Source organism: Pelophylax lessonae (assembly GCF_965119305.1).
Source record: "Pelophylax lessonae genome assembly, chromosome: 1".
Taxonomy (NCBI): domain Eukaryota; kingdom Metazoa; phylum Chordata; class Amphibia; order Anura; family Ranidae; genus Pelophylax; species Pelophylax lessonae.
In genome coordinates this window covers 714835565-714979743 of record NC_138768.1, presented here as the reverse complement: position 1 = coordinate 714979743, position 144179 = coordinate 714835565, and the positions used below count along the sequence as shown (strand labels likewise).

Sequence of the window (144179 nt, the reverse complement as noted above, 5' to 3'; positions counted from 1 at the left end):
CAAACCAGTTTCAGTTTCAGGCCTCATTCACACATAGCACACCTTTTTTGGCTACTTTTTCTGTGACACGCATGTTGAATTCAATGGGCTGTCCTACACGTGGCAAAGTAGATCATTGCGCATATTGCTGGTTGCATGAGTGTACAGCTTGTATAACTGTGTAAATTTGCGGTCCCCTAAAAATAATGCAACACAGCCATTAATGTCTAAACCCGTTGGCAACAAAAGTGAGTACACCCCTAAGTGAAAATGTCCAAATTGGGCCCAAAGTGTCAATATTTTGTTTGGCCAGTGGCCACGATTATTTTCCAGCACTGCCTTAACCCTCTTGGGCATGGAGTTCACCAGAGCTTCAAAGGTTGCAACTGGAGTCCTCTTCCACTCCATGACGACATCACAGAGTTGGTGAATGTTAGAGACCTTGCGCTCCTCCACCCTCCGTTTAAAGGATGCCCCACAGATGCTCAATAGAGTTTAGGTCTGGAAACATGCATGGCCAGTCCATCACCTTTAGCAAGGCAGTGGTCGTCTTAAAGAAATAACTGTGTAGCGCCTATTGATAAATAGTGTAAATAAAAACGAAGACATAAATAAATTAAATAAGAGCAAATATCATAAAGGAGATTGAAAACCAGCAGTCTCCCAAGAATAACTTTGTAGGTTAAAAAAGCATAGATGGTGTAAAGTCACTTATTGGAAATACAGTCTCTGAAATAAATGATGAAGGCGGTGATGACAGGAAACCGCTCCCACAGTAGAATGATAATCCACCAACGTGAAAAAAACAGGGGTACTCTTACCATACGACGTGGACCCTCAAATTAATGAGAGGTCAGATAGGCATCGAACGTTAATCCAATGTCCGGTCAGCAGGTATCCGGTCACTTAACCTCCCTATTTCACTCGATGGAAATGAGTAAACTTTCCAGTTTCCAAAGTGTCCCCAGCTCACCAAAAACACCTTTCTTCAGTTACTTCCTGGTTTCCATGGTTAGGCAAATGATGTCACACATCCCAGAAGTCTTCGAGAGGGAAGGAGGGTTTTTTGGAGCTAAGCACATCCTCCTCTTGCCTGCTTGCCTGAGCTAAGGGCAGATGGATTCAAGATGGAAGTGAAAAACAGGCATATCAATGAAACTATAACGTCCAGCAGGATGCCTCTTGGAAGTAAAAACAGCTGCAGGCGAAAGTTCCAACTGACCAGTGGTGGGAAACCTGTGTCCCTGATCCAAGATGGAGAGCTGTGCTGTCGGGGAAATCGGGAGAGTGGTCGTCTTGAAGGTGTGTTTGGGGTCGTTATCATGTTGGAATACTGCCCTGCAGCCCAGTCCCCGAAGGGAGGGGATCATGCTCTGCTTCAGTATGTCACAGTGCATGTTGGCATTCATGGTTCTCTCAATGAACTTTAGCTCCCCAGTGCCGACATGCCATCTTTATGTAGAGCAACATTTCTTTTTTTTAGATCCTCAAAGTGCTTTGCCATGAGGTGCCGTGTTGAACTTCCAGTGACCAATATGAGAGAGTGAGAGCGATAACACCAAATTTAACACACCTGCTCCCCATTCTTACCTGAGACCTTGTAACACTAACGAGTCACATGACACCGCCCTAGACCTTCCCTGTAACTCTAAACTGGTAACCTGTAGAAATTTTTAAAGCGTCGCCTATGGACAATTGTAAGTACCAATGTTTGTCACCATTACACGAGCGTCTGCAATTTTTAAGCATGACACATGTTGGGTATCTATTTACTCGGCGTAACATTATCTTTCACATTATATAAAAAAACTGGGCTAACTTTACAGTTTCGTTTTTTTTAAATGCAGTGAAATTTATTTTTTCCAAAACATTGCGTTGCAAAGACCGCTGCACAAATACTGCGTGACAAAAAATATTGCCATTTTATTCTCCAGAGTCTTTGCTAAAAAAAATGTATATAATGTTTGGGGGTTCTAAGTAATTTTCTGGCAAAAAATACTGGATTTTAACTTGTAAACAACAAGTGTCAGAAATAGGCATAGTCCTTAAGTGGTTAAATGTGCCAAAACTATAACGTGCCAAATTAAATAATATGTGACAACCAAAACTGTGCTGGGTGATGTTCCTATAAAAAAATCTAAACAATACACAAATAGTTCATAAAGTCCAGCAAAATCCAAAAGAAGGTCTTCAATAAAATTCTTGCTGTTCAATAAAAGTGCTTGCTGCTATAAATAAAGTGCTTATTTGTACAATATGGTGCCTTAGGTGTCAAAGGGATCTACCAACTAGTGTTCCCAAGTTAAAATACTCTGCACTTACCAGAAAGATTTGACCCCTTTTCTCATAGGAGGTTAAACAGCACTCACAGTTAGAGTGATTGTAAAGTCTCGTTTTTTTGCTTTTTTTAAATAACAAACATGTTATACTTACCTGCTCTGTGCAGTTGGTTTTGCACATAGCAGCCTGGATCCTCCTCTTCTCGGGTCCCTCTTTGCGTCTCCTAGCCCCTCCCTTCTGTTGAGTGACACCACAGCAAGCTTGCTATGGGAGCACTGGAGCCGAGCTGCAGCTCCGTGCATCTATTCAGACACAGAGCTCCGGTTCGGCCCCACCCCCTCTCTCTTCAGATTGGCTAACTGACTTTGATTGACAGCCGTGGGAGCCATTGGCGCCGGAGCTGTGTCTCAGCCAATCAGGAGGGAGAGTCCCGGACAGCCGAGGGACTTGTGAACATCGCTGGACAGAGATGGGGCTCAGGTAAGTATTAGGGGTGCTGGGGAGGCTGCTGCACACAAAAGGCTTGTTATCTTAATGCATACAATGCATTAAGATAAAAACCCTTCTGACTTTACAACTCCTTTAAGTGTGTCTCTAAATAAAGCTGGGGTCGCTCATCCAGTGATCTCCCAGATATTGAGGGGCTATAGAGCAATCAGCCTTGGACACTATGATGCTCCTCTCGCTTTCAGTAGTATCTCCACAAACTCATTAGCATTGGGAAAATGTAAAAGGATAGCCTCATAGTGTATTAATTTAAGTTCATTTATTGAGATAATAAAATATTACACTTACATCAAATCAGATAAAACGAGCATTGAATAGGAAGCAAAGAATGCCAGTTTGCATTCCACCTTCGCTCCATAGACCGGAAGTGACATAAGTCCAACCCAAAGTTTTGTCAGTATATGTCTGAAGTCATCATTTGACGCCCACCAAAAGGCCTCCACATCCATTATTTTATATAAATTTAAAATTTTGAAAATATTATATATCCTGTTATCTTCTTCCATAACTCACCACCAGATCGGTCCACCAAATACCCACTGTGGGTCCTGAGTCCTCCTGTTATTCCTGTGTCTGCCGCAGCCACCGCACTAGAAGATCCAGCCTGCCTTGCGTGAGATGTCTGACGTCATTGCGAACACCCCTATGAGGTGAGGGAAGTTCCCCGGAGGAGATGCTCCGCCTCCTCATACTCATCAGATTGCACTACAGGCGGCAGTATGAGATGGGGAAATGCCGCAAACTGATGACACACGAAACTGCTGGAAAAAAAATCTTGGGAGTCAATGTGCTGCCGCACTCTATGTGCTGCCTGGGTCCAATTGACCCAGCAGGACCCATGGTAGAGCCAGCACTGAGCTACAGCCCTCAGATATGATTTGGTAGAAATAGTCCAGGGGCAGCACAGTTTTTCAGCAGTTATAACAGGTTCAAAGGTGGGGACACAAGCAGCTGTTTTATAATAAAAAATTTTAGTTTTTACCTTCAGATACTGACCTGTAAAAACTGGCAATGGCAGGACCATTTTGCATTAGCTGTCACCTGTCCGGGACATGATTTTCTTTGGAGCAATCAAAAGCACTGAATCATCCTCTCCCGTTGTGCTTGACTCTGCACAACAAGAGGATTTATGAACTACACCATGTCATGTTAGGAAAACTAGCACACTAAACGCAGAATGGCATATCTCCTTGCAAATTGTATTATTCATTGCAGCATTATTTTTAGGACTGCTGCAAAACTATTTTGACAAGATTACATTCACTCCAGATTGGTCTAGAGCCCATAATCCCCGATTTAGGAGGCCAGTGTCTTACCCATTAGGCCACTGGAGCCTGGTGCAAAGTGCATCTTTTCACCCATAACAATTAAGGTAAGTTGGCAAGGTATGTCATTTTTTTCCTGGACGGATGGAAACCCTATTTTCCATCCGTCCAGCGGATCGGATAGGATCGGATGAGAACGGACCGATTTCCCCCATAGAGATGCATGGGGAACTGGCAGCTGTGTCTCCGCACACAGCGCAGAGACACAGCTGTCATCCTCCTGCTCAGCGGGGGATCGGCGGATAAATCCCCCGCTGAGAAAAACTGGCTTCCTCTGACGGACGGAGTGTGTGAAAGGGGCCTTACTTTGTTTTTCTGCTTACTGCCCTGCTGTTTGTAGGCTGCATGGCATAACTGCAGATTAACTTTGCATTCAAAATGGCCAAAAGCATGCCCCCGATGAGGCTTGATTTCACAACCTCGAACAGTTTTACTGGCCCTTTAAAGTGGAATTCCAGGCAAAATGATAACCCCCAGAATTTATATGATTACTGACATACAGATTTGTATTATCCATATTTTGTTTTATAAATGGTTGATTAGAAACAACTATCTAATCGAGTCATTCAGGACTCTCACACCGACAATGATTGGTTTGCGCAGCCAAATGTGGCTGCTCACTGGCATTTCAGCGTACCGTTGTTGATCCCAGTTCTCCCCAGCCAGCCAGTTCCGCTCTGCCCCACTCAGTCCTGCCTCTCATTTCTCCTTCTTGTGACATATGCATGTCAGATGCATGTGTACCACTGTCATTCCGAGTTCTCCCCAGCCAGCCGGATAATGTACAAGCCCACCCGCCTCCCTGTGTTTGCCAGTGCAGGGGGATTGCAGTCAAGTGATGGGTAGCACTTCCACATAAGAAAAGGTATAAAATCTAGAGGTGCGCATCTTCGCTGGTCTCACTATTTGATTACGATTATCCTGTCAACGATTCGATTTCATTCCGCGAGGCATCACGATTACTATAAAAGAAAAGTAAATGTCTTGCGCTCAAATGTTACATGTAGGCCAAAGAGGCATTGGCTATATCGTTAGCATCTGAAGTCCTCTCAGGATGATGGGTATCCACACAAACTGAAAGCAAAAAAACAAGAGAAGGGCGCACCGACCTAGTGCAATACCATAAAATATTTGTTGACAAATTGTTAAAACCACATCATGCATTCTACTCACAAGAGTACGTATGTAGAAGCGAAAACCAAAAGAGTTCCTTCGGCTGTCCAGAGACCACAGGACCGTGATGCTTAGTAATGACAAATTGCCAAACTTGAAGGTGTCCATAGGGCTAACGTGTTTTTGAGGGAGAACCCTCTTCCTCAGAGCCATCATCTCCATCAGTCTCATGCACTCCCGCACTCCGGCCGGCGGGGAGGAGGGGGAGGAAATCAGCCAGCCAGAGGGCAAGTGATTGACGGCGATGAAAGATCGGAAATAATAATAAGGTAGAAGCATCAGTTTACATTAACCCTTACACACTGTAGGAAGGGGTCCATGAAACGGAGTCACTAACACTAGTTTGTTTTATTTTTAGAGTGCACTGGCAGGGCTGTCCTGGGAGAGGTGGGGGAGCCGGGATGACGTCATCCATGCCTCGATGCGGCCGTTACTCAGCATCGATTTCAAATCGTTCAAGGCTGCATCGCGATGCATTGACGCTATGGTTAATTTCAACACCCCTAATAAAAACAGTGATCAATGATTGCTTAGGGTTGTCGTGGCCCGTTCAAGGCATTACCCCTTTAAGACCGAAAGATTTTCCTGCTTAATGACCAGGCCCTATTTTGCGATTCAGCATTGTATTATTTTAACCCAAAAATAGAGCTTTCTTTCGGTGGTATTCGATCACCTGTGCGATTTTTATTTTTTGCGCTATAAACGAAAAAAAAAGCGAAATTTTGAAAAAACATTCCCAAAAAAAATTTAAAAATCTATTAACATTTTAGGCCAATTTGTTTTCTGCTACATATTTTTGGTAAAAAAAATCGCAATAAGCGTATTTTGATTGGTTTGCGCAAAAGTTATTGCGTTTACTAACTATGGGAAAGATTTGTCATTTTTATTGTTTTTTTTTTTTTACTAGTAATGGCGGCGATCTGTGATTTTTTTTGGGACTGCGACATTGCGGTGGACAGATCGGACCCCTAACTTACATTTTTTGACACTTTTGGGGGTACCAGTGACATTACTACAGTAATCAGTGCTAAAAATATGCACTGTTACTGTAAAATTGCCATTGGCAGGGAAGGGGTTAATACTATTGGTGATCAATGGGTTAAATGTAAGCCTAGGGGAGTGAGTCTAACTGTGGGGGGGTTGGGCTTTTGAAATGATCATAGAGACATGCGATCCTATATAGTAGGATCGCATGGTCTCTGTGATTAATGCAGGGAGAAGGACGAACTGCTGTGTTTACATTAGCCGTCCGTCCTTCTCCGTCTGGCTTCCCCGCTGACGATCGGGGGCGGGAGCGCGCCACCGCCGGCGCACGCTCGCCCCCTAGTGGCCTTCCAGGCAGATGACACCTATTAATGTGATTTTGCCTGGGAAAGCCACACTGTCGACGTAAATAGGCAGTGCACCGACGGGAAGTGGTTAAGGCTTTACAACAACTTTAAGTACCATGCACTTTAAGTACCATTCCGCGAGGCATCACGATTACTATAAAAGAAAAGTAAATGTCTTGCGCTCAAATGTTACATGTAGGCCAAAGAGGCATTGGCTATATCGTTAGCATCTGAAGTCCTCTCAGGATGATGGGTATCCACACAAACTGAAAGCAGAAAAACAAGAGAAGGGCGCACCGACCTAGTGCAATACCATAAAATATTTGTTGACAAATTGTTAAAACCACATCATGCATTCTACTCACAAGAGTACGAATGTAGAAGCGAAAACCAAAAGAGTTCCTTCGGCTGTCCAGAGACCACAGGACCGTGATGCTTAGTAATGACAAATTGCCAAACTTGAAGGTGTCCATAGGGCTAACGTGTTTTTGAGGGAGAACCCTCTTCCTCAGAGCCATCATCTCCATCAGTCTCATGCACTCCCGCACTCCGGCCGGCGGGGAGGAGGGGGGGGAAATCAGCCAGCCAGAGGGCAAGTGATTGACGGCGATGAAAGATCGGAAATAATAATAAGGTAGAAGCATCAGTTTACATTAACCCTTACACACTGTAGGAAGGGGTCCATGAAACGGAGTCACTAACACTAGTTTGTTTTATTTTTAGAGTGCACTGGCAGGGCTGTCCTGGGAGAGGTGGGGGAGCCGGGATGACGTCATCCATGCCTCGATGCGGCCGTTACTCAGCATCGATTTCAAATCGTTCAAGGCTGCATCGCGATGCATTGACGCTATGGTTAATTTCAACACCCCTAATAAAAACAGTGATCAATGATTGCTTAGGGTTGTCGTGGCCCGTTCAAGGCATTACCCCTTTAAGACCGAAAGATTTTCCTGCTTAATGACCAGGCCCTATTTTGCGATTCAGCATTGTATTATTTTAACCCAAAAATAGAGCTTTCTTTCGGTGGTATTCGATCACCTGTGCGATTTTTATTTTTTGCGCTATAAACGAAAAAAAAAAGCGAAATTTTGAAAAAACATTCCCAAAAAAAATTTAAAAATCTATTAACATTTTAGGCCAATTTGTTTTCTGCTACATATTTTTGGTAAAAAAAATCGCAATAAGCGTATTTTGATTGGTTTGCGCAAAAGTTATTGCGTTTACTAACTATGGGAAAGATTTGTCATTTTTATTGTTTTTTTTTTTTTACTAGTAATGGCGGCGATCTGTGATTTTTTTTGGGACTGCGACATTGCGGTGGACAGATCGGACCCCTAACTTACATTTTTTGACACTTTTGGGGGTACCAGTGACATTACTACAGTAATCAGTGCTAAAAATATGCACTGTTACTGTAAAATTGCCATTGGCAGGGAAGGGGTTAATACTATTGGTGATCAATGGGTTAAATGTAAGCCTAGGGGAGTGAGTCTAACTGTGGGGGGGTTGGGCTTTTGAAATGATCATAGAGACATGCGATCCTATATAGTAGGATCGCATGGTCTCTGTGATTAATGCAGGGAGAAGGACGAACTGCTGTGTTTACATTAGCCGTCTGTCCTTCTCCGTCTGGCTTCCCCGCTGACGATCGGGGGCGGGAGCGCGCCACCGCCGGCGCACGCTCGCCCCCTAGTGGCCTTCCAGGCAGATGACACCTATTAATGTGATTTTGCCTGGGAAAGCCACACTGTCGACGTAAATAGGCAGTGCACCGACGGGAAGTGGTTAAGGCTTTACAACAACTTTAAGTACCATGCACTCATCAACTGCATCACTAGAACACAGCTGCAGACTTTAATACTCTTCACCTACATCGACTTAGCAATTCCACCTTAGCTTAGCTATTCGAAATACCGAATGCACACACATTCCTGAAAAAATCCTTCTCTCATTGCTACAAATGCCAGGTACTAAACACTTTTAAAAGAATGATGCCAAAGACACGTAAAATACCCAAACAGTGCAAATAAAAAGAAAACTTCAAAATTACACAAGGGTATTCTGGCATATAACGTAAAGTACAGATGTATTTCAATGCCTGGGAGCTACAAGTGTTGCATATAACTGCCTGCACAAATACAGTGGTCAGGGACGTTTTATGAAAGTAGTAGGGCTGTGTGCAAGATCACAACCTGGGCTCTCCTGCTAGAGGAAAAGAAGAGGCAGAAAACACAGCACGCTGCAACAGATCGTGGGTGTGGTTTTTGGACGTTTCCGGTAGCTTTTAGGTACCTAGCAGGTACAAAGCATACAGAGTGCAGGGTTTAGCAGTGCTCTGCATACTGACAGCAGACTTCAGGAGTACGCTGCGTACAATGGGCAGAGTTCATGAATATGTTTGGTACAGAGGGCAGAGTTCAGGAGTATGTTTGGCACAGAGGGCAGAGTTCAGGAGTATGTTTGGTACAGAGGGCAGAGTTATGGAGTATGTTTGGTATAGGGGGCAGGGTTCAGGATAATGTTTGGTACAGAGGGCAGAGGTCAGGATAATGTTTGGTACAGAGGGCAGAGTTCAGGAGTATGCTTGGTACAGAGGGCAGAGTTATGGAGTACGTTTGGTACAGAGGGCAGAGTTATGGAGTATATTGCATACAGAGGACAGAGTTCATGAGTATGCTGTGCACAGAGGACAGAGTCCAGGACCAGGAGTATATTGCGTACAGATAGCAGAATTCAGGATTATGCTGTGAGCAGACGGCAGAGTTCAGAAGTATGCTGCATGCAGAGGGCATAGTTCAGGAGTATGTTGCATACAGAGGGAAAGTTTCGGAAGTACATATCTCAAATGCTACTTTACAAGCAAAAACTACTACACCCCCCCCCCCCCCCCCCAAAGAAGTACAGAGCTCTCCTCCACAAATTCCCCCAACAGAGCTCGCCTTCTCTCCTTCCACCCAGAGAGAAGACCAGCTACAACTTACATTATGAGGAGACAGCTGCCAGTCTAGGCACATCCCCTGCTTTCTTATCTGCTTTTATAAAGATATACAGGGCAGGGCGGGTTCTATGTGATCTGAAGGGAGTGCTGTCCTGTTGTAAACACAGTGCAGCACTACCAGCTTGAAGCACAGCGTTACCAAGCAGTGGCACATTGCAGCTAAAAAACAACCCTGATTTCACTCACAAGGTTCCTGTGTGAGTAACAGCACAGCGCACCTGCCCCCAGCTCCCAGGCAGAAACAGCAGTTACAGAAGAGATTTAACAGCAGTGGGTACAGTGCTACTAATAAAATAGGATAGTGTGTGCAGTGTATGACAGGGCACAGTGAATACCCATTCCCTCAGGGCCCATGTGTGCCCCGCCCACAACTTTTTTTACTGACAAAACATGGATAATTAATTTTATTATTGAAATATCACAGGAACTAAAATGATATTTAAAGAATATAAACACTATGTAAATGTTAACAAAAACCATAAAGTAATATGCCTGATTTTACAATTAAAAAGTCAAAATTACACGAAAAAATGTGAACATGACTAGGATTTTGAAAGACCTGAGACACCCTGGGATACAATAGAGAAATTCTGTGTTGCGCACCCTGGTGAATGAAGTGCATGGTCACGTTGTGACTCAGGCCATGTTCAAACCTGAGAGTTTTGAATTGCTCAACACTAGGGTTTCCATTGTATTTAGTGGTGGCCATGCACCAGAGAGAGCAGAGAGAGAGAATGGGGACAGGGGGGCATCTGTCTGATTTCTATGCACAAAAAAACCAACACAGATGATCATAAACCTAAACGGAGATTGAGTAGAGACCTCCAGCTTTGTTATTTATCTCCTTAGTGCACTCCTGATCCATATTTACACCTGCTCCATGTCCCTGATCCAGGGAGCTGCATAGAGCGCTGGTGTCTCACTCTTCTCTGTTGAATGTGGCGGGGTGGTGGTTCAGCGGAAGGGGATTGGAGTCAGAAAGTGTTATTAATGGCTGAGGGGGTGGAGATACACATAGAGTTCCCTCTCTCTTGCTAATGCTTGCTGCTCCACGAAAAAGTTTTGTACTGCTTGCATAGGTGTGCGCAGCCTATTGCATTAGGGTGTGCACCCCAAAGTTTAAATACACATGCATGTGTTTGCCTACATGTATATGGCCCCGGTACATTACTCTCCCTGCTGGCAAAGTGAAATAGAAGTGTGTGGCACTTCTCTTATGGCAGAGCAGGTCCGAGGGAGATCTTTCCCATCTCCTCACTGGCATACAGAGCGATAATGCTAATGTGCCCTAGGTGATTAGGGTGTGCCCAGGCACACCCGGCACACCCTGTGCGCACACCTATGACTGCTTGCTGTTTATTTTAGAAGAGACATGCAATGTCTCTTAAGTTGGTGGCAGTGGGGTTGTAGCACCCTCTAGTTTGCTATTAGTGTTAGTGCAGGCAAATTATTGTTATGACTCATGGTTGATTTGTAAGTCTGAAATTGGTTCAAGGTTTACTGCATGTCAGGCTGAATGACTCATAGAGGCAGGTTTCTGGTACCACCCCCTGGATCTGGAAGTTTGGAGATGCTTCCAGCAGTTAGCGAGTGGAGACCAGGATGACTGCTCTGAATACATGAGTGAACTTGGCCAATCCCCAGACAGAATGTCCTGGCAGGGTGGAAGATGGTTAGGGTAATAAATATGAGAGCCATGCTAGCAGGGGAATCGGGTGGAAGACGGAATGCTAAGGAGTTTGTAGGTGGCCTAGGAGGGACCCCTGGGTCTGGCCGGGGGGGGGGGGGGGGGAATCTGCTTTCAGGCTGGGACTGGGCAGGCTTGGGAAGATCCTGAGCATTATGGTTTATAAAAGGAATCTTGCCTGAGGAACAGCAGGGAGCAAAGGGGACAGAGTGAGTACATCAGCACACCCAGGGATTTTCACAAGGAGGGAGATTGCCACATGTAGCAAGCCTTTTAGGAGGACAGCGCTTAACCCTTCCTATGCCTTGCTCTGGAAGATCCTTAGAGCAGCCAGGTGGACTGGTAGACAAGCAGCCAGGTGGTCTGGTAGTTAATTTAGGCAGCAGAGCTGGAAGCAGTTTCTACAGAGGAGTTGGCGATACTCTTGAATGCAGCTTACAACAACCTGTGCTATTTTCTAAAAGGGAATGGTAATTCCTAGTCCTAAAGGGGCTTTTGCTTTTGATCACCAAAGACTGTTGGAGTCCTGGAGGAAGAACAGTCCAGGATTTTTGTACATAGGGAGCAAGTTGTTCCCCATTTATAGCTTCAGTCAAGTTGGGCATCCCATAACCCCTTTACCCCATCAAAGTTATCGCCCTAATAAAACAACAAAAACAAGCTCAAAGACTGTTTCTTGTGTCTGGATGAGAGTGGAAAATACTTGTTGACTGGCTGTGCAGGGGTTGGGGAATAATTCACGCGCAGCTCCTCTGGGGGTAGTGGTACACTTGGCTGTGCAGCCACCAGCCTTACTTTGCTTTCAGAATCAGCATTTTCTATGGGACACTATACTACAAAATACTCCTACAAATGCGGGCCATTGATTGCAACCAAGATTTGTTAATTTGCTCACACAAAAAAAATAGATTTTTGTCTTACTGTAAAATCATTTTCTCTGATGTTCATTGACAGACACAGCTCCATATCTTCCTTGACACGTGGGTTATGCTGCTCTATCTAGGAGTAGGATACTAGGCGGAAAAGGGTTAACAAAGGTTAACAAGACTTTGACTATGCCCATCGGCAGTCCCAGATGGTATACTCCCACTTCCTGCTCTAGGACGTCAGTTTTGTAACAAGCAGTGTCAGAAGAATACATAACCCAACTCCACAGAGGGGTGGGTGCTGTGTCTGCCAATGAGCATCAGAGAAAAGGATTTTACAGTAAGACAAAAATCCGGTTTTCTCTTTTGTTCATTGACAGACACAGCTCCATATCTTTTTTGACCCGTGGGATGTCCCAAAGCAGTGTCAACATGAGGGGGCTAAATGTAGCTATCCAGGTAAAACAGGAGCTCATCAGGAACAACTTGAGCTCACCTGACAAAAAAGTACGTCCTCAAAGAGGACTAATCCTATCCAACAGCGGCCTGCAAACCCTTGCAGCTAAAAGGAGGCATCCGCAGATGCCAACACATCTTGAGATGAAAGTCTCAAGAGGCACTGAGCACCCATATAAAATGCGCCATAACAGAGAAGGACCCTTAATGGAATAGGCTTTCACCACCGTCCACCTAACCATCTAAAAATGATCGCAGCAGACACGGCCAGCCGCTAACAGAATCCATCCGTAAGTATAAATAGGGAATCTGATTTCTCTATCGTTCATCGATAGACGCGGCTCCATATCTCCTTAGACCATTAGGTTATGTTCCTCCAATCAGGAATAGGCATTAGGCAGGAAAAAGCTTTACCACGCCTATGGGGGCTGTCCCTGCAGGCATAACCCCCCACACTCTGCTACAGCAGTCAGTTTGTTTCTGCCTAGTTTAGGAATAGGCGACCAATTCCAGGTGGATCAGGCAGACGGTTGTTCAGGCTTATTCGCTGAAGGGTTCCTCCTTTCCCAGTGAAGGCGCATTCTATTAGAGCGCTGTGTGCCTCTTGGGCTTTTCGCCATCAGGCGTCAGTAATGCAAGTTTCCAAGGCGGCAAGTTGGTCGTCTGTGCATACGTTCACAAAATTCTACAAAGTTGATGTGTTGGCATCTTCGGATGCCTCTTTTGGCAGCAAGGTTTTGCAGGCTGCTGTTTAAAGAGAATCTTTTTTGTTCTCTTTGAGGGAGTATGTTTTTTCTAGGTGAGCTCCAGTTGTTCCTGGTTGAGCTCCATATTACCTGGTTGGCTACGTTTAGCCTTTGGGGAGTTACATTCTTCTTTGCATTGTCTTCCCACCCCTCATGAATATACTGCTTTGGGATATCCCAATGGTCTAAGGCGATATGGAGCTGTGTCTGTCGATGAACGATAGAGGAAACTGGATTTTTGTAATTACCGTAAAATCCTTTTGTAGCACTGCCCCCTTGAGGACTGCTGGAAATTCATACTTTCGGGTCCCCCTGGGTTACCGTTAGCAACATTGACATTCACAGTCTATCACGTTACTTCTTGGCTCAGTCAATAATTAATCCAGGGGTGTGTATTTTTTTTGTTTTTATTGTATAAATTAGGGATGAGAGAAGGGATTAGTGGGATACTCCAGATTAACTATGCACAAGGTTTGGAGGACATCTATCTGTTGGTACAACCAGGCTGTTGATCCACCTTGACACTAGATGAATTTAAGATTAAGTCTCTTTCCAGATGACTTGATGAACTAAAGGTATCTTCAAATCAGGACACTCTCCTAGTATCCCCTTTCTTGACCACTGACTATCCTACTCCGGGGTGGCCTCCCTCAGGTCAGGCCCCTTGACACGATCCCCTGTACTCAGGATACTGTTTTTACAGGGTCTCCAGTGTCTCCCCTTTAGTAAGCTTTCCTGGACCTCTGGGTTCAGCTCCGCTCCTCTGGCCCTCAGGACGACCTCCTGATGCCACGTGCCACTACAGAGGAGGAGGCAGAGCCACCCTCCCCCCCCCGGGACTCTGCTCTCCAGCCAAAGACCGGGCAGCACACGTGCTCCTGGCTTTTATACAGTAGCCCAGAATGCGCCAAGACAGCCTGTCTCTGCCAATCACCAAGACTGTATCAAAGCCTGTATCATGTACCCATTGTTTAGGTTTCCTCCCACTGTTCAACATGCCTCCCTATTGGACCAGTGTGAAACACTCTCTAAACTCAATGAATCACATACTGAGCACACTGAGCAGACCTCACTTACAGATCCTGCTCTCTGCTAGACAGAAAGCAATATAGATTTGCCTGCTGCTCCTCTGATAGGTAGGCAGAGCCAAAAACATAGGCCTCCAACATAGACAGGGCCAAGACTTCAGTCTCAAAACAGTAAGCGTATAGAGCCTGTAACCGGGGGGCAAAGGGTGTCCAAGTGATGTCTATACCAATCAGCCGGAAACCCATCCGGGCTTGGAGATTTTTTGGGGGGGAAGGACCGTATGGCAGCCTCAATTTCCAGGAGGGTAAAGTCTTGGTCTAGCCACGCCCTATCATCCACCTCAAGCGAGGGCAGGGGAAGAGCGTCAAGGAGTGCCACCAACTCCGACTGGTCATAAGCCGGGATGGGAGCATACTCCAAACAATAGTATTCTGCAAACCTAGCCATAATGTCATCAGATCAGTAAGCATATCGCCAGAACTAGAACAGACACAGGGAACATTAACCGAGGTTCGCACATCAGCCACCAGCTTTGCCAAAAGTTTGCCATTTTTGTCCCCCTACTCAAAAAGATGCGCCTGGGTGCGGTGTATGTGGGAGCATGCCAAAGCGGTATCATGTAGGGCCAGATGGTGCTTAGTCACCTCCAGGTTGGCGAAGGCCACCGCCCCAGGAGCATCCGCATACTCCCTTTCACATTCCCTTTCTCTAGCCCTCAAAGCCTCCCTAGTAGAATTATGCTAAGTGCGAACCGCTTTATTAGCAGAAATATACCGTCCCCTGATCACCGCCTTAAACGAGTCCGATACCACAGTGTCCTCAGCTGAATCGACATTATGTTCCCAAAATTTAGACATGTGAAGTTGGACCTTCTCCGACACCTGCTCCGCCTGCAGCCAACCAGGGGACAGACTCCAAGCACCCCCCACAGCTCTGGCCACCACCCAGATGGTAAGCAGTAATGGGTCATGATCTGAGAGACCCCCCGCCAGATAAGAGGCCGCCCGCATCAAAGGCAGGCATGCTCTATTTGCAAAAGCCAAATCAATGCATGAGGCAGTTCTGTGGGTGCGAGACATACAGGAGTAGCTCCGCACCCCAAGGTTTTTCCACCGCCAGACCCCTGTGAGCTGGGCAGTCAAGGCCCAAGAGACAAGGTCTAGAGAGGAGGCCCGCGAGGGATTGGAGATGTCCAGAGCGCCATCCATGATAGTATTATAATCCCCAGCCAAAAGTACAAGTAGGTGCAGATAAGGGGCGAGTTTCACTAGGAGATCATACAGGATCTGCGAGTAAAAGGGCGGAGGCACATAAATACATACCAAGAACCATGGCTACACCGCAAATGTCCAATTTTAAGATAAGATACCCCCCCCCCCCCAGATCAGAGATTATCCTCTGGATGGTGCAGGACACGCTTTTAGCAACTAGGATAGATACTCCCCTAGCATAAGAGGAGAAAGGCGAATGGAACATATGTTGAAGCCATGGCCTACAGAGTGCGAGAACCCTGCTCCCATCAAGATGAGTCTCTTGCAGGAGAACAATGTGCGGTCATGCCGCCTTCAAATAAGCAAACATTGGAGCCCTCCTAACTTTGTCATTTAGGCCCCTAATGTTCCACGACAAAATCCTAACTGACATAATTAAAATGATTAAATTGCATAGCCAACCCCGAAGGGTTGTGAGTGAGCAATAGAACTCAGATCCACCTCCTGAGGGACAGTAACAAATGACAGTGCATAGCAATAGGACCCATAGGACATGAACACAGACACCAGGGTGCCTGAATCCCTTTGAAAACAAACCCTGCTGTAATACCCAAACACAAAACAGTAGAAAACATGGCATCCAGCTTATCCCCAAAACTTGCAGCCAAAGGCTCTGTAGCGTGGCTAGAACAGTTCAAAGCAGTCTCCCGTCCAAAAAAGGGGCAGAAAAAAAAACAAAAGAAAAAGAGCTCCTCTACCGGAGCAAATCCAACAAGATATAAGACTATAGGGTATGGTCACCCCAAAGCTCCAATGCGATGACCTCCAAACAACGGGGTACAGGTGCATCCTCATCTGCCAGATGGTATGGGAAACAGCAGTGTAGTGCAAACTTAGGGAACGGAGCACTTTGCGATCCATATCAAATTGTCCATAGGATAGGGAGAAAGAGATGGGCACAGCGAAAAATGCAGGATCCGGGTCACAGTTCACCCAGCCAAACCAGCAGGAGCAGAAAGGGCAAATAGGCAAGCAGCCCACATTATATGGAATCAAGTCAGTCCGCAGCCTCACCAGATGATTCAAAGAATTTAACCACATCCTGATATTCCACTCTCAACTTGCTCGCATAGAGCATGCTGTATTTCAGGCCCTTGGTGCCTAGTCGCTTGCGAACTTCAGTGAAGGAACGGCGCCTCCTCTGTGTCTCGACAGCAAAATCCGGGAAGAACATAATTTTAGTATTCTCATAGTGCAATTCCCCTTTCTTGCGCATCTCCACTAGGATCCTGTCTCTGTCCCAAAAGTTCAGAAAGCGGACCAGGAAAAGCGGTGGGGCCCCCGGTGGTCTAGAGCCTATTGGTACTCTATGTGCCCTCTCAACCACATATGTGGGGGAGACATCCATCAGCTGCAGTAGATCTTTAAAGAGCTGCTCAGCAATTCATCCACAGGAGCCCCTTCACCCTTCTCCGGTAGGCCCACTACTCTGATATTGTTCCGACGCTGCCGATTCTCAGCGTCCTCCATCTTGGCAGTCAGGATGCTCACCTGGGACTGCAGTTCCCCAAGTTGGGTGCTGAGCACGGCAACCGTGTCCTCCACCTGAGAAATTCTCTACTCAGCTCCCTTCAGGCAGCCACAGATTTTTTCCAGGTTGTTGCGTATGAGGGTGCACTCAGAGGCCAAGTGATCAATGGGAATCATCAGGGCGGCCTTGCAACCATCTATGGTCTCCAGGATAGGCTTGGTAATGTCTGTGGCCTGAGTCTCACCCTCCAGCTGCACAGTGAGCACCTGAGACATGTCCCCGGAGCACGAGGCCTGAGCCGCCCCGCTGGGAGACTGTGTGTTCACCTCCATTCCTGCAGCCCGCTTGCTAGAGGAGGGGGAGCAGACCACACATGGCGGCAAGATGGCGGAGGACTCACATGCGATCCTGGTCTTTTGGATCCTCTGCTGCTTCAGAGGCTGTGGCACAGACACCGATTTCCTGCCCGCCATGAGCCAGGCACACTCCCAGATCAGCCAAGGTAAGTGAGAGCGGCACTAGGTGAGTAAAACCCCGCTGCAGAGCCGTATAATGGTCAGATGAATGCGGCGCTCCGAGGGAACACGTCCAGCCTCAATCACATCCCAGCAATGTCTTCATTTAGATGGAATTCAGACACCACCTTAGGGAGAAAAGACTGAATAGGTCGGATTACCACTTTATCTCTGTGGCCCACCAAATAAGGCGAACGACAGGACAGCGCCGCCAACTCAGACACTCTGCAGGCAGAAGTAATTGCCACCAGAAAAGCAACATTCTGGGATAAGGAAAGCAGAGAAACCTCCCTAATGTTCTCAAAAGGAGGCTTTTGGAGAACAGACAAAACCAGATTGAGATCCCACAGAGGCAACGGGGATCTCCTCGGGGGAGCAAGATGACGCACCCTCTGAATAAAAGTGTGACTCAAGGCATTAGCAGCCAGTGGACATTGGAAGTATATAGCCAAGGCCGACACTTGGCCCTTGATAGTGCCCAAGGCTGCTCAACCCCTTTTTGTAAAAAGGCCAAAACCCTAGCTATAGAAAACAAGCGAGGGTGCAGCGTCAGCGATTCACACCATGAAATGTACGATTTCCACATACGATGATAAATCTTCCTAGAAGTCACCATCCTAGCCTCCAACAGGGTAGGAATCTAGGATTCAGAGATACCCCTATCTGTCAACACCTGCCCTTCAACGGGCATGCCGTTAAAGCCAGTGACCGTAAACCAAGATAGAAGATCGGACCCTGGGACAGCAGATCCTCCTTCAGAGGAAGTCTCCATGGACGATCGGCGACCAATTTTACTAGGTCTGTGTACCAAGACTGACGAGGCCAGTCTGGAGCCACCAAAACAACCAGAATTCCTTCCACCGCCACCCTGCAAAGAAGCCTTGGCAAGAATTTTAATCGGAGGGAAGGCATAGATAAGCCGATACTGGCTCCAAGGAGCCACCAAGGCATCTGTAGCGTCCGCCAGTGGATCCCAAGACCTGGCCACAAACCTCTGGAGTTCCGGAGTTTCCCACCAGACACATGGAAGATGAAACACCTCCGGATGAAGGGACGATTCCCCTTAATCCAGCACCTGACGACTCAGTTAATCCGCTTGCCAATTCTCCACATCCGGAATGTAGACTGCGGAAAGAGCCGGAACATTGTCTTCCGTCCATACCAAAATATCGGCCACCTCCTTGGCTGCCAGGACACTTTTGGTGCCCCCTGGATGATTGATGAAAGCCACAGCCATGGCATTGTCCGATTGGATCCGAACCGGAGAACTGCGTAGCCAATTCGTCCAGTGGATCAGGCAAAGCTGATTGCTCTGAGCTCCTATATTGATCGGTAAGAAGACTCCTCTGTTGACCATGTCCCCTGGGCACAGAGCTTCCCCAGCACTCCACCCCAGCCTGACAGGCTGGCATCCGTGGTGACCACCGCCCAAAACAGTGGTAGAAAGGATTTGCCCTGACACAATGCTGGCGACTGGATCCACCAGGATAGAGCAGACCTCATGAGTCAGATCAAGCTTATAATTTTGCCTAAGGACTGTGGAACCCTGTTCCATTTGGCAAGAATCTTTTTTTGCAGAAGTCTCGAGTGAGAATGATCAAACAGAACCGCCTCGAAGGTTGATACCATCAGACCCAGGGCTCTCATGCAAGTCCGTAGTGAGGACAGATCGGTTTCAAACAGCAACCGGATCGCTCCCTGCAACTTTTTTGAAGTTTTTCCAGGGGAAGAAAGATCCTCGCCAAGGCGGAATCTAGAGTCAGCCCCAGATAATCCAACCTCACTGAAGGCGTCAGAGCAGATTTTTTTAAATTGATAGTCCACCTGAGTTCCTGAAGGGTCTGAACTGTAATTGACAAGTCGCCCAACAGAGCCGAGTGAGAGTCCGCTCTCAATAGGAGATCGTCCAGATATCCCAGGATCGCAATCCTTTTTAGTGCAGCAAGACCAATACCAGGGCCAGTACCTTGGTAAAGACTCTGGAAGTGGAGGCAAGACCAAAGGGTAACATCACAAATTGAAAATGCTCCTTTGCCACCGCAAAACAGGGAAATCGCTGGTGCCCCCCGTAGATGAGGATGTCTAGATACGCATCTTTGATATTGATGGAGGCCAGAAAATCCCCCTGATGTAAAGTAGCTACAACGGACCGACTGGATTCCATTCAAAACTTCTGCACCCACACAAAGCGGTTCAGGGCCTTGAGGTCCAGGATTTGAAACACCCCTTACCCTCTTTCCTGGGCACCATGAACAGGTTTGAATAGAAACCTTGAAAACGTTCCTGCAGAGGAACCGGCATAATCACTCCTTAAGCAAAGAGATCCTGCACTGCGTCCCGGAGATCCTTCAAACGATCCAGAGACAGGCGAAGATTTGATTGAAAGAACCTGTCCCCTGGCCGGGACCAAAATTCGATCTTGTAACCGGAACAAATCAGTTTGTGAACCCATTTGTCTTGAATGAAGTCCAGGGTTCCTGAAAGCACAGACGTTCCCCCAACCCAGAAACGGGTGAGGGCGCCCCTTCATGCTGAAGAGGACTTGTCCGCAGAACCGGACTGGCTGGTCTTGGTCTTGCCTGACCATGGCTTTTTAGCCCCTCCATAAGCCCTGAACGGCTTACCTTTTTCTTGCACCCATGAGGCACGAAAAAAACGTCTATAAGCGCTTACTAAGGGGTGCCTTACCTTTGGAGGATTGAGGAAGAATAGTACTCTTCCCACAAGTTAGCTCTGGCCACCAGAGGAGCCGCATCCAAGGAGGACGCATTACACAGGAACACCAGGGCCTGGGCCATCTGGTCCATAAGTTCCATCAGTTCCGGGGAAAATAAGTCAGCATCTAGGTTCCCCTTAAAAACCTTTACCTATTCTAACCATCTGTGATACCAAAACGGACACAAAAATCGAGTTCAGGATTGAACCCACCAACACATGAAGGTGGCAGCAAAGGGATCCGTAAACACTGGGGAATCTTCCACAGGCACTATAGTAGATTTGTTCAACCTAGATACAGAATGATCCACCTTAGACGGTAGCGTCCATTGGTTCGAGACCGTTTCGTCAAAGGGATAACGGTGTTTAAAGCGCTTGGGCACTGCTAGCACGTGCTTGGTGCGCCGCCATTGTTCATTAACAATATCGTAAAAATTCTCGGGACAAGGGAAAACCTTGCCCAATTTTTGGGTTTTGTGGGAGCCAAAGGACACCCGTGTCCCTGCCGGTGTGGGCTCATCTGCCTTTTTAAAGGTTCCCTTACTAAAACAATCAGGGCTTCCACCAAAGCACGTTCCCGCGCTGCAGCTGAAGAGGACAGGTCCTCTTCACCATCCAATTGCGAGGACAGCGATCCCCCAAGGAGGGGGGCGTCCATGGTGACCATATCAGTCTCTGAATCAGAGGACCCCATCGAAGACAATGAAGGCAGCGGGCGTTTTAGGCTATTAACCTTTTTCATCACAAAATCGACCTTGGTCGCCAGGCTTTCCAATGCTGCTTAAATCGCAGCAAGCGACTGTGATCCGGAAGGTCTGATAGTCACACTAAGGGGGTCTGAGGGTGAAACCATTGCCTGGGACTCCATAAGTAGTTCAAAAGAAAACTGGTGTACTGTTTCTTTAGGAACGCTGAGCACAGTCCCCACCGCCGATCACAGTGGTATGTGGAGTCCCCTTTAAATATATGCAGATAGCAGAGATATTCCCACAGAGACCCCAGTACTTTACCACATCTCTGAGAAACCTCCAGAGCCGATCTGTGCAGCAGGAAAGTGAAAGTCACAGGATATGACATCAGCCTGGATAGAATGTGAAAGGTCACGCTGCCTGTGTAGCTCCATAGAGCTACACAAAAATGGCTGCCAGTGCAAGTCTAAGGGAAGCACAGGGATAATGGCTGCACCATGAAAGTCAATGGGGAGAAATTCTCCTATGCCCGCACTAAAGATGGTAGCCCCCACGGCGTGCCATGCGGTCAGGGGACCCAAAATCGGAGGCCACAAAGGATCTACAACAAGACCTAGCAGGAAAAGGTACCATTTTCATGCCTCCAGTGTGCCCGGTGCCGCAGCAATGGCGCCCCCCAGGTGAAAACTGCAATATGGGCAGGGGGCGGGGGAAGGGGGCAAGGCACAGGGCAAGGCATCCCAACAGGCCAGGGAGATCTTTTAGGAAGCACCAGTCCTATCATCCCCAGGAGTGGGCCCACGTCCCCCCCCCCCAAGACAACGAAGGGATATGGGGGGGTTGCATTTACTCATCATACCATGGACCGGTTGGGCTCAGCTCCAGACAGACCACCTCCCACCCAGAGTGGAGGTGCTGCTAGCCAAGAGGTAAGCTGCGACTCAGGGCGTTCCAGGTCATCGCGTCCCAGTGAGACATCCACTCGCAGGCTCGTCCCCATCCAAAAACGGGGCTCTGTCGTGGCGAGGCCTAGTGCGGGACTATAACCTGCTCACGTAGGCCAGGCTGGGAGACCTTAAAGAGGTTGTAAACCCTCTTGTATAACTTTTACCTATAGGTAAGCCTATATTAAGGCTTACCTATAGGTGCTATAAATATCTCCCAAACTTGCACCGTTTAGGAGATATTTACAGCGCAAACTGCCGATGACGTCATCGGCGCAGGCGCTCTGAGGGAACGGCCACCCGTGCCGTTCCTTCAGAGCTCAGTGCCGTGAACGGCGGCTCCCGCGCGCACGCGCGGGAGTGATGTAATCGCGCCTCCGGCCAATCAGATGGCCGGAGGACGCGAACCCGGAAGCGGGACGGCAGGACATGTCGCCGTCCTGTCGCTGAGGTGGCGGCACGGCGGGGGCTTCGTTTTAAGGTAAGTACTACATAATGAGCTAGTATGCGATGCATACTAGCTCATTATGCCTTTCTCTTTACAGGGCTTTTTTTTTCTCGGTTTTTTTTTTTTTTACTTTACTTCCTCTTTAAGGATCTAGATTATCCAGTGCGAAACCTCAGCCGGCTATCGCTTGTTGTTCACCAGGAGGATCCCCCTGAACACTAACTAGCAGAAGTGAGTAGAGAAAAGAAAATATTCTTTAAAAGAATAAAAGACCGAAGTCCCAGCAGGAAACCTAGGTCCTACTTCTTCACTAGACAGAAACAAACTGGTATGCTGGAGCAGGGTGTGTGGGTTTATGCCTAAAGGGACAGCCCCCGTAGGCATGGTAAACTGTTTTTTTTCCTGCCTAGTACTACTACTGTAGGGGGCAGCATAACCCAATGGCATAAGAGCTGCGTCTGTCAATGGACGATAGAGAAAAACAGGTACCCGCACCCACTTATGTATAAGTGTGCTGTGGTGACCTACGTCATTAGTGACCCCTTCTCCTTCCTCCACTGCCTTCTGGGAGACACTCACAGGTCCCAGAAGACAGCGGGACCATTCATAAAGCGCAGCGTAACTTGCGCATGCACAGTAGGAAACAGGCTATGAAGCTGCAAGGCTTCACTTCCTGTTTCATAGTTACATAGTAGGTGAGGTTGAATAAAGATAATAGTCCATCCAGCTCAAGCTGTGTAGGTGTGTGTGGACATATTCATTTCTCATACCCCTGAATGTTTCGATCCTTGAGATGTACATCCAAGAGTCTTTTAAAAATAGCCATACTCCCCACAGTTACTACCATTTGTGGCAGGGAATTCCACAGTCTTGTAGCCCTTACAGTATAGAACCCCCCCCCCCCCCCCCTTGCGTAGCCTGAGGTTAAATCTCTTCTCCTCTAAACGCATTGTATGACCTCGTGTCCTCATGCATTCCTTGCGACTGAATCGTTTTTTTTCTAAGCTCTGAGGTATTTGTAAATCGCTATCATGTCCCCTCTCACGCGTCTCTTCTCCAGGGAGAATAAATCAAGTGCTTCTAAACGCTCTTTGTAATTAAGGTCCTCTAATCCCCCTAATAGGTTTTTTTGGCCTTCTCTGTACTCTCTCAAGCTTCAATACATCCCTTCTGAGGACTGGCGACCAGAACTGGACAGAATAACTCCAGATGTGGTCGGACCAGAGTTTAATAAAGTGGTAAAGGATGCCGGCGCCTACACCCAGAGCCGATGGAAGGGTCGGCTGCGGGTGCCGACATTGCGTGATCCCTCGACAGGTTCTTATCATAAAAGTCAGCAGCTACGGTATTTGTAGCTACTGACTTTTAATTTTTTTTTTTAATACAGGCTGTAACTCTGTTTTAAAACGTGCAAAAATCATAGCTCCCAACTGTCCCTGATTTCAAAGGACTGTCCCTAATTTGGAACAAAGTCCCTCTTTCCTCATTTTGGTTAGATCTATATATTTGTATATAAAATGCACTATTTATCTTTCAAAAAGTGTTAAATCTTTTATCCAATTTCTAAACAGATGCATTTGTGAATGTCAAAGCCAATGTAAAGGAATGTTTGGTAAAAAAAAAAAACACACTTCTAGGTTTAACTAATAATTTTCTTTTTATAATTCTCTTTTAGGGGGCGTGGCAGGGGTGTGTCCTATGCCTACATACCTTTGCAAGTAGGTATCCCTCATTCCCATCTCACAAAGTTGAGCGGTATGAAAAATTAGAAGTGGAAGGGTAAGGGTTAAAGAGGAAGTAAACCCTCGGTAAAAAAAATGAGATAAATAAAAAACCTATAAAGACAAAGGCATAATGAGCTAGTATCGCATCGCATACTAGCTCATTATGAAATACTTACCTTAAAATGAAGCCCCCGCAGTGCCGCCCGCTCAGCGACAGCCGTCCTGCTTTGTGGTTTGTGTCCTCCGGCCATCTGGAGGCACGATTACATCACTCCCGCGCATGCGCGAGAGCCGCCGTTCACGGCACAGGGCTCTGAAGGAACGGCACGGGTGGCAGTTCCTTCAGAGGGAATGTAGCGATGACGTCATCGTCAGTTTGCACTGTAAATATCTCCTAAACTGTGCAAGTTTAGGAGATATTTATAGCACCTATATGTAAGCCTTAATAAATGTCAACAAAGTGGGTTTACAACCACTTTAATGCAGAAATATGGAATAAAAAAAAGCTTCTTCCTCCCCACCCCCACCTTATATTATCAGAGACATGAGACAAGCTCCCAAAAAAGTGACATTCTGAGAATGAGCCCCGTTGTGTTGGCGCGGTATGTCCACCTCGCTACCTGAATATCTATGGAGACTGACGAGAGGTCCTGCCCTAACCCAAGCCGCTCGGCTCTGGGAGCTTCTTGGCGGAGTGATATGGGTGGTAGAGCCGGATTACTGCGCACTACGAGAGCACGCGGCACTCTCTGCCCGAGGTCCGGGGACTTTCCCCTAGGCGGAGGAATGGGAGGAACGTGCGTCCTCTGTGTGTAGCCTAGACGTCAGGTCTTCAGAAAGTCTGATACAAACGTCCCCCCACGTTCTTTATATAGCTCGTTCAATGCTAACTCTGTCAGCTTATAGTGACGCAGGAGAGTATCCGAGTCTTTTATGAAACGTCCTGTTTGTTTTAGATAAGTATGTAGCTATCCTCTAATTGTCTGCACTATCATCTAAGGACTAATTCAAGAGTTTATAAACGACATATAGAGGCATGCAATGTAACATGGGTAATTGAACTTTTACATATGTAAATTTTATAGGGCAGTGCTTAACAGGAAAGCAACCAATAAGAGTGAACCTGTTGGAGAGGGGTGTGACTGCAGAGTTGGAGCTCCACTTTTCACAGGAAACGTGCGATCTCCACTCCATCTTTTATTTTTTTTATTGAACTTTATTGTAACAAACAATGAATGGCCTGCAGCTGGAGCTCCATTGTGGACAGAAGTGGAGATCAGATGTTTTCTGTGACAAGTGGAGCTCCGCTCTGCAGCCAGACCCACTTGCATTTTTCCAGAAGATAGACTTTGCTTTTAAAGCTCTGACTTCCGGTCCAAATACATCACGAGTGCTGCTTCTGCTATGTCCTATACACAGAGCAGCTGTTCTCAATGGTGATATCACACACGGGCCCATGGAATAGCTCCATCATTTGCATTACACATGTTAGAAGTATATAAGACCCTTATAACCACCATCTTCCTTATACATAAGGTGACCAGATTTTTAATATGAAATCCAGGGACATATCATTTTTGTTTACTGGTAATGGCGGCAATCAACGACTTATAGCGGGACTGCGATATTGTAGCGGACAAATGGGACACTAAATGAAACTTTTTTTTAGGGACCAGTGACACTAATACGGTGATCAGTGATAAAAATATGCACTGTCACTGTACTAATGACATTTGCTGGGAAGGGGTTAACATCTAGGGCAATCAAGAGGTAAATGTGTGCCTAGCCAGTGTTTTCTCACTGTGGGGGAGGTGCTTATACTAAGGGAAGGCAAAGATTCCTGTCCCTGCTTTGCAGGAACACAGGATTAATGTCTTCCATACTGACAGACCGCCGTTCTGTCTGTGTACAGATGGTTGGCGGGTACTGGCAGACATCGAGTGCGCCGCACCAGGTGATCGACTCTGATACCTGGAAATGCAGGATCACTTATATATGCACACATGATCCTGGGCAGCACAACCCCCCCTATTAGTGATCGACCGATATCGTTTTTTTATTGCCGATAATGATACCAATATTTTGGTCATCAGATATCGGTATCTCTGGAGGAGGTATCTGGGGGTCTAAAATACCCCAAACCCCTCCTCTGCACTTAAAAGCATTTTTTTTAAATTTTCCGCCGAGTACCCGGAACTGATGTCATGACATCACTTCCGGGTTTTTTACATGGAGACCCGATCAGAGCCGAATGCGGCTTTGATCGGGTCTTCTCTTCGGCGGCCTTGCAGGTAGGATGCCTGGGTCTCCCGGTGGGACGGGAGACCTGGGCGATCCGCGGAAGGCGATGGGAGGGGGGAGACATCCCCTCCCACTCCTTGTAATGACAGCCAAGCAGCTTCTCAGCCACATCGGTTGTCATTACAAGACAGCCGACCGTCGGCTATGGAAGCCAATACTAGGGTGATGCCTCTAGCTGCAGGCATCACTCCGATACAGCACTTTCCCGAAATATTGGCAATATCGGTAACCTCAGGGGCCGATTCCGATATATTGGGGAAAGTGCATATCGGCCCCCCGATATATCGGCATTGCCGATAATCGGTCAATCCCTACCCCCTAAAGCAGGAAATCTGCTATGGAGCGGTTGGCAACTGGTTAAGAACATCAGCGTTATGATAACACACAGGCAGGGGGCACTCTATCATGGCTCTGACTGGCTCTGTCATAGTGTGTCACATGACATGGCTGCTGATTTTGTTAAATATAACCAATTTAATGTCATGTGACACACTGTGACAGTGCACTGCCAGCCAGAGCCATGATAGAGCGCCCCCTGCGTGGGAGTTATGATACCACCCATGATGCCAGAGAGACAGACAGAGGAGCAGCTCCTGATGACGTCAGCTTGATGACGAAACGCGTAGAGCGTAGGCACGTCAGTTCCGCACCTTGAGACGCACATCCGGTCGCTGAGAAGCACGGCGTCCGGAAATACTGCTACACGAGGGGTTCGCGGTCCCTACTTGCTTATAGATGCTGTACCTTTGTTTTAAATGTGAGTACTTGATTTTATTTGTCTAATAAATGGATACATCTTATGGTACATCACTATATTAGCGTTTTCTATCCATATAATCTCAGACCCTTATTACTCTGGAGCGCTGCCTATCACCCCTATTATACATCGCTTACCCAAACACCTAACCATTGGAGGGAGGAAGTGCAACTGGTCCCAAGAGGAGAGAAGAGGCTCACCGCTGTTTACCGGGGAATACCCCAAATATCCAACGCTGGTTACCCCTGTAGGGGTGCCGCTCTCTGGTGAGTGCGGGCTACATAGGAAGGGGAGCACGGAATTCCCTCACCCAGCACCCACATCCTGATCCAACACTGGGAAGCACCCCCTCCATCCATGAAATTTCTTTTGGCACTTTTTATCACCATACTGCACTTTTTTGGACTACTATATTGATCATAATTTGTGGACTTTTTTCACTTATATTACGGACTATTCAATTCCTTATTTATATTTACATTTATTTATTCACCAGACATCTATTTATTTATTCCTGGGATCTCTTTAAGTGTTTTTTAGAGTTCCGAAACTCTTTTATTTTTCACCTGGCACACTATATTAATTAATTTATTTCGATGTTTTTTATATATCAAATTTCACTTGGATATCCATTATTGCACTGAATTGGGAGACTTCTTGCTATTTACTTCTGATATAATTATAGCACTTGGCACCTTGTACCACTTATTACTTGTTTTACTTGGATATCCACACTTATTAATTTTAACCAGCACTGCCACCTAGTGTTTACATCATTTATTACAAAGAGTCACTTTATTTTCAGCTTTGAGACACTGCTCACAGTTTTATTTATTTATGCTGGTTCTCTACTTTTTTATTGAATTCTATTAAGTATTTATTAGTATTATTAATTGATGAATTATTGGTAATTTATTGATGTTTATAACACCTATTGTGGCCTAATATCAGAACCATTAGGTATATATAAGGACTATCACTTATACTATTGATAGTATTTATTGATCACCTATATGTACCTAGATTTGTGAGACACACCTTTGTACATTTTTCACAATTTGGCAGCGCCAATTACCCTATCATATTTTCCATGATTCCTACACTGACCTACCTGACAACTACACTAACCTACCTGACCACTACACTAACTTACATGATTCCTACACTGAAATACCTGACCCCTACACTAACCTACCTAATTCCTACACTGACCACTACACTGACCTACCTGGCCACTACACTGACCTACCTGATTCCTACGCTGACCCACCTGACCACTACACTAACCTACCTGATTCCTATACTGACCATTACACTGACCTACTTGAATCCTATCCCCTCCACTGGGGGGGGGGGGGGGGGGGGGCTGTCACAACCTCAGCTCTGAAGGGCTCATTCTGGAACCTGTAGTCCTTCACTTTTGGGGGGGGGTCACTTCCCCCAAAAATGAAGGACTACAATTTCCAACATGAACACCTTAGATATAAGGATGTGACTTCCTCCAAAACTGAAGGACTAGAAGTCCCAGCATAAACCCCTGAGATCTAAGGATGTGAGGTGGGTGAGAGAGTGGGGGGTGGTTAAGAGGAAGTAGAGGTGGGTGAGAGAGAGGGGGTTGGGTGACAGAGAGGGGGGTGGATTAGAGGGGGGGGGGGTGAGAGAGGGAGTGGAAGAGAGAGAGGTGGGTGAGTGAGAGGAACCCCCTAACCCTGCCTGCAGTCCCTCCTGTGCCCCCTTGCCCCAGCCCTTGTCTGTGGGTAGGTGTTTGTGTGATGCACCTACCTCCCGCCCATCCTCGTCCTCTGGTCCTCGGTCAGCTTGTCTTCCTTCTTATTGATGATAGTGACAGCTGGGAGTGAAGGTTGGAGAAAGAGTGCAGGCTCTGACTTGGAGGCGCTGGGGATGCTGCGCCCACTGCTGCTCAGGTCAGGATGGTGGTGAGGTCTTCTTGTACAGCCCGCCCTCTAACATGGTACAGCCCAGCCATCCTCCCTCATCCAGCGGAATGTCGGACATGGTACAGTCCAGCACATGCACTATGAATGCTCGCGCACTTCCTCTTCCTTTCTGCCGGTTCGGTGGGGGAGCGGAGCGGTAGTGTGGCAGCAGCGGCACGCGTTCTCACGGTCGGCGGACGGCGGCTCACGGGCTCAGATCATTCCGGGACACTGCATTGTCCCGGAATGAGGGTGACCGGGACCCAGGACAGACTCTCCAAATGCGGGACTGTCCCGGGGCGATCCGGGACACGTGGTGACCCTAGTAGTCTCCTATAGGACTACAAGGCTCAGCATTTCATATTTCTAGTCACATGGCTAGGGGGGGGTCTCATATAGGACTACAAGGCACAGCATGTCTTATGGTCACATGATGGGGGAGGGTCTCATATAGGACTACAAGGCTCAGCATTCCATATTTCTAGTCACATGGCTAAGGAGGGGGTCTCATATAGGACTACAAGGCACAGCATGTCTTATGGTCACATGATGGGGGGGGGTCTCATATAGGACTACAAGGCACAGCATGTCTTATTTATGGTCACATGATGGGGGGGGGGTGTCTCCTATAGGTGGGGCAACTGGTGGCGAGTAACCCTTAAGGCCTGGCTAGTAGCTCAGGACTTGAAATTTTGAGCCCTGGCCTAGATCATTAGAGCGAGTGCAATAATTCTAGCCCTAGACCTCCCTTGTAACTCTAAAATGGTAACCTGTAGAAGTTTTGAAAGCGTTGACTATGGAGGTTTTTAAGTACTAATGATTGTCGCTATTCCACAAGCGTGTGCATTTTTGAAGCATGACCCATGTTGGGTATCTATTTACTCTGCGTAACATCATCTTTCACATTATAGAAGAAAATTGGGCTAACTTTACTGTTTTCTTATTTTTTAATTCAGAGAAGTGTATTTTTTCCCAAAAAATTTAGTTTGTAAAACCGCTGCACAAATACGATGTAACAAAGTATTGCAACTATCTCCATTTTATTCTCTAGGGTCTCTGCTAAAAAAAATATATATAATGTAACTATATTAGGGTTCTAAGTAGTTTTCTAGCAAAAAAATACTGTCAGAAATAGGCCTGGTCCTAACAACTTGATAAAAAATGATGTTCTTTAGCAAGGGACGTACATATTACATCAATAATTATGCTACCAAAATTAGCTTGTGCTGTAAATTGCCTCCAGCATCTGTTTCTTCTTGCTGGAGACTTCAATTTTGCTGAAGCCCAGAGCCCCTGAACAGCAGTAAATCATAAAGCTGAACTAAACCCATCAATTTACCAGTTTCAAAAAACAGTTACATTCCTGGAATGCCGGGATTGTTGTCACATTTGCTTGTTTCCTCAACCACAATGTCAAACCATCAAATAGCTGTAACCAGCGGTTTATTAGTTTATCCTAATCATGTCTACCCAGTTCATCCAGCATTATGTCCATTTTATTTATTTAATACATGATAATTGGTACTTTTCCCACATCATTCCGTGCGGAGCGTGGCGTCATTTCATGTCGTCGACGTCCCGAAACGTGTTTCCATCGGCATTCATTTGAGGGAGACCATCCTGGGTAACATTAGTTTGCACGGTGGACTCCCACTATTCTGAACAGCACCGTGATGCTGAGAGCCATCCCTGCCTTGGCATTGCATAGGTCCTTTCTCTCTATTCACCTTCATATGCACATCACCTTAAGCACGTATCTACGGTCACACTATCTAGCACCTTTCATGGGATGTCTTTTTTCTACACCTACTGGTGATAGTCACCTTCTCTATTGTTCTTTATTTTATAGCAGCCATTTGGTTGGTTATGTTAGTTAGATTTTTTACCTATGTTGTCCTACACTTTTCACTAATATTTATCACTCTACCTGGGCTGACTGATGTACAGCTGCACATATTTTGTCATTTTCCCCTGGTATCTTGGTCTTGGGTCTGCCTACTCTATTAATATAACCTTATGGTTTTTTATATATGCTACCGTTTTGATATTTTTATACAGCCTTACTTGATTATCAAGCTGAGCTCTTCAAGACCCACTATGGAGATCTTTACTGTTTACATGGACCTTGCGCTCTGGCCTTGTGCGGGGGTTAATGCTCTCTCTGTTCCCATTTTGGACTTTTTTCTGGGTGATTCACAGCCTCACTGACAGCCAATACCCTAAGTCACATTTCTTACCTAATATTCCAAATATACTTTTTTGTTGGATGCAATATTTTGGATGTGTCCTTCTAGATATCAGAATCATGCCTGCTCCTGAGGAAGTGAAAATTATTTTCAAGAAACGCGTCGAGCCTATGAGGCAGTCAATATTTGCAAGCCCCATCATGCTTCCGAGCCTATGAGGCAATTTATATTTGCTAGCTACATCATGCATCCAACCATTCTTTATTCATTTCAGTCACATATTTCTTTCAAATATTATTTTATTGCCTTTTTCATTGTGTATGGTTTTATCAGACTATTTTATTATACATACCTTGTATGTTTGTTTACTGTTTCTGTATTTTATATGTACTGATGATATGTTAATAAATATGTGATGTTAATTAATTGTATACTTCTTTGTGCTTACCAGCATATGTATACATCATTATGTATATCATTATTTGTAAACTGGCCACACCTCATATAAAGTCCCACTCATTTTTGAACACTGTGTGTTCTATTGCTCAATCATATACATAGGTATGGAGACCTGATGGCAAGAGTCTCATCTAAAGTCCCACTTTTCCCCATCCCCATTTTTTCCCTCCCTTCCCCTCCCTCTTTTAATATAAATAGCTGGTGTCGTCTGATCACATGTGCAGCACCATGGAAGTTGCAGATCAAACAGAAGCAGATTTCTTGGCTAAAAAGGCTAGGAGGATTTAATTACGCTTTAAAGCTGTCAGCAGATCGGCCTCTACAAACTCTGTAGTGCCTAATAATAGAGAGCAACTTAGCATGTGCAGAGCAGGGTGAGACAATATCCTCTGCTCTGACAGTAAGGCAGTGTAATACTGGATTTTAAACAGTATAGACACTTATTTTTAATGTTTTACATACCTGCAAAAGCGGCCAGCCTGAAGTTCCACTTTTTTATTAGTACTAGTTACTTTTGCCCTTCTTGCACCTTTTTTCCCCATTCTCTACGTTCTGCCTCCCCCTCCAAGTTTGAAACCCTGTCTCTTATTTTCCAAATTCTCTGTCAGCTCACCAATAACATTTGAGCCTCATCCCAAACCGCAAAACGATCTGTTGGAAGGAAAAAAAAATAGTTTGCACTTCGTCACGTGCATTTTCCATACCACATAACAATCTGTTGAATAGGCTTCAGCAAACACATATGCGAGATGAGGCGCCATTGTCATGCGTTTCATCTTGCGCATGCGTTGTACCAGGTTAAATAGCCTTTTTTTCCCAATGATCTCATTATATCTCGCAGTTTGAGTTGCAGAAATTAGATCTCTGTGGAAGGCACAGGTGATGTAGCTTTCCGAAGGGGCATCTGTGAGGCCAGGGCTACCCCACCACTGGTCAGGGAAACCAGGAAATGGCAATCTGAAAAATGTAAGTAAAAACAAAAATCCTTTATTTTACACAGGACTTGGATGTGTTTAGAGATCAGCATGTGTAGCTGCATGTAACATGGATTTGCAGCTGTACTCCGCTCCTTCCTTACTAGGGAGGAACATTTGGCCAGTTTGGAGAGGTAAAAAGAGTGCCTACATTTAAAGTGATACTAAACACACACTGTTTAATTTACAAGATTCCTTCTCTTTCTGTATGTGGATGATGACACTGTCTTTATAATAATAAACAAAAAACAAGTACCTTTTTCCTAATCGATATACAGTTGTCACATGACCCAGATCTTTCCCAGCCTGTCTGCAGGGAACCATAAGCAGGAGGAGCTTCTAGTCCTCTGCTGGTGGTCACAAAAAAACAACAACCTTTGGAATACAGAGAAAAATAAGGCAGAACTCCAGGATAGGCAAAAAAAATCCCCCATTAGTACACCCCTCCACACAAAACACTAAACAGTTAGTACATTTGTGAAATTCCTTACCATTGAAGAGAAAAGTCTAACAGAGTTTTCAGGAAGTCACCTTTTTATTTAAAAAAATAACAGCATCTGCTCTGCCAAGGAGGAGGTGTTACCGCAGGGTTTGCATGATTTGCTCTCCTCTCTGCAGGAAAGGGAACTACATTCCCCATGAACCTCTGGGAATTGCAGTAAATGTGGGAGGGTACACTAGGCCTGTACATGTTAAAGCGGAGTTCCAACCAAAAGTGGAACTTCCGCTGATGTGCTCCCTCCCCCCGGTACCACATTTGGCACCTTTTGGGGGGAACAGGTTACCTGTTTTTGACAGGTACCCTTCCCCACTTCTAGGAGACAGTGCTGCGGTGCCGCCCCTCGGAAGTTGGGCCCCTCCTCCTTCCCCCACCGCCGGGCAAATTAGAAAGCGCGCTTCACGCTTGCGCAGTAGGGATCCGACTGTGGTGCCGACATTGCGGGTTCCCTGGACTGGTAAGTGTCTATATATTAAAAGTCAGCAGCTACAGTATTTTTTATTTTCCCCTGCTGGAACACCGCTTTAACCACTTGCCGACCGCCGCAAGTACATATACTACGTCGGTCAGACCTGGCCAGGCAAAATGATGTACCGGTACGTCACTAGCCTGTCACTCGCTTGTGAGCCAATAGCGGGCGAGGCGCTCGCCCGCCCTGGCTCGCTCCCTAACAAGTCAGTGCGTGTGACCGGCGGACCCGATGTCCGCCCGTTACTCGCGATTGTTCGCCGGGAAGGGAGAAAGGCAGGCGGCTAATGTAAACAAGCTGCCTGTCATTCTCCCCTGTGTAAAAATGGAGATCACAAGGTTATACTATAACTAAACATATGTAGCATAAAACAAATTGGCCGAAAATGTTAAAAAATTTTGATTTTTACATTTTTTTGGGGGAATTTCATATAAAAAAATTTGAAAAATATTGTTATTTTTGCAAAATTGACGCACTTTTTTGTTTATAGCGCATGATCAAAAAATCGCACAGGTGATCAAATACCACCAAAAGAAAGCTCTGTTTGTGGGAAAAAAAGGACGTCAAATTCGTTTAGGTACAGCGTCGCACGACCACGCAATTGTCCGTTAAAGTCACGCAGTGACGAATCGCAAAAAAGGCCCTGGTCAGGAAGGGGGTAAAATCTTCCGGGGCTTAAGTGGTAAAATATGAACTCACCCACTTCAACATAAATCACGCCTCCTCATTCTCAGCCTCACTGCTCAGCACACAGACAGATGACTATCTTAGAAAAGTAAAGCATGCATTCTATATAGTCTACATTATTTAAATATTGAATTCTCCCTCCTCTAGGTTTTCTGTTACTGACTGTGTCTGCTACCTTCCCATGCTATTTCTCCCCCTCCAGCTACAACAGGAGATAAACATATGGCCCCTACATGCTTTATTTATTCATTACTGAACTGTAGACACATGGCCATAATTATATATTTTACCCACTATATTCTTCTGTAATATAGTATTAGAAATATTCCTCCTCCAACAGCTTTAAGATCTTACTAACAGCATTCAGTGCTTGTATGGTGTATGTGAGCTTATTCCTAGCCACACCACAGAAAGAGCCATGACATGCTGCTTTACTGAATCACCATGAGAAAAAAAAAAAAAAAAACGTGCAGTGCTAACTTACTAATCAATAACACAATAATGGTGGAATCCTCAAATGTACGTGAACCTAAAAAAAACTTCAATATTACTACAATACTGGTCTCTGTGATATGTAATTTCACATCTAATACACATCAAACTGTAAAAAATACATGGAAATTTTAACTTTGCAGGGATGGTGGAAACCCCTCCTACAGATATTTGGCAGTGGACAGTGTCAGTAGGACAGTGGACAGTGTCCACTGCTTATCGGTGCATTCTCATCAGTTCAGCCTCATCAGTTGCCATCAGTGCAGCCTATCATTGGCCATCTGTGTAGCCCCATCATTGCAGCATATCAGTGCAGCCTCATCAATGCCAATCAGTGCAACCTCATTAGTGCAGCCTATCAGCCCCCATCAGTGTAGCCCCATTAGTGCAGAATATCAGTGCAGCCTCATCAGTGCCCCATCAGTGCAGCCTCATCAGTGCCCATCAGTGCAGCTTCATCAGTGCCCCATCAGTGCAGTCTCATCAGTGCCCATCAGTGCAGCCTCATCAGTGCCCAAACGTGTGGCCTCATCAGTGCAGCCTATCAGTGCCCATCAGTGTAGCCCCATCAGTGTAGCCCCATCAGTGCAGTCTCATCAGTGCTGCCTCATCGATGCCCATAAGTGCAGCCCAATTAGTGATGATCAGTGCAGCCTCGTCAATTCAGCTTATAAGTTCCCATCAGTGTAGCCCCATCAGTGCAGCATATCAGAGCATATCAGTGCCCATCAGTACAGCCTCATCAGTACCCATTAGTGCCGCCTCATCAGTGCCCATTAATGCAGCCTATCAGTGCCCATCAATGTAGTCTCATCAGTTCAGCTTCATCAGTGGCCATTAATGCCACCTCATCAGTGTCCATCAGTGCAGCCTCTTCAGTGTCCATCAGTGCAGCCTCTTCAGTGTCCATCAGTGCAGCCTAACAGTGCAGCACATCCGTGTAGCTTCATCAGCGCCAATCATTGCAGCTTATCAGTGCCCATAAGTGCAGCCTCATTAGAGCCCATCAGTGCAGTTTCATCAGTGCAGCATATCAGTGCCCATCAGTGCAACTTCATCAGTGCCCATCAGTGCAGTATATCAGTGCAGCCTCATAAGTTCAGCTTATTAGTGCCCATCAGTGCAGCCTCATCAGTGCCCATCAGTGCAGCCTCATAAGTGCAGCATATCAGAGCCCATCAGTGCAGCTTATCAGTGCCGCCTTATCAGTGCTCATCAGTGCAGCTTATCAGTGCCCATAAATGTAGCCTCTTCAATCAGTGCAACCTATCAGCGCCCATCAGTGTAGCCCCATCAGTGTTCATAAGTGTAGCCTCATCAGTGCAGCCTCATCAGTGCCCATCAGTGCAGTATATCAGTGCAGCCTCATCAGTTCAGCTTATCAGTGCCCATCAGTGCAGTCTCATCAGTGCCCATCAGTGCAGCTTATCAGTGCCGCCTTATCATTGCCCATCAGTGCAGCTTATCAGTGCCCATAAATGTAGCCTCTTCAATCAGTGCAACCTATCAGCGCCCACCAGTGTAGCCCCATCAGTGTTCATAAGTGTAGCCTCATCAGTGCAGCTTCATCAGTGCACATCAGTGCAGCATATCAATGCCCACCAGTGCAGCCTCATCAGTGCAGCTTTATCAGTGCCCATCAGTGCAGCAGGGATCACAGTAAGAATCGGGAGGAATGCTGGCTGGATCACACAGAGCGGGGATCTCCCGCTGTGACACAGCTGCTATATAAATGCCGGCCGCTGGCAAAGTCGCACCTCCTGGACCGACTCCTATAATAGACAGCATACTGGTCCAATGCAGATTTCATACACCAGCTGTGTCACAGTGGGAGATTCCTGCTCTGTGTTATCTGCCCAGTAATCCTTGCGATCCCCGTGATCCCCATGCAGCCCCCATCCCCATGCAGCCATCCCAATGACAAATGGCTGGCTGGCAGAGGGGGAGGGGGGGTGCTATAGAGTGCTGGCAGGAAGCAGAGGAGGAGGAGGACACCACCTCCAATGAGCAGTACAGACTGGTGGTCTGTGAATCCCATCTGCCCAATACAGCAAGCAGGGACATAAGTACATCCCTGTTTGCTGGAGAAGAGAACTACACATGGGCTGTGCCAAGATTGGTGGCTGAGGGAATAAGAGGAATAGCAGCCAATGGTCTTACAAAGTTCTCTTTTAACCACTTAAAGACCAGAAGGTTTAACCCCTTTAATGACTAGGCCATTTTACTTTAACTGACAATTGCAGGGTCGTTCGACGGTGTACCCAAAAAAATTGATGTTCTTTTTTTCCCACAAATAGAGCTTTCTTTTGGTGTTAGTTGATCATCTCTGCGGTTTTTATATTTTTCACTATAAACAAAAGAAATAGCGCAAATTCTGAAAAAAAAATTGGATTTTTGACTTACCGTAAAATGCATTTCTCTAAAGTTTATTGATGGACACAGCTCCTGATATTCATAACCATTTGGTTATACTGCCCTCTACAGGAGTAGGACACTAGGAAGGAATTCTTGCTACACCCATGGGCAGTCCCACGGGGTATACTCACTCTCTCTGCTACAGCCAATCAGTTTTGTTACAAGCAGTGTCAGAATTATAACTCCACAGAGGGGTTGGTTGCTGTGTCAGTCAATGAACATCAGAGAAATGGATTTTACGATTAGCCAAAAACCCCATTTTCTCTTTCGTTCATTGATGGTCACAACTCCTGATATTCATAACCATTGGGATGTCCCAAAGCAGTGTTAAACATGAGAGGAGGGAACAACAAAAAAATCCCAAGGCTAAACATTAGCCAACCAGGCAACAGAAGCTCAACAAAACAACTAGAGCCCACCTGAAAAAAACAATACACCCTCAAAGAGGATCAGGTCCTCTTAAACAGCAGCCTGCAAAACCTTTCTGCCAAAAGAAGGATCTGCAGATGCCAACACATCCACTTTATAGAACTTTTTAAAAGAGTGCACCAACGACCAGGTGGCCGCCTTGCAAAGCTGTGTCACTGATGCTTGATTACGGAAAGCCCAGGAGGCACTAAGCGCCCTAGTAGAGTGCGTCTTGACAGGGAAAGGAGGAACTGACCCCTGATGGAATAGGCCTGAACCATGGTCTGCCTGATCCATCTGGAAATGACCGCAGAGGAAGCGGACAACCCTTTTCGAGGTCCATCCGTGAGCACAAATAGAGAGTCTGACTTCCTGAAAGACTCCGTAGAAGACAGGTACACCCTAATTGCCCGGACAACATACAAGGCATGCAAGGCAAATACCTTCAGATGTTTAAGTCTGGGAAACAGGGAAGGCAACAGAATGTCTTTATTCAAATGAAAATCAGAGACAACCTTTAAATGAACGATGGACAGGGGCGAAGAACCACCTTATCCCTCTGAATCACCAAATAAGGTGAACGACAGGATAACACCGCCAGTTCCGCAACCCTGCACGCAGAGGTGATAGCCACTAAAAAGTCCACCTTCTGGGACAGCGTAAGCAGGGGAATCTCCCAAATATTTTCAAAGGGAGGCTTCTGTAGAGAAGAAAGCACCAAATTAAGATCCCAAGGCAGCAACAGAGCCCTCACCGGAGGAACCAAATGTTGGACACCCTAAAGAAAGGTACGCACCAGGGAGTGTGTGGCCAAAAGTCATTGGAAGAAGATTGCCAAAGCCAATACCTAGCCCTTGATGGTTCTCAAGGCCAATTTCTGTTCAACCCCCCCGCTGAAGGAAGGTTAGGATCCGAGCCAACGAGAGAGAGCGAGGATGAACCCCAAGAGACTCACACCAAGCAATGTATGTCTTCCACGTACAATGGTAGATCTTCCTAGAAGTAGATTTCCTAGCTTTCAACAGTGTAGGAATCACCGACTCAGATAAACCTCTAGTCGTCAAAGCCAGCGACTGTAAAGCAGGATGAACGATCGGTCCTTGGGACAGCAGGTCCTCCCTGTGAGGAAGCTGCCAAGGAACGTCGGCGACCAGCCGCACCAGATTGGCGTACCAAGCTGGCGAGGCCAGTCCGGAGCCACTAAGATGACCGGAATCCCTTCTGCCTCGATCCTACATAGGAGTCTGGGCAGAAGCTTGAGAGGAGGGAAGGCATGAATCAGACAATACTGACCCCACGGGGCCACCAGCGCATCTGTGGTGTCCGCCAGAGGTTCCCTTGACTGAGCCACAAACCTCTGCAACTTTCTGTTGAGCCGAGACGCCAACAGATCCACCATATAAAGGGACCACTCCCCGTGGTCCAACACTTGCTGACTCAGGTAATCCGCCTGCCAATTTTCCACCCCGGGAATGTGTATGGTGGAGATGGCTGAAACGAACCATTCTGCCCACCTTAGAATGCCGGCTACCTTTAGAGCCACCAGGATACTTTTTGTGCCCCCTTGGTAATTGACATAAGCCATGGCTATGGCACTGTCCGATTGAATGCGCACTGGACAACCCTCCACAACATTGATCGGTAGTCTGGACTCTTCCAGCCTCCCGATCCCCTGAGCAGAATGCTTGCCGAGGATGCCTCCCCAACCGGACAGGCTGGCATCTGTGGTGACCACTGTCCAATAAAAGGAGAGGAAGGATTTTCCCAGCTGAAGTGCTGGAGAACGAAGCCACCATATCAGGGACTCCTTTGTTCCTCGTCTCAGCCGGATCTGATTGTCTAGAGACTGCAGACTCTTGTCCCATTTGGTCAGAATCTCCCTTTGCAGGGACCTCATATGGAACTGTGCAAACAGACCCGCCTCGAAGGTAGTCAACATCAAGCCCAGCATAGGCATGCAAGTCCGGAGGGATGATCATTTGTTGGACAGAAGGAGGTGAATTGCAGGCTGCAATTTCTGGAGTTTGTCCAGAGGAAGGAGCACCCTGGCTAAGGCAGAGTACAGAGCAGACTTCTAAAAAGTAGCCCAGTACTGTGATCTCCCATCAGCGTAGCAAATCTAGCCCCTGGGCTAACACTTTTGTGAAGACCCAAGGAGCAGCTGCGAGACTAAAGGGTAATGCCACAAACTGATAATGCTCCTTTCCCACAGCAAAGCGGAGAAAATGAAGGTAGGCATCCTTGATATCAATAGAGGCGAGGAAATCCCCCTGATGCAGGGATGCCACCATCGTTCGAACTGACTCCATTCTAAACTTTTGTAGCAGTTTAGCGCCTTGACATCCAGGATTGGACACACTTTGCCTTTCTTCCTGCAAACTGTGAACAGGTTTGTGTAAAAAAACCCTAAAAACATTCAGAGGTCGGAACCAGGACAATCCCTTTTTGAAGAAACAGGTCTTGTACCACCCCAAACAGGCCCTGTAAGCGGTCTGGGGACAGGCACAAGTTGGAAGGAAAAAACCTTGCCGGGGGACAAGAGTGAAACTCGATCTTGTAGCGAGACCAAATTACTTTGTGGAGCCATTTGTCTTGCACGCGGGAAACCCACAGTTCCAGAAACCAGCAAAGATGTCCCCCCCCCACCCCCGATACGGGTGAGGGGACACCTTTATGCAGAAGGAGCCTTTTCCATGGGTCTTGAGAAGCCCGATCTTGGTTTTCCAGAACAGGTTCGTTTGGATCCTCCAGAAGAGGCCCTGAAAGGCTTCGAGCCCTTGTCAGTCGACCCTGAGGAACGAAAAAACTTCTTAGAGCTGAGAAGGAAGGCTCACCTCTACGACAAGGTTCCTTGCCCTTAGTAGCATGCAGAAGAAAAGTACTCTTCCCCCCTGTGAGACCTTTAATGATGTCATCCAGGGTAGGCTCCACACAGGCGATCTCCTTGAAAGGGAAGATCAGACTTTTTTGAAGTCTTATGCGCAGACCAGCACTTGAGCTAAAAGACGCGCTGAAGGACCACTGCCAAAACAGAGAGGCGAGCCATCAGTGCAGCCACATCCAAAGAGGTATCTCAGATAAACTGCAGCCCCTGGACCAGCTGGTCCGCCAGCTCAGCAAAGGCAGGGGGGAGCTGTTCCCCCTCCAGGTCACGGCATAGGAGCTTAGCCCACTTGGTCACAGTTTGCGACACTAGGGCAATGGTGAATACGGGCCTCATTGCCGAACCAGCCAGAGTATACATAGTGCAGCACAGTTCACTTCTTAAGAAGGGACTCCTCATAGGGGTAAAGCCTAGTAAAGCTCTTAGGGACCCCTCAGGGATGCTTTGGTCGTCCCTACTCTTTAGTGACAATTCTGGCAAAAAAGGCAGGGAAAGGAAACACTTTCGCCGTTCTGGGTGGCTTGTGAGTGCCGCCTCTGTCACAGCTTCAGCTGCATCCTCCATCTTCAAGGTCTCACAACAGATACAATCAGTGCATCCACCACCGCCTTTTCGTGAGCAGTCGCAGACATGGAGGAATCATCCTCACTATCAGAGGATTCCAGGCTCGTGGTTGCAGACCCAGCAGGGTGACCCACGTCCGCGGTGGCCAAATCAGATTCAGGATCTGATGAGACAGATGAGGCAGGGGAAGGCGGGGGGGGCGCTTTTTGCTAACCCATCGCCTGCAATCCACCTCCAACCAGTACACAAGGGACTCCGGGACCGCAGTCAGTGCATGAATGGATGGTTGGGACCCAGAGGGCCCCGCAGCCTCAGAGAGGGGATCAGGTGGGGAAATGTGCTACAAAGACTCCATGTCACCAGGGGGAGTCACCAGGGGGACCCCACAAAAAATGTGAAAACACTCCTAAGGGACAACCCCCACCACGCTGGCAGCACCACCTGGTCACCAGGCACAAAGCACCAAGCGATCCTCAGCAGAGAGAGAGAGGACCCCACCAGGCTCACCACCCACAGAAACAGGCACCTACAACCACCAGGAGAATCTGCACTACACGTGCGGCGATCAGGAAGTAAAATGATCCAGGAGTCAGCACCAGGGGATGAGGATGGGCTCCCACCATCGAAATCGCCGCCCACAGGGCTTCACTGTCATGGCCGTGTCTATTTCCAATAGCAAAGCACAACAAAATGGCATGGCACCACGAGGCTTACAGGGACCCAGGAGGGAGACCAGGCCTCAAGGACAGATCAAGGCAGGACAGCGGGTCCTGGCAGGAGCCCCCACCAGGTACAACACCACTCCGCACAGTCCATCATCAACCCAGCACCCTCCCCAGCTCGCTTTGCCATTTAGCGATTCAGGAAAGTGGCTAGACTACCCAAACAGCCCCAGCGTGGGGGGGGGGGGCAGGATGAGGGACTTGGCACCTCGGGGGGGTGCCTGCAGGAAGGAGGAGAACCTGGGGGTTCGACCATCCCAAGAAGGGGCCTACTACCCCAAAACCCTCCTGGGGGAGAGGGGGGACAGCTACTCACCATACTAGGAACCAGGCTGGCACCGCTCCAGACAGAACCCCTCTCCATTGAAATAGGGGGGCTGTTGGCCAGCAGGAACGCTGCGACCTTTGCCGAGACTGAGGCGTATGCAACCTCGCGAGGCGTTTAACTCGCACGCCAGCCCCCGTCCAGTGGGGCTATGTCATGACTGACCTAGCGCGTAGCTGAAGTCTGCGCACACTCGCTGGCCAGACTGGGGTGACGACTAGATCTATATTATAAAGAAAACAAACAGAAGGCGCCTCTAAGTGCAGAAAACAAAAGACTTTTATTGCCAAAGGATAAAAATGCACTTACTAGCATTAAAATAAACCAGGCTTATCATAGGATGTGGCAAGGAATCCAGTGACAGGTGGTCCCAGGGGTGGTTCAGTGTGCAGCTTGATGGTGATGATCCCAACTGACCAGCAGAGGGGGGCCACAGGAGAAAGAACCAGGAAGGACGGCCGTGCTGCCCGGTCCAGCATGGAACACAAATAACAGGAAGTGATGCCAAAAGATTGGCTCCTTCTTCATGCCGATATTTCAGACACATGGCCATGTCTTTTTATACCCACTAGTATTAGGGGGGCGGGACTATGGGCGGGAACTGGCATAGCAGCACTCCGGAAAGTAGATTTATTCATAAAAGGCATAGGTAAAAGGCGATAAATAAATATAGATAATAAAAGGGGGGGGGGGTGTCAGAAGAAAAATAATAATGAGGGAAAGGACTGTATAAAAAAAGTGCAAATATACACGTGTATACGTGTAGTATGTATATAAAAATGACCAGCAGAGGGTGCACATTAAAACAAGGGAAACATGATATTGTATAGGTGACAAATATAACTGGATTTTATGCAACCAGTAATGAGTAAATGGATAAACAGCACTATATGCGTATGGGGTATATGCATATACAGTAAGCTATATGGACTTGCAGTTACACGTACAGATACATGTTAATAAAGTCTCCACTATGGGTATATGGGAAAAATAAGGTAATTGAAACTCTCCAACCCCCCATTGGACAATATGCCTAACAATACACATAATGATTCAATTTGCTTAGCCTTGCTAGAGGAACTTTACCATGAGAATTGAGATCAGGGTAGCATCCATCATCCCTATTCACTTGGTAACACTGACAGGTCTAATATTCTGTACACTCAGCACCTCCTGATCTCACCACCCATCCAACACACCAAGTTGAGACCCAAATCAACTCTATCCCACTCAATCTAAAAGGCTCATGTATTGATGCTTTCTATTGCATTGTCTATTCTGAACTCCTTGAAATGTGCATTTCAGCGAAGGATAAGAGTATACACAATCTTACCTTGGCCGAAAAGAGAGCATTTGAAGCCCCCACCAACAACCATGACTTGGTCATAAAATCAGCAGATAAAGGAGGGGGTATAGTGGTGCAGGATAGAACAGATTATGTCTCAGAAGCACTCAGGCTTCTGTCGGACACCAACACATATGTCAAATTAAGCACCGATCTGTTACCCCGATTTACTTCAGAGGCCACTGCTCTCATCATCGATGCCCTTAAGGATCATATTATCACTCCACAAGAAGCTTGTACAGGAATTTTTAGCGCACTGCAACAACAACAGTATGGGCCTCTCATTCACAACTGTTACTGATAGAGATCATCTAGCCTTCCGAGATTTGAAAATGTACCACATAGGTAACAAAATCCAAGCCAGAAACTAAATAGCAGGCAATTTGTTTCTCCACTTTAACAATTGTCACCCTCCCCGGTGGCTAAACAATATTTCTAAAAGTCAATTTTGCAGACTTAAGAGTAATTGTACCAGAGCATCAGACTATGACATCCAGAGTAAGACTCTGAAAGAAAAATTCTATGAAAAAAGGTTTTCCAACTGACATTGTTGAAACAGCATCTTCCCAATATAAAGAAACAGTCACTCTCTCACGTCATTCTACCCAGACAGATCAAAATGAGATGCGTTTTATTACCCAGTTCCAATCCTGCCATAGGCAGATGGAACAAATTATACAGAAACACTGGCCCCTTTTGAAACAGGATCAGCATCTCCTCCCTGTTCTATTAGACAAACCCAAGTTCATTTATAAAAAAAAGCCCACAGTGTCAAAAGTAAGCTGGCACCTAGCAAACTTAAAAGTAAGCCCCTACCACCTGGGCGCTCCCTCTCTACCTTTTTGGCCATAACTGGTATGTACCAATGTCAGAAGCCACTTTGTAAGACTTGTCGGTTTGTTCAGCATGGACAAAAAGTATTCCACCACGTGAAAGGTAAAACTTACCCCCATTAAGGAATTCCATACGTGCTCATCCGAATATGTAGTCTATTGTCTATCAGCTATAACAGCTTTAACTCTTCTGCTTCTGGGAAGGCTGTCCACAAGGTTTAGGATTGTGTCTATGAGAATGTTTGACCATTCTTCCAGAAGGACATTTGTGAGCTCAGGCATTGATGTGGACAAGAAGGCCTGGATCGCACTCTCCGCACTAATTTATCCCAAAGGTGTTCTATTGGGTTGAGGTCAGGACTCTGTGCAGGCCAGTCAAGTTCCTCCACCGGAAACTCGCTCTTCCATGTCTTTATCAACTTTTGCACGCAAATTTAAGGTTTGTCATGTTGGGTATCTGTGCAGCCTTGCCTTTTATATTTTATTTAAAAAAATCAGGTATTTATTGCGTTGTTGTGCTCTAAAATTTGCTAAAAGTGGAACAGCACTGCATCTGAGCACCACAAACTAAAAACACAATTTTATTCATTTGTATTATATAAAGCAATCTCCCACATCCGTCCATGTCCCAATGCTTTATTTTACTGAGAAATCATTTTGAAAAATTCCCCCTCGCATTTCTGGTCGTGGCCATCTTGAGTAAGGGCAGATGATTTATGTATCATTTACTTCCTGAAATCCATCTGCTCTAAGCTCAGGCATAGGCTGAGCTGAAATCTCTCCCTCCCTCCTCTCCTGAAGACTACTGGGATGCATGACATCATTTGCCTAGGCATGGAAACCAGGAAGTAACTGAAGAAATGAAAAAAAAGTTTAAAACAAGTCGCAGCAAAAGGTGGCGCTACAAAGTATTAACTTAAGGGGGCTGAATAATTTTGCACGCCCAATTTTTCAGTTTTTTATTTGTTAAAGTTTGAAATATCCAATACATTTCATTCCACTTCATGATTGTGTCCCACTTGTTGCTGATTCTTCACAAGAAATTACAGTTTTATATCTTTATGTTTGAAGCCTGAAATGTGGCAAAAGGTCGCAAAGTTCAAGGGGGCCGAATACTTTCGCAAGGCACTGTATTTACTAATGCTTGTAGCAGAAGGATTAAAAAACTAGTCCATGTTGATTGAGAGAGTGAAGTTCCACTTTAATATTATATTAAGTTAATTATTTATGTGATATTGTATGACATAAAAAAACTGAATTTTTGTAAAATCTTACCTGTAAAATTAATTTCTCTGAGTCCTCCGACAGTCGCCGCCTCCTCTAAGTCCTCACTGTTGGGTATTGTCTTCCTATCCGTAGGAATAGCTAGGAACATAGACTTAGTCCAAAGACAAAAGGCATTAGCATATACACACCCACGGGGGCTGTCCCATCCGGTCAATACCCCCCCTGCATCACCACTCCCAACTCAGTTTGGTAGCATAGCAGTAGGTAATAAGAACCCCAAAAGAGGGGCGGGGGCGGCAACTGTCGGAGGACTCAGAGAAAGGAATTTTACAGGTAAGATTTTACATAAATTCCGTTTTCTCTTACGTCCTCCGACAGTCGCCGCCTCCTCTAAGTCCTCACTGTTGGGATGTCCCAAAGCAGTACAGACATGAGGGGTGGGAGACGCAACCGTAGAAAAGGCAACGCAGTACCCACATCAGAGAAAGGAATCTTACATGCACCGTAAGAGAACCAACTGGGCAACAGAAAAAAACAATGCTCAACAGGAGCAACAGCCCAAGAAGGCAAATGCCAACAGCCAGGGACCCAGAGAAAAAATTCAAGGGTTCATCATGGCACTGCCGCACTGAGAACTTTGCGGCCAAAAGAAGCATCAGCTGATGCCAGAACGTCTACTTTGTAGAACTTGGAAAAAGTGTGCACCGACGACCAAGTCGCCGCCTTGCACACCTGGGCCACGAGGCCCAATGCCAATAGGCCCAAGATGCACTCAAATACCTGGTAGAGTGTGCCTTAACAGGGAAGGGCGGAACCCGTTCCTTCAAGGTGTAAGCCTGCTCAATGGTCTGTCTGATCCATTTGGCAATAGTTGCTGCGGACGCAGCCATGCCCTTCCGAGGTCCCTCAGGAAGAACAAAGAGGGAATCCGTCTTATGAAAGGACTCCGTAGACGACAGGTAAACCCTGATCGCCCTGACAACGTCCAAGGAATGCAACGCAATCTCCTTTGGATGTTTAGGCTTCGTACAAAACGAAGGCAGGACAATGTCCTCATTAAGGTGAAATTCCGAGATCACCTTGGGAAGGAAGGATGGGGGTGGTCTCAAAACCACCTTATCCTTGTGAATGATCAAGTAAGGGGAGCGGCAAGACGCCGCCAGCTCCGACACCCTGCGAGCCGAAGTGATCGCCACTAGAAAAGCAACCTTTTTCGACAGCAGAGGCAAAGATATCTCCCTGATGTTTTCAAAGGGAGCACGCTGCAACACGGACAGAACCAAGTTCAAGTCCCATGGAGGTAAAGGCTCCTTCCTGGGAGGAGCCAGATGTCGCACACCTTGAATGAAGGTGCGCACCAAAGAACGAGACGCCAAAGGGCGTTGGAAAAGAACAGCCAGTGCAGACACCTGGCCCTTTATCGTGGCCAGCGCCAGGCGCTGATCCACTCCAGACTGGAGGAAAGCCAAAATTCTCGACACCGAGTAAGATCGAGGGGAGAACCCCCTGGACTCACACCAGGCGAAATAGGCTTTCCAGGTACGGTAATAAATCTTACCAGAGGAGGATTTTCTTGCCTTGATCAGGGTAGGAATAACCTCAGGAGATAGACCTTTGTCCTTCAAGACCTGGGTCTCAACAGCCAGGCCGTTAAAGCCAGCGACTTTGAAGCAGGATGGAAGATCGGACCTTGAGACAGGAGATCTTCCCGCAGAGGCAGACGCCACGGAGGCGCCACTGCCAGGTGAACAACGTGGGCGTACCAGGACCGGCGAGGCCAGTCCGGCGCCACCAGAATCACCATGTGCGGTTCCGAGACCAATCTGCGAAGGAACCGGGATAGTAATTGAATCGGAGGAAAGGCATACATCAGACGATACTGATACCAAGGGGCCACCAACGCATCCGAGGCGTCCGCCAACGGATTGCGCGTTCTTGCCACGAACCTTCCCACCTTTCGATTTAGCCGGGATGCGAACAGATCCACGTCTGGGGATCCCCACTTCGCACACAGCATCTGAAAGACCTCCAGGTGCAGGGACCATTCCCCCTGGTCCAGGGTCTGGCGGCTCAGATAGTCTGCCTGCCAATTTTCCACACCCGGAATGTGAACTGCCGAGATCGCCGGGACATGAGTCTCGGCCCAAGACAGAATATCGGTCACCTCCCGGGCTGCTCGAGCACTCCTGGTGCCCCCCTGGTGGTTGATGTAAGCCACCGCGGTAGCATTGTCCGTCTGTACGCGAAAAGGCAGGCCCTGGAGACGGTCCGACCACTGGAAGAGACAGAGTTTTATCGCTCGTAGTTCCAGCACATTTATCGGGAGGGAGGATTCCTCCTCCGACCAAGTGCCCTGGGCAGACAGGTTGCCCAGGACTCCGCCCCAGCCCGACAGGCTGGCGTCCGTGGTAACCACTGTCCACACCAACGGGCGGAAGGACTTGCCTTCCGCCACCGACGGGGACTGGATCCACCACAGAAGAGCCAATCTGGTCTGGCGATTTAAGGAGACATCCAGATCCAAGGACTGAGGAAGTCTGTCCCACCTGGCCAGGATCTCCGTCTGGAGAGCCCGCGTGTGGAACTGGGCAAAGGGAATCGCCTCGAAGGCCGACACCATCAACCCCAGGCCCCGCTTGCAGGTCCTGAGTGACGAGGACGGATTGTCCCTGAGGGACCTGATTTCGTCCCACAATGTCCGGAGCTTGTCCTCCGGCAAGAATACCTTTGCCTGAGCAGAGTCCAGAACCATTCCCAGATAGGGAAGGCGGAGCGACGGAGACAACGCTGATTTTTGAACGTTGATGGTCCACCCGAACTCCTGGAGCGTCTGTACCGTGATGGACAGATCGCGCACAAGGTCCTGACTGGCACGCGATCTCAGAAGCAGATCGTCCAGGTACCCTAGGACCGCAATGCCCTGGCCCCGCAGCAGGCCCAGGACCGGTGCCAACACCTTGGTAAACACCCTGGGTGCCAAAGCGAGACCGAACGGTAACGCCACAAACTGGTAGTGGTCCTCTGCGATAGCGAACCGAAGGTACCGCTGATGACCCTCGAAAAGGCGGATGTGCAGGTACGCATCCTTCAGATCTATCGAAGCCAGGAATTCTCCTGGACTCAAGGAGGCCACTACCGAACGAAGAGACTCCATTCGAAACTTCCGAACACGCACGAAGCGGTTCAGTGCTTTCAGGTCCAGAATAGGACGCACTTTGCCCTCCTTCCTAGGCACAGTGAACAGATTCGAATAAAACCCCCGAAACCTGTCCCGATGAGGCACCGGGACAATCACCCCCTGAGCAAGCAGGTCCTGCACCGCTTGATGCAAGTCCTGCAGACGCCCCGGAAGCAGATGGAGATTGGAGGGAAAGAATCTGTCCGCCGGCCTGGAAAGGAATTCGATCTTGAAACCTGATCGAACGATTTCCTGGACCCACCTGTCCGAAATCCGGAGCAGCCAAGGCTGGAGGAAACCGCGCAAACGTCCCCCCACCCCTGAAACGGGTGAGGGCGCCCCTTCAGGCAGAGGCGGATTGTCCCGCTGAGCCGGCATTGCCGGTCTTCTGCTTACCCACCCAGGGCTTCTTCTGGTTGCCCTGGGCCTTGAAGGGCTTGCCCTTGGATTGGTTCCGAAAGGCACGAAAGATTGATTGGATCTAGGCGCAGAACCCCGCTTGCCTCGGAAAGACTTGTTCTTCGGGTTCTGGGGTAGCATAGTGCTCTTGCCCCCCGTGACGCCTTTTACCAGGGTATGCAACGCCTTGCCAAAAAGGCGAGAGCCAGCATAGGGAAAATCAGCAACTGTTTTCCGCGAGGACTGGTCGGCCGACCAGCTCTTCAGCCATATCAGTCGCCGGTTAAGTACCGCGACACTCGAGAGGCGAGCCACCAAGGGGGCCTCATTTAAGGCTGCATCACACAATTACATGACTCCTTGGTGGATCTGGTCCACCATTTCCAGTCGGGCAGGCGGCACGTCATCAGACACAAGGTTGCTTCTGAGCATCTTAATCCAATCCGCCACCGCCTGAGCCACCATAACGGACGCGAAGACGGGTTTGAGCAGCGAATCCGCCACCGTATAGGAATGGCGGGCTAGAGACTCAAACCGCCGGTCCGTGGGATCCCGGAAAACCGGGGTATCCTCAGTAGGAACCAAGGTAGCCTTGTTCAACACGGCCACAGTGTGATCTACCTGTGGAGGCACACACCATCGTGATTCCGTAGCCAGCGCAAAAGGATAAAGTAATTTGAACCGACTAGGCATCAGGAATGGACGTTTTAACGTGCGCCACATTTCATTAACAGTGTAATGAAATTCAGCTGGGCAGGGAAAGACCTGCACAGACTTGCGGGCCCTGTGCGTCCCAAATGAGGACACAACGCCCGGAGGACTGGGCTCATCCTCCAAATGTAAGGTATCCTTAACCGAAATAATCAACTCATCCATGGTCGCCCGTTCCTCAGGTGACCCTGGGGAGGATGTATCAACACCCTCCACCTCAGCCTCCCCCTCAGACCCCGGGGGGTCCAGGGATGAGCGGGACCCTGAGAAGGGCACGCTCGCAGCAGCAGCAGCCATATCCCCATCTGAATCAGAAGAGAGAGACAGCCTGGGCCGTTTTCTCGCAGCCCGTTCAGACATCAGCATTTCCATATTTGCCACTAAAGTCGCAACTACAGCAGCCAGATCAGGTTGCAGCGGGGCCACAGGAGAACTGGGGCCCCCCACTAAAGCTGGAGGAAACTTGCTTTCCTGAGAATCCATGGCTCAAGTTATCAAAAAACTACAGTGCAAAAAAGCAGTGTACTGTCCCCTTAAATAGCACTGCGGAGTGCGCAGCCCACCGCTACTGTCACAGCTATGAAGACCCCCAAAAGGAGAAAAGAAATTGAGCCCGCAGAGCGTTGCTACCTGTGTCCTTGCTGCCTGAAGGAAAAGGAAATGCTGCTGGAGGGGGCCGGACTATAAGCCAGACCCCAGGGAAAATGGCTGCCCCATAGGGATGCATTGGAGGCTATGCCAAGATGGCCGCCGACATGCGGCCGAACCGATCGTTCCACCGCCCACAAAATGGCGGCGGATGGCGACAAAATTACATGTATAATCGCCCCAAAGGAGCTATACATGTGTGCCCACAGTAAACATGGCGGACCGCGCAAATTTTTCCCCCGCAGCGGTCGCCGCACAAACACATAAGTCTGCACCCCCAAACATGCACCTAAGGTGACACAGGGACAGGGACCCCTGGCAAACATACAGATCTGCACAAGCGAACCCCGCAGGGATTGCACAGGGAGTCACACAGGCACAGACATGGGGACACACAGCAACACAGACTGCCACCCCAGACAGAGGCCCCACACAGAACTTACCTGTACCAGATGGCGTGGGGGAGCCTCTATGCACGGATAAACCTCTGTCCTCATCTGACAGGGAGTGCCGTGAGCCAGGGACATGACGCTGCAGCATCGCAGACGAGTCCTGTGAGGTAGCCACCTCACGGCTGCATCCCTGCAGCGAACAGGGATGGGTCGTTCTTAATGCCAGGGCAAACCATAGCTGAACGCTCGATGGCGGGCTGGGGGTCCATCTGACCCTCTATGCCCTGGAGAACCAGGGCGGCCAGTCTGAATCCCAGCACCGCATGATCCATCTTCATTCAAAGAACAAACTAACACTAAAGCTGACAAAATAAACAGCTAGTAAAGTGAGAGAAAAAACTGACATTTTCAAAGAAAATCAAAGAAAAGATTTAGGAAGGCTGAGACTGAAGCCCCAGCACAAGGTAGCCTGACTATTCCTGACGCTAGGCAAATTAAAACTGAGTTGGGAGTGGTGATGCAGGGGGGGTATTGACCGGATGGGACAGCCCCCGTGGGTGTGTATATGCTAATGCCTTTTGTCTTTGGAATAAGTCTATATGCCTAGCTATTCCTACGGATAGGAAGACAATGCCCAACAGTGAGGACTTAGAGGAGGCGGCGACTGTCGGAGGACGTAAGAGAAATTGGAACAACCACAATTGTATTCTCTAGGGTTTCTGCTTTCAGAAAATACACTGCTCACAAAAATTAAAGGAACACTTTGAAAACACATAAGATCTCAAAGGGGAAAAATATCATGCTGGATATCTATACTGATATGGACTGGGTAATGTGTTAGGAATGAAAGGATGCCCCTTTTTTTTTTATGGAAAAGGGGAATTTTGACTTACCGTAAACTTAATTTTTCTGATGTTCATTGACGGACACAGCTCCTGTCATGTCATCCTGTCATACAGGAGTAGGATACTAGGCAGAAAAAAATTCTGGCTACACCCATGGGAAGTCCCAAGGGGTATACTCATTTTCTCTACTATAGTCACTCAGTTTTGTTATAATTCTCCTGGCACTGCTTGTAACTCCACAGAGGGGTGGATGCTGTGTGTCAATGAACATCATAGAAATGGATTTTACGGTAAGTCAAAAATCCCATTTTCTCTTTCGTTCATTGACGGATACAGCTCCTGTCATTCTTGACCATTGGAACATCCCAAAGCAATGTTAAACATGAGGGGTGGGAAACAGCAAAAAATTCCCAAGGCTAAAAGAGTAGCCACTCAGGCGACAGGGTCTCAACCAAAACAACTGGAGCCCACCTAAAAAAAACAATACACGCTCAAAGATGATCAGGTCCTCTTAAAAGCAGCCTGCAAAACCTTGCGACCAAAGGAAGCATCCGCTGATGCCAACACATTCACTTTTTAAAACTTTCTAAAAATGTGCACCGACGACAAGGTGGCCACCGTTGCAAACCTGCGTCACCGACGCTTGATGACGGAAGGCCCAAGAGGCACTAAGCGTCCTAGTAGAGTGCGCCTTGACAGCTTCGATTCTGCGCAGAAGCTTGAGAGGAGAGAAGGCGTAGATCACACGATACTGACCCTACAGGGCCACCAGCACGTCTGTGGCATCTGCCAGAGGATCCCTAGACCAAACCTTTGCACTTTTCTGTTGAGCCGAGATGCCAACAAATCCACCTCGGGGGGCGCCCCACCGGAGACGGAGACACAGCTGATGAAACACCTCCAGATGAAGGGACCACGGGAATGTGTACGGCGGAGAGGGCTGGAATGAACCATTCTGCCCACCTTAGAATGCCGGCTACCTCCAGAGCCACCAGGGCACTTCTTGTGTCTCCTTGGTGATTGACATATGCCACAGCCATGTCATTGTCCAATTAAATGCACACTGGGCATCCCTGAAGACGATCCATCCAATGTGTTCCAGACACAGTCTGATCACTCGAAGTTCCAGGACTTTGATGGGTAGTCTGGACTCTTCTTTTTTTTTTCTAATTTTCTTTATTAAAGATTTTCAACATACAAAACTTTATTAATACAATAATATCATCCCTCCTTAAATGGGGGGATTTAAACTATATGCATACATCTCCCTTACTTTTTCCCCCTCCCCTCCCCTCTCCCCCTCCCCCCCCTTGCGGAAGATACTTAATGAGCCCTTATTTCTCCTTTTTTATACTCTTGCCATACTTCCCAAATCTCTATTCTATTTTCATACTCTTGGTCCTGTTCTCCCCAGGGTTTTAATAATTCTAATTTTCTTGTTGTCTCCACCCGTGATATCCATTCTTTATTTGATGGGGCTTCTGTTTTTTTCCAATTTAATGGAATTAGGCTTTTCGCTGAGTTAAGCAAATGGGGGATTAGGGTTTTTTTATATAGTTTGATCGGCATTGTCGTCCCATGAAAAAGACATTCCCATGGGTCCTCTTTGACCTCTATATTAGTAATTCTTTTAATTAAAGAGAGGACCTCCTTCCAAAATACCTTTATTTTAGGGCAATCCCACCATATATGTGTCATTGTTCCAATTTCCTGGCAGCCTCTCCAACAAAATCTTGAGGTCTCCGGGTGGTATCTCCCCACTTTATCTGGGGTTTTATACCATCTGGAGAGTAATTTGTAGTTCATTTCCGCCGTATTGCTATCTATCGCCGAGTTATGGGCCAGCCTAATACTTTTATCCCACTGGGATCCCCCCCTTTGAACCCCTAATTCGTTCTTCCATCTCTCCAGCATTGGGAGGTTCCCCTGACCCTCCCCGCTATTCAAGATTTTATAAATATTTGAGATATTATTCTTATTTTTTTCGGAGATGCAGATTTGTTCATATGGGTTAAGGTCGCTTATGTCTCTTATTGGCTGGGGGAGGGATGCTACAAAATGTTTAAGTTGACGATAAGTCTGGACTCTTCTATCGTCCAGATTCCCTGAGCAGAATGCTTGTCAAGGACGCCTCCCCAGCCTGGCATCTGTGGTGACCACTGTCCAATACAAGGGGAGGAAGGATTTTCCCAGCCGAAGCGCCCAAGAGCGAAGCCACCATATCAGGGGCTCCTTTGTTCCCTGACTCAGCTGGATCTGATTGTCTAGAGACTGCGGAGTCTTGTCCCATTTGGTCTGAATCCCTCTTTGCAGGGACCTCGTATGAAACTGTGCAAGCGGAACCGCCTCAAAAATAGATACCATCAGGCCTAGCACCCACATGCAAGTCCGGAGGGGTGACCATTTGTTGGACAGCAGGAGGCAATTTGCAGCCTGCAATTTCTGGAGTTTGTCCAGAGGAAGGATCACACTGGCAGTCAGGCCCAAATAGTCCAGCTACATGGATGGAACCAGGGCAGACTTCTAAAAATTTAGAGTCCAGCCGGACTCCCACAGTTGTATTGTGATCTCCACCAGAGCAGAGTGAGACTCCGCTCCCAGAAGGAGATCGTCCAAGTAGCCCAGTTCCACGATCCTCCATTGGCGTAGCAAGGTTAGCACAGGAGCCAACACTTTTGTGAAGACCCAAGGAGCAGAGGCGAGACCAAAGGGTAACGCCACAAACTGATAATGCTCCTCTCCCACAGCAAAGCAGAGAAAATGCTGATGACTGGCACATATTGGAATGTGAAGATAGGCATCCTTGATATCTATAGAAGCGAGGAAGTCCACCTGACGCAGGGATGTCACCACCCTTTGAATGTACTCCATCATTCTGAACTTCTGTACTCGCACAAAGCAGTTTTGCGCCTTGGGGTCCAGGATTGGACGCACTTTGCCTTCCTTCCTGGGGACTGGTACAGGTTGGAAGGAAAAAAACTTGCCGGTGGACAAGAGCAAAACTCAAATCTTTTAGCCGGATCGAATGACTTTGTGGACCCACTTGTCTTGCAGCAGGGAAGTCCACAGGTCCGTAAAAAACAAACAAAGACATCCCCCACCCCCTATACGGGTTAGGGGGCACCTTCATGGGTCTGGAAAAGCACGCTCTCGGCATGCAAGACCAGGTTCGTTTGGATCCGCCAGAGGAGGCCCTGAAAGGCTTCAAGCCCTTGTCAGTGGCCCCTGAGGGACGAAGAAACTTCTATGAGCCAAGAAGGAAGGTCCACGTCTTTGACGAGGTTCCTTGCCCTTAGTGGCCTGTGGAAGAGGAGTACTCTTCCGCCCTGTGAGACCTTTAATGATATCATCCAGGGTAGCTTAATCGATCTCTTTAAAAGGCAAGATCAGTCAAGGCCTTTTGAGAAGTCTGGTCCACAGACCAGCATTTGAGCCAAAAGAAACGCCAAAGGACCACCACCAAAACAGAGAGGCGGGCCATCAGGGGAGCCACGTCCAAAGAGGCATCGCAGATAAATTGCAGCCCCTGGACCAGCTGGTCTGCCAGCTCAGCAAAGGTAGGAGAGAGCTGTTTTCCCTCCAGGTCACAGCGTAGGAGCCAAGTACACGGCACAGAGCGATCCTTGGCAGAGAAGGAGAGAACCCCACCAGACTCACCACCCGCCCACCTAGGCACCTGCAACCACCAGAAGAATCTGCACTACACGTGCGGCGATCAGGAAGCTAAATGATCCAGGAGTCAGCACCAGGGGATAAGGGGGGGGGCTCCCACCGCCGGAAGCGCCACCCACTCATGGCCGCTGCTATTTGCATTGGTAAACCACAAGAAAATGGCTGCCGGACTACACAAACATGGCCACTGTGTATAGAAACACACAGGCTACAACAAAATGGCGGCACCACGAGGCATACAGGGACCCAGAATAGGGGGACCAGGCCTCAGGACAGATCCAGGCAGGACTGGGGGCCCCAACAGGAGCCCCCACCAGGTACAATCCTCCAACACAATCGATCGTCCGCTCGCTGGCGATGCACTTCCCTGACCCCCATCGTCAGTTAGCGCCCTGCCCTCACCCCCACCCCAGGAAAAAAAAATACATCCCCAGCGTATGTGGAGGAGGGGAGCAGGATAGGGGACTTGGCAAGGAGGGGGTGCCTGCGGAAAGGAGGGGAACCGGGGGGGGGGGGGTATATGACCGTCCCAAGAAGGGGCCATATCCACCCCAAATCCCTCCAGGGGTACAGGGGGCGGGGACAGCTACTCACCATACCAGGAAGTAGGTGGGCAGAGCTCCAGACAGATCCTCCTCTCCATCGAAATGGGGGGCTGTCAGCCAGGAGGAACGCTGCGACTCAGGCCGAGGTCAGGTCGTATGCAACCTTGCGGGACGTTTAACTTACAGGGCCAGCCCCTGTCCAGTGGGGCTATGTCGCAGCCATACTAGCGCAGAGCTGAGGCCTGCACGTGCTTGCTGACCAAACTGGGGGTGACCACTGGATATTGTCCAGCCCGTCATCCAGGCCGGCAGTTGATAGTTGATCTCCCAGGAAAAATTCAGGCGGTAAAAATTGTCTATCTAATACATTTTCCAGGACCATAGATCCCAGCAAGGAACTAGGTCCTTACTCCTGACTAGGCATAAAAAAAACTGGAGTGACTATAGCAGAGAGAGGGAGTATACCCCCTGTGACTGCCCATGGGTGTAGCCAGAATTTTTGTCTGCCTAGTGTCCTACTCCCCTAAGGGGTAGTATAACCCAATGGTCAAGAATGACAGGAGCTGTATCCATCAATGAACAAAAGCAAAATTAAAATTTTCAACCTACAGAGGGCTGAATTCAAAGACACCCCAAAAATTAAAGTGAAAAAATGATGCAGCAGTCTAGTCCATTTTGCTGAAATGTCATTGCAGCAACTCAAAATGGTATTCTGGTAGTTTATTTGGCCCCCCACAAGCTTGTATGCATGCCTGGCTACGTCGGGGCATGCTCCTACTGAGACGACTGGTGTCCTGGGGTATTTTCTTCCAGATCTGGACCAGGGCATTAATGAACTCCTGAACAGAATGAGGTGCACCCTGGCGTTGCCGGATGGACAGAAACATAAAGTCTCAAGGGTGTTCTATTGGATTTAGGTCAGGAGAGCGTGGGGGGCCTTTTGAATGGTATCAATTCCTTTCATCCTCCAGTAATGCAGGCTCCAGGCTGCATACTCTCGCCACATGAGGCCAGGCATTGCCACGCACCAGCGTAGGGTCTGACACTGGGTCCAAGGATTTCTTTTTTTTTTTTTCAAATTCTTTATTTATTTGGCATAAAAGTCCGACAGTCAATTGAATTCAGACAGGTATTAAAACCAAGAGTCAAAATACAAACATAATGACATCATTAAAGTGAGTACAGCCAACAGATATAGGTATAGAAAGTGTGTACAAAGACGTGAGCAATCTCTTCTGATAGATATAAATTTTAAACTGTATGATACAGTAAAATTTTAGGATCTGAACTAGTACAGAGAAGGGTGCCAATCAGGCATGGGTTAGAGATAGTTGGGGAAGAAGGGTGAGAAGGGGTAGGGGGGAGAAAAAAAAAAAGGGGGGGAGGAGTGAGGCCAGGGCTATAAATTATACAGTATTTATAGCAGAAGGGTCAGTGAGGCACAGTTCTAGACCCCGGGGTCATCTCCCAGTAGGGCCCTACCTTTATCAGAATATATAAATAAGTTCCAAGACAACCAGGTTTTGGTATATTGTTCCCTCTTATTCTGCGCTGTCAGCACCAAGTCTTCCAGGGTGTCTATGTTTCTGACTTTGTTGAGCCACATGGCAGTGGTAGGAGGATAGGTACTCTTCCAACAAAGGCTGACACGGGCTTTGGCAGCACTAAGTAAGTGACATAATATTGAACTCTTATATTGTTTGAGAGGAATTTGCGTACAGTGCAGCAGGAAAAAGGCAGGGTCCTCTGGAATTGGGGAGTTAAGGCCCGCACACACGTACCGATTGTCGGACGAAAAGATTCGGCCGATGACCGATCGGCCAATTTTCGGCTGGTTAGTATGATGCTTCCGACAGCCGACAGCGCACTTTAAGCCGAACAGAATCTGTCGTGCAAGCATTAAAATTTGTGTGTGCCAACACCAGAACGGCCGTTTGTTCGCCAGTCAGTACAGAATTCGGCCGACAGACAGCAGATTTGCAAGACTGGGCATGCTCAGAAAAGAAAAAACACAGGGAAAGTTAACCATCACATGACATCACTTCTGCAGTCGGCGGACAAAATTCATGTGCAGTCTTTTGCACTTTTCAGCGGACACGACAGCCCGGGGACAAAAGACCCGATCTGGTACGTGTGTACGGGGCTTTAGTAAACTTCTGTGTAATCCATCGCACCTCGGACCATTATTGTTTGAGTCTGAGACAGCTCCCAAAAAATGGAGCATAGTCCCCAGTTCATCCCCGCACCTCCAACATCGATCAGAGGCATCTGGGAAGTTTTTGTGGAGTACTGAAAAGTATAGTACCAGTGTGTCAATAGTTTATAGTTGGTTTCCTGTACGTGGGTACAAATGGATGATTTGAGGGCGAGATGAATAATGTTTTGCCGTTATGTGGGAGTAAAGGTTCTAGCTAATGCTTTTCTTTTTTTCATTTGATTATACCCTGCATTTGGAAGGTTGTTGGTGGGGATACAAGTAGGGCATACATCTTAGATAGAACGCGGGGGAGGGGGTTGTGGTTGGAACAGTAGTCTTCGAATATCATTTCTTGCCGACAGAAATGTGAGGGCAGGTCCCGGGATGAAAGGTATTTCAGGGCTGGCAGGCATGCCAGAAATTTAACTTATACTTTCCGTGTGGATTAGACAAAGTGGAGACTGTGGGCCAGAGGTTTGAGTCCAAGAAGTGGGAAGCTTGAAGGGTCCAAGGATTTCATTGCGATACCTAATGGCAGTCAAGATGCCATTGTCTAGCCTGTAGAGGTCTGTGCGTCCCTCCATGGATATGCCTCCCCAAACCATCACTCACCCACCACCAAACTGGTACTCTTTCCCCCCCTGTGAGACCCATAATAATGTCATCCAGGGTAGCACTAAACAGGCAATCCCCTTGAAAAGGAAGATCAGTCAAGGCCTTCTTGGAAGTCTGATCCATTGACCAAAACTTCAGCCAAAGTATGCGCCAGATAACTACCACTGAAACCGACAGTTGGCCCAACAAGGGAGCAGTGACTAGCGCAGCCTCACAAATTGCAGCCCCTGCATCCGCTGGTCTAACAGCTCCCCAAAGGCAGGAGGGACTTGTTTTCCCTCCAAGTCACGGCGTAGTAACTTCGCCCAGTCAGCGTCTGCGTGACAAGGACTATCGTAAACACTTGTGCATTCCCCGCCAGGGAGTATATATTGCAGGCCACAGCCTCCACCTTCCTATCTTCCGGGTCCTTAAAGGACAGGGACTCCTCCACTGGAATCACAGTAGCCTTATTCAGGCTGGAGACTGGCAAATCCACCTTAGGGGGGAACAGTCCACTTCTTTACCAGAGACTCCTCAAAAAGATAGCATCTAGCAATCCGCTTAGGCACCCCAGGCAAATGTCTTGGGCAGTCCCATTTTTTGTAAGCATATTGTTAAAATAAGCAGGGAAAAGAAAAATCTTCAGCTCTGGATGGCTTCTGAGTGGCAAACGTAACCTGCGCCCCAGTGCAGATGCGTCCTCCAATTTCAGGGTCTCATGCACAGAAACAACCAGTGTGTCTACCAGCACCTTCCCTTGCGTGGCAGTGGAGGTAGAAATGCCATCCTCACTATCAGAGGAGACTGGGCGCGAGGTAGTAGACCCGGCAGGGAGACCCACATCTGCTGTGGCCGAATCAGACTCAGAGACATCAGAGGAGGCAAGGGTAGGCGGAGGGCGTTTCTTAGCACCTCGCCCTGTAAAGACCACCTCCACCCAGGACACAAATGCTTCCAGAACTGCCTAAAATGCATTGGTAGACAGCTGGGATTCGGAGGACCCTGCGGCCTCCGAGAGGTTCAGGTGGGGACACATGAGCTGCAGGGTCGATGTTGCACCAGGGGAACCCGTCAGCAAAAGGTCAGGCAGCACGCTGGAGACTCCCAGCAGAGAAAGAGAGCCCCAGACTCACTGTCCCAAGATGCAGCAGCAGGCCCAGAATGTCTGCACGTGTCAGCAGTAGCTTTCCAAAAGGAAATTAGCTCAGAGACCACTCAGGGTATAGGGAGGGGCTCCACCCACAGAAACGCCTCCAGGAACTCCCATACAGGTTCCTAGGGAAGAATCCACTGCAAAATGGCCATGCCGGGTGTACCAAGATGGCTGATAATCTCTTCAGCACGTGGCTTCAAGAAAATGGCAGCCCCCGCACAACACAGAGAAACTGAGGACCCTCGGGGACCTCCCCCCCAGACTCCACAACAGAATCGATCAGCAGGTGGGCCCTGGATGTACAGACCGAGACCCCCAACCCCCGCACAATCGTTCGGTCGCCACCGGCACACTTCCCAACCCCCCCCATTCGGCCTGAAAATGCAATCCAAGGACCCCGCGTGGTGGGGATAGAAGAGGGGGGGTGCATGACAGGACAGAGGGGACCGGGGATTGTAAGAGCCTGACCGTCCCAGGGAGGGGCCCGCATCTACCCCAAAATCCACCCGGGGGAACATTTACTCACCATACCAGGAACAGCGACGGGCGACATCTCCCCTCTTGTCCAAAGTGGGGGGGCTGTCGGCCATAATAGGCATGCTGCGACTTGGGCCTGAACCCGGTCATATGTGACCTGGCAAGACGTTTTAACTCACGAGGCCAGTCCCGTCCAGTGGGACTATGACGCGGCCAACCCAGCCCGGAGCTAAGGTCTGCGTGCGCACTCACTGGCCGGCCAGGGTGGCCACTGGATCTATACATCCAGCCCATTGCCCATATCCGGCATAGTTGCTTGTAGAACTCACAGGAAAAAATCTGGAGCAGCTCACTAAAAATTTAAAAAAACACTTTTTGCCAGGACCAGAGATCCCAGCAAAGAACTAGGTCCTTACTCCTGACTAGGCAGATTAAAACTGACATCCTATGCAGGAAGATATAGGAAATACCCCCTGGAACTGCCCATAGGCACAGCAAGAACTTTTTTTCTGCCTAGTGTCCTACTCCTGTAAGGGGCAGTATAACCCTACTGATATGCATCAGAGGACTGCGTCCGTCAATGAACAGAGAAACGCTGGTCTAGAGACTGAGGATTCTTGTTCTATTTCACTAGGATCTCTTTTTGCGGACATCTCGTATGGAACTGTGCAAAACAGAACCGCCTCGAAGGTAGACACCATCAGGCTCAGCACACACATGCAAGTCCGAAGAGATGACCGTCTGCTGTACAGCAGACACTGAATTGCCTTCTGCAAATTCTGGAGTTTTTCCAGAGGAACAAACACCCTGGCTGAGGCCGAGTCCAAAGTCAGGCCCAGATATTCCAGGGTGGTGGACAGAACCAGAGCAGACTTTTGAAGATTCAGAATCCAACCGAACACCCTCAGAGGTCGCAGAGTAATCTCCAAGTTGTCCAACAGAGTAGTCGGAGACTTTTTTTTTGCAACAGCAGATTGTCCAGGTACCCCAGTACCACGATCCCCTGCTGACGCAACAATGCTAGCTAGTGGAGGCGAGACCAAAGGGTAACACCACAAACTGATAATGCTCAAGGCGAAGCGGAGGTAGCGTTGGTGGCTGGCGTACGGGGCTCCTTACCCTTGGAAGCCTGTGGAAGAAGAGTACTCCTTTTGCTTCTGTGAGGCCTTTGAGGATATCATCCAAGGAGGCAGGACACAGTCGATTGCCCACAAATGAAGATCGGATAAGGCCTTCTTAGAATCCTGGTCCGCAGTCCAGCATTTCAGCCAGATGATACGCCGCAGGACCACTTCTGAGAGACAGTCTGTAAAAATCAAGAGAGCTGCATCCAAAAGAAGCATCATAGACAAACTGTAGCCCTTGGACCAACTCATCCGCAAGCTCCGCAAAGGTAGGAGGGGAGCAGTTCCCCTTCCAGATCCCGGCATAGAAGTTTTACCTATTCCATCATAGCTTGTGACACCAGGACAATAGTAAATATCGGCCTAAGGGCCGAACCAGCACAGTGAACATATAGCAGGTCAAGACCTCCGACCTCCTATCAGCCGGAACGGTTAGGACCAGGGACCCTTCGAACCGGAAGTACTATGGGTTTATTCAACCTGAAAACCAGGGAGCCCACTATAGGAGGAACCATCCATTTTTTTTTTTTTAAAAGAACCCTCATAAGGGTACCACATTGCAAAATGCTTAGTAATTGCAAAAACTGAATTTTTGTAAAATCTTACCTGTAAAATTCCTTTCTGAGTCCTCCGACAGTCGCCGCCTCTTCATATTCGTCACAATGGGGTATTAGACTTTGCTCCGAAGGAGTAGCTAGGCAACAGAATATGTTAACATTAAAGCTTTTAACATATCCCACCCTCAAGGGGTGGTCCCCTCAGTCAATACCCTCCTACTTCCTGCAACCATATCTCAGTTTCAGTGGAATAGCAGTAGAGTATACAACCAAACCCCAAAAGAGGGGCGGGGGCGGCGACTGTCGGAGGACTCAGAGAAAGGAATTTTACAGGTAAGATTTTACAAAAATTCAGTTTTCTCTTACGTCCTCCGACAGTCGCCGCCTCTTCATATTCGTCACAACGGGGACGTCCCAAAGCAGTGCAAACATGAGGGGGTGGGAAACGCATCCACGCCGTAAGGCAACGCAGTCTCCACATCAAAGAAAGGAACCTTACCAAAGGAAGGAAACCAGCTGGGCAACAGGAAAAAAACTTGCTCAACAGGAGCAACAACCCAGGAAAAACAAAGAACCAGGGGATAAAAACGTATCCCAACAGCCAGGGGTCCCAACAAGGGACCCTAGGGAACTGCCGCACTAAGAACCTTGCGGCCAAAGGAAGCATCCGCCGATGCCTGAACATCTACCTTGTAGAATTTTGTGAAAGTGTGTACGGTCGACCAGGTCGCCGCCTTACACACCTGGGCCACAGAAGCCCCATGACGACAGGCCCAAGACGTACTCAGAGATCTAGTAGAGTGCGCCTTCACAGGCATAGGGGGAACTTTCCCTTGCAAGGCATATGCCTGTTCAATGGTCTGCCTGATCCATTTGGCGATGGTAGAGGCCGACGCCGCCATGCCCTTCCGAGGACCCTCTGGAAGAACAAACAAAGAATCCGTCTTTCGAAAGGACTCAGTCAGTCAATTTAAGGTAAACCCTAATCGCCCGAACAACATCCAAAGAATGCAACCTCACCTCTTTCGGATGTTTAGGCTTCGCGCACAGCGAAGGCAAGACAATATCCTCATTGAGATGGAATTCCGAAACTCGCTTCGGAAGAAAAGAAGGATTAGGTCGCAAGACCACCTTATCCAAGTGAATAACCAGATACGGAGACTTGCAGGACAAAGCCGCCAGCTCCGACACTCTGCGAGCCGAAGTGATCGCAACCAAAAAGGCGACCTTTTTGGACAACATAGACAACGAGATCTCCCTGATCTGTTCAAAAGGAGTACGTTGTAACACAGATAGAACGAGATTCAAGTCCCAAGGGGGCAGAGGATCCCTCCTAGGAGGTACCAGATGCTGCACTCCCTGAACAAAAGTGCCAACCAAAGAGTTGGAAGCCACGGGACGTTGAAAAAGAACGGCCAGTGCAGACACCTGACCCTTGATCGTAGCCAGCGCCAAACGCTGATCGACACCTGTTTGAAGGAAGGACAACACTCGAGAAACCGAGTACGTGCGGGGTGAAAACCCCCTGGACTCACACCAGGCAAAATAGGCCTTCCAAGTACGGTAGTAAACCTTCCCCGAGGAAGACTTCCTCGCGTTGACCAAGGTATGAACGACCTCAGGGGAGAGACCCCTCTCCTTCAGGACCTCGGTCTCAACAGCCAGGCCGTCAAAGCCAGCGACTGTAAAGCAGGATGGTATATCGGCCCTTGAGACAGGAGATCGTCTCGAAGAGGTAGACGCCACGGGGCCAGATTCACGAGGAGTGCGTACCAGGACCGGCGAGACCAATCCGGCGCCACAAGAATCACTGTGCTGCGTTCCGAGTGTAACCTGCGAAGGAACCTGGACAGCAACTGAATCGGTGGAAACGCATACATCAGCTTGTACTGATGCCACGGGGCCACTAACGCGTCCGACGCGTCTGCCCGAGGGTCGCGCGTCCTTGCCACGAACCTTCTCACCTTGTTGAGACGAGACGCGAACAGGTCCACATCTGGAAGACCCCACTTCGCGCACAACATCCGGAAGACAGCCGGATGGAGAGACCATTCCCCCTGATCCAAGGTCTGGCGACTCAGATAGTCCGCCTGCCAGTTCTCCACCCCCGGAATGTGAACCGCCGTTATCGCCGGGACATGAGTCTCGGCCCAAGACAGAATGTCGGCCACTTCCCGAGCCGCTCGGGCACTCCTGGTGCCCCCTTGGTGGTTGATGTAGGCCACCGCCGTGGCATTGTCCGTCTGCACCCGAACCGGACAGCCCTGCAGCCGGTCCGTCCAACGATGAAGGCAGAGATTTATCGCACGCAATTCCAGAATGTTGATCGGAAGGGAGGACTCCCCCTCCGACCAAGTTCCCTGGGCGGACAGAACGCCCAGAACACCACCCCAGCCCGACAGGCTGGCATCCGTGGTGATCACCGTCCACGAGATAGGACGAAAAGACTTGCCCCCCGATACCATCGGGGACTGGAGCCACCACAGAAGATCCCTTCTGGTGCGATGGCTCAACAAGATTCGAAGATCCAGAGATTGAGGTCGCCCGTCCCACCTGGACAGGATCTCCGCTTGGAGACCCCGCGTGTGAAACTGGGCGAAGGGAATCGCCTCGAAGGCCGAGACCATCAATCCCAGACATCTCATGCACGTCCGCAGAGACGAGTGCGGAACGTCCCTGAGGGACCTGACTTCCTCCTGAAGAGTCCTGAGTTTGTCTTCCGGCAGGAAGACCTTCGCCTGGACCGAGTCCAGGATCATTCCCTGGTAGGGAAGACGAACCGACGGACTCAGCGTCGACTTTGGAAAATTTATCGTCCAACCAAACTCCTGCAGAGTTTGCATCGTGACAGACAGGTCCTTTTCCAGACCCTGGCTGGACGCAGACCGAACCAGAATGTCGTCCAGATACCCCAGGACAGAGATGCCCTGGGCTCTCAACAAGGCCAGAACCGGTGCAAGCACCTTGGTGAAAACCCGTGGAGCCGAGGCGAGACCAAAAGGTAACGCCACGAACTGGTAATGATCCTCCGCAATGGCGAATTGAAGGTACCTCTGGTGACCCTCGAAAATCGGGATGTGAAGGTACGCATCCTTCAAATCGATGGAGGCCATGAATTCTCCCGGAACCAGGGCAGCCACCACCGACCGAAGGGATTACATGCGGAACTTGCGAACCCGCACAAAGCGGTTCAGAGCCTTCAAGTCCAGAATTGGACGAACCTTGCCCTCCTTCCTGGGCACGGTGAACAGATTGGAATAAAACCCCCGAAATCTGTCCCGATGAGGCACCGGACCCACTACTCCCTGAGCCCTCAGGTCCCACACCGCCAGGTGCAGATCCCGTAAACGCTCTGGAGACAGTTGAAGATTTGAGGTAAAGAATCTGCTCTCCGGCCGAGAGAGAAACTCGATCTTGTAACCAGATCGAACGATTTCCTGAACCCACCGGTCCCGCACGCGGGCCAACCAGGGTTGAAGAAAACCGAGCAAGCGCCCCCCCACCCCAAAACTGGGTGAGGGCGCCCCTTCAGGCCGCACTGTTATGGGCAGCGGGTCCGGACTGACCGGACTTCTGTTTACCAGACCAGGGCTTCTTTTGAGAGCCTCGTCCCTTGAACGGTTTGCCCTTGTAGTGCGACCGAAAGGCACGAAAAGACCCCTGAGGAGGCCGAAAATTAGCATGCTTCTTCCCAGGAGCCCCCTTAGCCTTGGGGAAATGGGGCAAGAGAGTGCTCTTACCTCCGGTGATCCCCTTAATCAACGCAGCCAAGGACTCCCCAAAAAGGCGAGACCCATCATAAGGCAGATTGGCTAAGGTTTTACGCGAAGATTGGTCCACCGACCAACACTTCAACCAAACCAGGCGGCGAGACAACACCGCCACGCTCTGTACACGTGCAGCCAACGGGACTAAGTCCAAGTCCGCATCACACAGATACATGACACCCTGATGGATTTGATCCACCATATCCAGGGTCGCCGGCGAGGCCGAATCAGCCACTAGGACGCGCCTAAGCATCTGCATCCAACTTGCGACAGCCTGGGCAGCCATAAGAGAGGCAAACAGAGCTTTAAGCATCGAACCCGTAACAGAATAAGTATGACGGGCAAGAGACTCCATTCTCCTATCCGTGGCATCACGGAACACCGGGGTATCCTCTGCAGGAATCGCAGTGGATTTGTTTAAAACCGCAATTGCGTGATCCACCGGGGGTGGCACACACCACCGTTCATCAGTGGAAGGCGAAAAAGGATAACGCAGCTTGAACCTACTTGGCACAGCAAAAGGTTTGCGTAAGTGGCGCCATTGTTCCTTAACAGCGCGCTGAAAATCATCATTGCAGGGAAAAACCTGCGGTGTCCTGCGTTTTCTCTGCGTCCCATAAGCCGCCAAGGCAGCGGGAGGACACCCTTCATCCTGCAAACGCAGCGTTTGTTTTATGGAAGCAATCAATTCATCCATGATTGCAAGCTCTTCAGGCGAGCCAGGGGGAGAATTATCAACCCCCTCAACTTCAGCCTCCACCTCGGACCCCACGAGATCCAGGGAGGAACGGGACCCTGATAAGGAGACCCCCGCCATAACAGCCCCATCACCTTCACCCTCAGAATCAGAGGAAATAGAAACTCTGGGTCTTTTAGTAGATTGAGCAGCCACCAGCATCTGCACCTGAGCAGCAAGGCCAGCCACTATAGCGGCCAAATCCCCCCCTGGGGGGGAAACAGCAGTCCCCTGGCTTTCCACCAAGGTGGCAGGAAATTTGCCCTCCTGAGAATCCATTGCCCCAATATAATATGCCGGAGAATAAAGGGTTAACTGCCCCTTTAACAAGCGCGGCGAGCGCAGCCCACTGCACCACACACAAGCACAATGAGACCCCCACAGGGACAATAAACTGAACACAGGCAATGGATATAGGAAGAGCAGAAGGATAAAACCTGAGGAGATCCCTGCCGCTGCCTCGATCGGTGCACCCAGGAGAAGAGGAAGTGATGAAACCAGGGCGCTCTATTAAAGCCTATGGGAGGCTACAAGAAAATGGCCGCCTACATGGAGAACATGCGGCCGGAGCGAGCGCAGGCAAAATGGCGCCGTTTGGCGCCGAAACCGCCGCTCCTACAATACAGTTATGCAGATAACACTATCCATGCAAAAAAACATGGCAGATCGTGCCCCAACATGCCAAAAAACATGCCCCACAGCACACAGCTCTTCACACTGAACAACAGGCTGACACAGACAGTGTCACACGGCTCCCCCCCCCCCCCCTTGCAGCCCACAGCATGCAGCAGAGTGATAGGGAGACAAACAGTGTGAACAGAGGCAGGTTACACAGTCCCAGACTGACACCCCCCCCGACAGACAGGTCCCCACATAGATACACTTACCTCTCAATGGCGTGGGGGACCCGCACAGGCGAACAAGCCGCTGCACATGAGGCAGGGAGAGTCGCATTCAGGACGCACAAAATGGGGGTTAAGAAACCGCACAGCGTCCAGTGAGGTAGCCACCTCACCAATCATCCCTGCACCGAACAGGGATGGGTCGTTCACTGCGCCAGGAGCGTTACCTGGCTGAACGCTCGATGGCAGGCTGGGAAGCCACTGACCCACGACCTGCGACCAGGGGGATCAGCCCGAGACCCAGCCCGCATGATCCTCTTCATCAGAAGAACTAACTAATGCTGACAAAAAGAACAGCTAAGTAAAGAGAGAGAAAAAACTCAAACAAAAAATCAAAAAAAGAAGAAAAAGGCTGGGGCAAAAAGCCCAAGCACAGAGAGAACCAGCTACTCCTGACAAGCTAGACATTGAAACTGAGATATGGTTGCAGGAAGTAGGAGGGTATTGACTGAGGGGACCACCCCTTGAGGGTGGGATATGTTAAAAGCTTTAATGTTAACATTCTGTTGCCTAGCTACTCCTTCGGAGCAAAGTCTAATACCCCATTGTGACGAATATGAAGAGGCGGCGACTGAGAGAAAGTGCATTTTGGGCACCCCTACTGTTTTGTGACAATATTGTCAAAGAAAGCAGGAAAGAGAAAACCTTTGCCGCCTTGGAGGACCTGTGGGTGCCAAAAGATGATCCACGCCTCAGATGTGGCGTTTGTCGCATCCTCCATCTCTAAGGCTTCCTGCACTGACACAGTCAGCGCATCCACTAGCTGCTTTTCATGCACGCCTAGGGGAGCTGAGGAATCATCCTCACTATCTGAGCATGCAAGGTGCAAGGACGCAGACCCAGAAGGATAACTTGAATCAGATATAGGATCTGATGAGACGGGTGAAGGCAGGGGACACTTTTTGCTAGCCCGTTTTCCCAGGACCAAATCTACCTTGGACACCAAGGGCTCCAGGACCGCAGTCAGTACAGTCAGTTGTTGGAACCCAGCCGCCCCTAAAGGGGATCAGGTGGTGAAATATGCTCCAGGAAATCCATTAATCGGGGGAACCCAAACAAAACAAAAAAAAAAAAAAAAAGTGTGTGTCACACTGCAAGGGAAACCCCACCGCGCTGGTGGCAGCACAAGGCCCAGCACAGAGCACTACCGCTGTTACAGCAGAGAGGGAGAGAACCCCACAAAAATGCACCACCACCGATCAGGCACTGCACAGCACTGAATTAACTGCACACATGCACCATGCGTCGATCAGGAAGAGAAACCCAGGGATCAGCACTAGAGGCCTAGGAGTGGCTCCAACCACCAAATCACCGCCCATCCAGGTTCAAAAACATGGCCACCGCCATTTCCAATGAGAAACAACAAGAAAACAGCCGCCGAGGCTACACAAACATGGCCGCCGATCTGTAGCATAAAAAGTTACAAGAAAATGGGAGACCCCAGGCGCTCAAAAACAATCCCAACAAGAAGGGGGGCCCTGGCAGGCGGCCCTACGAGGCCCAGTCCCCTCTCAAAGTTTGATCGCCTGGTCGCCGGGCTCCCCACCCACTTCCGTTGCCAGCTCAACACCCAGACAGGGCTAAAAAAGGTATGTCCCCGCTATGGGCTGCAGAAGACCACCGAGAAAGGAGGGAGGCGCTGTCTGGGAAGGAGGGGAGCCCGGGGGTCCGACCATCCCAGGGAAGGGCCCACGTCCACCCCAAAATCCTTGAGGGGTGACAGCTACTTACCACAACAGGAACAGGGCGGGCACTGCTCCGGACAAACCACCACCTCCATCGTAATGTGGGTGATGTCGGCCAGGACGAACGCTGTGACTCAGGCTGAAGCCAGGTCGTATGCGCCCTCGGGGACATTTAACTTGCAGGCCAGTCCCCGTCAAGTGGGGCTACGTCAGGGCCGACCTAGCAAAGAGCTGCGGTCTGCACATGGTAGCTGGCCAGACTGGGGGGACCCTCTGGATCTAGATTATCCAGTTAGTCGCCCAGTCCAGCAACTGATTGTAGATTCTCAACAGGAAAAAAAAAAATCTCATTTAAAAATAAAAGATTGCCAGGACCAGAGATCCCAGCAAGGAACTATGTCCTTACTCCTGACTAAGCAGAAAAAAATTTTGAGTACTTTTAGCAGAGAGTAGGAGTATAGCCCCTGGGACTGCCCCACAGGCGTAGTCAAATTCTTTCCTGCCTAGTGTCCTACTCCTGTAGGGGGCAGCATAACACACAGTCAAGTAGATGAGCTGTGTCCGTCAATGAACAAAAGAGAAAATGGCCTTGTCATTAGGGGGTAAATATTCCAGAGGTCAAGTGGTTGAAGAATATCAAGACCCAGGAACAAAAATGTTTATTATTGCAGCTTGCCAGTTTTCATTTTGTGAGCATTCTAGGCTGGCAATGCACACTCAACTGCACTGCATTCTATTGAGAAGCAGCATTGTCACCCAAGGCTGTTCACTCCTGATTTGGGCTACAGTTCCTCTCCTACCCTCTAAAACATAGGGGCATGACATTCTGTAGTTTATAGATGGGAATTGGGAGGGCTAACACTGTTTAGGTTTTTAATTAAGTGCAGGCACAATGCAGAGGAAATCAGCTTGCTAAATTTCTGGCAGGATCAACCGGTATTTTACAGACCAATAAGGTGCAAATAAGAGTTCTAGGGGTTACTTGCACTTTAAAAGAGAATAGGGTTTATATATAAACTCCACACACGCCTTATACTCACCTAGGTGGATGCAGCATAAATTCAATGTTGCATCTGTCCATCTCTGTACTGAGAAGTGAGCGATCACTCAGTTCTCCCCTCAGTCTTGAGCAGAGAGCCATAACTGTTAATCATCTGCTCTCTGCTCTGCCCCTACAGCTCCCATTGGAGAGCTGGGCTGGGGATGGATCGGCTGGCTCAGTCTCCCATTGCCTCGCTGACAGGCTGAGCCAGCTGCTGGTCCAGGTATCTGGGTGGACCCCGACTGGTAAGTTGGGATCCTTCCCCAGTCTGCACTGGCAGAGTGACGTCGGCTGAAAATGGGTCAGAGGATTGCAGAATGAATTGCACACTCCTGTGATCCATAGGAGAAGTTTAGCCAAAAAAGCTTTGGACGTACTTCTCCTTGAATTGCAATCTGCCTTCCATAAATGTGTGCACGACCAAACACTGCAGCAAGTAAGCTTCTCTAACACAATAGGGCTGTTTTGTTTTAGCTATCAATGGAAACATTTCTAGGCATATTTATAATAAAAATCATTCTTGTGTCTAAGCCCTGAGCAAAACTCATAAAAAAAAGGAGTCATGGCTAAAACACAATCAATTAGAATGACTTGACTCTTCTAAAGACTGGCACAGAAAAACTATGGGGAAAAATAGCAATTACAATCTGAACATACAACTTTTAATTTACTGTTTGATTAGAGGTTCTACCTAATCAAGCAGGCTCTTGCACCACATACTTGTAGATCTAAATAAGATAATATAATCAGATTGTAACATGTGAGGTGAACATAAATCAGACCTAGAAAGCTTATTCTGGATTTTTTAGAGACAGAAATAAAACTCACAATTGAATAGGTTTGGGAACTTGATAAATGGGGTAATCAATGTAGTTATATTTTTAAATCTTTATTCTATTTTTATATCGAAAAGTAAATATACAAATCCACAAATGTATTTGGGAATGCAATGGGTGATATGTTAAATGCAAACTGTTAAATTTTAAAATTATTTTATACACATAAAAACCACAAATTAAATTATCCCCAATGATTCTAAGCGAGTAGAAAAAAAAAAAAAGGTTACTTTTTGAAGACCGATAACCTATTAAAACAGAAATACAAAATATTTGAAAAAGTATTCTTGTAACATATAAATTGTAAAGCATTAGAACTCTGGATTTTGGAGTTTGGATAATAAAGTGTCTCATAGAAGATCCTGGGGGTTTTTTAATGCTGGAGGCAACTGTGGGGCACGAGACTCATCATCCAACAGAACCAAGTCTTCAACCTCACGACCGCTGTACTTCCTCTTACATATCTTCACCACTAATTTCTTCTTCTGAAATAATTTTATTGCTTCTCTAGATGCTACAGCTTGGGCACTCTCTCTTGTTTTTCCACAACCCATGCCAATGTAAACAGCCTGGCATCTCAATTCACACACCATGTTTTCCTGAGAAGTTTTGTTTTGAGGTAATTCTGCCAGGTCTTTCAATGGCACAAAAGCAATGTCCAGTGTGGATTTTAAAGTTTTAATACATTCATCAAGTACAACTGTATAATCATGGTTTGGATTAAACCCACCAACAGACACCAACTTCCAAGCAACCCTTTTATAGAGTTTGTTAAAGAAGGACTGTCGTTCCTTAATGTCCTCATCAGTGGGTCTGCGGGGGGCTTGCACAGTAGGCGTGCCAATCTGTACTACATCTTCCACCATTTTCTGATTCGATTCATTGCTGACACTGCAGTGCTGAGGTGCAGCAGAACTGCTAAGGCCTGTGTCTGTCCGTTGCCCCTCTTGGCACTGATCAACCTTCCAACCTACATTGGTTGATGAATTCAAGTCTTCAGTAAGGTTGGTACAACCTGCTTCTGTTCTAGAAGTATCTTCTGTAGATCTCTTCTCCGAAGGCTCCTCACTCAGCCCTTCTGCATCAGAAGGAAAAGAATGGTAAGTTTTGCACAGTATCACTGACATATTAACAAAACATTTCTCCAGTGTATCACAATAAGCAACTTGCTATGAAGCATTCCCTCACTATTATATGCATCTTTTATTTCCTAAATTCTCTTGTACTCACCCTATTCTTGCCACAGTCTGCTGGCAATACCAATTTAGTAAAATTGTTCAAATGCACATCTGCTTGAAGATTAGTTAAAAAAATTGGATTTTTGACTTACGTAAAATCCATTTCTCTGATGTTCATTGATGGACACAGCTGATTCTTAACCATTGGGTTATGCTGCACCCTACAGGAGTAGAACACTAGGCAGGAAAAGAAAAAAAAAAACAAAAAACAAACTTGACTAGGCCTATGGGGCAGTCCCAGGGAGTATTCCCACTTCCTGCTATAGGTACCAGTTTTTTTTTTTCTGCCTAGTCAGGAGTAAGGACCTAGCTTCTTGCTGGGTTTTCTGGTCCTGGCATTTTTTTCCATCCTAAATGGATTTTTTTCCCCCTCTTATTATTTTGCTCCTGTGAGAATACTCAGTTTTGTTACAAGCAATGTCTGAAGGAAAAAAAACCAACTCCATAGAGGGGCGGGTGCTGTGTCCATCAATGGTCATCAGAGAAATGGATTTTACGCCAAGTCAAAAATCCCATTTTCTCTTTCGTTCACCGACGGACACATAGCTCCTCATTGTTAACCACTGGGACGTCCCAAAGCGGTGTCAAAACATAAGGGGTGGGAAACAGCAGAAAAAAAAAAATCCCAAGGCTAATGCTCTTGGATACGGAATTGGCTTAAAGGGCGTGTCCAAAGGGTGGTAATAAACCGCGCATACTCAGACTGGTCTGAGGTTGTAAGCGGGGTGCCCCAGGGCTCAGTCCTGGGACCAACCTTGTTCAATTTATTCATAAACAACATTGAGGACGGGATCAGAAGTGCGTTATCAGTTTTTGCAGATGACACAAAATTGGCCAGGGCAATAACTGCACAGCATGAAGCAGATATCCTACGGAATGACCTGGACAAAATAACAGAGTGGGCAACGACATGGCAAATGAGGTTTAACGTGGAGAAGTGTAAGGTTTTGCACTTGGGGACTAAAAACATAAAAACACAATACACGTTAGGAGGGGAACCCTTGGGGGAATCAAAAATGGAGAAGGATCTGGGAGTCTTGGTTGATGATAGATTAGGCAACAGCATTCAATGTCAAGCGGCAGCTGCCAAGGCCAGCAGAATATTAGCATGCATAAAGAAAGGGATGTATTCCAGAGATAAGACTATAATCCTTCCACTTTATAAAACTCTGGTCCGACCGCATCTGGAGTATTCTGTCCAGTTCTGGTCGCCAGTCCTCAGGAGGGATGTGTTGGAGCTGGAGAGAGTCCAGAGAAGGGCAACTAAACTAATTAAGGGATTGGAGGACCTTGACTATGAAGAGTGTCTGCAATCGCTCGATTTATTCTCCCGGGAGAAGAGACGTCTGAGGGGGGACATGATAGCAATTTATAAATATCTTAATGGGGATCCCAGCTTAGAAAAAAAGCTGTTCATTCGAAGGGATTGCATGAGGACTCGAGGGCATACAATGCGATTAGAGAAGAAGCGTTTTAACCTCAGGCAACGTGGGGGGTTCTTTACTGTTAGGGCTACAAGATTGTGGAATTCTCTACCACAAGAGGTGGTTTCTGCGGGTAGTATGGTGGCTTTCAAAAGACTCTTAGACTTGCATCTCAAGGATCAGAACATTCAGGGGTATGTGAGATGATTACAGCCACACACACCTACACAGGTTGAACTGGATGGACTATTGTCTTTATTCAACCTCACCTACTATGTAACATGAAGCTCAGCCATAAACAACTGGAGCTAACCTGAGAAAACAATACACCCTAAAAAGGACCAGGTCCTCTAAACAGCAGCAAGCAAAAACTTTGCGGCCAAAAGCAGCACCCACAGATGCCAACACAACAACAAGCGTGCACCGACGACCAAGTAGTCGCCTTCCAAACCGGTGTCACTGATGCTTAATGACGGAATGCTCAGGAGACACTAAGCGACCTAGTAGAGTGCTCCTAAACAGGGAAAGGAGGATCCTGACCCCCCATGCAATTTGTCTGAACCACCATCTGATCCAATTGGAAATGGTCGCAGAAGCGGACAACCCTTTGTGAAGTCTGTCCATGAGCAGAGTCTAACTTCGTAAAAGACTCCGTAGCTGCCAGGTACACCCTAATTGCCCGGACCACATCCAAGACATGCAAAGCAATTTCCTTCAGGTGTTTAGGCCTGGGTCACAGAGAAGGCAACACAAGGTCTTCATTCAAAAGACAGTCAGAGACCACCTTAGGAAGGAACGACAGACAGATGGAAAGCACCACGGACAGAGGCAAAGCACCACCTTATCCTTGTGAATCACCATAAGGTGTACGACAGAGGATAACGCCATCAGAGCAGACACCCTGCATGCAGCGGTGATAGCCATCAAGGTCGTCACCTTCTGGGGCAGCGTAAGCAGGGAAACCTTTTGAATATTTTCAAAGAGACGCTTCAGTAGAGCTGAAAGCAACACATTAAGATCTCAGGGCGGCAACGGAGCACGCACTAAAGGAACCAAAATGTCGAACACCCTAAAGAAGAAGAAAAAGACTGACAAAACCAGATACCTGGTCCTTGATGGTACGAAAGGCCAAATTCTGTTGACCCCCCCCCCCCCCCCCCTGCAGGAAGGTTAAGATCCGATCCTCCGAGAAGGAGCGAGGATAAACCCCAAGAGACTCACGCACGCAATGTACTTCTTCCACGTACAATGGTAGATCTTCCTAGAGGCAGATTTCCTAGCTTTTAACATTGGAGGAATCACTGATTCAAACAAACCTCCATCCTTCAGCACCTGGCGTTCAACAGCCAAGCCTTAAAAGCCAGCAACTGTAAAGCAGGATGGAAGATTGGTCCTTGGGACAGCAGATCCTCCCAGAGAGGAAATCCCCAAGAAGCATCGGTGACCAGCTGAAGTCTGAAGCCACTAGAATGTCCGGAATCCCTTCTGCCTGAATCCTGCACAGGAGTCGTGGCAGAAGTTTGAGAGGGATGGAAATAGTAAGCCCACCTTAGAATGCCGCTTACTTACCGAGCCGCCAGAACGCTACTTGTGCCCCCTTGGTGATTGACATTGACCTTGACCGTGGAATTGTCCGAATGAATTTCGTACCGGACTCTGCCCTGAAGACAATTGTCCAATGACCCAGACAAAGTCTGATCGCTCAGAGTTCCAGTACACTAAACTGCAGTCTGGGCTCTGCCAGTGTCCAGACCCCCTGAGCACTTCTGTGCTGAGGACGCCTCCCCACCCAGACAGGCTGGCTTCCGTGGAGACAACTGTCCAGTACAGGGGGGGGGGGGGAGGGATTTTCCCTTTTGAAGAGCCGGAGAGCGAAGCCACCTCTGGAGACCATGGATCCTTGATCCATTTCACCAGAAAAGATTTAGCAGAGATCGTGTTTGGAACTGTGCAAACAGACCGCCTCGAGGGTGGACACCATCAGGCCCAGCACATGCATGCAAGCCCAGAGGGAAGACCGTCTGCTGAACAATAGCAGGTGAATTGCCTCCTGCAATGTCTGGCGTTTTTCCCAAGGAAGAAACACTCTGGCTGAGGCCGAGTCCAGAGTCAGACCCAGATAATCTAGTTTTTGCGGACAGAACCAAAGCAGACTCCTCAATGTTCAGGATTCAACCGAACTCCCTCAGAGTTCACAGAGCAATCGCCAGTAGTCCATCAGAGCAGCAGAGACTCCACTCGCAGATGATCGTCCAGGTACCACAGTACTGAGATCCTCCACTGACTCAAACAATCCCAGCACTGGGGCCAACAAACACTCTTGTGAAAACCCAAGGTGCAGATGTAAGACCAAAGGTCAGCGCCACAAATGGATAATGCTTTGTCCACACAAAACAGAGGAAGCGCTGGCGACCAGCACATATTAGAATGTGCAGGTTGGCGTCCTTGATGTCTATAGAAGCGAGAATAAATCCCCCTGATTTCGGGACACCACTACCATGTGAACTTCTGTACTCACACAAAGCAGCTTAGCGCCTTGAGGTCCAGAGTTGGACATACCTTGCATTCCTTCCTGGGGACTGTAAAGAGGTTTGAGTAAAAAAAAAACAAACACTTGAAAATGTTCCAAAATGGGAAGTGGAATAATCACCCCTTAAAGTAACAAGTCTTGTACTGCTCCAAAGAGAGACAAGCTGGAAACAAGCGCTGGTTGGGAGAGAAAAAAAAAAAAAAAAAAAACACTTTCTGAAGGACAATCTTGTAGCCTGACTGGATAACTTCGTGGACCCACTTGTCCTGTACCAGGGAGGTCCATGGATCCGGAAACCAGCGAAGACGTCCCCCCACCCAGAGGCAGCTTTGTCCACAGGTCTGGAGAAGCCCACTCGTGGCTTACCAGACCAGGTCCTCTTGGAACCTCAGGTGGAGGCCCTGACTCTTATTTTTTTTTTTTTTTTTTTTTAGATCCTGAGACACGAAGAGGCCACTTAGGAGCCGAGGAGAATGGCCCATGTCTACGACGGGGCTCTTTGCCCTTGGCAGCCTGTGGAAGAAGAGTACTCTTCCCGCTGAGACCCTTAATGTCATCCAAGGAAGCTCCAAACAGGCGATCCACCGACAAGAGGGAGATCAGATAAAGCCTTCTTAGAAGTCTAGTCCGCAGACCAGCATTTCAGCCAGACAATACGCCTAAGGACCATTGCTAATACAGACAGTCTAGAAATCAAAGGAGCCATATCCAAAGAGAAACTGTAGCCCCTGGACCAACCAGTCTGCCAGCTCCGCAAAGACAGGGGCAAGCTATTCTCCCCTCCAGGTTCCAGTGTAAAAGCATAGCCCACTCGGTCAGGTTGCGACACAAGGGCAATAGTAATTACCGGCCTAATTGCCGAACCAGCCACAGCGCACATATGGCGGGCCAGATCATCCACCCTCTTAGCTGGATCTGTAAAGGTCAAGGACTCCTCAACAGGGATGAAGGTAACTCAATTTGACCTGGAATGTGGAATAGACTCCCTCCAGAGGTGGTTCTGGCTAGCTCACTAGATTGCTTTAAAAAAGGCCTGGATTCTTTCCTGGGTGTACTTAATATAAGTGCGTACTAATATTTATAGGTAAAGTTGATCCAGGGAATATCCGATTGCCTCTCGGGGGGGGGGGGGGGGAATCAGGAAGGATTTTTTTTCCCCTGCTGTAGCAAATTGGATCATGCTTTACTGGGTTTTTTTCCCCCTTCTTCTGGATCAACTGCAGGCATAGGATTGTGTATATGGAATTGAATGAATGATTGGGTTTTCATTACGGTTTTTTTTTTTTTTCTTCATTGGTTGAGCCAGATGGACTTGTGTCTTTTTTCAAAAAAGATAAGTGCTATACAGCACCCCCCTCCTGCGCTCAGAACCTGGTCCTCAGGCTGCCTCAATCCCGGAACTCGTGCTAGTGCTTGGCATCCATTATGGCTAGGCTTTGCTGCCCCTTACGACCAGGGCGGTCGACCAGACACTGAAAATACAAAGCGCATTATCCTCAGCGAGTTTATTAGATAAAAATTAAAATCAGCTACTCACAAACAATCGTGAAATTCAGGCACATCAATTCCATAAATCTGCCTCATACCAGAGGACCAACGTCTTTACTGGAAGCAGAGGGCTGACGCGTTTCAAGGCCGTGCCTCTTCCTCAGAGCCTGGAGACCATGGTCAAGTCCGTTGTTTAAATATGGTATGGGAGACCAGGCCTCCACATGGCCCTTGGGGATGTGGGAGGAGATATCGCCCAAGTGGGCGTGGCTACACAGCTAATTGCCCAAAAACATTGCAGATTACAATTACAATTTGCTAGCCCTATGCGACCATTCACTCCACTGGTGAGCTGACTAGTCCATTAAAACTTCCCAACTCATCATAGACTCTACTTCAAAAATCATACATGCCAAGTGATACATTTAAGCTAGTGTAGTAGGACAGACCTGTGCATGACTCGGTCCATACTATGCAGGACATCACATCCTCCTCCTGCAGTGATGTAGGGACAATCCAGCGCATAGTAATAGTCGGACCATTGCTTATGCACATCCAAAAAACTGTGTATATATATATATAAATGTGTATAAACACACTCTTTACAGGTAGGTAATATGTAAGGCTAATATGATGATACACTGTGGACTGTTACGGGTTAATATGATAAACTGTGGACTGTTCGGGGTAATCCAATGACCGTGAAAGAAAGGAGAAACTGGTACTAGGCACATTACCTGGTGGTCTAGTGGTGTCCGCTATTAGCTTAATGCTCAGAGTGTTTACACGTAGCGGCGGAACAGCGGTGGAACGCACGCCGCTCATCCCGTTTTCAACCTGACTAACTATGTAACTTTGTAAGGATACTGCAACAAAAACACCTAGCAACCACTGCGTTTTGGACAATCCCACTGTTTTGTGACAATGTTGTCAAGGTAAGCAGAAAGAGTAACACCCTCGCTGCTTTGGAGGGCCTGTGGGTGCCAAACGGACCGGTGCCTTTCACGCCGCGTCAGTCGCAACTCCATTTTTAAAGTTTCGCGCACTGACACAAATAGTGCATCCACCAGCGCCTATTTAAGCGTGGCTAGAGGAACAGAGGAATCATCCACCAGCGCCTATTTAAGCACGGCTAGAGGAGCAGAGGAATCATCCGTGCTATCTGAGCACTCAGGCTGTGTGGACACAGACCCAATAGGGTCGCTATATACTGAGCTCACCCCAAAAACAACCAGGGGAGGCCGCCAACTGCGATCCTGCAAGGGAGACGCAGGCCAAGGGTCCACAAATGGACTCCGCAAATAAAAACAGGGAGGGGGGAAGGGGAAGTCACCCTCCAAGCCCATCATAGATGACATAATAGGACATAGCCCCATTCAAAGGGGAACGTCTGCCGAGCAAACAGACTTGCTAGAACAAGGAAGGTGCCCAACACAATGAAGGCAATACTGTCAAAATGAAGCGCCCCCCCCACAGCGCCACCCTGTCCACGGGAAGTGCCAAGCTGACCATATGGCCCAGCAGGCCATAAGCCACGGCCTAAATTTTTGTGGGGGCTCAGCTGCACTTGCACGGATCCTCAGCCCAGCAGATGCCCAAAAGGAAGAGTGGGGGCTTCAGCTACACGCACTCGGGGAGCCCACCCTCCACCAACGGCGGCGCCCGACTCTGCCGCATGACCTAGTAGGGCCGAGGCCTACATTTTTTGAAGGTGCTTGGCCGCCAGCTCCAGCAGAGCCGACCACCTATGTGAGCAAAGGGGAAGGCGGATGCCCAAACGGTAGGCATTGGCTTCAGCTATGCTCACAGGGCGCGCCTCACGTAGTTTCCGAGTAGTAGACTGCAATGCCGCGGCATAAATTTTCGGCTAGATCCGGCTGCGCGGGCCCAAGGATGCTATCCCAGGGAAGGGCCCATGTCCACCTCAAAACCCTCCAGCCTGCGGAAGCAGAGTCCTCTTCATCCCTGTGAGAACCTTAATGTCAGCCAAGGAAGCTCCAAACAGGCAATCCCCTACAAAAGGGAGCTCAGATAAGGCCTTTGAAGCCTGGTCTGCAGACCAGTATTTCAGCCAGATAATACGCTGAAGGACCACTGCTAAAACAGACAGCCTAAAAATGAAAGGAGCTGCATCCAAGAGGCATCACAGATAAACTATAGCCCCTGGACCAACTGATCCGCCAGCTCTGCAACCACAGGGGGAAGCAGTTACCTCTTCGGGTCCCGGCGTAAACGTTTAGCCCTCTCTGTCAGAGCTTGCGACACCAGGGCAATAGTAAATACTGGCCTAAGTGCCGAACCAGCCACAGCGAACATATGGCGGGCCAGAACCTTGGCTCTCCTATCAGCTGGATATTTAAAGGCTGGGGACTCCTCAACCGGAATGAAGGTAGCTTTATTTACCCTGGAAACTGGTTAAGTCCACTACAGGTGGGATTGTCCACCTTTAACGCAGTGATCCCAATAAGGACACCGCAAGCAAAAAAATCGCTTAGGAACCACTGCATTCTGGACAACCCCACTTTTTTGTGGCAATGTTGTCAAAGCGGAAAAGGGAACAACCTTGCCGCTTTTGGAGGGCCTGTGGGTGCCAAAAAGGACCGGCACCTCCGAAGCAACCTTCTTTTTTAAAGTGTCAGGCACTGACACAAACAGTGCATCCACAAGCGCCTTTTCTCTCTGAGTCCTTTATATACGGCATATTAGAAAAGAAATGATGCAAACGTGCAGGCAGTGTACCCTGATGGTCCCGCAGCGCTAAAAGGGGCAAGTGCCCCACACAATTATGGCAACAAGGTGGTCAAAAAAAATGAAGCCCCCCACAGTACCACCCCTTCCAAGGGAGGCGCCAAGCTGACCACATGGCCTAGCAGGTCGTGGCCTAAATTTTTGTTTAGGCCCAGCCACAAGTGCACAGATCCCAGCCCAGCAGATACCCAAAAGGAAGAGTGGGGGCTTCAGCTAAATGCACTGGGGTCGCCCCCCAGAGGCGCCCAAAATTTTTGTGGGCACCCAGCCATGAGCCCCAGCGGAGTTACTGACCACCCAGAGGCAGCGGAGGGGAGGGCGGATGCCCAAACAGAAGGCATTAGCTTCAGCCATCCTCACAGAGGCCGCCTCACATAGTTTCTGACTAGTAGGCCGCAAAGCCGCAGCCTAAATTTTCAGCCGGATCTGGCTGCGTACCCACGGATGCTAAACTATCCGCTCCCCCAGCCAAACAACCGCCGCAGGGAGCCTAGAGGACATCCCTGCCCTAGTCACCAACCCCAAGGGTGGCAGGGAACCCTGCTCAACCCCCCTTTGTGCACCAATAAAACCCAGTCAGCGGCAACTCTAACCAGCCCCCCTTAAGAGCATGTTAAAACAGCAAGCTCATAACCTCACCCAGGGAGGGGGGGCCGAAAGACCCACAGTGACCACCAAAATTTTAGAGGGGCTGAGGGGGGAGACACCATCCCGGTGAGGGTCCCGCATCCAACCCAAAACCCTCAGGGGGCAGCTACTTACTATACCAGGAACCGGGTGGGCACAGCTCTGGACAGATCACCGCTCTATTGTAATGACGAGACGTTTAACTCACAGGCAAGTCCCCATCCAATGGGGTTATGTCGAGGCTGACCTAGCGCGTTGCTGCGGTCTACACATGCTCACGAGCCAGATTATCCAGTACGTCGCCCAGTCTGGCAATTGATTGCAGATTCTCACAGGAACAAAATAAAAAGATAGGAAAAAAAAAAAATATATAAAAAAAAAAAAACCTGCTAGAACCAGAGATCCCAGCAAGGAACTAGGTCCCTATAGCCAAGAGTTGGTGTATACCCCCTCGGACTGCCCATAGGCGTAGTCAAGCTTTTTCCTGCCTAGTGTACTACTCCTGAAGGGGGCAGTATAACCCAATGGTTAAGAAGAATCAGGAGCGGTGTCCGTCAATGAATGAAAGAGAAAGGTCATTTTAGTACTCAACACAATACCAGTCATCAGTTTGGAGTGAACTTTGAATGATGACCCTAGAATTATTGTTACCCCTCCGGTGTGCAAGGCGATATCCAATGGGGTGCAGCTGTGCATAAGAGCCAATCAGCTTCTAATGTTAGCTTGTTCAATAAGCTTTGACAATAAAACCTGAAAGCGGATTGGTTTCTATGCAGAGTTGCTCCAGATTTTGTACTCTCTAGTTTTAGCAAATCAACTTAGAGGTGTAACACAATCATCGTTTTCCTACATAGGTGCACTTGATGTGCACATTAAGTCAGTATTGGGGGATTTAAAGGAGTATAGCCAAAGCTCGTTTGGCTGTACTTCTATGGATCACAGCAGTGCAATTCGTTTTGCACTCCAGTGACCCGTTTTCAGCAGAGAGCAGGCTGAAGTCCACCCTCTGCCAACATCACAGAAGTCAGCGCAGGCGCCACGTCATCACGACAATGCAAGCCGCTGAGAGCCTGAGCCGGCCGCACATAGGAGGGCTAATAGTTTCAAGAAAGGGAATCTTGAAATCTGGGGTATTCTTTAAAGCATCCAGCCACTGCATGTCTAATCTAGGTTCTTAACCCACTTTTTCATTATGGCATAGAGAAAAATGTATAATGTGACCTGGCAGGCAGAATAGTATATATTCTGGATACCAGACCTGGTTTACCCATGGATTAAGCTATGAATAAAAAGGATTCAATTTTATGAAGCATTAGCTCTATGTTTTAGCTGACTTTTGAGGGCAATAGATAGTTGAAGATTTATAAAAACATAGATCTTGGCAGAGAATTTGGTTTACATTTGTTGAAAATATTAGTGCGGTACTTCTGAGATAGGCAGGTGAAGCTTGCTTTATTGCACAAATCAGAGCCTTTCAAGACAAATAGCTCTGTGTGGTATTTACTAGGGCATAGAGAGGTTAAAACATATAGCTAGTATCTTGGAATATGATTAAAGATCAAGAAAACCTTTAGGAGAAGGTTATATGTTAACCCACTTCTGCGCTCCCCTCTGACTGCAGACAGGGGTCTTCTCCCACACCCTGTCACAAACTGAAGACAGCGCAGCCTTGTGGGCAGTACATTATTCATTCACAGTTTCCTGTGACTGAAAAGACTACAAGTACCATCGTCCAATCATCCATTGTTCTCAATTAACTAAAAGGGCACTGGTGAGCACTTTCGTAGTTCACTGATTCTTCCTGTCATATCGGAGGTACAGGAAGACAGTGTACTGAGAGTCTACAGGACCCAGGCATAGCACCCATTGCTTTACAGACTGCAATTTAAAAAAAATACCTGAAAAAAGATGTGCATTTATTTTTTACAAAAGGTGAACTTATCCTTTTTTTTGTGGATTTCGAATGAAGACTGGTTAAGTTATTCAGCAAGAGAGACACTGGGCAGGGCTGACTACACTCGGTCCTTGTGTTGTCAGTATAAAATAGGAATTTGGATTCAAGTGCATTTCTGGCAGATCAACTGGTAATTTTCTGTACTAGCAGGGTCTTTAAAAGGATAAAACAAGGAGAAAAACATGCCACCATTACTGACCTTCCTAAAATGTGCATGTATAGCATAGGTCTTTATCTTGCCTTGAAATATGCTATAATGGCCCAATCATACTAGGTTTTGCTTTAACACAAACACCTCATCATGCAATAACGGCAGCCTGTTCATTTGGAATTGGCTTGCAATGCACTTTAAACACACAAAAAAACAAAACAAAAAAAAAAAAAAAACGGACATAACACTTTTGAACTCATGGCAATACACAAGACTCAATGTAACTAACAGTGCCGACAAATTATACATCCATTTATTCTCTTGCATACTTCCACAATTCTGAGAAAGGCTAATAAAATCTACATTGGGAACAGTATTTGTTCAAATTGTAGTTTTACAAGAGGAACCACCACAAACCCAGATGAGTCTCCAGGCTGCTATCCAAAAGCAGAACTCAAGCCTCCTATGATTTACGGTCATGGAAACAGTTATCTTAGCTCCGTTTGATTTGCAAAGGCTATGGTGTTTCACATCTGATAAGTTAGGACACCAACCATTTAATGGCTTTACAATTTTGATTGAGAACACTAACCATCGTTCAAATGCCTTGAATGTAACGTTTTTTGGAACACAGTTAAATTGACAGGTTAAGATCTGCTTTTCTGGTCTCTCCAGCGCGATCGGGAAACCCATGAATGAAACCGCCGCAGAGGCAGTTTGCGGAGGCATCAGGACATCACTTCAGGCCCTGGCAGATGTAAAATGCAGCCGTTGAAAAGCTTGAGATCAATTTTTTTTTTTTTATCTCAGGCTTTCCAGCACTTCCAGGTCTTATAGACCCCAAATCTCTCCGTAAGGAGGACCTGTCATGCCATATTCCAAGGGAGTTTTACATTCTTTGTAATGGGAATAAAAGTGATCTGAAAAAAAAAAAAAAAAATGTAATTCTAAAGCGCCCCTATCCTCTTGTGCTCGCATGCAGAAGCAAACGCATATGTAGTTACATAGTTACATAGTTGGTGAGGTTGAAGACAAAAGTCCATCCAGTTCAACCTGTGTAGATGTGTGTGGCTGTAATCATCTTGCATACCCCTGAATGTTCTGATCCTTGAGATGTACGTCTAAGAGTCTTTTGAAAGCCACCATACTACCCGCAGAAACCACCTCATGTGGTAGAGAATTCCACAATCTTGTAGCCCTAACAGTAAAGAACCCCCCACGTTGCCTGAGGTTAAAACGCTTCTCCTCTAATCGCATTGTATGCCCCCGAGTTCTCATGCAATCCCTTCGACTGAACAGCTTTTTTTCTAAGCCTAGATCCCCATTTAGATATTTAAAAATTGCTATCATGTCCCCCCTCAGGCGTCTCTTCTCCAGGGAGAATAAATCAAGCGATTGCAGACGCTCCTCATAATCAAGGTCCTCCAATCCCCTAATTAGTTTAGTTGCCCTTCTCTGGACTCTCTCCAGCTCCAACACATCCCTTCTGAGGACTGGTGACCAGAACTGGACCGAATACTCCAGATGAGGTCGGACCAGAGTTTTATAAAGTGGAAGGATTATAGTCTTATCTCTGGAATACATCCCTTTCTTTATGCATGCTAATATTCTGCTAGCCTTGGCAGCTGCCGCTTGACATTGCATGCTGTTGCCTAGTCTATCATCAACCAAGACTCCCAGATCCTTCTCCATTTTTGATTCTCCCAAGGGTTCCCCTCCTAACGTGTATTGTGCTTTTATGTTTCTAGTCCCCAAGTGTAAAACCTTACATTTCTCCACGTTAAACCTCACTTTGCCATGTCTTTGCCCACTCCGTTATTTTGTCCAGGTCATTCTGTAGGATATCTGCTTCATGCTGTGCTGTTATTGCCCTGCCTAATTTTGTGTCATCTGCAAAAACTGATATTGAACTACTGATCCCGTCCTCCATGCTGTTTATGAATAAATTGAACAAGGTTGGTCCAAGGACTGAGCCTTGGGGGACCCCGCTTACTACCTCAGACCAGTCTGAGTACGCGCTGTTTATTACCACCCTTTGGACACGCCCTTTTAGCCAGTTCCGTATCCAAGAGCAAACCCTTGTAGGTCTCACTTGTATATGTAAACCGCGCTCAAACCGCACGTGACAAATTGCCACGAACGTTCAAGCGAGAACAATCATTTTAGCCCAAAACCTCTAACTTTAAATTGGTGATCTGTAAAAATGTTTAACCACTTAAGCCCCGGAGAATTTGGCTGCTAAAAGACCAGGGGGTTTTTTGCGATTCTTTTACTGCGTGACTTTAACGGACAATTGCGCGGTCGTGCGATGCTGTACTTAAACGAATTTGACGTCCTTTTTTTCCCACAAACAGAGCTTTCTTTTGGTGGTATTTGATCACCTGTGCGATTTTTTGATCATGCGCTATAAACAAAAAAAGAGCGTCAATTTTGCAAAAAAAACAATATTTTTCACATTTTTTTATATGAAATTCCCCCCAAAAAAAAAAAAAAAAAAAAATGTAAAAATCAAAATTTTTTAACATTTTCGGCCAATTTGTTTTATGCTACATATGTTTGGTAAAAAAAAAAAAAAAAAAAAGCGTATTTTGTTTGGTTTGCGCAAAAGTTATTGCGTTTACTAACAAAAGGGAAAGATTTTTGTCATTTTTGGTGTTTTTTTTTTTTTAACGCATAATGGCGGCGATCTGCAATTTTTTTTCGGTACTGCGACATTGCGGCGGACAGATCGGACCCTTGACTGACATTTTTGACACTTTTGGGGTTACCAGTGACATTACTGCAGTAATCAGTGCTATACATATGCACTGTTACTGCAAAAATGACACTGGCAGGGAAGGGGTTAACTGTATTGGACAGGGAGGGGTTAAGTGTGTCCTAGGGGCGTGATTCTAACTGTATAGGGACATTGCTATTGGTGTAAAAACAAAGATCAACGGTCCTACATAGTAGAACCGTCTAATCTTCATTTTTACACCAGGGAGAATGACGGGCGGCTTGTTTACATAAGCCGCTCCGCCTTTCTCCCTTCACCGGAGCGATCGTAGTGTGACCGGCGGACATCGGTTCCGCCGGTCACACGCACTGACTTGTCAGTGAACGAGCCGCGGCGGGCGCGCGCCCGCCCGCAATTGGCTCCCAAGTCAGTGAGAGGCGAGTGACGTATCCACACGTCACTCTGCCTGGCTGGGGCTGACCGCCGCAGTATATAGTCGTGCGGCGGTCGGCAACCGGTTAAAGCATCACCTATGGAGCAATTTAAGGTTTTTTTTTTTTTTTTTTTAAAAAACACGTTTGAAAAATTGCTGTGCAAATAGCGTGACACATAAAAAATTGCAACAACCGCCATTTTATTCCCTAGGGTCTAGCAAAAAAAAAAAAAACAACTGATGTTTAAATTTAGGAGAGAAATATCAGAATTGGCCTAGGTGGCAAGTGGGAAATATAAAGGTTTTGGAAAACAGTTAAGTCTATGGGATTTGTTCCCCTATAATTGCAAATAAAGAGCACCTGTGGTGAGAGAAACATGTTGCCATTTTAGGTCATAAGATTTAAGGAGCGGGGGGGGGGGGGGGGCCCTCCGATTCCTCTTGTATCAAGTTGTAAATATGCCATCTCCCCTCTATTTTGTAACGAGCTGTTGGCACTAAATAAATGTATACAAATACTACAGATCTTCTTAAAATACCAGCTGGCTGTCATACTGATCCCTTATTTTTAATACTTTGGGTCACCGACCCGGAAAACACATGCTACAAATTACATAGCAGTTAAGGTTGAATAAAGAATCATACATCCAGTTCAACCTGTGTAGGTGTGTGTCAGTGACGATAATCATTTCCCATATCACTGTATATTATATTATGTTCTTTGAGATGCACATCCAAGAGAGTCTTTTAAAAGAATCCATACTCCCGCTGATACCACCAATTGTGGAAGAGTTCCACATTCTTACCGCCCTGACAGTGAAAAACCCCCTACACAGTAAGGTTAAACCGCTTCTCCTCCAATCTCATTTTGTGGCCACCTGTCCTCTTACAATCCCTGAGACCAAATAAGATTTTTTTAAGAACTTACCGTAAAATTGTTTTCTCTGATATCCATTGAGACGCAGCCTCATCTTCATGAGCTGTGTGGGTTATGCTGCCACCTGCAGGTGTAGTCTAGGCAGTATGTTAGTACAAAGTTTTAGCATATACACGCCCACGGGGCTGTCCCTCCAGACATAACCCCCACAGACACAGCCAGGCACATCAGTTTAGATGCAAGCAGTGAAGACACAAAAACCAACCCTATCAGAGGCACGAGTGATGCGTCTGTCAATGGACAGAGAAACAGATTTCACGGTAAGTTCTTACAAAAATCTTTTTTCTATCGTCCATTGACAGACGCAGCCTGATCTTCATAAGCTGTGTGGGACGTCCCAAAGCAGTATTAGGCATGAGGGGTGGAAGAAACGCAACCAGAAAGTAACGTAAACTCCAAAGGCCAAAACGTAGCCAACTTGGTAGCAGGAAGCTCAACCAAAACATGAGCTCACCCAGGTAAAAAGACCCCTAAGCGAATAAGAAAAAAACATTCTCTTATGAAACAGCAGCCTGCAAAACCCTGCGGCCAAAAGAGGCATCTGAAGAAGCCAACAAATCCACCTTGTAAAATTTGGTAAAGGTGTGCACAGAAGACCAAGTCGCTGCCTTACAAACTTGTACCACCGAGGCCTGATGGCGAAAAGCCCAAGAAGCACTCGACGCTCTAGTAGAATGAGCCTTCACAGGGAAATGAGTAACCTGACCCTTGAGTGAATAAGCCTAAATAACCTTCTGCCTGATCCATCTTGAAATGGTCGCAGCGGAAGCAGCCAAACCTTTGCAAGGACCGTCCATAAGGACAAAGTCAATTTTCTTAAAAGACTCAGTAACCGTCAGATAAACTCTTAATACCCCGAACCACATCCAGAGAGTGCAAGGCAATCTCCTTGAGATGTTGAGGCTTAGGACATAAGGAAGGCAACACGATGTCTTTATTAATTTGGAAATCCGACACCACCTTAGGCAGAAAGGACGGTGTTTGCCGGACGACCACTTTATCCCTGTGGACCACCAAATAAGGCAGACAGGATAGCGCCGCCAATTCAGAAACTCTGCGAGCAGAAGTGATAGCCACCAGGAAGGCAACCTTCTGTGACAAGGAAGGCAGAGAAATCTCCCTAATATTCTCAAAGGGAGGCTTTTGAAGAACAGACAAAACCAGATTAAGATCCCACGGCGGTAACGGAGATCTCCTCAGAGGATCCAGATGACGCACCCCCTGGATGAAAGTGCCAATTAAGCTATAAGTAGCCAATGGACGTTGGAAGTAAATAGCCAAGGCCGACATCTGGCCTTTAACAGTTAACGCAAGCGCTGCTCAACCCCATTTTGTAAAAAGGCCAAAACCCTAGCTATAGAAAACAAGCGAGGGTGCAGTTGCAGTGATTTACACCAAGAAATGTACGATTTCCACGTACGATGATAGATCTTCCTGGAAGTCAACTTCCTAGCCTTCAAAGTCGGAATCACTGAGTCAGAAAGACCCCTATCCTTTAACACCTTGCTTTCAACAGCCAGGCCATTAAAGCCAGCGACCGTAAAGCAGGATGGAAGATCGGTCCTTGGAGATAGTATATCTTCCCGCAGAGGAAAACGCCATGGAGGATCCACGACCATTTTTACCAGCTCTGCGTACCAAGATCGCGGAGGCCAGTCTGGTGCCACCGGAATGCCTTCCATCGCCACCCGGTGAAGAAACTGTGGCAGAAGTAGGAGTGGAGAAAAGGCATAAATCAGCCGATAGAGGCTCCCGAGACCTGGCCACAAACCGCTGAACTTTCCTGTTGATGCGGGATGCAAACAGATCCACGTCCGGGGTCCCCCACTGGACACACAGGAGATGAAACACCTCCGGATGAAGGGAAAATTTCCCTTGATTCAACACCTTACGACTCAGGTAATCCACCTGCCAATTCTCCACACCTGGAATGTGGACTGCGGAAAGAGCCGGAACATTGGCTTCCGCCCAATAAGAATCTCGGCGACCTCCTTGACTGCCAGAGCACTTTTGGTGCCCCCTAGATGATTGATGTAAGCCATGGCCGTGGCATTGTCCGACTGAATCCGAACCGGAGAGCCCAGTGAAGCAGGCAGAGCTTGATCGCTCTCCGCTCCAGAATACTAAATGGCAAAGAAGACTCTTCCGTCGCCCAAGTCCCCTGGGCATAGAGCTTCCTTAGCACTCCACCCCAGCCTGACAGGCTGGCGTCCGTGGTGACCACCGTCCAAAACACCGTCAGGAAGGACTTGCACATTACAGGAGACTGGAGCCACCAAGCAAGAGCCGCCTTTGTAAAATGGCTCAAGCGAGTCTTCTGGTCCAATGACTGAGGATCTCTGTTCCATTTAGCCAGAATTTCCTTTTGCAAGGGTCTTGAATGAGACTGAGCAAACGGAACTGCTTCAAAAGGTTGACACCATCAGACCCAGGGCCCGCATGCAAGCACGCAAGGACGACTAATCGCTCTCCATCAGCAACCTGACTGCTTTTTGCAACGTCTGAAGTTTGTCCAGGGGAAGAAAATCCCTCGCCAGAGCAGAGTCGAGAGTTAGCCCCAGATAAGTGACCCGTACAGAAGGCGTCAGAGCTGATTTTTTTAAATTGATTGTCCACCCAAATTCCTGAAGGGTCTGAATCGTGATAGAGCCGTTACCCAGCAGATCTGAGTGGGATTCTGCTCGCAACAGATCGTACAGATATCCCACAATCGAGATACCTCTCTGACGTGACAAGGCCAGCACTGTGGCCAGGAACTTTGGTAAATACTCTGGGAGCTGAGGGGAGACCAAAGGGTAACATCACAAATTGAAAGTGCTCCTCTGCCACCGCAAAGCGGAGTATTTACTGGTGTCCCCTCGAAAATGGGGAAGTGGAGATACGCATCTTTGAGATCGATGGAGGCCAGAAAATCCCCCTGATTCAATGATGCCACCACTGACTGAATGGACTCCATTCAAAACGTCTGCACCCGCACAAAGCGGTTCAGAGCTTTGAGGTCCAGAATTGGGCGCACCTTGCCCTCTTTTCTGGGCACTGTGAACAGGTTTGAATAGAAACCTTGAGAGCATTCCTGTGGCGGAACTGACACAATCACCCCTTGAGCCAGGAGATCTTGCACAGCCACCCACAGATCCTTCAAACGCCCTGGAGACAGGTGAAGATTTGACTGAAAAAAAACTGTTCCCTGGCCGGGACCAGAATGCGATCTTGTACCCGGAACAAATCAGTTCGCATACCCATTCATCCTGAATGAAGGAAGTCCAGGGTTCCTGGAAGAAGCGCAGGCGTTTTGGCACAACTAACACATGCTTAACCACTTGCCGACTGCTCACAGTATATTTACTGCGGCAGTCAGCCCCTCGCAGGCAGAGTGACATAGGTCTACGTCGCTCGCCTGTGAGGCTCTGGGGAGCGAGCGCGCGCCGCCGGAGGCGCGCTCCCGCTCGGTCATGGACCCCCCCCCCCCCCCGCGCGTGTGTGACCGGCGGACCTCATGTCGGGGGAGAGGGAGAAAGTCAGGCGGCTAGTGTAAACAAGCCGCCTGTCATTCTCCCCGGTGTAGAAACGATGATCACACGGTTCTACTATGTAGGACCGTTGATCATTGTTCCTACAACTCAAGCCACAGCCAATCACAGTTAGAATCACGCCCCTAGGGACACACACAGCCCCTCCCTCTCAAATAAAGTTAACCCCTTCACTACCAGTGTATTTTTACAGTAACAGTGCATATGTATAGCACTGATTACTGTAGAAATGTCACTGGTAACCCCAAAAGTGTCAAAAATGTCAGTCAATGGTCCGATCTGTCCGCCGCAATGTCGCAGTACCGCAAAAAAAAAAAAAAACGCAGATCGCCGCCATTACGCGTTAAAAAAAAAAAAAAACAAAAAACAACAAAAATGACAGAAATCTTTCCCTTTGTTAGTAAACGCGATAACTTTTGCGCAAACCAATCAAAATACGCTTTTTGCGATTTTTTTTACCAAACATAGGTAAAACAAATTGGCCGAAAATGTTAAAAAATTTTGATTTTTAAATTTTTTTTGGGGGGAATTTCATATAAAAAAAATGTGAAAAATATTGTTATTTTTACAAAATTGTCGCTCTTTTTTTGTTTATAGCGCATGATCAAAAAAAAAAAAAAAAAAAAAAAAAAAAAAAAAAAAAAAAAAAAAAAAAAAAAAAAAAAAAAAAAAAAAAAAATCGCACAGGTGATCAAATACCACCAAAAGAAAGCTTTTCGTGGGAAAAAAAGGACGTCAAATTCCATTAGGTACAGAGTCGCATGATCGCGCAATGGTCCGTTAAAGTCACGCAGTGCCGAACCGCAAAATACCCCCTGGTCAGGAAGGGGGTAAAATCTTCCGGGGCTTAAGTGGTTAACGTGCCTCCATTGGTCATTCACAATATCGTGAAAAGTGTCGTGACAAGGGAAAACCTTGCCAGTTTTCTGAGACTTCTGGGAGCAGAAAACGACCCGCGTCCCTGCCGGCGTGGGCTCATCAGCCAATTTTAAGGTATACCGTACTAAAATAATCAGGGCTTCCACGAAAGCGTGTTCCCGTGCTGCAGCTGAAGACGACAGGTCCTCTTCACCATCTGACTGAGGACAGCGACCCCTCAAGTGGGGGAGCGTCCGAGGCAACTACTTCAGTCTCTGAATCAGAGGACACCTCAATAGATGGAGAAGGCAGCGGCCGTTTACGACTAGCAACCTTTTTCATGACTAAATCAACTTTAGACGCCAGGCTTACCAGAGCTGCTGAAATTGCGGCCAGCGACCTGGACTGTCCGGGAGTTGCACAGAGTGGGTCTGAGGGTGATGATATCACAGTTTGGGACTCCATAGTGCAATTGGCAAAAAACCGGAGTACTGTCACTTTAAGAGCGCGCATCACGGCACCTACCACCAAACACAGTGGTCTGCAGGGAAACCCTTTAAGCCAAACTGACAGCAGAATATGAAAGGATATGTCCACAGGGAGCCCAAAGTACTGTACCACCTCAGACAAACCGTCATCCTGATCGCTCTAGCAGCATGGAGAGAGACAGGAAGCGACCTCAGTCAGCAGCAGGAAACAAATGCACAGGAAGTGATGTTGCCTGAGGAAAGGTCATGCTGCTCAGCATAGCACAAGAACTACACAAAAATGGTTGCCCATAAAGATCAATAGGAAGCTCAGGGAAAATGGCTGCCCCATACAAGTCTATGGGGGGGGGGGGGATCACATTGCCCACACTTATGACGGCGTCCACAGCCAGCCATGCGGCCAGGGACCGATACATGGAGGCCTCAGGAACCAGCAAGACCAAGGTACCATGTCCCCCCCCCCCCCCCCCCCACACACAGCCACCACAGGGACAGGGAAGGGGGTGGATAAGCCACACAAATGGCAGACCAGGGGGATCTTTAGGGAGTAGAAATCCCACTATCCCCAGGAGAAAGCCCACGCCCCCCCACCCCCCCAAGACCAGCAGGGGCAAAGGGAGACACATTTACTCACCATACCATGGACTGGGTGGGCTACGCTCCGAGCAGACTGCCTCCCATCCGAAGTGGTGGTGCTGCCAGCCGAGGGGTACGCTGTGACTCAGAGCGTTCCAGGTCGTTGTGTCCCGGCGAGGCATCTGCTCGCATGCTCATCCCCATTCGGAAAAGGGACACTGTCGTGGCTAGGCCTAGGTCGGGACTATAACCTGCTCATGCTCGTAGGCCTGGCTGGGGGGACCATAAGGATCTAGATTATCCAGTGCGAAGTCCCAGCCGGTATCGTTGCTTGTAGATCACCAGGAAAAAAATTCTTCCCTAAACACTAGCTAGCAAGTGAGTAAAGAGAAATAAAAGAAGATATTTGGAAAAGAATAAAAAACACTGAGACCGGAGTCCCAGCAGTAAACCTAGGTACTACGCCTCTTCTAGGCCGAAACAAACTGATGTGGTTGGCTGTGTCTGTGGGGGTTATGTCTGGAGGGACAGCCCCAAGGGAGTGTATATGCTAAAATTTTGTACTAACGTACTGCCTAGACTACTCCTGCAGGTGGCAGCATAACCCACACAGCGCATGAAGATGAGGCTGTGTCTGTCAATGGACGATAGAGAAAGGTTTTTTTTTTTTTTTTTTTTTATTACACGCTGGGATCACCATTGTAGTTTTTCGTAAATTGCCATCATGTCCCGTCTCAGGCGTCTCTTTTCCAGAGAATAAATTTAGTGCTTGTAGTCGCTCCTTGTAATTTAGGTCCTCCAATCCCCTAATTAGCTTTGTTGCGCTTCTTTGGACTCTCTCCAGCAACTCCCTTCTGAGGATTGGTGACCAGAACTGGACAGAATACTCCAGATGACCAGTTTTGCAAAGTGGCAGGGTTATAGTTTTATCTCTGAAGTATATCTCCTTTTTTATGCATGCCAATATTCTGCCCAATGCTAATCACTCAGTCTGTGCTCGATTAGTTTCTCCATCCTTGATTCCCCCCTAGTGAGTAGTTTGCGGTTACGTTTTTAGCCCCCCAAGTGCATAACCTTACATTTCTCTACTCCATTATTTTGATCATGCCATTCTGTAAGATTTCTATATCCTGATGTGAAGTTATTGCCCTGCCTATTTTTGGGTCATCCGCAAAAAGAAGATTGAGCTAAATATACCATCCTCTAAATCAGGCATGTCCAACCTGTGGCCCACTTCCCCCTGACAATTTTTTTTTTTTGCTGGGGAGGAAGGAAGTTGGGTCGGGGACATGGCCACAGTGGCTTCCAACTAACGGTAGGCAAATGCTGCCTCGGAGGGGGGAGACAAGCATGTGCAGTGTTTCTGACTCTTACCACCATGACCACTTCAAATCACTGAAGTGGTCATGGTGGTTAGAGTGTTCCTTTAATATCTCTCAGAAGAAATAAACCTATGTATACTGATTCCATTTCATTTGATCATCCTCTAGTTGTGTTAAATTAGTGCGGGAGGGGGAGAGGGGGGTGGTGCGCCGGTGCGGGAAGGGTGCAGCGGCATTTTATTACTTATATACCTTAACTATAGTATATATTTTATATGCGGCCCGAGAAAATTTCTCTACACTCAATGTGGCCCAGAGAGGCCAAAAGGTTGGACATCCATGCTCTACATCATTTATGAATAAATTAAACAGAATAGGTCCCAGGACAGAACCTTGGTGTACCCCACTTACCACTCCAGACTAGTCTGAGTACACATTTATCACCACCCTTTGGACACACCCCTGGAACCAGTTTTCTTTTCAGGTGAAATCATAAATGCCCATTCAATACTTTGTCTGGGTCAGTGACTGAAAGTACTGAAGCCACAGGATCAGCATGACAAATATTTTCAGAAGAAAGCAGCAAAAGCAATTGTATTGTGCCTGTACTCTTAACAACATGCAACAACGTTTGAACACTTCTCAAATAACCCAATGGACTCTACCTGTACAAATGCATGAGCCAGCCATAAAATTATGACCACTGACAGTCAAAGTAAAAAAAAAAAATTAATTATCTCATTACAACAGCATCTGAAAGTGGGTGGGGTCTATTAGGCAGCAAGTGAATATGTTGTCCTTGAAATTGATGTGCTGAAAGCAGCAAAAAATAAATAAATAAATAATAATAAAAAAAAAAAAAAAAATACAGGCAAGCCTAAGGATATGAGCGACTGACAAGGGCCAAATTGGACGACTAGGTCAGAACATCTACAAACTGCAGCTCTTGTGGAATGTTCCTGGTCTGCAAGGGTCAGAACCTACCAAAAGTGGTCCAAGGAATAAAAGCTGGCGACAAGATCACGGGTGGCAAAGGCTCATTGATAGACATAGGGAGTTAGGGCTAGCCCGTGTAGTTCGATCCAATAGAAGAGCTACTGTAGCTCAAATTGCTAAAAAAAGTTAAAGTATAACTAAAAGAAAAACTTTTTTTTTTCCACCTGTCAGTTCTTTTTGTTGTCTGTGCCCCAGTTAAAGGGATTCACTCTGTTATAATCAAAATTGAAAGTAAAAGAAAATCCCAAATTTTGGGTTGTCCCCACAAAAGTAAGAGGTGAAATCTTCCAAACGGGGACAAGTTCTGGTGAGTTGGGGGTCCCCAAGGGATTCCCTTATATTCAGGGATTTCCTCTCACTTCCTGTTTCGGCTATGGCACAAGAAGTGAAGGTTAACCACTTTACCACCGGAGGATTTTGCTGTCTTCCGTCCAGGCCACTTTTTGCAATTCAGCGCTGTGCGACTTCAACTGACAATTGCGCGGTCGTGCGACGCCGTACCCAAACGAAATTTACGTCCTTTTTTTCCCCACAAACAGAGCTTTCTTTTGGTGGTATTTGATCACCTGTGCGATTTTTACTTTTTGCGCTATAAACAAAAAAAGAGCGTTTATTTTGAAAAAATAATATTTTTAACATTTTTTTATATGAAATTCCCCCCAAAAAAGATGTAAAAACCAATTTTTTTAAAAATTTTTGGCCAATTTGTTTTCTGCTACCTATGTTTGGTAAAAAAAAAAAAAATCGCAATAAGCGTATTTTGATTGGTTTGCGCAAAAGTTATTGCGTTTACTAACAAAGGGAAAGATTTCTGTCATTTTTGGTGTTTTTTTTTTTTAACGCGTAATGGCGGCGATCTGCGATTTTTTTTGCGGGACTGCGACATTGCGGCGGACAGATCGGACCCTTGACTGACATTTGACACTTTTGGGGGTACCAGTGACATTACTGCAGTAATCAGTGCTATATATATGCACTGTTACTGTAAAAATGACACTGGCAGGGAAGGGGTTAATTTTATTGGAGAGGGAGGGGTTAATGTATGCCTGGTGCTTACTGACGTGTAGGGGGGGAGGTGACTGAGTGAGTCATGGACAGATCGGATGTCCAGCTATGCTGAACAGTCCGATCTGTCACTCCCTGTCACTATGGAGATCCGCCCCCGCTGTGTTTACACACAGCGGGCGGATCTCCAGTCTCGATCCCCGACGATCGGGTAAGAGCAGCGGCGATCGCCGCTGCTCCTCCCCTGGCCCGACTCCCGCTGTGAATGAAAACAGCGGGAGCGAGCCTCCGGCGGCGCGCAAGCGCCGCCCAGAAGGGGGAGTGTCTGACGACGTAGTACTACGTCGTCAGACGATAACGAGCCACTCTGCCGCAGTAATATTACTGTGAGCAGTGGTAAAGTGGTTAATTTCCCCAATGAGACACAGATGGCAAAAATAAAGCTGACAGGGGTTATAACTCGCCCTTACTTCACCCAAAATGGAAAAAAGTTTTGCCCATACAGTAGTTCTACTTTGAAGCTGGTTCCAAAAGAAGTGTGCCAGGACACACAGTGCATCACACTGCTCAGGGGGTCCCTGCTGACCCATGTCCAAAGGTAAAAGCGCCTACAATGGGCACGTGTGCATCAGAATTATACCTCGGAGCAATAAAAGAAGGTTGCCTGGTCTGATGAATCACAGGGAAAAGATGGCACAAGAATGCACTATTGGAGGAAGGCAAGCCAGCGGAGGCTTAAAGGTTCCGAAATTGACAACTTCGTGCCAGATACCATAGTATAGTTTTAGAGGTCTTGCGAAGTCCATGCCTCGACGGGTCAGGGCTTTTTTGACAAGAAAAAAAAAAAAAGGGGAGATCTACTCAATATTAGGTGAGTGGTCATAATGTTATGACTGGGAGACATACAGTGCACCCAGAAAGTATTCACAGCCCTTTACTTTTTCCACATTTTGTTATGTTACAGCCTTATTCCAAAACAGATTAAATTCGTTATTTTCAAAATTCTCCAAACGATACCCCATAATGACAACGTGAAAATAGTTTGTTTGAAGTATTTGCAAATTTATTACAAAGAAAAAAAAAAAAAAAAAGAAAAAAAAAAAATCACATGTACATTAGTATTCAAAGCCCCTACCATAACTCTCAAAATTGACCTCAGGTGCTTCCTGTGTCCACTAATCCTCCTTGAGATGTTTCAACAAATTGATTGGAGTCCACCTGTGGTAAATTCAGTTGATTACACTAGATTTGGAAAGGCACACACCGGTCTATATATGGTCCCACAGTTAACAGTGCATGTCAGACCACAAACAAAGCGATGAAGTCCAAGGAATTGTCTGTAGACCTCGGAGGAGGACTATATCAAAAGGCACAGATCTGGGGACGAATATAGAAAGATTTCTGCAGCACTGAAAGTCCCAATGGGCACAGTGGCCTCCGTCATCCGTAAATGGAAGAGGTTTGTGACCCCCAGGACTCTTCCTAGAGCTGGCCGAGTTCAGGGGAGAAGGGTCTTAGGGAGGTGACCAATAACCCGATGGTCACTCTGACAGAGCTCCAGCGTTTCTCTGTGGAGACAGGAGAACATTAATCTCTGCAGCACTCCACCAATCAGGCCTGTATAGTAGAGTGGCCAGACGTAAGCAACTCCTCAGTAAAAGGCATAGGACAGCCCACCTGGAGTTTACCAAAAGGCACCTGAAGGACTCAGACCATGAGAAACATTCTCTGGTCTGATGAAACAAAGACTGAACTCTTTGGCCCGAAGTCCAAGCGTCATCTCTGGAGGAAACCAGGCACTGCTCATCACCTGTCCAATACCAGCTCTACAGTGAAGCATGATTAGTGGCAGCATCATGCTGAGGGGATGTTTTTCAGCGGCAGGAACTGGGAGACTAGTCAGGATTGAGGGAAAGATGAATGCAGCAATGTAAAGAGACATCCTTGATAAAAACCTGCTCCAGAGCGATCTCAGACTGGGGTGAAAATTCATCTAACAGGACGACGACCCTAAGCACACAGCCAAGATAAGAAAGGAGTGGCTACAGGACAACTCTGAATGTCCTTGAGTGGCCCAGCCAGAGCCCAGACTTGAACCCGACTAATCTCTGGAGAGATCTAAAAACGGATATGCACTGACACTCCCCATCCAACCTGATAGAACTTGAGAGGTCCTGCATAGAAGAATGGGAGAAACTGCCCAAAAACAGGTGTGCCAAGCTTGCATCATCATACTCAAAGACCTGAGACTGCAATTGGTGCCAAAGGTGCTTCATCAAAGTATTGAGCAAAAGCTGTTAATACTTTTGTACATGTGATTTATTTCTTTTTTAAAATATATTTGCAAAGATTTCAAACAAACTTCTTTTACGTTTCAATATGGGGTATGGTTTGTAGAATTTTTAGGAAAAATAGAATTTTTGTAAGAACTTACCGTAAAATTCTTTTCTCTGAGTCCTCTGACAGTCGCCGCCGATTCATATAACCCTTGACTATTGGGTATTGGGTGCAGGCTTATATGAATCGGCAGCGACTGTCAGAGGACGTAAGAGAAATAATGAATTTAATCCAATTTGGAATAAGGCTATAACATAAAATGTGTAAAAAATGAAGTAGGACATGTAGCAAATACTATTTACGTTCCTGCTGTTATAGCATGCAGAGTTCAATTTAAACCAAAAGTCTACCAATACTTGCATACAAAGATGCACAATGTATTATATAGTTTTCAAATAAAACACCATTAAATATATTCTAAATAGAAAACACAGTAACACGCTGAGAACTGTATAGGAAATGCCTCAATGGTACATCTATGTTCTGCTAACCATTGCTACTTGTAATCCCTCTTTTCTTCACCTTGGAAACCAGTTCATCACGAGTTGTATGGACGGGTGCATCAGTGACCTTTATATTTTCAGCCATTTTAAGAGCTTTTTCCATAACAAGAGGTGGATAGCTGTTAGAAAAAATAAATAACCAAGATTAAAAAAAAAAATAAAAAAATACAGGGCTATGTACAGAGTACTATTAAAGTGCCACTGAACCATCACAACCAAGCAGGCATCTCAGTCTTGGAAACTATTATACACCAAAGGCTAGGTTTTAAAAAAGTGAATTCACCAGAAATACTTTCACGTTCGCACTTCTTTTCCTCCTAGGTGCTGCCCCTCTGATTTTCTTTCTTTTGCATCCATTTAAAGTAATGAACAAACCGTGGGTGTGAACTGCGATCACTGCCATGTTAAAACTAAAATTTCCCATCAAGCACTGTGCCGGAACACCTACATTTTTGATGCAGCATGAAGGCAAAAAAGGCAGCATGTTGTACTTACAGTTGTGCTCATAAGTTTACATACCCTGGCAGAATGTATGATTTCTTGGCCATTTTTCAGAGAATATGAATGATAACACAAAACGTTTTTTTTCCACTCACGGTTAGTGTTTGGCTGAAGCCATTTATCATCATCAATTAACTGTGTACTCTTTAAAAATCATAATGACAACAGAAACTACCAAAATTACCCTGATCAAAAGTTTACATACTCTTGGTGATTTTGGCCTGCTAACATGCACACAAGTTGACACAAAGGGGTTTGAATGGCTATTAAAAGGTAACCATCCTTACCTGTGATCTGTTTGCTTGTAATTAGTGTGTATATAAAAGTTCGATGAGTTTCTGGACTCCTGACAGACCCTTGCATCTGTCACCCAGTGCTGCACCGACGGTTCTGGATTCTGAGTCATGGGGAAAGCAAAATAATTGTCAAAAGGATCTGCAGGAAAAAGGTAGTTGAACTGTATAAAAAAAGGGAAAGGGATATAAAAAGATATCCAAGGAATTGAGAATGCCAATCAGCAGTGTTCAAACTCTAATCAAGAAGTGGAAAATGAGGGGTTTTGTTAAAAGTAGACCAACTAAAATTTCAGCCACAACTGTCAAGAAAATTGTTCGGAATGCAAAGAAAAACCCACAAATAACTTCAGGTGAAATACAGGACTCGAAAACGCGGTGTGGCTGTTTCAAGATTCACAATAAGGAGGCACTTGAAGAAAGATGGGATGCATGGTCGAGTTGCCAGACGAAAGCCATTACTATGCAAATGCCACAAAATATCCCACTTACAATACGCCAAACAGCACAGAGACCAGCCTCAAACCTTTTGGCACAAAAGTAATTTAGAGTGATGGAGACCAAAATTGAGCTTTTTGGCCACAACCATAAACGCTACAATTTGGAGAGGAGTCAACAAGGCCTACGATGAAAAGGTACAATATTCCTACTGTGAAACACAGATGTGGATCGCTGATGTTTTGGGGGATGTGCGAGCTACAAAAAAGGCACAGGAAATTTGGTCAGAATTGATGGCAAGATGAATGAAATGTGTTATCAAAAAAATACCGGAGAAAAAAAATAAAATTGCATTCATCAGCACGGAAGCTGCGCATCGGATGTACTTGGACATTCCAACATGACAAATGATCCTAAACACAAGGCCAAGTCGACCAGTCATTGGCTACAGCAGAATAAATCTCAGTATCAGCAGACCTCAATATTGAGCCACTCTGGGGAGATCTCAAAACGTGCGGTTCGTGCAAGACTGCCCAAGAATTTACAGGAACTGGAGGCTTTTTGCTAGGAAGAATGGGCAGCTTTACCATCTGAGAAGATAAAGAGCCTAATCCAGAAATACCACAAAAGACTTCAAGCTGTCATTGATGGTAAGGGGGTAATACACAGTATTAGGAACTGGGGTAAGTAAACTTTTGATCAGGGTCATTTGGGTAATTTCTGTTGTCATTATGATTTAAAAAGAGCAGTTGATTGATAGATAAAAAATAAATAAATAAATAAAAAAAGAAAGCTTCAGCCAAACCCTAGCCATGAGTAAAAGAAAAGTTGTGTTATCATTCATATTCTCTGAAAAATGGCCAAGAAATCAAATTCTGCCAGGGTATGTAAACTTATGAGCACAACTGTATTTTCTGGAACTGAAACGCACTGCACTGGTGTGAACTATGCCATTGGAACCCATGTAACCAACTTTCCATGCGTTTTTAATGCAGAAAAAAAAAAAAAAAAAAAAAGAACAAACTGCACTTCATGTGGTTAAGGTAAATATGGTTTAGAAACACTAAGTTTAAAAACTTTTACAAAACAATATAGCGGCTCATGAGTTTCCCCAAAGAAAAGATCAAACAATATTGCTAACAAGGTACTAGGAGGGGAAAAAAAAAAAAAAAAGGGCCAGGACATCAAAATTATCAGTATGGTGTGCAATATTTTGCTCTACGTAGTAAAAGAACACTGAAAGCACATCTCTGGCCCTTCCCATAATGAAAACCAAATCACTAAACTGTGTTTGAAATTATTCAAACCTCCCCCATCATATAGGATAGTGATGATCTATGCCCTGGTAGCTGTCATAGTTCGACATTGGAAAGATAACCCGGTGTAACGCTAGAAAACCATACCCACGTCACTTCCTGTCAGGAACAGCTGAGCAGCGTAGCAGTGCGCATGCCCACAGGTCCGGATACGTCACTGAACAGCTGAGGAGCTGTCTAGTGCGCATGTACGGAGGGTATGGATTTTTCACGGCAGTGTGTGTAACGTTACAACGACTCAGGTGTTGCGGCGGTTACATTAAAACAGCTCGGCTGCAATATGAGTCATCTCCACTCCTAACCCTGTCACTTCCATGATCTTGGCTAGTAAATATAAAAGCGGCGGCGGGTGTATGAAATCTAAATCACGGAGATCTCGGCTCCGTGATTTATATTTTCATACTCCCGCCGCCGCCGTTATATTTAGTAGCCGAGATCAGAGAAGCGACAGGGGTAGGAGCGGAGATGACTCATATTGCAGCTGAGCTGTTTTACTGTAAACGCCGCAAGTGTAACTTTACACACACTGCCGTGAAAAATCCATACTCTCCAAGCATACGCACACTAGTCAGCTCCTCGATGACGTAGGTGCACCGGAAGTGACAGGGGTATGGATTTTTTACGGGTATGGTATCCACTTTAGTTAAGCTCAATTTCCAGTATGAAAAACTTCTGTCCAATAGATTAGTCTCTTGCAAAACATTTGTTAAAAGAGAAGTTCACTTTTTGCAAAAAAAATAAATGCACATTTTTTGCAGGTAGAAAAATGTGCATTTGTTTATTTTTGGAGTCCGTAAAGCATTGCACCAGCGATCTGCAGGTCTCCAGCAGAGCCAGTGTATCTGCCTGCCCGTACATCCCGCAAGCAGATACAGAAAGGAAGCATGAAAACTACCATAACGCTCCACAGCACCAAGGCAGTTCAATGAAAACTACAAGCCGAAAGGCTGCCGGTGTTCTATCAGATTACTGCTACCCGTCAGATCGTGTAATGAAAGTGACGTTCTGACCACAAACTTACTGCGCATGCGATATGCGTTCCAAATTCTTCATGATCTGACAGGTAATCTGATAGAACACCCATGCAGAAATCTTTCAGAGTAATTTTAGAAATAAAGTGAGCGTATATTCATATCTGTGATGATGTTTAAATTTTGAAAGCTAAAAGGTTTAGCGCTGTGGGGTGTACTAACATGGCCTTCACCACCTTCCTACTGCTGGCATCCAGTTTCTTTCAAAATGTAACATCCAAACAGCATCATCTATATCTCAGACATGCATCCCAAGTCTCCCGCGACTTGCAGGAGTCTCCCTTCTTTGGACAGCAGCTCACAGACACCCGCAAGTGCCGTGCAATCTCCCGGCTGCAGCAGCAGACTTAGGATGTAGGTCTCAGTGATAGAGCAGATGCTTCCTTTGTAGTTCCGGCTATGTCACAGGCGGAGTGATATAAAATTCACTCCATCTATGACAGGAGCCGTACAGGAAGCAGCAGCTCTGCTCTCTACTGCAGCCACGTGCTTCCTGCAGCAGTATCTGCCAGCATGATTACCAGCATACCCTCCATCTGTGCCAGCAGTATTCAACAGCATTACCCACAAGCAGTACCCAGCAGTAACTGCACCAGCAGTCTGCAAAATAAGTAGAAAATGTATGTGCATTAGCGTATGTAAATTGTTGCAATGCTTTTTAATAAAAATAGTTGTGTTTTGTCATAATACATCATGTCCTTGTTCATACATGTATGAATAAGGACATGACATATTTGTGGCTGCCTAAGTCATATGTGCTAGGGGTGCAACTAGCCCCCAGCACAGAACTGTGAATATCCCCAGCATGTGCAGTGTTTGACTCCTTCCACCATGACCACTTCAAATCACTGAAGTGGTCATGGTGGTTAGAGTGTTCCTTTAATATTTCTCAGAAGAATTCAACCTCTGTATACCAATTCAATTTCATTCGATCACCCTCTAGTTTTGTGTTAAAATGAGTGTGGGGGGGGGGGGGGTTGTGTAATAGCAGCAGCACGGGGCGCCACCTCCCTGAAATTAGCTTTTGCATGCAGGTTGGGATGCCTGATATATATCTGCTCACTTTATTGCTAAAATTACTCAAGACGTAGCTGGGTGTAGTATAGCACATTGGCATAGCACATGTGCAGTAAGTATTTTTTGGTCGGACCGTCACTTCCGTTACACGATCTGATGGGTAGCGTTAATCTGATAGAACACCAGAGCTTATCATTGTCCATGCCCAGAGCCCTGTCAATCAGTGATTGTAAATTGAGACAGCTAGCGGGGAGGTAGAAGAACCCGACTAGCTGTCACAGCGCGGATAGGGGAGGTGCGGGAGACTGGTCTGTTCGTAAAATATTACATCCTTAATATGGCTGTAACATGTTACGAAAGGTGAACTTATCCTTTAAAGTTTGGAAAGTGTGGGTTAACTGATGCCAATATTTCTTATTAATGTACAATTAGTTGACACCTGAACGATATACATAGGCTGGCAAGATATCTGTAATTTCTAGATATCTAACTTCTTGATATCACAACGCATTTCACATCCTGAGAGACTAATGTTCTTTCCAAGGGACGTACAGGACAGATGTGGACTTTGATTTTATATTCTTTTGCATTTTATTTTTCTCTGTACGGTTGAAAATTTATTAGGCTCCGTTCACATCTAGGCGTTTTGGGACGTTTTTGGGGAGTTTTTCTGCTCTAGGATCAGCTCTCAAAACGCCCAACAAGACAAATCCTATTCATTTCAATGGCCCCTGTTCACATCTGAGCGTTTTGACGCTGTAAGCAAAACGCCCAATGCTCAAAAAAGTACATGAGCTTCTTTTTGGGCAGATTACAGGCGTTTTCCATTGGTTTCTATTCAATCTAAAAACGCCTGCACAAAAAACGCCTGCACAAAAAACGCCTGCACAAAAAACGCCTGCACAAAAAACGCCTGCACAAAAAACGCCTGCACAAAAAACGCCTGCACAAAAAACGCCTGCACAAAAAACGCCTGCACAAAAAACGCCTGCACAAAAAACGCCTGCACAAAAAACGCCTGCACAAAAAACGCCTGCACAAAAAACGCCTGCACAAAAAACGCCTGCACAAAAAACGCCTGCACAAAAAACGCGCGAAAACGCTACGCTCAGGTGTGAATGTAGCCTTAAAAATGCTTCGGAGCAGAGACGGCCTCCTCTTCCCTTCAAAACCCTTTTTTTTTTTTAAATGGAATGTTAAAAGTGATTCAAATCTGATGTTGCAATAAATTTGCAATAAATTACAAAGTAAAATATTACTAAAAAAAGGTATTGTACAATGTGCTGTTTGTTTTTAAAGTTTTAAAACTTTCTCAATGAGCAATAAAACTATTTTTAATCCTTATGCTGCTAACATCAGTAAATACAAAAAAAGGTAGGTATATTATATTTACTTGTTAAAACAAAAAAAAAGTTTAAACACATTTGCTGGTTTCTGGCCTTGCCCAAAATACATGGTATACAGTAAACCCCCCCTCCATTGCGGGGGTTACGTTACGGACCCAGCCGCGAAAAGCGAAAATCCACAAAATAGAAAAACCCTATTAAAATGCATTGTAGGCATGTTTTTTTACTGTCACTGTACGTGTAAAAGCATTTTAAGGTCTTTAAACACACTTTTAAAACAATAGAAACTCATTTCAACATATAAAAGATAGATATTGAGAGACATAGCAAGAGCTATGGAAAACACAAAAATATTTCATTTTTAATGATTTATATAGTAAAATAACATTACAAAAAAAAAAAAAAACGCAATATACCGAGACCGCAAAAACTGAACCGCGATGGAGCGGGGGTTTACTGTACATCCAAGGAGTCTTCATGGGCATATTTTTCTTTCATCTGTAGGAAGGGTTTTTCAGCTAAGCACACCCTCCGTGCAGTATATCTAAGCTAAGGGCAGATAGATTCCAGGAAGTAAATGCTACATTAATCATCTGCCCTTACTCAAGGCAGATGATGCTATTTACTCAAGCAATAAATGAAGGGTTGCTTTTTGCCAGCAGTGTGATGCACAGGGGTTGCGTGTATCCCTGTGCAGGTAGTACCATTTAGGTCTATAGGGATACAGTGGCTATGTCCCAATAGTATATCTATTCAGATGTGTGGCCCTAAACGTGACCCAGGACACACACCCGCACAGATGTCAAGACTTAGACAGCAGCTGTATGGACAATAGACATGAACAATACTATATATACGCACACACTAGAGCTGCACGATTAATCATTTAAAAAGAAAAAAAAAAAAACATTGTGATCTCGATTCACCCCCATCTTCTTCAAACAGCATGTCCTAAATTCTTACAGAGCCGTTCTCTGCTCACTCAAAGCTGTCAAAAAAAAAAAAAAAAAAAAAAAAAAAAAAAAAGACCCCGGCAAATGTTTATTAGCATTGTTAAGGCTGCTAGAAACAGTTGTGCTCATACGTTTAGACCCAGTTCACACTGGGGCGAGCCGACTTTGCCGGTCGACCTGTGAAGTCGCGGTGCGCAGCTCGCACCGCGACCTCGGAGCGGCTGGCACGGACTTCATATAATTGAAGTCAATGCAGGTCGCTCCGGGTCGCCCCAAAGAAGCTCCGGACCCTTTTTCTAAGTCGGAGCGACTTGTGTCGCTCCTATTAGAACAGGTCTACAGCTTCTCTATGGCAGGCGAGCTACGGCGACCTGTCAGGCGACCAGGTCGCCTGACAGGTCGCCCCAGTATGAACCGGCTCTTACATACCCTGGCAGAATTTATGATTTCTTGGACATTTTTCCGAGAATATGGATAACACAAACTTTTCTTTCACTCATGATTAGTGTTTGGCTGAAGCCTATTTTTATCAATCAACTGTGTTTACTCTTTTTAAAATCATAATGACAACAAACTACTCAAACTACCCTGATCAAAAGTTTACATACTCCAGTGCTTAATACTGTGTATTGCCCCCTTCAACATCAATGACAGCTTGAAGTCTTTTGTGGTATTTTTGGATGAGGCTCTTTATCTTCTCAGATGATAAAGCTGCCCATTCTTCCTTACAAAAAGCCTCCAGTTCCTGTAAATTCTTGGGCTGTCTTGCATGAACTGCACGTTTGAGATCTCCCCAGAGTGGCTCAATGATATTGAGGTCAGGAGACTGAGATGACCACTCCAGACCCTTCACTTTATTCTGCTGTAGCCAATGACAGGTCGACTTGGCCTTGTGTTTAGGATCATTGTCATGTTGGAATGTCCAAGTATGTCCCATGTGCAGCTTCCAGGCTGATGAATGCAAATTTTCCGCCAGTATTTTTTGATAACATACTGCATTTATCTTGCCATCAATTCTGACCAAATTTCCTGTGCCTTTGTAACTCACACATCCCCAAAACATGAGCGATCCACCTCCGTGTTTCACAGTAGGAATGGTGTACCTTTCATCATAGGCCTTGTTGACTCCTCTCCAAATGTAGCGTTTATGGTTGTCAAAAAATAGAATTTTCTAAGAACGCAGCCTCTTCCAAGTTACATCACTATTGGGCAACGGCGCCCTCTGCAGGAGCAGCTAGGTAGTGAAATATCATTAAAAAGCTTTAACTTAACACATCTTAGGGGCTGTCCCTCTCGACATTACCCTCAGACACTTAGAGCTTATCAATACAGTGCCTTGCGAAAGTAATCGGCCCCCTTGAACTTTGCGACCTTTTGCCACATTTCAGGCTTCAAAACAAAGATATAAAACTAATTTTTTGTGAAGAATCAACAAGTGGGACAAAATCATGAAGTGGAATGAAATGTATTGGATATTTCAAACTTTAACAAATAAAAAACTGAAAAATTGGGCATGCAAAATTATTCAGCCCCCTTAAGTTAATACTTTGTAGCGCTACCTTTTGCTGCAATTACAGCTGTAAGTCGCTTGGGGTATGTATCAGTTTTGCACATCGAGAGACTGAAATTTTTGCCCATTCCTCCTTGCAAAACAGCTCGAGCTCAGTGAGGTTGGATGGAGAGCGTTTGTGAACAGCAGTTTTCAGTTCTGCCACAGATTCTCGATTAGATTCAGGTCTGGACTTTGACTTGGCCATTCTAACACCTGGATATGTTTATTTGTGAACCATTCCATTGTAGATTTTGCTTTATGTTTTGAATCATTGTCTTGTTGGAAGACAAATCTCTGTCCCAGTCTCAGGTCTTTTGCAGACTCCCATCAGGTTTTCTTCCAGAATGGTCCTGTATTTGGCTCCAACTTCCCATCAATTTTAACCATCTTCCCTGTCCCTGCTGAAGAAAAGCAGGCCCAAAACCATGATGCTGCCACCACCATGTTTGACAGTGGGGATGGTGTGTTCAGGGTGATGAGCTGTGTTGCTTTTACGCCAAACATAACGTTTTGCATTGTTGCCAAAAAGTTAGATTTTGGTTTCATCTGACCAGAGCACCTTCATTCCACATGTTTGGTATGTCTCCCAGGTGGCTTGTGGCAAAATTTAAACAACACTTTTTATGGATATCTTTAAGAAATGGCTTTCTTCTTGCCACTCTTCCATAAAGGCCAGATTTGTGCAGTGTACGACTCATTGTTGTCCTATGGACAGAGTCTCCCACCTCAGCTGTAGATCTCTGCAGTTCATCGAGAGTGATCATGGGCCTCTTGGCTGAATCTCTGATCAGTCTTCTCCTTGTATGAGCTAAAAGTTTAGAGGGACGGCCAGGTCTTCGTAGATTTGCAGTGGTCTGATACTCCTTTCATTTCAATATTATCGCTTGCACAGTGCTCCTTGGGATGTTTAAAGCTTGGGAAATCTTTTTGTATCCAAATCCGGCTTTAAACTTCTCCACAACAGTATCTCTGACCTGCCTGGTGTGTTCCTTGTTCTTTATGATGCTCTCTGCGCTTTAAACGGACCTCTGAGACAATCACAGTGCAGGTGCATTTATACGGAGACTTGATTACACACAGGTGTATTCTATTTATCATTAGTCATTTAGGTCAACATTGGATTATTCAGAGATCCTCACTGAACTTCTGGAGAGAGTTTGCTGCAGTGAAAGTAAAGGGGCTGAATTTTGCACGCCCAATTTTTCAGTTTTTTGTTAAAGTTTGAAATATCCAATAAATTTCGTTCCACTTCACGATTGTGTCCCACTTGTTGATTCTTCACAAAAAATTACAGTTTTATATATCTTTCTGTTTGAAGCCTGAAATGTAGCAAAAGGTTGTAAAGTTCAAGGGGGGCGAATACTTTCGCAAGGCACAAGTTTTGTAGCAAGCATTTAAGGAAGAAAACAACCCCAAAATAGAGGGGCGGGGGCTGCGTCTGTCAGAGGACTCAGAAAATAATTTTACGGTAAGTTCTTACAAAAATTCTATTTTCTCTTACGTCCTCTGACAGACGTAGCCTCTTCCAAGTTTCATCACTATTGGGATGTCGCAAAGCAGTGCAGATGTGAGGGGTGGGAAAAGACGCAACCAACAGAACGGTAACGTGCACACAAGGCCAGAACAAAAACAAGACCAACAGGGCAACAAAAGCTCAACCAACAGGAGCTAACCCCAGAACAACAAATTCTCCCGAAGAAGAGAAAACAGGCCTCTTCAACAAACCGCAGCAATCAAAACTTTGCGGCAAAAGGAAGCATCCGAAGATGCCACCACGTCAATTTTGTAGAATTTGGTAAAAAGTGTGCACAGACGACCAGGTTGCTGCTTTACACACCCGAGCCATAGAAGCCTGATGGCAAAAAGCCCAAGAGGCACTCACGGCTCTATTAGAATGTGCCCTCACAGGGAAAGGAGGCACCTGACCCTTGAGTGAATAGGCCTGAACAATAGTCCGTCTGATCCATTTTGAAATGGTTGCAGCAGTCGCAGCCAAACCCTTCCGAGGTCCCCCAGGAAGGACAAACATGGAATCAGACTTCCAAAAGGATTCCGTGGGTCGACAGGTAAACCCTGATCGCCCGAACCACATCCAATGTATGCAAATTCCTTGGGATGCTTAGGCTTCGCACAAACCAAAGAAAAATACAATATCTTCATTGAGGTCGAAGACAGACACCACCTTAGGGAGAAAAGATTGGTTTTAGTCGCAGAACAACCTTATCCCTATGAACGACCAGGTAGGGCGAACGGCAGGACAGAGCCGCCAATTCAGACACACTGAGCAGAAGTGAAAGCAACGAGGAAAGAAACTTTCTGGGACAACACTGGCAGAGGGAAGTCATTACAAAAACAGACAAAACCATATTCAAATCCCACGGAGGCAAGGGAGCCCTCCGTGGAGGAGCCAGATGATGTACCCCTTGAATAAAAGGTGCAAATCAGGGAATTAGTCACCAAGGGACGCTTGGAAGAAAATGTCCAAGGCTGACACCTGACCTTTAATCCTGCCCAACGCTGTTCCACACCTTTCTGCAAGAAAGCTAGGACCCTCGCCACCGAAAAGGAGAAAGGATGCAACCCTTGCGATTCCCACCAGGCAATGTATGCCTTCCAGGTACGTTGATAAATCTTCCTGGGAGGGAGCCTTCCGAGCTCTCAGCAAGGTAGGAATAAGAGAATCAGAGAGACCCCTGTCTCTTAACACCTGGCCCTCAACCGCCATGCCGTTAAAGCCAGAGACCGTAAAGCAGGATGGAAGATCGGCCCTTGAGACAGCAGATCATCTCAGAGGTAGCCGCCAGGGACGCTCAACGACCATCTTGACAAGGTCTGCGTACCAAGACCGACGAGGCCAGTCTGGGGCCACCAGAATCACTTGCACCTGTTCCAACGCCAACCTGCGGAGGTTGAATCTGGGGAAAGGCATAGATCAGCCGATACTGGTGCCAAGGCACCACCAACGCATCCGTGGCGTCTGCCAGAGGATCTCAAGCTCTAGCTTTCTTTCCACCTTGTTGAGACGAGACCCAAACAGATCCACGTCCAGAGTCCCCCCCCCCCCCCCCACCGGGCGCACAGGAGCCAAAACACCTCCGGATGCAGGGACCCTTCCCGTTTCAAGGACTGACAACTCCAGATAGTCCACCTGCCAGTTCTCCACTCCAGGAATGTGAACAGCAGAGATAGCTGGATCATGCGAGGCAAGACAGAATCTCGGCCCAAGACAGAATCTCGGCCCAAGACAGAATCTCGGCCCAAGACAGAATCTCGGCCCAAGACAGAATCTCGGCCCAAGACAGAATCTCGGCCCAAGACAGAATCTCGGCCCAAGACAGAATCTCGGCCCAAGACAGAATCTCGGCCCAAGACAGAATCTCGGCCCAAGACAGAATCTCGGCCCAAGACAGAATCTCGGCCCAAGACAGAATCTCGGCCCAAGACAGAATCTCGGCCACTTTCTTGGCTGCCCGGGCACTCCTGGTGCCCCCTTGGTGATTGATGTAAGCCACAGCCGTGGCATTGTCGGTTTGAACCCGAACCAGGCAACTGTGCAGCTGAGTCGCCCAATGGAGCAGGCAAAGTTTTATCACCCTGAGCTCCAGAACATTGATCGGCAAGGTGGATTCCTCCAACGACCACATCCCCTCGGCATAAAGTGTCCAGTACTCCACCCCAGCCCGTCAGGCTGGCATCCGTGGTGATCACCCTCCACAACCAGGGCAGAAAGGACTTGCCCTGGTTCAGAGTGGGTGACAGAAGCCACCACAAAATCTCCGTCCTTGAGACTGCTCAAACTATTCTGTCCAAGGACAGGGGATTCCTGTTCCATTTGGCAAGAATCTCTGCTTGCAGAGTCCTTGTGTGAAACTGGGCAAGCGGGATTGCCTCTAAGGCTGAAACCATCAGCCCCAGGGACCTCACGCAGGTCCACAGGGAGGGGTGATCGTTGGCCCTAAGGGGCCTGATCTCGCCCTGCAACGTCTGGAGTTTTTCCTCCTGGAGAAAAACCTTCGCCTGAGCGGAGTCCAGGACCATTACTAGATACTGCAGACGTACTGACGGAGTCAGTGTCGACTTCTGGAAGTTGATTGTCCACCCAAACGCCTGCAGCGCCTGAACCGTGACCGCGAGCTCGCCCTCAACAAGAGATCATCCAGATAACCGAGGACCACAATCCCCTTCTTGCGCAGCAGAGCCAGCACCGGGGCCAAAACCTTGAAGACCCTGTGAGCCGAAGCTAGAACACAGTGTAATGCCATAAATTGAAAGTGCTCCTCTGTCACCATGAAGCAGAGAGACCGCTGATGACCTTCGTAGATAGGAATGTGCAGATATGCACCCTTTAAAATCGAGGCCAGAAAATCCCCTCAACTTAAAAAGACGCCACCAGCGACTGGATGGATTCCATCCGGAACTTCTGCACCCGCACAAAAGGGGGTTCAGTGACTTGAGGGCCAGAACCAGACGAACCATGCCCTCCTTCCTGGGCACTCAACAGGTTTAAATAAAACCCGTGAAACCTCTCCCGCTATGGAACCGGAACATGAGCAAGAAGATCTTGCACTGTCCCTTTGAGAGCCGTCAGGCAATCGGGAGACAGACGGAGATTTGATGGAAAGAACCTGTCTGCGGGGCGAGATCTAAATTCGATCTTGTACCCTGAACGAATCAGTTTGTGAACCCATTTGTCCTGAATTAGGGACAACCAGTGTTCCCTAATTGGGAACGTCACTTCATGCGGAAGAGGACAGGGCCGCAGCACCGGACTGACCGGCCTTGGGCTTCCCAGACCAGGGCTTCTTGTTACCGCTGGAGGCCTTGAAGGATTTTCCCTTTTCCTGCACCCCTGAGGCCCGAAAGGCCCCCCCCCCCGATGAGCCTTGAAGGAAGGACCCCGCCGCATGTGGGGTGATTTACCCTTTGCGGATTGGGGCAGGAGAGTACTTTTACCCCCAGTGAGACCCTTGACAATCTCATCCAAGGAGTCCCCTAAAAGGCGTTTCCCCCAAATAGGGGATATCAGATACGGTCTTTTTTGAGGCATGGTCTGCCGACCAGCTCTTCAGCCATACCATGTGGCGGAGTGCAATCCCCATCGCAGACAATCTTGCGACCAGGGGAGCCTCGTCCAGGGCCGTGTCACACAGATACACCATGGCCTGGGCCATTTGGTCCATGGCTTCAATGAGATTCCGTGGAACAGACTCAGCCACCAAGTTGCGCCTAAGCACCTTAATTCCGTAACCGTCTGAGAGACCAGCACGGAAGCGAACACCGGCTTGAGGAGTGAGCCAGCCACCAAGTGCATGTGGTGGGAAAGTGACTCCACTCGCCTCTCCATCGGGAGCGAACACCGGCTTGAGGAGTGAGCCCGCCACCAAGTGCATGTGGTGGGAAAGTGACTCCACTCGCCTCTCCATCGGGTCTTTAAACACAGGGGAGTCCTAAACGGGGACCACCGTGGATTTTTTCAATCTGGATACAGTGTGGTCCACCTTAGGTGACACCGCCCAGCGATTTGAAACGGTCCGCAAAGTGGCAACGGCGTTGAAAACGCTTAGGCACCGCCAGCACGTGCTTAACGCGACGCCACTGCTCGTTCACGATATCGTGAAACTCCTCGGGGCAGGTGAAAACCCGACTTCTGGGCTTTGCGGGACCCGAAGGAAACCCGCTTACCTGACAGGGTGGGCTCAAAGTTCAAAGTCTCCCTAACGGAGCAAACAAGTGCTTCAACCAAAGGGTGTTCCCGCACTGCAGTGGAGGACGACTCCTCCTCCCCATCTGAGTGTGCAAACAGGGATCCCTCAGGGAGGGCAATGTCCGTGACAACCATGTCAGACTCTGCTGAATCAGAAGACTGAGAGGGCATCGGACATTTTTGAACATTACCTTGTGACATCATAAGATCAACTTTGGACTCCAAAGTTTCAATAGCTGCAGATAAGAAGCTAGGGAAGGTAATCCAGAAGTCCCGAATGCACAAACAAGCTCTGGGGTGAAATTGTCACCCTGGGACTCCATACTAGCAGAATGGCACAATTTAAATTGGCGATTGCAGTCTGCACCGAGATCTCGCCCTGCCCCTGAGAGGGGGTGCTGTCAGCCAAGAGGGGATGCTGCAACATAGGGCGTTCCAGGGTGGATGTGCCCCGGCGAAGAAATTCCTCCGCAGGCTCGTCCCCATCCATGGGGGCACCGTCGTGGCGAGGCCTGGGCAGACCAGAACCTGCGCACGCTCGTAGGCCAGGCTGGGGTACCATAAGGATCTAGATTATCCAGTGCGAAGCCCAGCCCGGCTGTCGCTTGTAGTTCTCCAGGAGGATCCCCCTGACTAGCTAGCGTTAGTGAGTGAGAAAAGAGATTTAAACATTTTTCAAAGAAAAAACAAAAACTGAGACAGGAGTCCCAGCAGGGTATCCTAGGTCCTACTCCTGAGCTAGGCATCAAGAAACTGATTAGTAAGCTCTAAGTGTCTGAGGGTAATGTCGAGAGGGACAGCCCCTAAGGTGTGTCTAGTTAAAGTTTTTTATTGAAGTTTCACTACCTAGCTTGCTCCTGCAGAGTGTGCCATTACCCAATAGTGATGAAACTTGTAAGAGGCTGCGTCTGTCAGAGGACGTAAGAGAAAGCTAAATTTTGGTCTCATCACTCCAAATTACCTTGTGCCAGAAGAATTGAGGCTTGTCTCTGTGCTGTTTGGCGTAATGTAAGCGTGATACTTTGTGGCATTCGCGTAGTAATGACTTTCTTCTGGCGACTCGACCATGCCTCCCAACTTTAAAGTTCCTCCTCATTGTGCATCTTGAAACAGCCACACCACATTTTCGAGTCCTGTATTTCACCTGAAGTTCTATGTGGGTTTTTCTTTGCATCCCGAACAATTTTCTTGGAAGTTGTGGCTGAAATTTTAGTTGGTCTACCTGACCGTGGTTTGGTTTCAACTAGGGATGCACCAAAATGAAAATTTTGGACCGAAACCGAAAATGCAGGATGCCCTTGGCCGAAAACCGAAACAGAAACCGAAAATGACTTTTTCCCCCAAAAAAATTTAAAATGGATAGAACAGGGGCATACACCAAAAACAGCCAGCGACGTACACCTGTCGCTGCCACCCTGTCACAGTATATGTACTGTGATGGGTTGGCAAGAGGTTAATTTAATTATCAATGGTATTAGTATTATGAAGCATGAGGGGTTAATGTATTGTCACTGCTGGTCACTCATCTATTAGTGACCGACCAGTGGCAGGTAATTAACCCCTTTGTGCTGCATTAGTGCAACCAGTATCAGTGCAACCAGTGTTAATTAACACCGATACTGTTTGCACTAATGCAGCACAAAAGGGGTTAATTACCTGCCACTGGTCGATCACTAATAGATGAGTGACCTGCAGTGACAATACATTAACCCCTCATGCTTCATAATACAAATACCAGCTTCCCCCCCCCATCGCCTCAGCGTCCCCCTCCTCGGGTGTCCTTCATTCAAAAGTCCCGCCTCTGGCCGGCAGCACCGCCTCTCAATGACGTCCCTACTACGATCTGTGCATTATGAATGGACATACCAGGCGGGGGGTGGGGCGAGCGGCCACTATAGATCTATGTGATCCTTCCCTGTCAGCTCAGCACGACTATGTGTGAATGAGAACAGAACTGACATCGGGCGGGGGGGCGGGCGGAGCGGCCACTATTAGCTGTAACTATGTGAGAGCTTCACTTCCCTGACAGCGGAGATACATGCCTGTCAGGGAAGTGAAGCGCTCACATAGTTACAGCTAATAGCAGCCGCTCCCCCCGCCCGGTGTCAGGTCAGTTCAGTTCTCATTCACACAGTCGCGCTGACAGGAATAATTCACATAGATCTATAGCGGCCGCTCGCCCCGCCCCCCCCACCTGGTATGTCCATTCATAATGCACAGATCGTAGTAGGGACGTCATTAAGAGGCGGACAGCCGGCCAGAGGCAGGACTTTTAAAACCTGCCCTGCGCCCTCCTCCTTCCCCACGGCGGCCATATTTATTTTCGGCAATGTTAACCCATTATCGGCCGAAATGAGATAGGCTCGTTTTCGGCTCGTTTTCGGCTCATTTTCGGTGCATCCCTAGTTTCAACAAAACCCCTCATTTTCCACTTGCTTATTCGATTTTGAACACTGCTAAATGGCATTGTCAATTTCTTGGATATCTTTTTATATCCCTGTCCTGTTTTATACAGTTTAACTACCTTTTCCCTCAGATCCTTTTGACAATTCTTTTGCTATCCCTATGACTCAGAATCCAGAAATATCAGTGCAGCACAGGATGAAAGATGCAAGGGTCTGTCAGGAGTCCAGAAAGTCATTAACGTTTTCCACACACACACTAATTACAAGCAAACAGATCACAGGTGAGGATGGTTACCTTTAATAGCCATTCAAACCAGTTTGTGTCAACTTGTGTGCATGTTAGCAGGCCAAAATTACCAGGGTATGTAAACTTTTGATTAAAGTCATTTGAATAGTTTCTGTTGTCATTATGATTTAAAAAGAGTCAACACAATTGAACGATAAATGGCTTCAGCCAAACACTAACCGTGAGTGAAAAGTTTTTGTTATTCATATTCTCAGAAAAATGGCCAAAAAATCAAGTTCTGCCAGGATATGTAAACTTATGAGCACAGCTCTAACTATATACACAATGCTTTACAATGTATCTTTTTGTTCTTTTAGATCAAAGGAATGAACTTCCATCTGGAAGTGAGGGCAGTTTAACCTCTTAAAGACCAAGCCTTTTTCGGACACTTCTTGCTTACAAGTTAAAATTAAAATTAGTGTTTTTGCTAGAAAATTACTTCGAACCCCCAAGCATTTATATGAAGTGATGTACTGCTCCAGGACAGCAATACCTCCCTTAAAGTTTAAACCTCAGGATTATTCTGGTGCACGCCCTGGTTGCAACAGGAACATGTGGAAAAAATAGACTGGATTGCGGCACTCCGAAATAATCAAATTTATTCAAAAGACAAAGAATAAAAAGATGAATATACCACAGCAGAGATAACAGGACAGCTGTCCCCTGTTCTCTCCACTGTGGTATATTCATATTTTTATTCTTTGTCTTTTGAATAAACGGAATTTCGGAGTGCCGCCATCCAGTCCATTTATTCCCCAAGTAATATATATTTGTTAGAGAGCCTAGAGAATAAAATGGCGATCGTTGCAATCTTTTATGTCAGTGTAATTGCCCAGAAGTCTTTCAAACGCAGTTTTTTGGGAAAAAATAAACTTTAATGAATTAAAAAAAAAAAAAAAAAACAAAACAGTAAACTTAGCCCAATTTTTTTGTATAATGTAAAAGATGTTATGCAGAGAATCGTGATCTTTATTCTAAGCAAAAAAATTGTGATTGTCATTTTATCCAGAATCATGCAGCTCTAAACACACACACACACACACACACACACACACACACACACACACACACACACACCTGCGCATCCTAGTACTGGCAAAACACAGCCCTGCACAGCGGGGAAATGTGATCGCGCGAACCAGGCCTAAGTCTGAAGCTCATCACACATTACAATCTCCTTTAGATCTACCAACAACTATGTAGCACATGGTCCTGCCCAACTAATCACATTGATTGAATAGGTCCTCATACTATGTTTCGTAAATCTAAATTAGATTGTATAGTGCGATTGGATGGGGGCTCTAAGGTCCCGTCACATCTGAGAGTAGCAGGAAAATGTACAAAACATGGCAAAATGTGGAACATTTTTGGGGCCATTCATTTTTAACCTCTTCCCTTGGGTGGATGTCCTGGAATTTGAAGGTATAAAAATGATGCCTGCAGCTACAGGCATCATCCAGATATCTTTTTTTTTTTTTCAGCCAGCGATTCCCTACAGCATAAAAGCCATCTTAGCAGCCTTGACTGACTGTTTTTACATGTGGCGGCAGGAGGAGACAGACCCCCCCCGATGCTTCTATGGGCTCTCCTTTGCAGTCAGGGAGCCAGAGAATGGATCCAGTGTACTGCTGAATTTTCCAACCTGCCGAGATCTCCAACCCGCGTCGCTTCCGGTCAGAGAGTTTGGCAGGTTACCGCTACCGCGCATGCGCCGCCTTGGAAGCTCGTTCACAGAGGACTCCAACTCCGTGCACGAGTTGGACTTCTCGGCAGCGCAATAGACTACTACTGTGCATGCGCGAACGGCAATGCCCATTCAAGGAGAACTCCCAACTCCGTGCATAAGAGTTTGACTTCTCGGCAGCTCAGAATACCATTGTGCATGCGCCCGCGGACAGTGAATTACAGCTGCAGCTTTAGGCAAATAATAACCCCTGCACAGTGCTATCCCCCAAAGTAACCTGTACAATTAAGCCTGAAAGGGAAATGCTGGGATTTATAGTTCCTCAAAAAAAAAAAAAAAAAAAAAAAAAGAATTGTTAATCTGAGCTTGAAAGTACATGCTGGGATTTATAGTTCCTCTTAAAAAAAAAAACAAATTGTGAACAGCGCGTAATGGGGGACACAGGCTGGATGACGGTGGGTAACAGGCTGCGTTTATGGGGGACACAGGCTGGACGACGGCGGGTAACAGTAGGGATGTAACGATATCAAAATCTCACGGTACGATACAATTTTGATATTGACCTCACGGTACGATATTTATTGCGATATTGTGGAAAAGCTCATGGTATTGTTAAATACCCAGTAGGGTTTATATTGTGAGCTGATCAAAGGTGTGTGCCTTCCAAGCTTCAGAATCTGGTGAGTACTCTCAGAATCTGTCTTCTCTTGTCTTATTCTCTGATACTTTGGATTATCTCTGTTATGGCTGGTCTTGGTTTCTGCCCTTGCCTGCTGCCTGCCTTGATTTTCAAGCTTGCTCCTGTCCTGACTTTATCTGCTCTGCGATTTGGCTCTGGTTTATCGTTCTGCTTGAACAAGTCGGCTGTCACTGTCTGGGACCCGAGGCCATGCTCTAGTGCAGTGTCTCTACACCTTCAACGTCACTAGAGAAGTCCCAAAGTTCTAGCGTTGTGCTGCAATGACAGTCGCCTGCCCCCGGCTGTCCACACGTAGTTCCCATCACATTCTGTGACACAATGCTTGCCGCCCGCCGCACAGAGCTGGATATGAATAAAATGAACTATTTAAAAGGTTCATTACAGCCACCTACCAGCTTGAAACCTACCTTTGAAAACCTCATTGATATTGCATAAAGGATAGAGAGAGAAAAGACGTTACACAGATTTCAGGATGTGCTCCTTCCTGCTCCCCTACATTGTCTGTCTGAGCATCTGTGTTTGCTTTATCTGCAGATACTCTACATAAAGCTGGCCATAGACAGGTCTGTTTTTTGCTCTTTTAGCCACTTATACACATTACTCACCGGCGGTCCGGTGTCACTGTCTTGCCGTGGTGCCTGCGGTGGAAGCTGGCTCTGCTCCGCCGAGTCCGCCGCTCTCGTGCGCTGGCTCCGCCTCACAACCCGCCCACCCACACTGCTCCAACCAACTGGCAGCCGCTCGCCTCGGCTCGGCCAGTAAGCAAGCAGCATAGAAGCATAGAGGTGAGTGAGTGACAGCAGACAGGAGCCGACGAGACAGACGGCGGTCAGACCGTGCACCCACCACGACGATATCGGGCCATGTAAAACACTGCGATACCGGTAATATCGTTACATCCCTAGGTAACAGGCTGAGTTTTTGGGGGACACAGGCTAAATGACAGCGGGTAACAGGCTGCATTTATGGGGGACACAGGCTGGATGACAGCAGGTAACAGGCTGAGTTTATGGGGGGGACACAGGCTGGATGACGGCAGGTAACAGGCTGAGTTTATGGGGGGACACAGGCTGGATGACGGCAGGTAACAGGCTGTGTTTATGGGGGACACAGGCTGGATGACAGCGGGTAACACAGGCTGGATGACAGCGGGTAACACAGGCTACGTTCATGGGGGACACAGGCTGGATGACAGCGGGTAACAGGCTATGTTCATGGGGGACACAGGCTGGATGACGGCGGGTAACACAGGCTGAGTTTTTGGGGGACACAGGCTAAATGACAGCGGGTAACAGGCTGCGTTTATGGGGGACACAGGCTGGATGACGGCGGGTAACAGGCTGCGTTTATGGGGGGGACACAGGCTGGATGACGGCAGGTAACAGGCTGCGTTCATGGGGGACACAGGCTGGATGACGGCGGGTAACAGGCTGCATTTATGGGGGGGCACAGGCTGGACGACGGCGGGTAACACAGGCTGCGATTATGGGGGACACAGGCTGCCCCATCACACAGTCAGTGTCCCCCACCGTCATCCAGCCAGTGTCCCCCATCACACTGCCAGTGTCCCCGTTGTCATGAGGCCTGTCCCCCCCCATAAGGAAGCCTGTGTCTCGCCCCCCCCCCCCCCCCCCGTCATCCAGCCCGTGTCCCTCATTGCGCAGCTTGTGTCCCCCGCCGTCATCCAGCCTGTGTCCCCCATCACGCAGCCAGTGTTCCCCGCCATCATCCTCATGTCCCTCATTACGCGCTGTTCACAATTGTGTTTTTGTTTTTTTGGAGAGGAACTATAAATCCAAGCATGTACTTTAAAGCTCAGATTCACAATTTTTTTTTTGAGGAACTATAAATCCCAGCATTGCCTTTAAGGCTTAATTGTACACATTACTATGGGGGATTTTACTGTGCAAGGGTTATTTGGCAAAAGCTCCAACTTGTAGACATTACTGTGGGGGCTAGAACTGTGCAGGGGTTATTTGCCAAAAGCTCCAAATTGTACTGTAGGGGATTTTACTGTGCAGGGGTTATTTGCCAAAAGCTCCAACTTGTACACGTTACTGTGGGGGATAGCACTGTGCAGGGGTTATTTGCCAAAAGCTCCAACTTGTACACGTTACTGTGGGGGATAGCACTGTGCAGGGGTTATTTGCCAAAAGCTCCAACTTGTGCACTGTCCGCAGGCGCAGTAGTATTCTATTGAGCTGCCGAGAAGTCCAACTCTTGTGCACAGAGTTGTAGTTCTCCGTGAACGGGCATTGCCGTTCGCGCATGCGCAGTAGTATTCTACTGAGCTGCCGAGAAGTCCAACTCATGCACTGAGTTGGAGTCATCTGTGAATGAGCTTTCAAGGCGGTGCATGCGCGGTAGCGGTAAATTGCCGAGATCTCCGACTGGAAGTGACGTGGTTGGAGATCTCGGCAGGTTGGAAAATTCGGCAGTACACCGGCAGCAGCGCTAGTTTACCATAGAGCTGGCCGTGGACCAGATGGTCCCTGGCCATCACTATGACCCTCGGAGGCCAGAAGTGAAGTCATGACATCATTCTAGCAGAAGTAAACACTACTATTGTTTTTTTTTGCTGGAAAGCCAGAGATCGTTTTTTTTTTTTTTTTTTTTTGATCTCAGGTCTTCCAGCATAGGAGGAGAGATGTGCAGATTTATAAACCGCAGAAGCGAACGCATACGTACGCATACGTGAACAGTGTTCAAACCACACTGCGATCAGTATAGCAAGAGCAATAATTCTAGCACTAGACCTTCTCTATAACTCTAAAAAGCGTTAAAGCGTAGCCTATGGAGATTTTTTAAGTACCATAGTTTGGCGCCATTCCATGAGTGTGCCATTTTAGAGCGTGACAAGTTTGGTATCTATTTACTCAGCGAAACAGCATCGTCAATATTTTACAAAAAATGTGGGTTATCTATGGTGTTTTCTGGCATTAAAATTCATTCAATTGCAACGACCACCATTTTTGTTCCCCCTAGGGTCTATGCTAAATAAATATAAATATATATATATAATATTTGGGGTTCTGAGTAATTTTCTAGCAAAAAAAAAAAAAAGATTTTTACAAGTAGGAGAGGATTGCCGGAATTGGTTTGGGGGGCAAGCGGTAAATGGCTCCCCAATTGCAATAAGAAAAAGGGCATTCGGTTGCACAAAGACACTGTTTAAAAGCGCACCAACATTAGCTCCAGAAAAAGGTACAGGAGCCACTTTAGCGCATTTGTCACATGTAGGGCAGCCGATTCGAATGAATGAGCCACCCAACGTTGTCACACAAAGATATACAAGCATTGCTGGATCACTCAGGTGTGAATGGGGCCCACTATCAGATAGTATGGTCAGCCTTAGATTTCCCAATGTTATCTAATGTGAGGACACAGCTGTTCAATCCCTTCCATTGGCACCCAGCCCGGCGGGCCCCGCCCTCCGCACACACAAACATACCGGCACCCGGTAAAGAGGTGGTTGGCCCACACCATAGAGTAGGCGAGGAGCCGGTCCAGCCCCCGGTGGTTGGAGTCGAGCGGTGGAGGCGGCTGCCCGGGCCCGCAGAAGTCCGCCAGATTCCGCAGAATGAACTCTCTCCGGTACCGCCATAGCTTGTCCGACTCACACTCCCCCCGCACACCCTCCAGCCATGCCGCCGTCTCCCGGTTCTGCCTCAGAAACTCCGACACCTCATCCTCCATCGCCCGAAACAACCGAACAACCTCTCAAACTCTACAATCTGCGGGCAGGGCGTCAGCACTACGTCATCCCGCCTCGCCTCCGCGTCCTGGCGCTGTTTCCGACGTGACCGAAAGTACAGCTTCCGCCATGTTTGATACGGGAAATAGAAACTAGTCTGGGGGGTGTAGAGTTATATATACTGATATTAGTGAGGTGTGTTATTATTACAGAAAGGAGGGATGGCTGTGCCCAATAAAAGTCTTTAGTTTTATAAGCTAGAAATGCTAACTATGTATGTTTGCTGGCCTTTACGTCTTCTATACCTGCACACTGTGAGTGAAAGAGAAGCTGGAACTGTGAGGAGTGCACATACCCACAGCTAACAACCGTCCCTGTTTTGGAACAATGTCCCCCTGTCCCTCTCCTTCTCATTTGTCCCTCATTTTGGTCTGATCTGTATAGTTCTATATAAAATGCTGTTTTTATCTTTCAAAAAGTGTTTCCCAGTGCTAAACTTTCATCTAATTTCTAAATTGCTGCATTTGTAATTTTCAAAAGCTAGTATAAAGGAATAGTAGTGGTTTAAAAAAAAAAAAAAAAGCACTGTGGGTTTAACAAATCTTTTTTTGTATAATTCTCCTTTAACCACTTGCTGACCAGCCGCCACAGATGTACAGCGGCAGGTCGGCTCTCCGAGGCAAAGTCCCGTACATGTACGGCGCTCGCCTGGGAGGAGCTCGTCAGCGGGGAAGCTAGTGCGTGTGACAGGCGGCTCCGGTGGCCGCCGGCCACTCGCGATCTCCCGACGCTGACAGAGAAGGACAGACGGCTGATGTAAACACAGCCTTCCGTATTTCTCCCTGAAGTTATCACAGATGTCATGTGATCCTGCTATATAGGATCACATGTCTCTTTGATGACTTCACAAGCCACGCCCCCCCCACAGTTAGGATCACGCCCCTAGGGTCACATTTAAACCCTTGATCACCCACAGGGTTAACCTCTTCCCTGCCAGTGTCATTATTACAGTAACAGTGCATATTTTTAGCACTGATTACTGTAGTAATGTCACTGGTACCCCCAAAAATGTCAGTTGGGGGTCCGATCTGTCCGCCGCAATGTCGCAGTCCCGCAAAAAATCGCAGATTGCTGCCATTACTAGTAAAAAAAAAAAAAACAATGAAAATGACATAAATCTTTCCCGTAGTTAGTAAACGCGATAATATTTGCGCAAACCAATCAAAATACGCTTATTGTGATTTTTTTTTTTTTTACCAAAAATATGTAGCAGAAAACAAATTGGCCTAAAATGTTAAAAAAATTAGATTTTTACATTTTTTTTGAGAATTTCATATAAAAGAATGTGAAAAATATTGTGTTTTTTCAAAATTGTCGCTCTTTTTTTGTTTATAGCGCAAAAAATGAAAATCAAACAGGTGATCAAATACCACCAAAAGAAAGCTCTATTTGTGGAAAAAAAGGACTTAAATTTTGTTTGGGTACAGAGTCGCACGACTGCGCAATTGTCCGTTAAAGTCACGCAGTGCCGAATCGCAAAATAGGGCCTGGTCATCGAGCAGCCAAATCCTCCGGTCTGAAAGTGGTTAAAGCGGAGTTCCACCTAAAACAAAAAAAATTACATAAAAATACACCCGGCACAGTCAGGGCTAGTGCATTCCACAATGGATAGCCTTTGAACTGTCCCAGGTTGCACTTACCTTTTAGAGGAAATACTTACCTTGAAAATGTATTCTCCAGCGCTGCCATCTCAGGTGTGGGCAGCTGAAGCCAGCGCGATCCTCTTCTGTGTCCTCTTCCGTCCTCTTCGGTCCCACGATGCACTGCACCGGCCCCGCCGTCACTTCCGGGGCTGCAGCGTCATCCCTGCACAGCTTCTGGGCATGCCCAGAAGCTGTTTAGCAAGGTATGACTGCGCCTGCACCGGAACTGACGTCGGGCCCGGTGCAGGCGCATTGATTCCTGGGAGCGATGATGTTCAGCTCCCAGGAATCATTGCAAGCCAGGAAGTGACGACGGGCCGTGGCCGCAGAGGGAGGAAGAGGAAGTAAGGTAAGTATATTTTCTTCTAAAACAAGGTAAGTAAAAAAAAAAAATTGCGATTATCCATTTGTTTTTCAGGTGACCCGGAGCAAGAAGATGGACCGAAGTTAAATTTTAGGGTGGAACTCCACTTTAAGGGGGTGTAGCAGGGGTGTGTCCTATGCCTATATACTCTTGCTAATTAGGTTAAGGTGACCAGATTTTTAAAATGAAATCCGGGGGCATATTTTTTTTTTATTGCCAAATGGCACAGGACTGCATAATACACAAAGCACTGGGTACATGACTGCATAATACACAGAGCGCTGGGCACATGACTGCATAATACACAGAGCACTGGGCACATGACTGCATAATACACAGAGCGCTGGGCACAGGACTGCATAAAACACAGAGTGCTGGGTACAGGACTGCATAATACGCAGAGCGCTGGGCACATGACTGCATAATACACAGAGCACTGGGCACATGACTGCATAATACACAGAGCGCTGGGCACATGACTGCATAATACACAGAGCACTGGGCACAGGACTACATAATACACAGAGCGTTGGGCACAGGACTGCATAATACACAGAGCACTGGGCACATGACTGCATAATACACAGAGCGCTGGGCACATGACTGCATAATACACAGAGCACTGGGCACAGGACAACATAATACACAGAGCGCTGGGCACAGGACTGCATAATACAAAGAGCGCTGGGCACAGGACTACATAATACACAGAGCGCTGGGTACAGGACTGCATAATACACAGAGTGCTGGGTACAGGACTCCATAATACACAGAGCGCTGGGCACAGGACTGCTTATTATACAGGAGGATGTTAGGCATAGAGTACAGGGTTCAGAGGTTTGCTATGCACAGAGGACACTTCTGCCCCCACATCCATAGCTCACCTCTGCACTGTTCTCTCACAGATTATCTCTGCAGCCACCTCTTAGCCCTTCCCCCACAACGGCTAAACTCTCCATGCAACTGCATCAGCTCTGACCCCTGCCCTCACCTGTGTACAAACAGACCCCCCTCATCTACCCACCTCCCGTTCTCAGCCCTCCACACAATTTTTGGCTCTGCCTCTCCTCCAGTGAACAGCAGCAGAAGCAGCAGTGAGATCGTCCAGCAGGGGACGTCTGCATCTGAGCCACCAGGCTGTTTCTCAGCCAGCATGGGATGCCCTGTCTACATTAATCCGGCCCTGAATCCGGGGACAGACTTGGACCGGGGACAGTGTCCTCAATCCAGGGATGGTCCCTGGAAACTGGGGACATCTGGTCACCCTAAATTAGGTGTCTCTCGTTCCCATCTCAAAAAGTTGGGAGGTATGCACAGGAATTCTGTACAAGATGGTAGATGTTAAGTGAACCTGAACGTGTACTAACAAGAACAGTATCCTGTCATGCTCTATGCTTCATTTGAACTGTTCAGTGCGGAAATAAGTATTGGAAGCTGAAACTTTAGTTAAAGCAGAGCTAAGGGTTGGTTCACGTCAGACTGCGAATGCGTGTTTTTGCACATTCTGTTTTGACAGTCTATTCGTTTCAATAGGCTGCAGAATGTGGGAACTCAGAAGAACTACAGCAGGCGTGAAAATAATGTGGTACCACGTGGTTTCAGTGGTTTCAAATTTCCCACATTTGTTAGATGCATTTGGGGTGCCATTAACAATTAATGGCGCCCGTGCATGTCTAGCAAGGGCAGCGTGTTTCTGAGCAGTGCAGGAAACACTTTCCCACACTGTATTCTGGTGTGAATGAGCCCTAAAGTTCTGCTGCCACAAACTGTGAGCAGGCAGGCTTTTTATTTTTAGAAGAGGCATGCAATGCCTGTTTTGCAGTAAAATACACAGACTTGCTTGCTTGCAGCATTCTTCTGCATGTAAACTGAGCTATTCTTGCACAGCTCAGCATATATCGCTGGCATGGTCCTTCCTGTGCATGCACAGGGATGACGTCTTCCCAGCCAATGAAGATGGCTGAAGACCAGCACTCAGAAGATGTCAGCGAGGGACGGAAACCAATGAAGGAAAAGTAAGTTTATCGCAGCTTTAAAAGGTGTGAACAAGTAGGCTATTATGTGTAGTGCACTCCCTAATGAGCCGCTGGTGAATTTTAGTCCTTTTTTCCCCCCATTAGCGTGCACACAGCCCGGCACACAGCATTTTCTTCCATTGGCTCAGAAAAATGTCCAGGGGTTCTTTTTAGAGTATGAGATAGGGAGAGGGAGTATAGGACACCTTTAAAATGACAGAACTGGATAATTTAAAGACTCCTCAATTTCTGGCTGCACTGTACAAAGTAACTGATTGCACTTCATGAACAGCTGGCTGCAGGGCCGGACTGACCATCGGGCGGACCGGGCATAATCCCGGTGGGCCGCGGCGCCCGCTCTCACTTAGTCCGACTCCTCACAGACAGTAGAATGTAAAGAAGCCAGACTGTCATTTTCCCTCACTGCGGCGGCCGCGGCCGGTGTTCTTGCCAGCTACACCGGCTCCGCGGCCAATCAGCCTTCTGCTGTGAGTCACACCCCCCTGAGCAGGAGGCTGATTGGCTAGGGAGCCGGAAGTGAAGAGAAGTTCGTATGTGTGTTCCTTCCCGCCGCAGCCGGTGTCCTGCCCGGCGCGGCCAGCAGCACAGCCCGCACTCGCAGGATCGGCCATGGAAGCAATCAGCTGCAGATGGCAGCTCCTTCACTCTGACTCCGGGCTGCTTGCGGGGGCGGCGACAGGCCGGAGAGAGAAGGTAAGCGCGGCTCCTCGCGACGCCAGTGTCTTCAGTGCTGTGCAGCCCTGGTGTCACCGGCCGTGTGTACTGTCTGCTACTGAATAGGAGGGGGATGGGGCGGCTTCATATAGAGGATTTGATGTTTCCCTCTTCCTCCTCCTGCTGCCGCTGGATGGATGCCTGACTCTCCTCCTCCCCTCTGCAGGCATTCTGCGGCTGCAGGAGAAATATCAATTTCTCTATATGCAGCTGAGCTGTCCCATCCCCCTCCTATTCAACTTATTTTACTGCCCCCCCCAGTGATCTTAACCCTCCCCCCTGCTCTTAGCCCCCCCTTGTGCTCTTCAGCCCCCCCCTGCTCTTCAGCCCCCCCCCCTGCTCTTCAGACCCCCCCTGCTCTTCAGACCCCCCCCTGCTCTTCAGCCCCCCCTGCTCTTCAGCCCCCCCCCTGCTCTTCAAGTCCCCCCCCCCTGCTCTTCAAGTCCCCCCCCTGCTCTTCAAGTCCCCACAGTGCTTTTGATCTCCCCCTATGCTTTCTGGCTCCCCTAATGCTCTCCACCCCCCTGTGCTCCCTGGCCAAGTGATTTCCAGTTCCCCCCCCAGTGCTCTCCAGTCCCCCTACCCTGTGCTCCCTAACCCCCTGGTTTTCCCTGCCCCCCCCCCCAGTGCTATCCACACCCTGCGCCTTCCTTACTTCTCTCCAGTCCCCCCCCCCCCCTTGCCCTTCAGCTCCTCCAGTGCTATCTGCTTTCCCTGTGCTCTCCGGCCCCCCTAGTGTCCTATCTTCTGTCATGTCTGCAGTTTCTGACCTTCTCTTGTATCACATCTGCAGTCTCTCAGGTATCATGTCCTCAGTCTCTGGCCATCTCCTGTATCACGTCCGCAGTCTCTGACCATCTCCTGTATCATGTCGGCAGTCTCTGGCCATCTCCTGTATCATGTCGGCAGTCTCTGGCCATCTCCTGTATCATGTCGGCAGTCTCTGGCCATCTCCTGTATCATGTCCTCAGTCTCTGGCCATCTCCTGTATCACGTCCTCAGTCTCTGGCCATCTCCTGTATCATGTCGGCAGTCTCTGGCCATCTCCTGTATCGTGTCGGCAGTCTCTGACCATCTCCTGTATCGTGTCGGCAGTCTCTGACCATCTCCTGTATCATGTCGGCAGTCTCTGACCATCTCCTGTATCATGTCGGCAGTCTCTGACCATCTCCTGTATCGTGTCGGCAGTCTCTGACCATCTCCTGTATCGTGTCGGCAGTCTCTGACCATCTCCTGTATCGTGTCGGCAGTCTCTGACCATCTCCTGTATCGTGTCGGCAGTCTCTGACCATCTCCTGTATCGTGTCGGCAGTCTCTGGCCATCTCCTGTATCGTGTCGGCAGTCTCTGGCCATCTCCTGTATCATGTCGGCAGTCTCTGGCCATCTCCTGTATCATGTCGGCAGTCTCTGACCATCTCCTGTATCATGTCGGCAGTCTCTGGCCATCTCCTGTATCATGTCGGCAGTCTCTGACCATTTCCTCTATCATGTCCTCAGTCTCTGACCATCTCCTCTATCATGTCCTCAGTCTCTGACCATCTCATGTATCATGTCCTCAGTCTCTGACCATCTCATGTATCATGTCCTCAGTCTCTGACCATCTCATGTATCATGTCCTCAGTCTCTGACCATCTCATGTATCATGTCCTCAGTCTCTGACCATCTCATGTATCATGTCCTCAGTCTCTGACCATCTCATGTATCATGTCCTCAGTCTCTGACCATCTCATGTATCATGTCCTCAGTCTCTGACCATCTCATGTATCATGTCCTCAGTCTCTGACCATCTCCTGTATCATGTCCTCAGTCTCTGACCATCTCCTGTATCATGTCCTCAGTCTCTGACCATCTCCTGTATCATGTCCTCAGTCTCTGACCATCTCCTGTATCATGTCCTCAGTCTCTGACCATCTCTTGTATCATGTTTGCAGTCTCTGACCATCTCTTGTATCATGTTTGCAGTCTCTGACCATCTCCTGTACTATGTCCAGCGGGAACACTCTGCAGCCACACCGCACAGCACACCTAAGGTAAGTGGAGGACTGGAGAGAGGAGTGACTTCTACTTAGGGATTTCTTTTGCAGATAGGCTGGACTGGCACTGGCAGCAACAATTTTATTCAAATAAATCAGGATTTCTTCTGCAATTGTCTGGCACTGGCAGCCAGGCATAGTACTATGCCTGCCAGTGCCAGGTCAGCCTATTTGCAGAATAAATCCAGATTTGAATAAAATTGTTGCTGCCAGTGCCAGCCTACCAGGGGCTGATCTGAGGTGTGAAGGTGCAGGAATTGGGGTGAACTAAGGTATGATAGTGCAGGAATTGGGGTGATTTGATGTGTGAAGGTGCAGGAATTGGGACTGATCTGCTTCATACTATTTTTAGGACTCAACCATCAAAAGAGGATTTAAAGTAAGACAAAATAAACAGCATCATATGGCAGCTCTGATCTAAATTGAAGATTAAACTAAAAAAGGTACCGTAATCAAATCCACACATCCTGGAACATTAAATCCTGTCATCAACCATCCCGACGAACGCCACGCCACGCCCCGCCACGCCCCCCCCCCCCTCGCGGGCTGCTCAGTCCAAAATGCCCGGGCCTATTTTTTGTCCCAGTCCGGGCCTGGCTGGCTGCACTGCACCCAGTGAATGTACCACAGGATCTCTATGCTGCTGGTGACCTGTACTCCTTCCAGAGTTTAAAGCTGCACACAGTCACTTGCCTTCCGCACAGGGGTCTTCTTGCATAGCCACAGGATCATGGGTTGCCTCCTGACAATATCCACCAGGCTCTTCCTAGTGAGGGAGATGTGGGTTCGCACTACCACAGGACAACTGGGCTCTTTCCCACGAGCCTCCACTTGGCAATCTCCACTGAGCTTCTTTCAGACCCAACTTGATCTCTGGACACGGATCTGCAAATAGGTGCTCCAGCTAAGCCTAGTGGGGAAAGGGAAGGTGTTAGGAATGCTTCCTGAGCACACTGATGTGCTGTCATGATTCTGCAATCCAAAGGGTTAAACTAGAGCAGACTAATTGCAGTAATTGGCAAACAGGCTGCCTTATTTAAACAGCTCAGAAGCACTGTGTCTTCGCTGTCTTGTCTGCAGCTCTTCCTGTGTTCCTGAAGCCTGCTTCCTGTTACCTGTTTGATATCCGTTTGACCTTTGGCTTGTTCCTGACCTTGTTGACCTGCTGCCCGTCCTGACCCCCGGCTTGTTTGACCATTCTCTCGGATCTCCCTTGTCTGCTTATCTGCCTTCGGATCTTGACCGGTTTCTCCCTTGGTGGGGCGACCCTGAGGACTGCGACCTGGTATCCACACGCAGCAAAGTCCATCCTCACCACTAGAGGCCCTGGCGAAAACCGGTGGATACTTAGATTCCGCACCTCAGGTTAGCCTGTGTCACTTACCTTGGGGGGTCCCGTCTAAGCTCCGCCCTCCAGCACACGTGGGGCCTTCCTCTGCCATCAGGCTACCACTTGTATCCCTAACAGTACAAGACAGCCATGACGGAGCCTGCAAGAGAAGCCTCACCGTTGGAAGAGATCTGCCAACACCTCGCAACCCTGTCTCAAGCCGTAAAGTCGCTTCAAGACGGCTACACACAGCTAGAGGAACAGTTGCGCTCTACGACACTTCAGGGGGGTTCTCCTGTATTATCTGCTTCCTCTCCTGCTGCAGCACCCTCTGGACCTGCTTCTGGCCCTACCGTAGTGATGCTGCCACCAGAACCTCGAGTTCCTGCTCCAGAAAAATATTCCGGGGATCGCGGTAAATTCCGGGCATTTCGCAACGCCTGCCAGCTGTATTTCTCCCTGCAACCTCAAACCTTTTCTTTGGAGACCACCAAGGTGGGGTTTATCTCCCTGCTCCTAGGTGAACCCCAGTCCTGGGCTCATCGGCTCCTTGAAGAGGGCAGCCCCCATTTAAACTCCTTACGGTCATTTTTTGAGGCCATGGCACAGCTCTATGATGACCCGCAGCGATCCTCCACCGCAGAAGCTGCGCTTCATGTTCTTCAGCAGGGTCGCAGGCCCGTAGAAGACTACGTTACTGACTTCCACCGCCTCAGTTCCGATACGTCCTGGAACGAAGCAGCACTCCGGTATCAGTTCCGTCTCGGTTTGTCGGAAGGACTAAAGGACGAGCTGGCACGGGTAGGTGTCCCCGACGCCTTGGAAGATTTGATTTCCCAGTCCATTCAAATCGACCGGCGGCTACGGGAACGCAGAGCAGAACGATCTCCGCAGCAGTTCAGACCAGCCTGGACGCTACCAGTTGCTCCTCCTGCATACTTTTCTTCCGCTGGGTCAGCTCCTACCAACCCCGCTCCTGCTGGAGTCGCCTCAGATACGCCCGAACCTATACAACTTGGGATCATACGGCCTGCTTTGTCCCCGGAGGAGAGACGCCGTCGCCAGTTGGGTAACCTGTGCCTGTATTGCGGTGAAGCTGGCCACTATGTGCGCTCCTGCCCGGCAAAATACCATAAGTTCCTGCAGGCCTCACCATCCAGTTGTGTGGCATCTGTTACCAGTTCCTCCCACCTAGCCTTTCCTGTGTCATTACAGCTTCCGGAAGGACCCGTCCCAGTTACAGCAATCATTGACTCGGGAGCCTGCCGTTGTTTCATTGATCGCTCGTTCGCCCTGCAACATGGCGTACCTCTCCGGCTCAAGACCCAGGACCTCACCATCTTCCTGGCTGATGGCTCCCACATCAAATCCGGGCCCGTGACCCAAGAAACTTTTCCCCTTCCTATGGTCTCCTCCTCCGGCCATAAGGAACTGATTATCTTGGATGTTATCAAATCCCCCTTATTTCCCATTATCCTGGGATTACCGTGGTTACAAGCACATAACCCACAAGTCAATTGGATCACAGGCACCATCCAGTTCCCATCTCTGTACTGCAAGAATTCCTGTCTACCCGCTCCTCCTGAATTCCCCAAGACTCTGTTCTGTCTTGAATCTGAACCTGATGTATGTTCTGTGGTGCCCAAAGCATACCATGATTTCCTGGATGTATTCAGCAAACGGGGAGCAGAGACCTTGCCCCCCCCACCGTCCATATGACTGCCCCATCGACTTGCTCCCAGGAGCCGAAATCCCGTTCGGCCGGATCTACCCACTTTCTGAACGTGAGCTGGACGTCTTAAAAGACTATGTAGACGAAAGTCTGAAGAAGGGGTTCATCCGTCCCTCTACCTCTCCAGCAGGGGCAGGTATCTTCTTCGTAGAGAAGAAGGATCACACTCTCCGACCATGCATTGATTATAGGGATTTAAATAAAGTTACTATTAAAAACCGTTATCCCCTTCCTCTAGTCCCCGAACTCTTTCAGAGACTCAGATCTGCCGTCCTGTTTACTAAGCTGGATCTTCGTGGGGCGTACAACTTGGTGCGCATCCGGGAGGGCGACGAATGGAAGACTGCTTTCCGCACTAGATTCGGACATTTTGAATACCTGGTAATGCCATTTGGCCTTTGTAATGCTCCTGCCACGTTCCAACACTTTGTGAACGACATCTTCAGGGATTGGTTGGATATCTTCGTCATCGTATACTTGGATGACATCCTAATCTTCTCAACATCCCTAGAGCAGCATCGCGAGCACGTTCGAAATGTCCTCGGTCGCCTTCGCCAGCATGGTCTCTACGCCAAGGCCGAGAAGTGCGTTTTTGAGCAGAACAGTATCCCGTTTCTGGGGTTAATAATTTCCACAGATGGAATAGAGATGGATCCTCAGAAGGTCTCTGCCATTCTGGACTGGCCACCTCCATCAGACAAAAAGGGAGTACAGCGCTTCGTTGGCTTCGCCAATTTTTATAGGAGGTTCATTAAGGGGTTCTCCAACATCATAGCCCCTATTACTCACCTTACTAAGAAGAATGTCCGCTTCCAGTGGACCCCAGAGGCTCAGTCCGCCTTCTCGGTTCTTAAAAAACATTTTACCTCTGCCCCTATCCTGAGTCACCCGGATCCTGCCTTACCCTATCTCCTGGAGGTAGACGCATCGGAGGTTGCGGTCGGGGCAGTCATCTCCCAAAGACAGGGAACTAAAGACTTAACTCACCCAATAGCCTTCTTTTCCCGGAAACTCTCTCCCGCGGAGAAAAATTATGATGTCGGGGACCGGGAACTCCTGGCTATCAAAGCCGCTCTCGAAGAGTGGAGATATCTACTGGAAGGAGCATCACACCCGATTCTTATATTTACCGATCATAAGAACCTTGAATACTTAAGATCTGCAAAACTACTTAGACCCCGCCAGGCCCGATGGGCACTCTTCTTCTCCAGATTCTCGTACCATATTACCTATCGTCCCGGGTCGAAAAATGTCAAACCGGATGCCCTGTCCCGGATGTTTGATAATCCTAAAGAAGATTTGGTACCTGACACTATCCTGTCAGAGAAAAACTTCCTGCTCCTGCTCACTAGCCTGAAATCCCATCTTGAGCAAGCCTCTGCCAACATTTCCGGTCCTCCTGGGATACCCCTGTCACGCAAGGATGGTTTGTTGTGGGCTAAGGACAAAATCTTTGTCCCGGAGGGAGTCAGAGTTTCGGTTCTAGCTGCCTGCCATGACCACCCTCTGGCTGGCCATTTTGGCGTTCATAGGACCCTTGACCTCATGCAACGCACCTTCTGGTGGCCTGAAATGGAAAAAGACTGCAGAAGTTATGTGTCTTCCTGTGTTTCTTGCTCCAGGAGTAAAACCACCAGAAGTAAGGCGTGGGGTCTCCTCAGACCACTCCCCATCCCTGACCGGCCCTGGCAAACTATCGCCATGGACTTTATCGTGGAACTTCCACCTTCGGCCGGGTGCTCCGCCATTTTTGTGGTTGTAGACCGGCTTACTAAGATGGCCCACTTTCTACCCCTCAAAGGTACCCCCTCTGCGAAAGAAACTGCAGAAGTCTTTATTAGGGAGATCGTGCGACTCCACGGGGTACCCAAGAACATTATCTCGGACAGAGGGGTACAGTTCACGTCACGCTTTTGGAGGGCCTTGTGTAAGCTACTAAAAATTGAATTATCTATGTCTTCAGCTTACCACCCGCAGACGAACGGGCAAACAGAGAGAACGAACCAGGCCCTGGAACAATATCTCCGGTGCTTTACCACCTTCGTCCAGGACGACTGGGTAGCATTACTACCATTTGCGGAATTTGCCTTTAATAATTCACGACATTCTGTCACCGGCCAATCTCCCTTCTTTGCCAATTATGGGTTTCATCCTTCCTTTCTGCCCGACTTCCCATCTGATTCCGGAGTGCCCGCAGTTCAGGTCACCATTGACTTCTTCACGAGTAACAACAAACTTCTGCAGGACACCTTGGCCAAGGCTCAGATAGCATCCAAAAGAATCTTTGATGGGAAAAAGAGGGGAGAACTGATTCTCCAACCAGGTGACCAGGTCTTTTTATCCACAGCTAACCTCCGCTTGGCATGCCCATCCAAGAAGTTGGCTCCCAGGTTTATCGGCCCATTCCCCGTTAAAAGAAGACTCAATGCCGTGTCCTATGAGTTATCCTTACCTGATACCCTACGGAACCATCCTGTGTTCCATGTCACTCTTTTAAAACTCGTAGTTCCCGACGCCTTCCCCGGCAGAAGCCCTGGACCTCCGGAACCAGTGATGGTGGATGGCGACATGGAGTACGAAGTTGAGGCTGTACTTGATTGCCGGAAAAGAGGTAACCAGCTTCAGTTCCTTATTAAATGGAAGGGTTATGGGCCGGAAGAGAATTCATGGGAACCTGAGAGTAACATTCATGCCGGAGACCTGATCCAGGCATTTTTTCTTGCCCATCCTCAGAAAAGCAGTTTGTTGGGCACCCGGAGGTTGCCTTTAAGGGGGGGGCAATGTTAGGAATGCTTCCTGAGCACACTGATGTGCTGTCATGATTCTGCAATCCAAAGGGTTAAACTAGAGCAGACTAATTGCAGTAATTGGCAAACAGGCTGCCTTATTTAAACAGCTCAGAAGCACTGTGTCTTCGCTGTCTTGTCTGCAGCTCTTCCTGTGTTCCTGAAGCCTGCTTCCTGTTACCTGTTTGATATCCGTTTGACCTTTGGCTTGTTCCTGACCTTGTTGACCTGCTGCCCGTCCTGACCCCCGGCTTGTTTGACCATTCTCTCGGATCTCCCTTGTCTGCTTATCTGCCTTCGGATCTTGACCGGTTTCTCCCTTGGTGGGGCGACCCTGAGGACTGCGACCTGGTATCCACACGCAGCAAAGTCCATCCTCACCACTAGAGGCCCTGGCGAAAACCGGTGGATACTTAGATTCCGCACCTCAGGTTAGCCTGTGTCACTTACCTTGGGGGGTCCCGTCTAAGCTCCGCCCTCCAGCACACGTGGGGCCTTCCTCTGCCATCAGGCTACCACTTGTATCCCTAACAGAAGGGGAGAAGTGCAGGTAGTGTCAAGGTGCAGGACCTTGATAGGCCCCTCAGCCAGGAATAAAAAATTCCTCTGGTCCAGGCCAAAAGGCCCGTCCGAAAAAAGTGTGTATGTCGTGCAGTGACCAAGGTGCCAAAAACTCAAGGTGAACTGCGCCTCACCAGTGAGAATTATGGCACCCCTGGGCTGCCAGCCCAGGGGCACGTACACCACAGGCTTTTTTCGGTCCCGGCCTTTGGCCAGACCAACGTAGCCTATCCCTACCAGCAGGCATCGGAACTTGGATGTCTTAGGGAGAGCCTACCTTCAACTGGGGACAAGCCTTTTGCAAGGCCAGATTCAACCTAGGAGGAAAGGCCCTCCCATCACCATCCTCGTTCCTCAGCCAATTACATCCAGGAGCAATACTAACCGGCCTCCAGGACAGAACGGCTTTCTTGCTCCCTTCAAACTGGTAAGAACAGATTATCCCATTCAAATCAGGAGGCGGCGGACCCCCTGGCTTTCTCGGACATGACCTACTTTCCATACCCCAGTGACATCCAGGCTCTCCGGATTTCGGTCATGCCGGTACTAACCAAGGTCCATACCAACCGATAAGAACAGATACTACACTTGATCTTAGCCTAGCCAAAACCGCAACAAACCATAAGTAAAGTTGAGTAAAACCTTGGATTGCGAGCATAATTCGTTCCTATGCTTTGAGGAAGCGTAAATACAAAATCTTTGCTGGCGCTGATGGCATCTTCTCACAGCCTTTTTCCAGGTTCATGATCTTCAACTTATATTGAATGACCATAACTCCTAAATATGTGTGAGAGTTCATCATTCCTGGCACCCAGTAGATATCATGATTATATGCGCAGCCCAGTGTACATGTCGCTAATATTGTGAACAGGCAGATAACAATCCTTTGTTACAGAAGAGACATAGTAAGACTCCTCTGCAATGAAGAACCTTCCTGCTTGCACATATTTTGTGTGAAGTTCCACTCTAACTTCTTACTTTGTGAGAAATCCTTAGCCCCTTATGTGTCAGGCAGGAATCCAATGCCTATATGCAATTTCTTGCATACTATACTCTACAACAGGGGTGCCCAACCGCTGGCCTATGGGCCACATGTGGTCCTTGGAGCCCTCTGATGTGGTCTGCGACCTCCCCCTCTGGGATGGCAGGGTTGGCAGGCCCAACACAGATGACCACTGCCTTGCTAAAGAAGCTGAGGGTAAAGGTGATGGACTGGTCAAACATGTCTCCAGACCTAAACCATATTGAGCATCTATGGGGCATCCTCAAACGGAAGGTGGAGGAGCGCAATGTCTCTAACATCCACCAGCTCTGTGATATCGTCATAGAGGAGAGGAAGAGGACTAGTGGCAACCTGTGAAGCTCCAGTGCACTCCATGCCCAAGAGGGTTAAGGCAGTGCTGAAAAATAATGGTGGCCACACAAAATATTGACACTTTGGACCCAATTTGGACATTTCCACTTAGGGTGTACTCACTTTTGGTGCCAGTGGTTTAGACAATAATGGCTGTGTGTTGAGTTATTTTGAGGGGACAGAAAATTTACACAGTTATACAAGCTGTACACTCACTACTTTATATTGTAGCAAAGTGTCATTTCTTCAGTGTTGTCACATGAAAAGATATAATAAAATATTTACAAAAATTTGAGGGGTGTACTCACTTTTGTGAGATACTGTATATATAAAAAAATCCAACATTTTAAAACATGTGCAAGTAAAAGTTCATAAATCCATAAGGTACTGTGGATCCTTTTTGCCACAATTATTCCTTGGAAAGTGCAAGGTATTCCTTGGTAGCTCCTCACGTGTCCAACGATTGAGCATTATCATGGGAGGAGAATAAAACATTCATAGCATTAAAATGTTTAAAGAGGTTGTAAACCTCTGAAATTTAAAAAAAAAAAAAATGAACACCTGAAAGACAAACGCATAATGAGCTAGTATGCATCGCATACTAGCTCATTATGAAATACTTACCTTAGAACAAAGCCTCGCAATGCCGCCCGCTCACCTGTCCCATGGACGACATGTTCGGTCACCCTTCTTCTGGGTTTGCGGCATCCGCCCATCTGATTGGCTGGGGCCGCGATGACGTCACTCCTGCGCATGCGCGCGGGAGCCGACGGTCGCGGCATGGGGCTCTGAAGGAACGGCACAAGCGGCCGTTCCTTCAGAGCGCATACGCCAGTGATGTCACTGGCTGCATGCAAAGTAAATATCTCCTAAACGGTGCATGTTTAAAAGATATTTACAGTACCTATAGGTAAGCCTTAATATAGGCTTACCTATAGGTACAAGTTGCAGAGGAGGGTTTACTTCCTCTTTAAAAAATGCTTTTATTATATTAAAAAAAAATACACACATTATGCATTCTTGTTAAAAAGCAAAATCCCGGAAATGATGTCACTGGAAGTCCCCGTCACCTATTGCATTTTGCTCTGCCCAGGAGCCTCTGATGACGCTTCCCGGGCAGAGCAAAATGCATTAGGTGACGGGGACTTCCGGTGATGACATTTCTGGGATTTGCAAGCCGCGGTACAGCTGTATTTTATGGTTTTTAACAAGAATGCACAAGTGTATTTTTTTATACTATAATAAAAGCCTTTTTTAAACGTTATCACGCTATGAATGTTTAATTCTCCTCCCATGATAATGCTCAATCGTTAGACACGTGAGGAACTACCAAGGAATCCCTGATAGAGTCAAGATGAACTTTTACTTGCACATTTTTTTAAAATGTTGCAATTTTTATGGATATGTGTTTTATGCATAAGCATTTCTAACACTGTATGAAGTTTTTATGTTTAATTACTTTCACATTTTTTGGTCACTAATAATATACTGAACACAGACAGCGTAGGGTTGCACCATACACATTACACATTGTTAGGCACACAGTTAACCCTTTGATTGCCCCTAGATGTTTACCCTTTCCCAGCCAGTGTCAGTACAGTGTCAGTGTACAGTATTATCACTGATCACTGTATTAGTATCACTAGCGATGTCAGTGTCAGTTAGTGACCCTCACAGATAGTGTTTTTTTAGCACCAGATATCCTGCTACCCTATCACAGTCACACTTTAAGTCGCTTATCACCGCCATTACAGTATAACATCTATAGCTGCTCAAATTCCAGTATACTGTATATACCATAGTTTGTAGCAGTGGCGGCCCGTGCATAGGGGGCGCCAGGGCGCCGCCCCCCTACCCCTAAAAAAAAAAAAAAAAAAAAAAAGGAAAAAAAAAAATTACAAAGCGAACAAATAAAGTTGTAAAAAAAAAAAAATTGGGTTCGCCGACCTCTGTGAAGGAACTGGTGGCTGGGGGGGTGGGGTTACGTCCAAGAAGAGGCGCCGATTGGCTGCCTTCTGGGGGCGTAACCTGGGCGCAAGTCTTTGCGATTGGACACCCCCACTTTCTGATATCCTGGCTGTGATTGGTCCAGTCTACAGCCTGGACCAATCATCATCCAGGACATCCCATGGCCCCATACTGACTCCGCTGACGTCACGTCGCATGCGTCAGTCACGCTGCCGCACCGAGTCGGAGACTAGTGGACGGACACGGCGGGAGACGGGAGTGACGGCGGCACCAGCAGAAAGCGGAGAGGAGACCGGAGTCACCGGACCGGAATCGGATCGATCCGTCCAGACCACCACCGGTAAGTAAGTAATTGACTGGTGACTGGTCTGCTGCGCTGCTGTGACTCGCGCCTCGGACCGTCACCGAAGACCGCTGCACTGCAGAGACACCGTGAGTCCGTGACCGTGTCGGTTCGTGGTGGTGGACTGACCGGGAGTGGCTGTGGCAGCGTCGCAGGTGCGGAGGAAGAGAGGAAGCTGGAACTGCACCCGCCGCACGTTCGTCTGCTCTGCTCTCCCCCGGGCCTACCCGCCGGCGCCTCGCCTGAGCCAGTGAGCCTCCTCCCAGCCAGACCCAGTCCAGACCAGACGCTGTGGTCTGTGGATCCGAACTCGGCTGTGAGCTGTGACCTGTCCTGCCTGCTGCCAGCGCTGTGGGGCCCCGGGCCCACCCGCCGGTGCCTCGTCTGAGCCGGACTGACCAGACGCTGTGGATCCGAACTCTGTGACCTGTCCTGACTCCTGCTGCCAGCGCTGTGTGACTGTGACTGACTGTCCTCCTGCTCCTGTCCTCCCTGCTAACACCTGGGCTGTGGTAAGTAAAGTAATCCCATCCCCCCCATCCCATCCCATACCATACCTGCTGCCACTCATCCCACCCCATCCCTGCTTCCACTCATCCCACCCCATCCCATCCCATCCCTGCTTTCACTCATCCCACCCCATCCCATCCCATCCCTGCTTCCACTCATCCCACCCCATCCCATCCCTGCTGCCACTCATCCCATCCCACCTCCATCCCTCTGCTCTGCCTCATCCCATGACCATCCATCCATCCCTCCCACCACCATCCCTCTGCTCTGCCTCATCCTATGACCATCCATCCATCCCTCCCACCACCATCCCTCTGCTCTGCCTCATCCCATGACCATCCATCCATCCCTCCCACCGCCACCCCTCTGCTCTGCCTTATCCCATGACCATCCCTCCCACCGCTATCCCTCTGTTCTGCCTCATCCCATGACCATTCCTCTCACCGCCATCCCTCTGCCTCATCCCATGACCATCCCTCCCACCGCTATCCCTCTGCCTCATGCCGTAAATCCATCCCTCTGCTCTGCCTCATCCCATGACCATCCCTCCCACCGCCATTCCTCTGCCTCACCCCATGACCATCCCTCCCACCGCCATCCCTCTGCCTCATCCCATGACCATCCCTCCCACCGCCATCCCTCTGCTCTGCCTCATCCCATGACCATCCCTCCCACCGCCATCCCTCTCTGCCTCATGCCCTCATCCCATCCCTCCCACCGCCATCCCTCTGTGCCTCATGCCCTCATTCCATCCCTCCCACCGCCATCCCTCTGCCTGATCCCATCTCTCCCACTGCCATCCCTCTGCCTGATCCCATCTCTCCCACTGCCATCCCTCTGCCTGATCCCATCTCTCCCACCACCATCCCTCTGCCTGATCCCATCTCTCCCACCACCATCCCTCTGCCTGATCCCATCTCTCCCACCACCATCCCTCTGCCTAATCCCATCTCTCCCACCACTATCCCTCTGCCTGATCCCATCTCTCCCACTGCCATACCTCTGCAGGGGGCCTGTACGCTTGTCACTGCATTGAAAGGGGGCCTGTATACTGGTCACTACATCGAAAGGGGGCATGTACGCTGGTCACTACATTGAAAGGGGGCCTGTATACTGGTCACTACATTGAAAGGGGGCATGTACGCTTGTCACTGCATTGAAAGGGGGCCTGTATACTGGTCACTACATTGAAAGGGGGCATGTACGCTGGTCACTACATTGAAAGGGGGCCTGTATACTGGTCACTACATTGAAAGGGGGAATGTACGCTTGTCACTGCATTGAAAGGGGGTCTGTATACTGGTCACTACATTGAAAGGGGGCATGTACGCTGGTCACTACATTGAAAGGGGGAATGTACGCTTGTCACTGCATTGAAAGGGGGCCTGTATACTGGTCACTACATTGAAAGGGGAATGTACGCTGGTCACTACATTGAAAGGGGGCCTGTATACTGGTCACTACATTGAAAGGGGGCATGTACGCTGGTCACTACATTGAAAGGGGGCATGTACTCTGGTCACTACATTGAAAGGGGGCCTGTACTGTGGGGTTTGTGCCACTCTCAGTCAGTGTATCCCATAATAGGGTGTCTCTCACAGTATATCCCATAATAGGGCCCCTGCTCCCTATTATGGGATATACTAGTACTGATGGACCCCTTAATATGTGATATATTGGGAGAATTTGTTCACACAAGCAAAATACAGGGGACAAAATGGGTGGAGCCTATAAGGGATGGGGCTTCTGAGAAATGGGAGGGGTCAAAATAGAAGGGCGGGGTCTTGCGCCCCCCCATCTTAAAACTTCCCCAGCCGCCACTGGTTTGTAGACGCTATTACTTTCGCACAAACCAATTAATATACACCTATTATTTTTCTTTTTTACCAAAGATGTAGCAGAATACATTTTGGCCTAAATTTATGAAGAAATTAGATTTTTTTTTTATTTTTATTTTTGGTATTTTTTCATTTTAAGTCCAAAAAATAAATAACCCAGTGATGTTTAACCACTTACCGACCAGCCGCCTTACATATACTGCGCCAGGTCGGGTCATTCCCGTGAAACGACATACTCGAACGACGATTCGTGGGGGGCTCGCGTGCGCACACCCATTCGCCACAGGGGAAGCTGATCTGTGTGTCTGGTGGCCTCGATTGCCGCTGGGCGCCCACAATCGCTCCCAGTGAACACAGAATGTGCGGTCTGCCATTGGAAACACGGCAGACCGCTGTTCTGTCTGCAATGAACCCAGGGCTCCTGTGTTCCTCTTATTTTGGAACACAGGTCCCTGTGTTCATTCCATAAGCCCATCCACCATCCATAGAAAGCACCCCCTAAACACATTTAACCCTTTGATCACCCCTGGTGTTAACCCCTTCCCTGCCAGTGTCATTAGTACAGTAACAATGCATATTTATAGCACTGATTACTGTAGTAATATCACTGGTCCCCCCAAAAGTGTCAAAAATGTCAGTTAGGTGTCCGATCTGTCTGCCACAATGTTGCAGTCCTGCTAAAATCGCTGATCGCCGCTAGTAAATAAATAAATAAATAAATAAAAATGACATAAATCTTTCCCCTAGTTTGTAGACGCAATAACTTTTGTGCAAACCAATCAATATGCACTTATTGGGATTTTTTTTTACCAAAAATATGTGGCAGAATACACGCCCCTGACGACATCAAACATATGACGAAACCATCGGGTGGAGTCAGACGTGACATGACCACGCCCCCACAAGCCAGCTTCTTGCTGTTGGTGTTTGCGGTGACGCCGCGACACTTGGATTTTGGTGCCAACAACGTTACATGCTGTATGATGTCTTCTCAAATGTGAGTTTTATACTTTGTGGTTTTAAATAAATCTATTGTTTTACGGAGTCACACTATGTCCCTATTATCATCTTTTATATGCCAATGAATACCGGACCTGAGTTATCTGTCACTATTGGAGTGACACCTGGTGGATTTCCTTATTATTACTATCAAGCCTACAGTGGTCTATCCATTAGTTTGGGTGACCAATTCCTTTTGGTAAGCTGCTATATTGCTTCCTTGGTAATCCTTCACGGGTGTATTCCTTTCCTTATCCCTGGTTCTGTGGAATTAGGACTTACCTGCTGGAACTTGCCGTTCCTTGATATTCCTTCAACACTATATATATAATTTTTTTTTATGCACTTTTTTGGACACCGATTGATTGATTTTTTTCTTTTTCCTCTTTGGTGCATGGACTATTTTTTGGATTCACACATGTGTTCATGATTTATTGATATAATTATCAGATTAATTTCACAGTGGTTTCATATACACTATTGTTGTTGAGTATATATTTATAGTATTGATTCATGCATTTAATTTTATCAGTATTATTTTATATTCCTTTTGTTAGCGCTACACATATTGTTTTATTAGAATACAAATTGGCCTAAAATGATAAAAACAATTAGATTTTTAATTTTTTTTATTGGGAATGTTATATAGCAGAAAGTAAAAAAAATATATATATTTTTTTTTCAGAAATGTCGCTCTTATTCTTGATATGCGACAAATACCTTACCAAAAATCTATTGTCCTCAAGACCCAGCCCATTAACCTTACTATTTGGGATCGCATCTTTCTCTTTGACTCTTATTACCTCCAAATTCCTCTCATGGGGAAAATCTGATGCTTCTCTCCTAAACAATACACTTAGAAACAGAAAATTAATTCCTCTCTCCGGAATGCACTCTGCTTGTCATAATCCTTTGGGAGCATGGCTTGAACATACTCAATTGACACACTTTCTAGGGTGAATGCTGAGCATTGACGATTTGACTAGACCACAGACAGCCTTTGAGTCGTTGCTATCCCAGCCTAACAGACCGGAACACTCGCTATCCCAAATTTACCAGATTCTATTACAGGCCACTGATCCCGCTTCACTACCATTTCTTTCCAAATGGGAACAGGTACTAAATGCATCCACTGATGATATGGAATGAGGCAAAACACTGGCACTTTCTTTTGAGCTGTCTATATCATCCCATGCCCAAGAAATGAATTACCAAATTATGTCTAGGTGGTATCGTTGTCCTACTATCCTACATAAAATTGATCCTGCCATACCAGATACATGCTGGAGATGTTTACAGGCTCCTGGCACCATGACACATATATGGGGCACATGCCCACACATTATCCCTTTTTGGGATAAAATACTACACCTATATGATAAACTTGTTGGGGACAAATTCCCAAACGAACCTCGCATAACCATACTTTTCATGTTGCTGAACTCCAATAAACATATCAAAAAAAGCTTTATTGGCCATTTTCTTACGGCTGCCTGATTTATTAACGTTAGATCTTGGCGACCAACAGACAATTCCCTCTCTCGCTAATTGGGTTTTTGAAATGGACAAGGTTGAACACCTAGAACGTTTGATGGCCAGGGATGTGGTCGCACTTCCGGTTTTCCTCCACTTTTGAAGCTTTTATAGCAGATAAATTGGACAATGCTTCCCCTCCCCTGCCTTTACCTACTTTTTCCTTTACCCCTCCCCCTCCTCTTTTATTTTCTCTCACTTTCTCCTCTTTACATCTTCTTCTCTCTCCATTTCTTTCTTTTCCACTTTGCTTTCTCTTACCCTTTATTTCTCTGCTGGGTTTCTCTTATATCTGATATATCACTTTGTTTTTTTTTTACCTGTAGCACCACTATATACTCATGACAAATCTAATATGATCTCTAACATTACATTACTAGTGGTCTATGGAATTCATTTTCTTTCCAGATTTTTTATATTCATTTTACCATGCCTTCGAGTCCATTTATTTTATCATAACCCTGTGATGTTTGATTTCTTTTTACTACGCTA

General features: G+C 47.6%; 1 protein-coding gene across 1 annotated transcript; it reads right to left on the bottom strand.

Annotated features, from left to right (window-relative positions):
• Window positions 1–71333: 71333 nt before the first annotated feature.
• On the bottom strand, window positions 71334–121933 carry CDKN2AIP (CDKN2A interacting protein). Its single transcript, XM_082256613.1, has 3 exons — window positions 121640–121933; window positions 98951–99081; window positions 71334–72179 (listed from the first exon to the last, which is right to left on the bottom strand). Exons 1-3 carry the CDS (start codon window positions 121882–121884, stop codon window positions 71452–71454), a joined length of 1104 nt encoding a protein of 367 aa, XP_082112739.1. The 5' UTR covers window positions 121885–121933; the 3' UTR covers window positions 71334–71451.
• Between the last annotated feature and the right edge of the window lie 22246 nt (window positions 121934–144179).

What these genes read in the sequence shown, in the direction of transcription:
- CDKN2AIP (XM_082256613.1), bottom strand. Translation starts at nt 121,884, where the DNA reads ATGGAGGATGAGGTGTCGGAGTTTCTGAGGCAGAACCGGGAGACGGCG. An exon ending in CACCTCTTTACCGGGTGCCG is followed by an intron (nt 99,082 to 121,639) that starts GTATGTTTGTGT and finishes TTTTTCTAACAG; the next exon opens with CTATCCACCTCTTGTTATGG. An exon ending in AGGGATTACAAGTAGCAATG is followed by an intron (nt 72,180 to 98,950) that starts GTTAGCAGAACA and finishes CTTCTGATGCAG; the next exon opens with AAGGGCTGAGTGAGGAGCCT.